Source organism: Heloderma suspectum, chromosome 9 (genome assembly GCF_057233095.1).
Source record: "Heloderma suspectum isolate Gila_16-S chromosome 9, 16-S_ref, whole genome shotgun sequence".
Lineage (NCBI taxonomy): Eukaryota > Metazoa > Chordata > Lepidosauria > Squamata > Helodermatidae > Heloderma > Heloderma suspectum.
The window spans coordinates 1,177,358-1,317,729 of NC_139466.1; the positions used below are offsets into that span (position 1 = coordinate 1,177,358).

The following is a 140,372-nucleotide window of genomic DNA, read 5'->3' on the forward strand; positions in this document are numbered from 1 at the left end:
GCCCCCAGTTTCCCTTAAACCTTTTGCATTAACTCATGTTCAAAATTCCAATGGGAACTAAAGATCTGGCTTTCAGACACAGTGGTTTAGGAGGTTGTTGTTGTTGTTGTTCAGTCGTTCAGTCGTGTCCGACTCTTCGTGACCCCATGGTCCATAGCACGCCAGGCCTTCCTGTCCTGCGCTCTCTCCCGGAGCGTGCTCAAGTTCATATTCATTGCATCCGTGATGCTATCTAGCCATCTCATCCTCTGCCGTCCCCTTCTCCTTTTGCCTTCAGTCTTTCCCAGCATCAGGGTCTTTTCCAGGGAGTTTTCTCTTCGCATTAGGTGGCCAAAATATTGGAGCTTCAGCTTCATTATCTGTCCTTCCAATGAGCACTCAGGGTTGATTTCCTTTAGGATGGACTGATTTGACCTCCTTGCAGTCCAGGGCACTCGTAAGAGTCTTCTCCAGCACCACAGTTCGAAAGCATCAATTCTTCGGCGCTCAGCCTTCCTTATAGTCCAGCTCTCACAGCCATACATTACTACTGGGAAAACCATAGCTTTGATTAGACGGACCTTTGTCGGCAAGGTGATGTCTCTGCTTCTTACTATGCTGTCTAGGTTGGCCATAGCTTTCCTCCCAAGGAGCAAGCGTCTTTTAATTTCATGGCTACAGTCACCGTCTGCGGTGATCTTGGAGCCCAAGAAAGTAAAATCTGTCACTGCTTCCATTTCTTCCCCTTCTATATGCCAGGAAGTGATAGGGCCAGATGACATGATCTTAGTTTTTTTAATGTTGAGTTTCAAACCAGCTTTTGCACTCTCCTCTTTCACCCTCAACAAGAGGGTCTTTAGATCCTCTTCGCTTTCTGCCATTAGGGTGGTATCGTCTGCATATCGGAGGTTGTTGATAATTCTCCCAGCAATCTTAATTCCGACCTCTGATTCATCCAACCCGGCATTTCTCATGATGTACTCTGCATATAAGTTAAATAAGCAGGGTGACAATATGCAGCCTTGTCGTACTCCTTTCCCAATTTTGAACCAATCGGTTGTTCCATGTCTGGTTCTTACTGTTGCTTCTTGACCCTCGTACAGGTTTCTCAGGAGACAGGTAAGGTGGTCTGGTACTCCCATCACTTTAAGAATTTGCACAGTTTGTTGTGATCCACACAATCAAAGGCTTTAGCGTAGTCAATGAAGCAGAAATAGACGTTTTTCTGGAATTCTCTTGCTTTCTCCATGATGCAGCGAATGTTGGCGATTTGATCTCTAGTTCCTCTGCCTCTTCTAAACCCAGCTTGTACTTCCAGTAGTTCTCGGTTCGCATACTGCTGAAGCCTAGCTTGTAAGATTTTGAGCATCACCTTGCTGGCATGTGAAATGAGCGCAATTGTGCGGTAGTTTGAACACTCTTTGGCGTTGCCCTTCTTTGGAATTGGAATGTAAACTGACCTTTTCCAGTCTTGTGGCCACTGTTGAGTGTTCCAGATTTGTTGGCATATTGAATGCAGCACTTTAACAGCATCATCTTTTAGGATTTTAAATAGCTCAGCTGGAATACTGTCATCTCCGCTAGCTTTGTTGTTAGTAATGCTTCCTAAGGCCCACTTGACTTCACTCTCTAGGATGTCCGGCTCAAGTTCAGTGACCGCACTATCATGGCTATCAGGGACATTCAGATCTTTCCTGTATAGTTCTTCTGTGTATTCTTGCCACCTCTTCTTAATCTCATCTGCTTCTGTTAGGTCCCTGCCTTCTTTGTCCTTTATCATGCCCATCTTTGCACAAAACGTTCCCTTGAGATCTCCAATTTTCTTGAAGAGATCTCTAGTCTTTTCCATTCTGTTGTTTTCCTCGATTTCTTTGCATTGTTCATTTAAGAAGGCCTTCTTGTCTCTCCTTGCTATTCTCTGGAACTCTGCATTCAGTTGGGTATATCTTCCCCTTTCTCCCTTGCTTTTCGCTTCCCTTCTTTCGTGAGCTACTTGTAAAGCCTCATCAGACAGCCACTTGGCTTTCTTGCATTTCTTTTTCTTTGGGATGGATTTCGTTGCTGCCTCCTGAACAATGTTACGGACCTCCGTCCATAGTTCCTCAGGCACTCTGTCTATCAGGTCTAATCCCTTAAGTCTATTCCTCACTTCCACTGTATATTCATCAGGGATATGATTTAGGTCATACCTGAACGGTTTAGTGGTTTTCCCGACGTTCTTCAATTTAAGCCGAAATTTTGCAAGAAGCAGCTCATGATCTGAGCCACAGTCAGCTCCAGGTCTTGTTTTTACTGACTGTATGGAGCTTCTCCATCATTGGCTGCAAAGGACATAATCAATCTGATTTCGATATTGACCATCTGGTGACGTCCATGTGTAGAGTCGCCTCTTGTGCTGTTGGAAAAGAGTGTTTGCTATGATCAGCATGTTCTCTTGGCAAAACTCTATTAGCTTTTGTCCTGCTTCATTTTGTACACCAAGGCCATGCCTGCCTGTTATCCCGGTGATTTCTTGACTTCCTACTTTAGCATTCCAATCCCCTATGATGAAGAGGACATCTTTTTTTGGTGTTAGTTCTAGAAGGTGTTGTAGGTCTTCATAGAACCGATCAACCTCAGCTTCTTCGGCCTCAGTGGTTGGGGCATAGACTTGAATTACTGTGATGTTGAATGGTTTGCCTTGGATTTGTACTGAGATCATTCTATCATTTTTAAGATTGTACCCCAGTACTGCTTTTCCCACCCTTTTGTTGACTATGAGTGCTACTCCATTTCTTCTAAGGGATTCTTGCCCACAGTAGTAGATATGATGGTCACCTGAATTAAATTCGCCCATTCCTGTCCATTTTAGTTCGCTGATTCCCAAGATGTCGATGTTCAATCTTGCCATCTCATGTTTGACCACCTCCAGCTTACCTTGATTCATTGATCTGACATTCCAGGTTCCTAAACAATATTGTTCTTTACAGCATCGGATTTTCTTTTCACCGCCAGACACATCCACAGCTGAGTGTCCTTTCGGCTTTGGCCCAGCCGCTTCACTCTTTCTGGCGCTACTTGGAAATACCCTCTGCTCTTCCCCAGTAGCATATTGGACACCTTCCGACCTGAGGGGCTCATCTTCCGGCGTCATATCTTTTAGCCTTGTGATACGTTCCATGGGGTTTTCTTGGCAAGAATACTGGAGTGGGTTGCCATTTCCTTCTCCAGTGGACCACATTTTGTCAGAACTCTCTGCCATGACCTGTCCGTCTTGGGTGGCCCTGCACGGCATAGCTTATGGCTTCACTGAGTTACGCAAGCCCCTTCGCCACAACAAGGCAGTGATCCCTAATCCCGAGAAAAGCCCTTTCTGATGGCCTGCATGGTCCTTGTCAGTTCTCAGTGGCACCTCTGCTTCCCTGGACTGAGCTCCCCACCTCAGGACACAAGGAGAGACTTTGGCTTATGTAGCTCGGGCCCTGCAAAGCCTTCACAGCGTCGGCACTTGGTCATACACGCCTTGGCCAGCATGAGTTGTCCCAGGTCTGGCTCTCAGCTGCCATGGCTGGGGAAGGGCTACAGCTCAGTGTGGAGGGGGGCTGCTGTGGGCGGGGGCTGCACAGCAGTGGACCTCTGGCTCTGCATGAAAAGACTCCCAGGTCCCAGCCCAGTGGCATTGCCAGGTCTTTCTCTGCCTGAAACCCCGGAGAGCCTTTGCTGCCAGTCGTGCAGACAACATGGAGCTCAACGGACAGTGGTCAGGCTTGGCATAAGGCAGCTTCCTGTCCTCGGGATGGGGATGCTCAGGCCTGGGGGGTCAAATCCAGCTCTCTGGGGTTCCCCAGGTGGCTGCCCCCCCCTTTTCCCCGCTCATTGGGTGGTTTCCCAGCTTTCTCCCCATTGTTAAAGGTTGAAATGCCTCTCTGAAGGTTTCGCTGCCAACAGTAAGACCTCTACAATGAGTTGGCATTTTGGCCCTGCCTCCTTCTGCCTTCGGTTCTTCCTCCTTTTGCCGTTGGCCCTGCCCACCACCGGAATGCGGCCCCAGGAAGCTTCTCCAAAATGGAATTTGGCCTACTGGCTGAAAGGGGTTCCCCACCCCTGCAAAAGGCCCTGAGTTCAGTCCCTGGAGAACCCAGGTAGGGCTGGCAAGATCCCTGTCAGAACTCCTGGAAAGCCGTGGCTGCCAGTCAGCTGAGGCTGTCCTGAGCTGGATGGACCGAGGGCCTGCCTCTGTCCATGCCAGCCACCTGTTCTCCCCCTCCTCGGCGGCAGAGGATGCGGGTCCAGCTTGGAGGTGGAGAGCGGCCGTGGCAGCAGCGCCCAGCAACAGCTGGCGGACACGCTGGATAGAGCCACTCCGGCTCTGCGGGGACAGCGGGCTTCCCCTTGGGCGCTGTCAGCTTCCCGCTCAGCCCTTCTGTGCGTCCCTGCGCGGGGGAGAGCGCGGCATGCTTGCCATTGGATTAGATGACCAGGCGCAGCCGCCTTTCCGGTCAGGGAAGCCCAGCGCGGCGGCGGCGGCGCCTGCCCCCGGGAGCCACGAGCAGGCCGGGCGCCGCCGCGCGCCCCCAGGGCCTCCGCAGAGCCTCGGTGCCCCGCGAGCCGCGCGTGCTGCTGGTGCGCCGGGAGGGGCGAGGGCGGAGGCAGCGCGGCTCAGCACCCGGCCCAGCGCCGAGCGCCTGCTCGCCTCGCAGCTGCTCCCTCCCCGGGGTCTCCTAATCGCCACGGCAACCAGCAGGCCTTTGGGCGCCCCCAGCCGGGCAGCTCTCTCAGCAGCGACTGGAGGGTTTGCAGAGCTGGGAGGATGAACACCAATGGGAGGGGGAGGGGGGGGCCGGGCTGCCCCCGGCTCGCCCAAGGGACCCGCGAAGTGCAGGGGCAGCGCCCGTCCTCCAGGCCCTCTCAGCCCTCCCGGGGCTGGCTCACGCGGGCACGGCACAGCTCAAAGGCCCTCTGCGCCCCCGAGCCACGGGGCCTCGCTAGCGCCGCTCCAGCGGCTCCGGGCTCGCAGGCCTGGGCTCGCGGCAGGCCGGGCCGGGCCGGGCCGGGCCTTCGCGGCCTTCGGCCCGTGCCGCACCCTGCTGCGAAGGGAGCGTGTCCGCCCAAGCCGCGTTCGCCACCCGGGGAGCAGCAGCAGTTGAGGTCCAGGCGGGCTCTGGGTGGAGCCCCGCTGGGCAGCTGCCCGCCCCCGCGCCAGCCAGAATGTGCTCCTGCCGGAGTCTTGTATGTTGAGTTCCTGGAGTTTAGTGCACTGCAAATAAGGCTGAGAGCTTCAGGGCACCCCACCTGCTCCACCATCCCCTCTGCTCCGGGCGCTCTTAATCTTTTAAAAGCCCACAGATTCCCCCCCCCCAAGTCCCCAAACCATACTGCAGCAATCAGAGAATGAAAAGAGGGTTATCCCAAATAACAGGCTTCAATTATAGAGGATCTGCTCTGGACAAAGCAATTGCAGAGATTACAGGGGATTTGTTGCAAAGGAAGGGTGCTGGGACTTGGGAGGACCAGAAGAGAGCTTGCCAAGGGCAGCCTTTCCCTCCTTCCCAACCTGCCTTGGCTCCCCCCCCCCCCCCCGCAGCTGCTTGTTCTGGCTTATTCCCACCATTTGTGGGCTCCTCTCTTTCATGGGCTTCCCATTTCCACGAATTATCTTGGTTGCCGAAGTTCAACGAACTGTTCTAATTAAAACTCAGGGTGAGAAAATCCCAAGCCAGAAGGGAAGGGAGGGTGCGAGGGGGAGCAAACACCAAGTGCTTTGGGCAGGCTGGAGGTGAAGGAGGGAGGCTGCTTCCCTGTGGTGCCATGTCAGGTTGGAGAGAAGGTACAGGACGGCTGCAAGGCTGAGGTTAGCACCACCACCACCCTGCTGCTGCCCGGCCTGCCTGCCTTTGCACCCCACGGATCTTCCGCTTGCCTTCTTTGCCTGTTCCCCACACTGCCTTGATGAGGAAGAAGGAAAGGCGCATCCAGGCCCTCAAGTGATTGCGCAGGCGAGCCACGCTTCGTGCTGCTTCCTTTACGCAGCAAAATGCAGGAATGGAGCCTTGTAGCTCCCCTGGAGGAAAAGCAGACAGGCAGGCATGAAAGTGCCACTCTTGGCCAAGGGCGGCTCCCCCGGTCTCTGGGGAACACCAGCTCCCCACCACTCACCTTCCTCGCTTGCATGGGAAGAGCCCTCCTCCACACAGCCCGGGGTGCTGCTCTGCCCTCATGGAGCCAGAGTTAGCCGCAGAGGAGCCTGTGGGGGCTGGGGGCTCAGAGGAGATGCAGCCCGGTGGATCCCAGGCTGAGGCCTCAGCAGGTGGGTGGTGTCCAAGGCCTGAGAGACAGTGACCCCTTGCTTGGCTCCAGCCCAGCCTGCACCTCTCCTGGCTCCCTGGAGCCTGCAGGCAGCTCCCACCTGGGCTGCCTGGGTATTTTTAGCCCTGGAGAAAAGCTACTGGGGGGGGGAGCTGGCTGGGAGGGGCCACCACTCCCTCCTCTCACCCTGCACTCTCTTCTCTGCATCCTACCTGGAGCATCTCAGGAAAGAGATGCAGGGGACCTGTGTGGAAGCTGGCAGGGGGAGCATCATGTTCCGCACAGCCCTTGTGAAAGTGGAAGGTGGAACAGGCCAAGAGCAGGAACACCGGTGAAAGAGGAATCCCACTTTCACTCCTCCCACGCCGAGAACAGAAAAGGGTCAAAAGCTGCAGACGGAGAGGCGGCTCGCCTGAAGCAGCAGTTGGCGGCTGTGTGGGTGCGAGGCGCGAGGGAGGAGGGGCAGCAACACCGTCGCGTTGCCATCCCTGTCCCATGCACCGAGCCGGGAAAACGCAAAGCGGGAAGGTGATCCTGCCAAGTGCTGACTTACCCATTCATGTCATAGACACGGGCTGTTCATGAGTTTCACACTTTGTCATTAGCATAGCATTTCACACACCACCTTGTGATGCCAGAGGAGCCAGAGACCAGTTTGGTCCCCACAAGCTGGACAAATGTGCAAGTGGATCAGAAACTGAGCATGTCAGCACATGAAAAGAGCCCAGGGAAGAAGTGGGACAGGATAGGGGGAGAGAGAGAAACGGCTTGAAACGTTGCTTTTTCTACAACATTAATTTCACACCCAACAGACTTCCTGAAAATATCTTTATACCAGGAAGGCCCTCTCTCCCCTTCCATTCAGGGATTCCTTTGCAGGCAGCGAGAAGAGGAAAGCCAAGAAGAACTGTGATTATTCAAGTGGCTGTGAGGACATGGATGCCCGCCCCCCACCTGCCCATGGCTGCATTTGTTTACTCCAGAGAAAAAGTGGAGAGGCATGAAAGGGTCCCTCGCACACCCTTAGAATCAGGTGCAAGGACCACTGTAGCTTTTCTTGTTCACACACGGAGAGAAGACATGCGCCATCCTAAGCACAATGCAAAACGCTGCTGTTCTCCAGCCTTGCCATAAAACCAGTGACCAGCACTCCTTCCAGAAAGAGGTTGGGGACAGAAGCACCTTCCCCATGAAGGAAGGCCACATGTTCATGCATTTTAGCTCAGACCACCCCTCCCCAGCCTGGTGCCCTCCAGATGTGCTGGCCTGTGACTCCCATCATTCCCAGCCAGCGTGGGAGCGGCAGTCCAGCACATCCAGGGTGTGCAAGGTGCTGGGGCTGGTCTAGGAAAAAGGCATCTAAGAGGTTTGTGAGATTATGCACAGTGTGGAGAAAGGGGATTGGGAGAAGGTTTTATCCCCGTGAAATGGATTGCTTGGCAGTACATTTGGGACAGACAAAAGAACGTCCTCCATCACCTCACACAGAGTTCATTTATGGGATTCCCAAGAAGTGCTGCTAGCCACGGGCTTCAGTGGCCTGAAAGGGGGTTGGGCAAATCCATGGAGGGTGGTTAGGTCTACCCATGGCGCTTAGCCCTGAGAGCTGAACAGAACCTCTATGCTGTTTCCCCCATTTTGAGTTTTAGATTGCAAGTTCCTGGGGCAGGGAATCATGTACTCTATAAAGCACCAGGCACACTGAGGGTACAAAATAAACAGGAAGGCTAAAGCTGAGAACGAGCTGAGGTTAGCGAGTGATGCTAAAAGCAACAAAAAAGCTTTCTTCAGCTACGTGCATAGTAAAAGACAGAGGGAAGAAATGGTGGTTCAGCTATTAAATAAGGATGGCAAAATGATAACAGATTACCAAGAAAAGGCAGAGGTGCTCAATTCCTATTTTGGCTCAGTCTTCTCCCAAAAGAGGGTCTATGACCCCCCTGGCAAAGGTGAAGTACTGGCTGAAGGGACACGATTGCAGCTTGGGATCAACAGGCATATGGTCAAGGAACACCTAATTACTTTGAATGAGTTCAAATCTCCAGGGCCAGATGAACTGCACCCTAGAGTAATAAAGGAACTGGCAGAAGAACTCTCAGAACCGCTGTCTATTCTCTTTGAGAAATCATGGAGGACGGGGGAAGTGCCAGATGACTGGAGGAGGGCTAATGTCGTCCCTATCTTCAAAAAGGGTAAAAAGGAGGAACCTGGGAACTACAGACCAGTCAGTCTGACATCCATCCCTGGGAAAATTCTGGAGCAGATCATAGAGCAATCCATCTGGAAGCACCTTGACAACAATGCCGTGATTACTCGAAGCCAACATGGATTTGTCAAGAACAAATCCTGCCAGACGAATCTGATCTCATTTTTTGATCAAGTCACCTCCCTTGTGGACCTTGGGAATGCTGTAGACATCATATACCTCAACTTCAGCAAAGCTTTTGACAAAGTGCCCCATGATCTCCTGATGAGCAAACTAGCTTAAAGTGGGCTAGATGAAGCAACAATCCGGTGGATCCACAGTTGGCTACAGAATCGGACTCAAAGAGTGCTTCTCAATGGGACCTTCTCCAACTGGGGAGAGGTAACGAGTGGGGTACCGCAGGGCTCAGTCCTGGGCCCAGTGCTCTTCAACATTTATATTAATGACTTGGAGGAGGAGGTGCAGGGAATGCTGATCAGATTTGCAGATGACACAAAATTGGGCGGGATAGCTAATACTTTGGAAGACAGAAACGAAATTCAAAGGGATCTGGATAGACTGGAGTGCTGGGCAGAAAACAACAGAATGACATTTAATAGGGATAAATGCCAAGTTCTGCACCTAGGAAAAAGAAACCAAAGGCACAGGTACAAGATGGGGGATACGTGTGGCTCAACAACACTACAACTGAGAAGGATCTTGGAATTGTTGCCAATCACAAGCTGAATATGAGTTCAGAGGAGGGCAACAAAGATGATCAGGGGACTGGAAACAAAGCCCTATGAAGAGAGACTGAAAGAACTGGGCATGTTTCGCCTTGAGAAGAGAAGACTGAGGGGAGAGAGGGTAGCGCTCTTCAAGTCCTTGAAAGGCTGTCACAGAGAGGAAGGCCAGGATCTCTTGATCATCCCAGAGTGCAGGACACGGAATCATGGGCTCAAGTTACAGGAAGCCAAATTCCACCTGAACATCAGGAAAAACCTCCTGACTATTAGAGCAATACGACAATGGAACCGATTCCCTAGGGAGGTGGTGGGCTCCCCCACACTGGAGGCCTTCAAGACGAGGCTGGACAGCCATTTGTCAGGGATGCTCTGACTTGGATTCCTGCATTGAGCAGGGGGTTGGACTCGATGGCCTTGTAGGCCCCTTCCAACCCTACTATTCTATGATTCTATGAAAAAATAACATATTCAGAAGCAGCATTCCCCTAAATATTAGACACGGTGTAATTTCTAACCATTTTCTTGGGACCCAGTTTCCCTACCCATAAAAGGATATCAGAAACTGCCCCCCCATTCTTCCCACCCCCAGGGGCAGGTGGGGGGAGCTGACAGAACATGTCCTGGAGCACTGTGTGTGTTTTCCCCTGCAGCACTGCAAGTAACCCAAAGGGACACCCGTCACTTCACACAGACATTGGAACCCCTTGGAGGAGCAGCATGCCTGGGCAAGCCCTGGCTGCAAGAAGGGTGGGAGCCAGCAGGGTCACAGCTGGGGCAGCCAGCCATCCGGAAGGGCAAGGGCAGAGACACACCACCAGTCTCCAGCCTCATGGCTGGTCTGGGACTGACCAGGTCCCAGGCAGTGGGCACACACATTCAATCCCGGTTGATTAACCTGAGGCAGCTGCCGCCACTGGGCCCGTACAAAGGCTGGCTCATGCCCATGTTGTGCCTCTGGGCTAGTGCTGAAGGAACAGGAATGAAACCCTGGCTTCTGGGTATCTGTTTTTCCTCTGGTGTAAACTGGGCTGCCTCCAGCCTGGGGCTGAGCAGAATCCTCCCTGGAGCTGTAAGCAGATCACCATATCCATAGCAGCCTGCTCTTCAGTGGAAGGATCCTTGACACTCATCACTTTTTCCTTCCTTTTTCCTCTGTATTAAATATTCACCATCTTATCCCAGCAGTCATGGCTGCAAGGAGGGAGATGTCAGCAGCAGCTCACAGCCTGGCAGAGGAGCTCTGGCCTCTGTCATGCCCGAAATCACCTTAAAGTTAAGATGCACCCCCAGTCCTCACGCCAAGATGTGTTGGGGTACAGCCATCAGGGGAGGGGAGCACACAGCCAAACTCTCCAGCACAATACCATTGCTCACACAGGCCCCAAATGGCCCAGGAAGCCCTGGCATGGCCATTGGAGTGGGGGGGACGACGAGATGCAAATAAAACATTTGTAGAAGGGTGGGAGCAGTCCTGAGGAAGACTGAAGACCAAAGGAGTCCAGCAGTCACAGTGACCTGTGACCTTATCCCACCTCCAGGGTCTATTCCAGACACAGATCTTGGATCCAAACTCCAGGAACCCCTCGTAGAAATACATTACTGGTTTGTTTCAACCCAGCCTTCCCCAACCCAGCCACCCCAATTCAGACTTCAACTCCCAGGAGCTCAAGCCGGCACAGCCAATGGTGAAAAAATCCCAAGGTGAAAGAAGAGAGATGGGGGACTCAAGAGCTCCACCCTGCTTTTACCAGGAGTCTCTTTCAACTAACTTCTGCCTGTGCTTTGCCCCCTTGATCAGGTAAGCAGTTGGAAGATTGAGAAGAGCCCCTTGTGTGCGTGTGCAGGTATGTGTGTGTCTGTCATTCCAGAATAACTGCTCATGTCAACAGGCTCTCCGAAGTGCTGTTTACCTAACCAAAATGACGTGAAACCACACAGTGGTTTTGAATTGCTATGAACTTTGGTAGCAGATGTCTGTTTTTAAACCAAGCTGATACATTTTGCATCAAACACAGTTTAGAGGGAATGAACAATTAAACTACTGAAATCATGAGTTTTCTGATGAAAAGTTTGAGAGGTGCTTAAAAGCAGGGGACATCCACAACACCTTTGACCTCTTTGTTTCTTTCCCAACCATGTCTGCAAATAATTTGGTGAGCATTTCTTCCTACCATCACTCACCCCACATTGGGAATGGCTGAGGGTATGGTGCTTCCACAGGCCAAAAACATCCATTTCATGTAACAGAGGCTGTTTGCGCCACCAGTGGTGCTGGGAGGTCTCCGAGATGTATGACTTCTGCACTTGCAGCATCTCGGGGCTTCCATGGAGCTGTTCACTGAGTATGTTCTGTCATGCCTCCAAAAAGAGAAGAAGCTCTTTTGACTCCTCTCAAGAAGTCCATTTTCTCTTTCTCGAAGGGCCCATTCAGAGGACCACAGAGTACGTGACTCACAAACCCTGCACGCATGTTGATGTGAGCATCTGAAATTACCACATGCAGGACCAGCTGTTAGCCCCACAGCAAGTGCTCAAGACGGGGCTGGGCTGGCCCTCAAAAGGAGCAGGAGCACTCGGCCACCCACCGGCACTGGGAGCCAGCGCAGGCAGGGCTTGGCAGCAGCAACAGCCCTTCCGCCTTACGAACAGACCCTAGCAGTGGGGGAGGAAGAGCTGCTGTGGTTGCTCTTCTCCCAGAAGTGCGATTCAGCACTCTGACGGTGCAGAGCAGGTGAGGAGGAGAAGGCAGGCGCCTGGCTCTGCTTCGCAGAGGATGGGATGCAGACCTTTGGGGCCCTGGGTCTGCACACTGGGAAATATTCCTTGGCCAGGATCCCCCAAACAGCCAGGGCTCAGCTGACACAGAGGAAAACTGCCACCATTCCAGGTTGCGAGGGGTGGAGCTGGGCTCACCTTGAGCTTGAGTTGCCAGTGGAGACGGAGAGGCATCCGTGTCCACCGCCCAAGTGGCAGAGGACTGTTCTGCTGCCAGCGGCTAATTTTAGCCTTGCAGTGGGAACAAGCAGCTATTGCAGCTTTTCCTGGGAGTTAAGGTGAAATACTGTGCATGTTACCTGGCATCTTCCTTTGCAACCTCCTTGTTCTAGTTCTGCTTCTCAGGTGATTTTTATCTCCTCATCCCCCCAGCCCCTGACAAAATTCAAACATGCAGTTGAAGAATTAAAAGCGTTTGGTATGCACATGCGGAGACCCGGCAGAGGGGAGAATTTTAGGAATTTGAGGCCATTACCAAGAGGGGCCTGCAATAAAATGTTGCAGTGTCCTGTTCAGGGCTCCAGCCAGCCAGGCCTTCTTTCAGGCAACTCTATTTCATTACCCCACCCCACCCCACCCCATGATTTCCTATCCCCCCCAATAGACACTTGGCATTCCATACCCACTGGGCATGCTCAGTCAGGTATGGGCCACTCAGTCGTCACTGGGCATTTTTTTTTAGAGGAGGGGATTCTCCCCAGAGGGTTTTCTGCCTAAATACTTTTAGTGCTTCTGCAGACACTGGGGTTTGATAGGACCTTCCTCTTGGGTGTGGATGGTGCCATTTTTGCTACATAAAGATCCATGCTTGGAGATTGCTGTTAGGATGCAGGATAGCATGTAAGATGTTGATCTACATGGGGAAGGAACACGCACCCATAATGGGCTTTTTTCTGTAGCTGAGAATTATGTCTTTCCATCCTGCCTGACAAAGAGTCTTGTGTACTTCAGAAGCTTCCAGATTCCACCAGAGCTATTGCTCTCTCAACAAGCCTCACAATGTGCCTACTCTGCTTATGGCAGACGTGCTTGCATACTGGCTGATCTGAGAGATGGCTGGTGGGCCAATCCTCCTGCCTTTGCCGGGGCACCAGAGTGGGTGGCTGTGGGTTGGCCCTCAATTCCTTGGGGCCATTTGCAGGCAGACAAGGTGAGCTTCCCTCTTCCACTTTGTTGGAAGAAGTCCTCCGGCGGCCCATGCAACCTGGCACCCTGTCCTCACCAGGAGTTGGTCTGGTTAAATGTTAGAGCCCCTCACGTGTGTTAGCTCACAGGGAAGAGGACTTGAGGACCTGATTTTCAGGACACCCCTGGAGGGCATCTGGCCTCCGCCCTCCTTTGGCCATCAGACGAAGGCTGTGCCATTTGCACCCATTTGGGCTCGGTAACTCTGATTGGTGTCAGGAATTGTGCCCAGCTTGGGCCCAGAGGCAAAGCTGCTGTGCTGCAGGTCCAGTCCACGCTCCACCAGAGAAGAAAGGCATGGGTCTCCTTGGCTGCCATGGAATGGAGAAGGACACCCACACCCACCCCATCTTCTGCCTGATCCTAGCGAAGGGAGCGTCAGCCGCTTCGCAACGGCTGGGCTGCGGCACGATCCACCCCGTGCCCTGAAGCACTGCAAGCAAGGCCCTACTTGTTCGTGGCAGGCTGCTGCGGGCCGGATTCTCCCGGATGGCCTGGGGGTGTCACCGCTGAAGGAGCCCCAGGAGCTGCTTGGGGCAGAAGGCCGGCGCGGTGCGGGCTGCCCGGTGCGGGCTGCCCGGCGATCCAGACGCCCAACCTCGAATCCGCCCAGCCAGACCTCAAGCGCGGCTGGGAGAGGCTCTCCGCCGTCTGGTGGCCAGGAGCCCCTCGGGCTGCTCTCGAGCCCGCCCTCCGCTCCGCACGCGGCTCTTCGACTGGCAGGTTGCCCTGGACGGACAGGGGGCGTCCCACGTCACAGGCTGGGGCTGGGGGAAAGGACGAGATCGGGGAGCCCGCGCGAAGGGTCCGGCCCCACGCCTTGCGAGCACTGGGGCATCAGCAGAGCCGAACGCTGGCCGGGGAATTTCTGGTGCGCCGAGTCCCCCGACGACAACTGTGCTTAGTCGGGGCTAACCTCGCTCTCCCTAATTCCGGCGGGGGGGGGGGCGCGTTTCCTGCTCGGCGGAGAAGGGAATGCGCTCTGCACATGCCCCGCGGATTCGTCACCTTCGCCATCCCGAGGCTGAGCCCGAGAAGAGAGCTCCAGCGCCGAGGAGGCAGAGGGGCGGCGAGACTGGCTCCCGGCGGGACGGGACAGTGGCAGCGGAGACCACGCCGTCGGGGCGTCCTTGAGTGGGCTGAGCAGCGCCCTCCCCGCTGGAGGGCGGGCAGAAGCGGGCGTGAGCGGCGCTGTCGAGGGCAGCGGGCGGAGGCGGCGGGAGGCGGGCGAGCAGGAGCGACCTGGTGGCCGCCGCTCGGCCGTCGAGGCGCCTCCATGCGGCGCTGCTGCTACCGGACGGCGCCGCGGAGCAGCAGCGGGACATGCCTGCGCGCCTCCTCGGGCTGGGGCGCCGCCACCGCCGCGACTCTCGCCGCCCGCCCTCCTTCCCTCTCCTCCGCCTCCGCCTCCCCCGCCGGCGGGGGACGCCGCGCGGCCGAGGGATGCGAGCGCAGCGGCTTCTGCTCCGGCTCCTGCTCGGCGCCCTGCTCAGGTGAGTGAGCGCGAGACGGCCGGGCCGGGGCGCGCAGCTCGCCCCGCGCCTCCGGCCGGGAAGCGTTTCCTGTCGGGGCTGCTCGTGGTTCCTCAGAGGGGAGGGGCGCTCTGCACGTGCTCAGAGGCACGCGGATGTTTCCCGTGGGCTGGCGCGCCGCCGGGGCCAAGGCTGAGCGCGCCGGGGCTTGGAAACATCTTCCGCGGCTCAAAGCAAGCCCGCCGCCCCGATTCACGTTCGTCCCCAGCCTTTGTTCCGCAACTGCCCGCCCCTCGCGTCTCTCCGGTTTCTTCCGCCGAACAGACCTGGGGGCCCTAAGACCGCGAAGGAAATCCTGGCAGAGACACCCCACCGACACCCTGCGCAGTTCCGTTTGCAGCTCTCCACCGCCGCCTTCTTGCTCTCCCGCCACACCGCCCAACGCCGCCTTGGTTTGCCTGGATCCAATTCCACGAATTGGCAGGCACCCCTGCCTTCGTTCTTCTTGTGGTTCAAGGGCGTGGGGCGTGGGAGGGAGGCTGGTCCCAGACCTAATGAGGCCTCTGGTTCCTTCCAGGGGGAGAACTTCAGCAGCTACAGCTTTTCCCTTCCAGCCGGGGGGGGGGGGGGCGGGGAGAGAAGGGCTTCACCAAGGCCAGGCTCCAGGAGGCTGGTCCCCAGTCACCTCTTGCTAGACTCAGCAGGCAGCCCTGCCCAGCTCCTGGCAAAGGGAGAGAAACCACCCCTCACCTTGGCACAGCCTGGCCAGGCTCTGCCAAGGTCCCAGGGCACTTCCACCAGTGGCCAACCAGCCATTCTCCGGAACAAGCAGCAAGGCCCGAGGTGAGCCTTGGACACGGGGGGGGGGGGACGATCCCCAGGCAGGCACATCTTTGTCATTCGCATGGGGGGAGGCTGGTTTAGCATCGTTGCCGGTGTCTGGGGTCGAATGGGGGGCATACAGGCTGCGGGCACCTGTTGTCAGAGCTGGCATGCGGAAGGCAGCTCCCTGCCTTGGGCAGAGCTTCACCCGCAGCAGGGCCTTCGGGGGAGCAGGGGCTGCAGGACAAGCGCCGCCTCCAACAGTTCTGCCAGCTGCAGGCGCCAGGCCCTGCCCCAGGCGGACTCTGGCTGTGGGGCGGCAGTGGGGCAGATGGGGCTGGAGGCATTAATCTCTGAAGTAGCACCTGCTCCTAATGTCTCAGATGCCACCAGTGCTGCAGAAGCCCAATAAATATTTCGGATTCCCTCATGCCACCTCACATCACTCGAGGTGTCCAGGCAGGCACTGGGGAGCTTGTTCTGATGGTTCAGTCGGAGCTCAGGGAGCACCCAGAGTTGCATTTGCTCTGGCGCACGAGCCCTCCAGCCGTCTCTGGCATGGGGGGAGCCCCACACACAGTGTAGCTGCCCAGTGTGGGAATAGCCAATGGGGCTGTTTTGAATCAGGGGCAACAACCGGCCATTGTTGGGACTGAAGACCCAAGGCTGGGAGAGGCCTCTCAACTCAGGAGGGACCTCAAGAGCCACATTGAGCTGCCTGCTGGTTTAAACACAGGTGCTCGTGAGCCTGCCCTGTTTGGTGCTCAGCTCCCCCCTTGGCAAGGTCAGCTTTGGGGAGGGCCTGCAGCTCCATGGTGGAGCCCCTGCTTTGCCTGTGGAAGGTCCCAAGTTCAGCCCCCAACAGCATCTCCAGGTAGGGCTAGAAAACCTCCTGCCTTGAAAGCCTGGAGAGCCTCTGCTGCCAGTCACTGTTGGCAATACTGGGCTAGATGGACCCAGGGTCTGCAGCTTCCTATGCGAGGGGCTGGTGAGAGTGCAGAAGCAGCTTGGGGGGCAGGTGTCCTCTTGATGGGATGCCCAGGAGATGACCCAGATCCTTCCCAAGAGCCCCTAGCTGTGAAACTGCTTGAATTATTGGGGGTGAGTGGCCCCTTATGTTTGAAAGGAGCAAAGCTCCCTCAGCTACTCTTCTGAGACGGGGTGACTGCAGCCGATTACATTGCCTGCTTCTTTGGGCCTTGTCCGATATGGGACCCCATTATCTTTTCCCACATGACTTTTGATGGCCCTGAGTGCCTTCCAGTCTGACCTGTCCAGCTGTCTCAGAAGCTGCAAAGTGCATGCTCGTCATGAACTCCATAGCATGCGACATCAGAATGTGCTACTGGAACAGCAGGCAAGGGTGAGCATGTGTAGTTCCTGATGCAGCTGGTCTTATGTCTGGAGCATCCTCAGTTTTAGCCCGTTTGGGGGATGGGAGGGCTGCCAGTTCTCTTCACCACCACCGCGGCCACATTCTCACATTTGTGGCCAGGCCCCTCCTTCTTCAGGGCATCAGGAACTTCTACAACAAGGGGCAGGGCAAGAGCTAGGAAACGGGCAAGTGTTCAGTGCCATTAAATGTCTCTGGGTCAATTGCTTGAAGGACCAGCCTTACAAAACTGCACACAGCAGCAACATGACTTCTGATGATTTGGAGGACAGGTTTTGCTCGCTCATGGGAATCGGAATGAGTCTTGGGGGTTAGGAAGGACGTTTCTCCCAGGTCAGAATAATAGTGACTCTGGGATGGGGGGGGCGGGGAGGTGAGCCACCCACTCTTGTTGTAATATACGCAGCTTGGTTGTTAAAGGTGGGCATCGTGTCTCAAGCTCTTTGCTCTGCAAGCGCCTTCTTTTGCATGGTGCAATTGCTCTTTGCTTGTGGCACACCCTGTGGAACTGCTGGCGGGTGGATGTCCCTGCCCATCCCATTCCAGCTGGGACCCGACTGAATGTCCTTCTGCTCCCTTCCAAACAGGCTTACAGGAAGCAGTCCTTGCATCGCCCAGGCGGCTGGCTCTGGCCTTGCGTTCTCCTGCCTGGGGTCACCCAGCGTGCTTGTGTCCCCCAAGGCAAGCTCCCTTTTCTCCAGCAACATGGTCAGATCTGCTGCCTTTCCCTGCCTCCCCAAGACAGGAAGGAGAGTTCATTCCCCTCATGCAGAGCCTTTCACAAAAGCTTCCCTTCCCCTGCTCCCCCAGGGCTCCTTACAAAAAAAGACAGGCGATGTGCTGGGGACACGAAGGGAACAGCTGATGTGCTGAGGCATACAAGCAGCAGTGAAGGGATGTTGGGGAGCAGACCTGTGTGTGTGTGTGGGGGGGACTTTTAGAGGTGGGAAGATGGGATACCAGGTTGCAGTGGTGAGGGAGAGAGAAAACTGGAGCTCACTGAGCTGATGGATTTTGCTTTCCACTCAGGGTCTAGCTGGCCAGCAGACTTAAGTATGGGAAGGAATTTTCTGCCTGGAAACATTTTGCCATCTCCCATGTAGCTTGGCTGTCTGGTGAGCTTTACCAAACTATTCTTTGCACTGAGTTGGTATGTCTGGCATGAGACACTTTGCTTGCTCACGTCCTCTGTGCTCACCACACACCACAGTCAGAATGGCAGGTGTTGTTAGGCTGTTGGTGTGGAAGGTGAACGTGGATAGGGATGAACTAGTTCAGCAAACAGTTCATAGAATCATAGAATAGTAGGGTCAGAAGGGGCCTACAAGGCCATCGAGTCCAACCCCCTGCTCAATGCAGGAATCCAAGTCAGAGCATCCCTGACAGGTGGCTGTCCAGCCTTGTCTTGAATGCCTCCAGTGTGGGAGAGCCCACCACCTCCCTAGGTATTTGGTTCCATTGTCGTATTGCTCTACCAGTCAGGAAGTTTTTCCTGATGTTCAGCTGGAATCTGGCTTCCTGTAACTTGAGCCCATTATTATGGGATTTCAGCAAAACAGGCTTGCTGTGTTCAGTCACCTGGTCAATGTGTGGGGAAATTGTGGGTTGTCTGAAGGAGTGTGCTTCCAGTTGGGGGCGAGATGATCTTCAGGCCCCTTCCATCCCCTATACATTTTGGATTCTAAAGTAAAGGTTCCTGGGCCCCAGAACCACCCCCCGGGAAGTCCTGTTTTCTGACACACCCACACCTGAACACAAACACAGGATTCCAGACTTCATGCCAGGAACTGGCCTCTGCAGATAGGTGTGGAGCTCTTTCATGACTACAAATAATGGCTGAGCAAAAGCCCTAAGGGGATCAATGGGATCCTTCCCCTGCACACACACCCCACCCCTAGCGGGTTTCCATATGTAATGGAAACCGTCTTGCTCATGCAAAGCTGCATCCATTGGGGTGGGCACACATGAAAGGTGCCCAGTGCCCCTCCTGTTCTTCCAGGAACCCTCCATGTCCTGCTCATCTGGGCAACTCAGCACCTGTAGCCACTTGGGGCGATATTAGGGTTCCATGAAGGCAATGAAGCACGAAGCCCCCCGTTTGCTCTTCTGGGGGTTGTGAAAGTGTGGGAGGTGGCACCCAGCACCTCATAGCCAAGGGATAAGGAGTCAGGCCTCCACAGGCCACTGCCCCAATTCCCCACCCCCATCCATTCTGCTCCCCCTCTTCATTAACAAGGACAAAGCAAAGTCTAGCAGCTAAGCTGGCTGCAGTTGCTCCCATCCAGATCTGGAGGAAGAGACAAGAAATGGAAGTGGAGGGGGGAAAAGGAAAGGTTCCTCCTGTGCAAGCACCGGGTCATTACTGACCCCTAGAGGGATGCTGCTTGCGCTGGTGTTTTCATGGCAGACTACAGCGGGATGGTTTGCCATTGCCTTCCCCAGTCGTGACTACCTTTCCCCCAGCAAGCTGGGTACTCATTTTACCGACCTCGGAAGGATGGAAGGCTGAGTCGACCTGAGCCAGCTACCCGAGACCCGACTTCCGCTGGAATCGAACTCAGGTCGTGGGGAGAGTTTCGGTTGCAATACTGCCCCCTACCACTCTGCACCACATGAAGTGAACAGGACCCCAAAAGGGGATCCTCATGGACTGGAGAGAGCACCAGACCCTTGGCTGCAAGGCAGCCTGTGCAGCCATGCTGCAAACAGTTGTCCCAGCTGCGCATCACGCCCTCCGCGTCGCATCACATGCCTTCCTCTTGTGGGCCTTCCTCTTGTGCAGTCAGATGGGTGAATGGTACAGACCTTCCAGGTACAGAAGGTGTGTTGCCACATACATGGGCTCTGGTGGATCCTGGCCTTGGGGAGGGGAGGGGACGGGAGGGGGGAGCTCCCCTCCTCTCACAAGGAGCCTTTGCCTGCATTCTCTTCTCCTTCTGCCTGTTTTCTGGAGGAAGCTGCTTGCTGTCTCCCAGGATGCGACGCAGAATTGTGTCAGACCTTCTCTGAGGCTGCTCATGCAGCAGGAGGATCATACAGGGCAGCCTTCCCCAATAAGGTGCCCTCCAGATGTTTTGGACTACAACTCCCAGGATTCCTGACCATTGGCTGTACTGGCTGGGGCTGATGGGAGTTGAAGTTCAAAACATCTGGACGGCAGCAGGTTGAGGGAGGCTGATACAGCGCATGAAATGGCATTAGGGGCTTGCCTTGATTAAGCAGTCACTAAAGCAGCCTGTGCCCGCCCTTGGTGCTCTGACCTGGATTCGGGCACTGAGCAGGGGGCTGGACTCAATAGCCTAGTAGGCCCCTCCCAGCCCTACTGTTCTATGACTCCCCCCTTTAAGGGTGACCATAAACCTTTTCAGGCAGCACATGCCTGGAGAAGGTTCTAACCTGAGGTCTCTGTATCCTGTTAACACCTTTTGTGTCATCCTGGAAGTGAAGCCCCGAAGGCCCATTGCATCTCATTCAGACTTCTGAGCTTTGCATTTCTTCTGATGCTATTCACAGGTCTTTCTTTAATGCAAACACACAAGGGCACAATCGACACCTTGCTGCTTTTCAAGGATGAAGGCTAGATGGGCTTGTAAATTCGACTGGGTCTTTCAGCTCCCCAACGGGAAAACCTTCCACTTCTTGCTACAGATCGCATACTCCGGGGCGGGAGTGGGGGGTTGTGCCGCTCTGCTTCCCCCAGGCAAGAGGAGCTCTGGAAAGTCATAATCTGATGTCATGTGAGTGCAGCTCACCTCTTGCAGAGCTTTGCTCATCTTGCAGAGCAGCTGCTGTGCTTGCAAATGCCATTTGGGCTCTCAATTTACAAAATATATTTTGCATCTCTTAGCAAGGCTAGAGAGTGATAGTCTTGCAATGTGATTTTTGTCTAGCAATTTTTTTCCTTGCAAGGGTACTTTATTTTAACAGAAAAGATCTTCATTTGTGAGATCAAGAGTAAATCCTTTTGCAGCTGTAGAGAAGGAGGCATTCACAAGAACATTACAAGGATTGCGGTATAAATGTGGGGGCAGGCTGGCCTTAAGAGCCAGTGTGGACTGGTGGTTTGAGTGCCAGACAGGGACTTGGGAGACCCCGGTTCTAGTCCCCACTCAGCCATGAAGCTCAATGGGGGACTTTGGGCCGGTCACTGACTCTCAGCCTCACCTACCTCACCAGGATATTGCAAGGATAAAATGGGGTGGACCATGTAAGCCCCCTTGGTCTCTTGCAAGAGGAAAAAAGGCAGGATTATGAGTGTGATCATGACTAAAAATAAATAAAATAAGATAGGTAGATCTGGGCTCCTTGGGGTTGGCAAGTGTGCCTGGGGAAAGGACAGTGGCCATGAGGAAAGATGCAAAAGGACAGTACCTGGCCCAAGTCAGGGGGCAAGGATTCCCACATGCTCTTTTGTCTCGGGGAGACCAGGGTGGTGGTTGCCCCTTTCAAGTGTTGCTAGAAAGAATCATTCACATGCAGGCCACACGTGGGACCTCACCATGGCCCAGCACGAGAGACTAAAGCCACCGATAAATGTGCAGAGAGAATCCTGCAGTGCCCTCTTCATAGAATCATAGAATAGAAGGGTTGGAAGGGGCCTACAAGGCCATCGAGTCCAACCCCCTGCTCAACGCAGGAATCCAAGTCAGAGCATCCCCGACTGATGGCTGTCCAGCCTTGTCTTGAATGCCTCCAGTGTGGGAGAGCCCACCGCCTCCCCAGGTCATTGGTTCCATCATTGTATTGCTCTAACAGTCAGGACGTTTTGCCGGATGCTCAGCCGGAATCTGGCTTCCTGTCACTTGAGCCCGTTATTCTGTGTCCTGCACTCTGGGATGATCGAGAAGAGATCCTGGCCTTCCTCTCTGGGACAGCCTTTCAAGGACTTGAAGAGTACTGGCTGGGGATGGGAGTAGGCAGAGGGGAGCACAGTCCCTGGTGTTCTGTAGCAAGCACAAACTCCCTTGGGGCACGGGCAGGTCTACTCTTGCCATGCTAGGCTTCCAAGGCCTTGAGGAATTGGACTGGAGGAGGAGGAGGAGGAGGGAGGGAGGAAGGGAGAAGGGGGAAGAAGGGGGACGGCTACCTGCAGCTCCATGGCCAGAGGAAGAAAGCTGCTGCAGCTTATGCCAACTTTCTGTGGTGCTGGTTTATTTAATCTGTCTATTGATTGGTTCTTTGGTTGAAGCAGTTTGACTGGACAAGCTGACAGCCAAAGCCCAGGCAGAGCTGAGGGAAGCATCTCCTTGTGCCTGGGGGCCTCCCAGCTCTTTCCTGTGGGGGTTGGAGTGAGCCCTTCCCGGTGGGACACAAGCTGGGCCCAACTGGGAGCAGAAGCAGAGCCCTGCAGCATCTCTGGCCAGTCTCCAGCTCCCACCCTCCAGCCCAGCACCCTCTGTCTGCCTTATGCACATACCCCCCCTTCCAAATGGCCTCCCCCAACCTAAGAGCCCTGCCCTGAGGAGCTGCCATCCTTCTGCCAGAGATGCCTGCACAGGGCCCCTCCTGTGTGGAGAGCAAGTCGACTCTGTGTGCTGCAGAGGGAGAATAGAGGAGGCCCAAGCTGGAGCTGAAGAGGAAGGTGGGGAAACTTCAGCCTGGCAGCTGGAAGGAGATGGAGGGGACCATAGTGGGATCCCCTTCAGCTGAGGCTGGAGCATGTTTGTGAGGAATGACATACAGCTAAAGAGCCTGAGCCCTGAGCAGAGGGCACGGACATGTCACTTTGGAAGATGGCCTGGCTTTTAATGTCTCTGGGGGCCTGTTCTTCTCCCCACCCCCACGGATTTAAAAGTGTCTCTGGGTGCACAGAAATACTCGTGAAATATTCAGGCCTCTCCCATGTTGCAACGCTTTCACATGCAGTGTTAGCGTGCCAGATCTGCACCTGCATGGCCACAGATCTCTAGTGTGCTAATGCTGCATGCGCAAGAGAGGCAGCCCCGTGGGAATGGACTGCTGTGTGCATGGAATGCCATGGGGGGCGTTCTGCATGCCTGGCATCGCAGTTCATTAGATTACCTACCGTCAGCCTCTGCTGCAGAATGCGGTTGCTGATCCTGACCCCTTGGGATTCAGTGGGCGGGAAGATCAGTAACTTGGCCCCCTGCTGCTTTGGGGTGTGCATCCTCTCACCTGCTGTGCGTGCACTTTTCCCACAGATGATCACTGAGAAGGCTGGCCATTCTGTGTGCAGCTACAGCAGGGAAGGTGGGTCAGACTAGATGGGCTTTTGTTGCATCCTACCAGCATCGTTTTCAACGAATTTCTCACGGTGCCAAAACACTTGAGACCAGCACTGACGGATGGTGCCAGGTAGCCCAAGCATGCCAGGTGACCCACGCCGTGGGGGCATTCTGAAGCACAGAGGCGGTCAGCTCTCATGCCCAAGAGGGAAGGACCTTTGTTTGCAGCTGGGGAGCTTCCGCCTGTCGACCTCTGCTCTCTTTCCCCACCCCTCCCCCAGACTGGTGTCAGGAAAAGGAGAAGGCAAATCTGCCCCACGCAGCATCCCCCCGTCAATGTCTCCCTCTGATTTCCTGGACAAGCTTATGGGACGGACATCAGGCTACGATGCCCGCATCAGACCCAATTTCAAAGGTAAAGAAAGGGTTTTCTTACAGCTTTTGCCCCCTTTTCCACACCCCCCAGCAGAGTGGCCAAAGGTTGCTCAAAAAAGGAACGTCTGGTGGTAGCCAGGAGGCTACTGGCCCATTGGCCTCTCCCCTTGCACCCCAGAGAGATGCTAGAGGATGGGAGAGCTGTTCCAGGCTGCGGGGGACTGAACAGCTCAAGAGGCAGACCCGGGAAGGCTGTTGTGGAGCTCACAGCATGGAGGCAGAGCATATGCTTTGCATGCTGGCGGAGCCGAGTCCAGTTCCTGTCACCTTCCATTGGGAGGATCCCGGGTGGCAGCGGGTGGGAAATGCCCATAGCTGCAGCTCAGTGGCGGAGCCCCCACTTTGCGTGCTGAAGGCCCCGGTGCTGCTCCTGGTTGACAGTACCGGGCCAGATGGACTGGATGGAGGGGCATGTCTGGCTCAGGATCTGGTCACCTACTAGATCCTTTTTTATTTACGTATCTCTTTTACTCATCATTACATTTTCATACCACCCAATAGCCGAAGTTCTCTGGGCGGTGCACTGCCTAGGTTTTTCTAGGTTCCTAAATGTCCTCCTCCTCCTGGGACCCTGGAGAGCTTCTGCAGTGGGGAGAGCACTGCACAGTGGGCCAGCGGTCTGACCCCGTATTGCAGTCTACATGGATCAAAGACCTGACTGGGTTGAAGGCAGCTTCATCTTGCCCCCAACTCTTGCCAACTCGCAGGTGCTTTTTCATTGGCTTACAGGCCCGCCCGTCAACGTGACATGCAACATCTTCATCAACAGTTTTGGCTCAGTCACGGAAACGACCATGGTGAGGCTCGGTCGCCTCCACTCCACTCCCGAGCACTGCCACGTCCTCTAGAAGGGTTGGCTGGGCACGGCCAAGCGCACGGATTCCTGGGCTCACACCCATCTCTGTTTGCCCGTGCCTTGGAGGCCAGTTGGGAACTTGCAGTTGGAGGCTGGTGGGGAACAAAGAGAGCTAAAAAGGTCACAACTGATGGCTGGCAGGAGAGCAGAGCCATGGCTGGCCAGGGACTGGCCTTTGGCCAGTCCAAGAGGCCACCCAGTTTGACACCTCACGGCTCTCCACCAAGCCACTTCGCAGCTGCCCACAACCCAGCACTGTCCCTTGCCGGACCATCTTCTCACCACTTCCTCCTTGGCCAGGCTACGCGAGTCACTGGGCCAGCTGTGCCCAGGTGGGTGAGCATGAGCACACATGTGTGTGAGGCCTGACCCTTTGCCCACACACACGACTGCTGCCCTTCGCTCTCTAGGATTACCGAGTCAATGTCTTCCTGCGCCAGCAGTGGAATGACCCACGCCTGACCTACCGGGAATACCCTGATGACTCTCTGGACCTCGACCCCTCCATGCTGGACTCCATCTGGAAACCAGACTTGTTCTTTGCCAATGAGAAGGGAGCCAACTTCCACGAAATCACCACTGACAACAAGCTCCTGCGCATCTTCAAGAATGGGAATGTGCTCTACAGCATCCGGTGGGGCCACGGAGCCTGGCTTGGGCTTGAAATACGCCTGCCTGGCATCTCCATCATCAGGGCTGCCACTGGGAAACAACGTGGGGGCTCACATGGGCCCCTGCAACCTGACCCCCCCTTTCTCTCCCCCCCCAGGCTGACACTCATCCTCTCCTGCCCCATGGACCTCAAGAACTTCCCCATGGACATCCAGACATGCACAATGCAACTTGAGAGCTGTGAGTACCACTGCTAAACATCCTCATGTGTTTGTTTATTTCTTTATTGCATTTATATACCACCTAATAGCCAAAGCTCTCTGGGCAGTTCACAACAGTGAAAAACATACAATCCAGCATGATAAAACATAATATGAAACTACGGTATAGAACCAAAGTACAAACCAGCAGCAGTGTCAAGATTTAAAATACAATAGCAGATTTAAGACCAACAGAAACTGAAAGACTGAAATGCCTGAGAAAATAAGGTCTTCACTTGGTGCAGAAAAGGCTACAACGTAGCCGCCAAGTGAGCCTCTCTGGGGAGGGCATTTCACAACTGGGATGCCACCACTGAAAAGGCCGTCTCCTTCGTAGCCACCTGCCTCACTTCATTTGGCAGGGGCACTCAGAGGAGGGCCTCTGAAGATGACCTTCGGGCCCAAGCAGGTATATATTGGAGAAGACAACCCTTCAGGTAGCACCCACAGAGAGCCAGGTGTTGTACAGCAGAGACAGAGTCCTTGTGTTTTCAGTCAACGTTTGCCAGGCAAGGCACAGAGGAGGGGTGGCAGTGCGGAGTGGGCAGGGCAGTGAGTTGGCAGCTGGAGAACAGCCGGCCGAGTCCAGGCTGGTTCACCAAGGGAGGAGGGCTGGAAGTCTGAGCAGAGATAGCAGTGGAGCTGGTGGGGGGGCAGATGGCAATGCTGCTCTGGCTCGGTTCTGAACTTCTTTGGCAGTGGTAGGAGGGCTGGAAGAAGGGGAGAAGGCAGAGAAGATGGGAAGGAGCAGAGGAAGCTGCCTTATATCGAGCCAGACCACTTGCCCATCCAGCCCAGTCTTGTCAACACCGACTAGCAGCAGCAGCTCTCCAGGGTTTCAGGGTTCTTCCCTAGCCCTGTCTGGAGATGCTGCCAGGGACCAAACCTGGGGCCTTCTGCATGCCAAGCAGGGGCTCTGCTGCTGAGCCACAGCCCCTTCCCAGTGCCTCAAGGGGTGACTTGAGCTAGAGTCTGTGGTGGAAGGCAGCATCTGTGTGGCAGAGGAAGAGAGAGTGAGGAAGGCCTCATGATCTGGGGGATGAAGGGGATGCTTGTCAGCCCCGTGGGTCTGTGTGGAATGCAGGAAGGCTCTTCACTGCCTGGCCTCTCCCTCCCTTACGCGACGCTCCTTTCTCCTTGCAGTTGGCTACACCATGAATGATCTGACCTTTGAGTGGGTGAAGGGGCAGGAAGCCGTGCAAGTGGCCGATGGCTTGACACTCCCTCAGTTTATTCTGCGGGATGAGAAGGACCTGGGCTTTTGTACCAAGTCTTACAATACAGGTAACCAGCCTCCATCGGTGGGATGTGGCCACTCATGGTCTCAGCACAGAGGAGGACTTGCCCTCAAGGCTGCCTGCCTGGGGTCACGGCACGGCTGCCGGGATCATGACCGCCAGGGGTGGGGCAGGGGGCGACCTTCTGGTTCCTGCCTCTGCCTTTCATTTGGGGTCTGGAAGCAGAGAGAAAAGCCCCTGGTTCCAGTCTGAAGGGGCCGTCCTGCAAGCGCCACCAGATGGGAGCCTCAAGACCCTTGCTGCCCCCGCTGTGCCCCCCTGGCCCTTTCTCTCTCTCTCTCTCTCTCTCTCTCTCTCCCCCTCCCTCCCTCCCTCCTTCCAGGGAAGTTCACCTGCATCGAGGTGAAGTTCCACCTGGAGAGGCAGATGGGCTACTACCTGATCCAGATGTACATCCCCAGCCTGCTGATCGTCATCCTCTCCTGGGTTTCCTTTTGGATCAACATGGACGCTGCGCCTGCCCGGGTGGGGCTTGGCATTACCACAGTGCTCACCATGACCACCCAGAGCGCGGGCTCTCGGGCCTCCCTGCCCAAGGTCAGTGCCGGGGCGGGCAGGCAGAGCAGTGGTGTGCAGGCAGGAGGAGCCACTGTGGCCGCTTTCCACGTGTTTGGGTCCAAGGGCGGGAGGGTGTCCTGCCCTAGCAGAGACCCACTGCCGTTCTTCAAAGGGTCGATTTGCCCCTTTTAACCAGCCCCAACCATAGGCACGTTCTCCTCTTGTGACTGTCTCAAGGAATGAAAAAGAGGTAGTGCAGGATATGTGCAAATACATGTGTGCACCCTCACGCATGAGCAAACCAGCAGTGGAAACCCACAAAAGTGCATGAGTCTTTATTCCATGCCACAATTTGATACCATTGGCCCAGTGCACTTTGTATATACCAAAGGTACTTTGCCAGAGAGGAAACATGGGATGGGATTACAAGGGGAGCTGCTGGACAAGACCCTTGTTGCAGGTCAAGTCTAGGAGGGGCATCAACTCCCTCAGACAGCTGCATCCAGTTTCTCCCCACCCCTCCTTTTGGCACATGCTGTGACCCTCCAGCTCACATTAAAGCCCTGAGGAGGATGGCCTCCAGGATCAGGGGCATTGCACCCATCCATTCCATTTGCTGGGGAATTTGAGCAGGATGGTGCTGTGGTATTCCTGTCCTGCTTCTGGGCTCCCCATGGGGGCACCAGGGTGCCCACTGTGAGAACTGAAGGTTGGGTTAGAGAGGCCTATGGTCTGATCCAGCTTCAGGTTCTTCTTATGTTCTTAGGAGTCCAGCATTTCCATCTTTAGAATAGGTTTGGGACCCTTGTGATTGCACAGAGAGGGTTTGTTAGGGTGATGGAAAGTGCTGAAGGGGTTAGAAGCAAAGTGGCAAGTAAAAGGAGGGCCACGTGATGTCCAGGTAATTTTCAGGTCTTGTTGTTTCTAAGTTCAAATATAGTTTGGGCAGTGCTGAAAAGTATATTCAAAGAGAATTTTGGGATAGGCACTTCAGACTTCATTCAAAATAGGCACGCTTTGGAAAGATCAGGCTAAGGGTGCAATACTATGCTTATTTAGACAGAAAAAAGTCCTACAACTCCCAGCATTCCCCAGCCAGCCATGATGGAGCAGAAAGGTGAGCAAGAGTCAAAAGCACCTGACCTCTCAGCAGAGCCTACATTGCCATAGTTCTTAATGTTTCAGAAGCCTGGTGGGAAATGTCAGAAAATCCTGACCCCTGTTGGTAAAGCTCCAGAATGCCCAATGCTCAATTTCCAAGTAATTCATTTCCAGCATTGAAAATACTTGAGATTTTCTAGTAAATGTCAGAAGTGATTGTCTTGCCAGAGTAGTTCTGGACATTTACCAGGATGCCTTGGTAAAGGTTACCAGTTATCAGCAATTAAGGAAAACATAAAGAAATGTGATAATTAGCCAAATGCATTTACTTAGTAGTTCTTGACATTTACTGATCAATATCAGCATTCAGTGAGATTCCCCACTGCCCACCTAAAAGCATTGGAATGACCAGTAAATGTAAACATTCACCAACTTTCTGGCATGTACCATAACACACATACATTATAACATACTTATACATTTTAACAATTAGTTTTTACAATATCCTAGCCATTGCAATTTAATTTCAGAAAGCTGATCACAACACAGTTGACTGAAATCAACTTAAACCTATAAAAATTAACAAAGTGAAGGGATGTAAGAGCAGTTATAATTCTCTCTGGTTCAAACATTCAAGTTCCAAGTGCTATATATGGCAGACTCCAGTTATTGATTCAATTAATGGACTCTGTTACCTGAACTTGGAAAGTGCAACTGAGAGCACAGCTAGGCGAGATGGCGGGCGTCCGTGACTGGGTTCTCTTGCATTCTTTAAGAAGCGTGAATACTGCTGTTGGGGGCGCATTCTGACCAGGACTGCAGCACTAAGCTGGGAGCCCACCCTGTGCCCTACACACACACCCCAAGCTGCTATTTGCCCCACAGGGCCAAGGATGCAGGAGCCCTATGATACCTCCGTGTTTTGCCTTGCTGGGCAAATAGCAGCTATGGGTGGTGGCTGGGGGGGGGTGTAATTTTAACTGGGTAAACAGGCTGCAGAAAAGTGTTCAAAGGCCCAGAGGCACTGATGGAATCCGCCCCAACCCTGCCCCCATTCCTGAGGCTGCATTTGCCACTAAGGAACCCCCACGTGGATTTCCCAGCATCATAGCTAGTTGCGCTCTGATGTGAGTCTCTGCAGATGCTGGACTTCCAGAGGGGAGCTCCATCTTTTGCCTCCTGGTGCCAGGGCAGATCCTTCTTCACCTGTCCTGTCCCATCCTTGCCAGCAGCATTTGCAGCCCTCTGCTCAGGGGGGCTATTTCTAGAGTCAAAGAAAAATGCTGCTGCTTTGGAATACAGCCCCTTGGAAGACAAATGGTGCTGTGGCTTTATTGAGCAGGAACCAAATGCAGCAAAATGGAGGGAGGGGCATTAGGCAGGTTGCTACCATGCATCCCTGAGGCTGCCTCACCTTATGGAACCTGAATCAGCACAGCTGGCCTCAGAGACCACGGAGGAGGAGGCAGCCAGGGGTGGGGGTTCATGGCTCGTGTCCTCTGGTCAGAACTCCCTTCGTGGCCTTCCAGGCCGCTCTGCTCACACAACATGACATGCTCTTGGGATCTGCTAGTTCCTACCCCGCCTGCTCCCTGCTTACACAGGCCTGTCCTCCTCTCACTCTCACAACGGCCCTAGCTGGGAGACCCTGTCCTCCTTTTCCCAGAGGCCAGACGGAGCTGGAGCCAAAGCTCCCCCTTCCCCTTTAGACTAAGGGAAGGGAGTTGGTGCTCCACCCCCTGTGTGCAGCAGCATCCGCACGTGTGGGGAAGGAAGTCCGCATCCCTTGCACTGGCTCGCCCCTCTGTGACGCCGGCAAGATATCAGCGCTGGAGCCATGTCAACTGAGGTTGCGGGGTGCACTTATGGGCTCACAGCCCCCCCAAGCTCCCGGGGGATAATGCAGGAAACCTTTGGGTTGGTCTGTAGGAATCTGCCCTAACAGGGAAGGGCTGGGCTGGGGACTGCTGAGGGAGGGTGTGGCCATGGCCTAGGCGAGGCGATGTGGGAGGCAGTGGTGGCACTGGGGAGGGGAGGCACCCCCTGGGCTGGCATCCTCCAAGGTCTCTGAATGGCGCCTGCCTGCCTGCCCCCCCCCCCTTGCAGGTGTCCTATGTCAAGGCCATTGACATTTGGATGGCCGTCTGCCTGCTCTTCGTCTTCGCCGCCTTGCTGGAATATGCCGCCGTCAACTTTGTCTCACGCCAGCACAAGGAGTTCATGCGCCTGCGCCGGAGGCGGCGGCGGCAGCGGATGGTGAGTGCATGGATGAGCCCCGTCCCCCTTCCCCCTCCCCCTCCCCCTCCAGGCTTCTGGTGGGTGGGGGATGATGCCTGGCCATGCTCCCAGCCCTTCTCCTCTGGATAGGCAGAATGGCCGTGCTTGGGGTGACAGGGGAAGGGGGCAGCAGAAAGACCTCTCTCCTTAGCTGGCAGTAGGAGTATTACTCCATGCAGAGGTCAGGGCCAGCTTGTACAGCCTCTTCCTCATGCAAAGGACGTTCCCGCTTTGGGCTGGCTTGCCCAGCACTCCGTCTTCTCCGTTGCCCAGTACATGGAGAGCAGCAGCCTCTGTGTGGGCTGAAGTTCAGACAAGGAAGAGCTATTTTACTTGCATATTTCAAAATATGGGGCCCCTACAATAAAAATGCCTTCCATTTTTTGTGCTGCCATTTGGCTTCCAACGGGTTAAAACCTGCCATGAGTCTCTGTAGCAAAGGCAAATGAGTACTTCTGAATCACACCCTCTCCCGAGGCCATAGGACTGGCTTCCTCAGTTGTGAGGGCTTGCATGGATGCACCAGTGCTCCCAGCCCAGTTAGGCAGCTCTGTCGGCCAGGAGCAGAGGGTCACACAGCCCTTGAGAGGCTCTGCTGGAGGGTCCTGAGGGGAGGGCTGTGTTCAGCTCTCCTTGAAGTGAAGGTTCCCCAGGCTGGGCAGAGCCCCAGTGCCAGACCTCATGTGCACTGCATCTGCGGTCCTCCCTCAGCAAAGACAGAGACCCAGCCTGGAAGGTGGAGCCGATGGCCTGTTGTTGCCCATGGCAGGTATGGCTTAGAAGAGCTGCGGGTTTTACACACATGCCAGGGAGAGCGCAGCAGAGCTGAGCTGAGGGGCTCCCAGGCAAAGGACACTGGGCAGAGAGCAAAAGACCCTGCTCCAGAAAGCTCTGTAGAAAAGTAGCTTCCCTGCCCCACCCCCCGCATCCACCCGGCAGTTCCCAGCCATCCTCTGCCCAGTCCAGGGACCTGATCTCAGGCTCTCCTGCAGAACAGAGCTCCGGGAGCTGAGGAGGGGGAGCTGCTGCTCGGGGGTGGCCACTGGAATAACTCAGGCTGAGCCCGGGAAATGGGGGACCATGAGAAAGAGTATTTCTGAGTGAGCGTGGAATGGCCCTCTCCCACAGCAGCAAGGCCAGCCCCAGCATCTGGAATGGCGGCGGCAGGGGGGCTCCCTGGGCATGATCACAGAGCTTCCAGGTGGACATGAGCCCCAGAAAGCGAGCAGTGGCTCTGCAGGGTGTCAGGGAGACCGTGCTCCTCCCTCCCCATCTCCCCCTGATAACTGTGGGAACCCTCCTGACCCCTTTCCCCTGGGCACAGTTGCTCCTTCCACCCACTCCCCACAGTGCCCCCCCCCCTGGAGTCTGCACTTTAAAAATCAAATTCTGAGGCCAGAAAGTACATGCTGCACTCTGTTGAAGTTCTGCACATTTGCTGATTTTGCGTCATGCAAGGCCTTTCTGGAAGTTGTGAGGAAGAGCCAGGAACTCTGCAGGACATTGAACTATCCTGCTTGGCCCCATCTTCCTCCTCCCCCTCCCTGGCTTTTTGAGATGTCACCAAGCATTAACGGCAGTGAACACTTTCAGGTCTACATTTGCAGCCTTAAGGGCTGGCAGCTTGGGGGACCAAGACGGTCAGGATGCTGAATTCTATGCCTGGTGCCGAGACGCCCACCCATGCGTGCCTAGTGGGATGATGCAATCCCAGAAGCCTTGCCCTGTCACCTCCGCCATCATTTGCCCTGCTGTGCCGGAGGCCGTATTCGGCTGCTGAAAGGCTGAGTCACACGTGATGCAGGAGCATCGAGGGCAGAGCTGCGGTGTGGAGCAGCCTCACTCTGCTTGCCCGACCCCTCCGTGAGCCATTCCCTGAGCAGGGGTCAGTGAGCTGCCAAGCCACCCCCCAGGGGCTCCACATGCCCCTCCCTTTGCCCTTGTGAGCACAAGGGGCTCACTAGACCCCTCGTGGGCCAGCACTGTTGGGCCAGGCCTCTCGTGGAGTGATGGCTGCCGCCAGGGTGTTCTGTGCACATGTGAGGGCCAGCCGAGCCTCAGTCACCCCCTGACCTGTTTCTGTTTGATCTGCACTCACTGCTGGATTAAAAGGGACTGACTAGCTGGATGCCCAGCCTGGAGTCCCTGCAGCAGCTGGAAGGCCTGCCCAGCAGTGAGCCCATGTAGAAGGCCCTCTCAGTTTGGCAGCACCGACTCAAGGGCAACCGCCCCACTCCCTTCACTCCCCACCCCCACCCCATAGATCAGTCCATTCCCACCCTCCTCCTCATGTGAACCCTCCTCACCCAGACCTCACACTCCCCCTGCCCCACACACCACCTTTCCCCATTGCCTGCAAGACAGCCGCCACGTAGAGTAGTCCACGGATGCACAAGCCCCTGTGAGTGGGCAGGGTCTTGCTGGTGATGGCCTCAGCAAAGGGCCCTAAAAGCCAAAGGGGGGAGGGGAGAGCGGAAACTTGGTTTTATTGGAATAGAGCTCATAAGCAGGAGGCAGCAGGAGGCAAAATGGTATCTTGCATAGGCCAAGCATTGGTTGCTGTTGGAACATGTACATGTTTTGAGTGTCAGGGCAGAGCTCGTCATCAGGCACCCTGGAAAAGTGGAATGCAGCGGAGGCATGAAATTCTGAGCCCAGCTCCGCCTTGGCCTCCTCCGCCCCCTTTCCTTTCAGTGTCTGATGCTCTGGCCTTGGGTGAGGCAGCACCTCCACTGCCTGCAGGCTTCCAGGCTGGCGTGGACACCTTCAGGGCTTCCTGTGGCCATCAGCCACTTCCCTCCCCCTCCCCTTCTCCTCCTGATACTTTGGTCCTCCTGCCTTTCTCTGGCTGCTGCTGTTGTGCCCACATTTCCACACAGGGCTGTGTGCAGAAAGGAGGATGTGGTGCCTGCATCCAGCTGCCACTCCCCCCAGCCTTTGCACAGGGAAGATGATGCATCTGGGAGGGCCAGTCAAGCAGGCCACGGCCCTCCTCCCCATGGCCTGAGTCGCCATGCAGCAGCAGAGACACTCATCCTGTCAGCAAGGCAGGGCCAGGCATCTGGCCCTGCCACAGCTGCCTCCCAGAAGGGAGTTGCATGCCTGCACTCAGTTTGCTCTTACTCTAGGAGGAGGACGTCATCCGTGAGAGCCGCTTTTACTTCCGAGGCTATGGCCTGGGCCACTGTTTGCAGCACATGAAGGATGGGGAAGCCCTGGAAAGCCCCAACATCTACAGCTCGTCCCCTCCAGCCTCGCTCCTGAGAGAAGGGGAGATGCTCCAGAGGCGCTACTTGGACAGGGCCAAGCGGATCGACACCATCTCTCGGGCTGTCTTCCCCTTCACCTTCCTGGTGTTCAACATCTTCTACTGGGTGGTCTACAAAGTGCTTCGCTCAGAGGACGTCCACCAAGCTGCACCCTGAGGCTTCCACAGGATTTGGAAGCCCAGCAGAGTGGGCCTCGGCAGCTGTGCTCTGTCCGGCGCTGGGACGTCGCTTCCTTCCCCAAGGCCAGCCCTTGTGTTCCTTGGACGTGGGTTTTTCTTGCCGGCTGAGAAACATGGCAAGCTGTGCCTGGCACTCTGGCGCAAACGGGCCTGCTCTCTCCACCAGCTCCCAAGCATGGCACGGGGTGGGCAGGCTTCTCAAGGTGCTTCAGTTCCTCTTCCAGGGACTTCAAGGCACCCGGCCGTGGGAGGAGCCGGCATTCCTGCTCCAGAGCTGTGTCATCCCCCTGACACCCCAGCAAGGAGCTGGAGACTTGAGCAGGGCCTGCCTGCAGAAGCCAGAGCCGGTGTTCCAGCTCTGCAGAGTCGTGTGTGGCTGCCCTGCCCCCCCAAATCCACTCACAAACCCCCAATACCACTTAATCAGCATGGTAAAAAAGAGAGTGCAGGGAGGGTATTTCCCAGCAGCCCAGCACGGTGCTGGGGCACGAGGCCTGGTAGCCTGGAGAGGTGTCATAAGCGGCCTCACTTCCCACCATCCCTCCCACTCCACGGCCTGAAGAGCAGCATACGTGGCATTGGCAGCAAACAGCAGCAGTGGTGGCGAATCCTGCCGAGACAAAGGGCCCTTAAAGCAAAGGCCAGGGGCGTTGGGCATCACTCGTCTAGAGCCAGCCCAGACAGCAGCGGGGCAGGAGGAACCTGGTCGTCATATGAGCGCGCTGATGGGTGGTGGATGGTCACTACTATTCATGAAGACAAAGAAATGTTGGGCAACTCAGAATCATTTTGGCCAAGCATTTCAAAAATCACCTCTCTCTCTCTCTCTCACACACACACACACACACACCCCACACACACACACACACTGTTTTTCTGGCACATCTGTCATGAGGTGCACTCTGTGGCTCCCAAGTGAAGGGGCGGCTGTTATTGATCAGATTGTGAAACACAACTTGGCAGCTGACTTTGGAGATGCCCTGAGGGTCAGGCGGCAGGGGGAGAGCTGCATTGAGAAGGGCCTTTTAATGGGCTTTTCCATCCTAAAGGTGATGGGTGGGGGGAGTCATCTCTGGCACATTTGAGCTTCATTTCAAGCACCAAGTCTTTTGCATGACCAGCTTCTATGTTGCGTAACTAAGCCAGAAAGTCCTCGGAGCCAGGGGTTCCATGAAGTACAGTTGCAGAAAAGCACAAATTCCAGACCCACTTCCCATGGGAAAGGCCTGTGCACCCCCCGAGCGCGTGACTTGTGCCTGGGCAGGCCCCATTTCGGGAGCCCCTTGAAGTGCTGGTGCTGGTGTAGATTCTGCACTCCTAGGCGACCTTGAAACTAGGGCCCGCGAGCACTCCGGAACACCGTTTTTCTGAAGTGACATGGAAGCGAGCAGCACCTCATTCAGCACTGTTTACGCCGTAAAATCTGGCAATGCCCATCTCCGTGGCCAAGATTCCACTGCATGTTAACTCAGAAGTAACACCCATTCAGCAAAGGCTCTGCTTCTCCCCGCAACACTGCTTTTAATTATAAACCCACCCGCCCCCATTATTATTATTTTTAATGACTGCAGTTGCAAAATTGCTCTAAAGAAAAAATAAACAGAAAAAGAGAACAAATGCTCTGGCTGCAAAGAGGAAAGTAGTAATTAAAGCCCTCCTTTCAGGGTACAAGAACTGACTAATTAAGGGCAGCTTCAACTGAACAGGAAAAAACTAATTAGCCACTTCAAAAGAAAGTGTCTAGAAGGAAGCTTCTCATTAAAGTCAATTAGTAGCTCCCAGAAGCCTCAATAGCATTTTGCTAGTCCACAGTGCATAGGCCAACACCGAAATGGCATTCTTTATGAGGGAAATTACCAGATATCAGGTCTGAAAACGACAATGCAGAAAACACTGGAATGTGACGGTTTTGCAACCACATTGTCTAGATTCTCCATAAAAACTAGGTGGAGAAAGGATGCAATTCCAGACTGAGCTGCTGATATGGAAACAACCCCTGTCCAGAAGTCCCAAAGATTCGTGTTCTGCCTGATGGAGCTCAGGTGGTGGTGCTGGACTGGAGTGGAAAGCCCTGACCTGGCCAAATGGCATGAGACGTGGTCGAAACAAGCCATCTAGCAAACTCCCTGGGCGTCCATCCCCACCCCCATGCCAAATGGATCCTGCCTCGGCCTACCTGCCTGGTCTGTGCAGAAGGCCACCTCCCTTTCCCTCTGACCAGAGGCAAGCATGGTGCCTCTGTCATGAGCCAGGGGTGGACAGGTGTGTGTGGCAACACTGTCCGTGCCTTCCTTGCTGTTTTGCTGCCTGTTCTGCCCCCCAGCATGCTGGTTTGGGCTGATACTTTCCATTTGCCGGTGCAGCTTTCCTGAAAATAGATTTGGAAGCCACTGTGCCCCTTCCTCATCCTGTCACTTCCCTCTGTCATGTGGATGCTGCAACCTGTTTGCTCACAACACTCATGAACGTGGGGATGGGCCTGACCCTGCAGGAACTGGACAGACTGCTGGAGTTTTAAAAAATGATGCAGCTTTAAACAGCTCTAATCTTCCTACACAAATAAAATGTTTTGGGGGTTTTCATTCATGTTGCTGATGTTATTTTTTTCCAGGGAAAGAGCAGCCACACTGAAAGAGCAGATATTTGAAAAACAGGTTGGGATGACTGCAAGCCAGGGGGCTGGATGTGGAGCTGCTGAACACTGCACAGGTGCAAAATTGGTCCAAGCCAAGCAGATCTATGGCCAGTTCTTCAACTGGCCTCTGCAGCTATGCCTTTCAAAAGTAACTTGCTGTGTAGACATTAGCAGATGACAGGGCTTAGCTCTGTGGTGAAAAGCTGTTCTTGCTGACTTCTGTACACCAAGTTGTTCTTTAAGTCACAGGAATCAGTCAGGCCATTTTTCCCAGATCAAGTGGCAACCCTGAATTGCATCAGGAGAGGAGATTTGTATCCATCTGATTTGCTGGAGGCTGACTTCTTTCATAAGTGCCAAACGGGGAGCAGAGGGAAGAGGTCCCTCAGAGAGAGAGACAACATCAGACAAATCAAAGTACCATAAAAACACTTAAAAGTGCATAAGCTCAACAAGTACAAGAGTCTATTATGTCACTGGTCGTGATCAGTAGATAATGGAGCACCTGTGCATCAGGTGTGAATTTGTCCAGCTTTGACGACTTCTATCTATGGATCAAGGGGCGGCACCGTGAGAAAGCAGCCAGCCAGCAAACACTGAGATTTGGGGAGTGGCTGAACAGCCAGTCGTTTCTGTCCCCCCTGTTGGTCCCTGGGAAGAACCCAGCCCAGCCCTGCACCTGTGGGCTTGGTGGGCACCACAGCCCTTAAGCCAGGCAGAAAAACGGAGTGTGCTAATGCGGGGGGGGGGGAGGGAGGGGCCAGCCCCTTTCACGCTGAGTTCACAGCCCCTGAGCCCTCCACCAGAGAGCTACCTTTGGAATCCACCACCAGGGGTGAGGGCTGCTAGTGACCTTGGGGATGCGGGGGGGGGCATTGGGGGGCCTCTGAGCAGCTCCCCTTTCTCTGTGTCAGGGACCATCAACACTGGGGCACAGTGGGTTGGGCTCCCCTCCCTCCCTCCTTTGCTGGTCAGCCGCCAGCTTTAGAGAAAGGCTGACTGTCTTTGGTGTCTCCGGCCAGGACAGGCGGCCATGCAGTACCAAGACGGACCAGCACAGCTGTTGATGGCTGGCACCACTGCAAGGCAGGCATCGCAGCTGAGTACCTTGCTCTGAAGCAAGCCTCAGTCCTCCCTCTGGCCTCCCAGCCCAGGGTTACAAACCAGCTCTGTTGGACCAACAGAGGAGCCCGGTCAAGATCCCTCCCCGCAGGGCAAAGCTCCAGCTCCCACCTTTTAGAAGACTCCCACCTCCTTCCCACTGCTATGCCCTGGGGCTGCCCCGCTGCCTCAGCCCCCCAATTGGAAGTGTAGCTCAGTGGTGGAGCCCCTGCTTTGCATGCAGGAAGTCCCAGGTTCAATCCCCAGCAGCATCCCCTGCCTGGAGCCCTGGAGAGCTGCTCCTGCCAGTCAGTGTTCACAAAACTGGGCTAGATGGACTGAAGGTTTGACTCAGCAGAAGGCAGCAACCAAAGTTCCTAAGCCCAGACAGCCTGCCAGAGCCAGAGGTGGGGAAACGTGGGCCATGGAGAACAGCCAGCACAGGTATGCACCTCCAGAGCAGGCAGCAGAACGACTGGACTGCTTGGCCCACATACCCGGCTCACTTCCTGCCTTTTCATGGCAGGGCCTCTCCGTGCCTTTGCTTTGCTTAGCAGGCAGAGAAACCTCCCAGCTTTCCAGAGCAAAGATGCCCAAGGAAGGGGGCTTCTGATGCTGAAGTGGAGCAGCAAAAGGACAAGGCCAGCAAGAGCCAGCAGGAGGATCCCAACCCATCAGGTCTGGTCCCTCTGCTAGGAGAGATGGAAAGCAGCTTCACCACCACCCCGAGCTTCTAGGCCCCTTTCCTGACTGTCAGCTTTGGTTTAAATTAAAAGTATGTGTCTAGTCTTTTAGATATATTTAAAAGTGTGGGGTCTTTATCCTACCGAAATGCTCAGTGGAGAGCCAGTGTGTCCCTGCCTCCCATTTCTTTAGTCCAAAGCACTGGGGTGACTGACAAGCACCCAGCATCTGCTTTGAAATCAACACAGTGAAATAATGAGGGTGCCTCTGCCTGAGTTGTGGCTCTTCTTCACGGACTGGCACTCTCCAGCCCCTCCCTGCCAAATATCTTGCTGCAGCCCCGCGTCAGTGGCAGCAGCGAAGTTCTGAAAGAACAGGCAGGGAAATGCCACAGGTTGCCTTGGGCTCTGGAGCATCTTGGTGGCAGCAAGAGTCAAGAGTTCTTGATTTTAATCACAAAGCAGGACAGGGACTTTATTAAAGCCATATTTGCCACTAGTTAGGAGTGAAGCATAGGCTGCAATCTCATTCAATCTCAGGGAACTTTTGTTATTGTATTTTAATAGAAATAAATGGAGACGCAGCAATAAGGGAAGCTGCCTCTCTTGGACGTCTGTTAAAGGCTCAAAGCCATTGCTAGGGGCAATGGGGCAAGCAGCCCTCAGAGTGACCTAGACACTGGGCCAAATGGCATAGAATCATAGCATCATAGAACAGTAGGGTTGGAAGGGGCCTACAAGACCATCGAGTCCAACCCCCTGCTCAGGTCAGAGCATCCCTGACAGATGGCTGTCCAGCCTCGTCTTGAACGCCTCCAGTGTGGGGGAGCCCACCACCTCCCTGGGGAATGGGTTCTGTTGTCGTCTTGCTCTGAGAGCCAGGAAGTTTTTCCTGATGTTCAGCCAGAATCTGGCTTCCTGTAACTTGAGCCCATTATTCCATGTCCTGCACTCTGGGATGATCGAGAAGAGATCCTGGCCTTCCTCTCTGTGACAGCCTTTCAAGTACTTGAAGAGCGCTATCATATCTCCCCTAAGTCTTCTCTTCTCAAGGCTAAACATGCCCAGTTCTTCCAGTTTCTCCTCATAGGGCTTTGTTTCCAGTCCTGATCATCCTTTTTGCCCTCCTCTGAACCCTCTCCAGCTTGTCTGCATCCTTCTTAAAGTGTGGTGCCCAGAACTGGACACAGTACTCCAGGTGAGGCCTAACCAGTGCTGAGTAGAGGGGAACTAGTACTTCCTGGGATTTGGAAGCTATGCTTCTATGAATGCAGCCCAAAAGAGCATTGGCCTTTTTTGCAGCCACATCACACTGTTGGCTCATGTTCAGCTTGTGATTTACAACAATACCAAGATCCTTCTCGCTTGTAGTGTTGTTGAGCCACGTATCCCCCATCTTGTAACTGTGCATTGGGTTTCTTTTTCCTAGGTGCAGAACTTGGCATTTATCCCTATTAAATATCATTCTGTTGTTTTCTGCCCAGTGCTCCAGCATGCAAAGCTTTTGGTCAGGAGACTCAATGTGCCTCATTCAACCAGCCTCCCCATGTTTTGCTAGACCTTTCTGGACATGCACAGAGACCCCAGTGAGGGGCCAAGCTGAGGGAGCCCCAGAAATGGCTGCTTTGCAATCAGTTTTGTAAGCCTTGCTGGGGTTTGTGTGGGGCTTTTGAAACCATTTCAGGATCAGTCAAAGTGTCTCCAGAGCAGAACAGAGAGGTTTTGCCCTTCTCTAAGGAGTGCGTCTGTTCACCATCGTGAGAGAGGATAGCTTCTGCCTTTGTTCTTTGTCATTCTCCCCCATCCCCACCCCACACCCCAGTCATGTTTCATGCTTAACCTTCTTCTTGTACGAGAGCATGCAAAGTGCCTGGAATAATAAACAGGGCAAAGGTCTGGTTTCAGAATCCACCACCCCCCCATCTTGCTTTTCCCACTTAAGAATGGATCTGTAGAAGGAAAATAAACAAAAAGCAATTATAAATATGCCCTCACCCCTATTCTGCTCTGCCCTGCCCTGCCCTGCCCTGCCCTGCCCAACCCAGCCCACACATACCCGCAGCCACTGGGGTGGGGCGGGGTGGGGTGGGGGAACTCAGAGGGTGTCTTTGTGCTGCTTTCTTAGCCAAGGAGCAGGGAGGTGGCGCCACCTAGTGGAAAATCATCCCAGCATCACGATTACGTTTGGGGAGGGGTCCTCTGACATTAGAAGAAGCACCTCATCCTACTGTTTTCTGTAAAAGTACCTAGACTTAATTTTATTGATTTCAAAATGCATAGCTCCCTCTTCCAGGTGGCTTACAAAGAGAAAAGTACATTTAAAAATAAAACCTAAAACAAAAAATCAAAACCCACATTTAAAATATAACCACTAAATATTTGCACCAAGCACACAAACTCTGTAGCACAAATTCAAGAACAGCAGCAAAAGGCAGTGCAATCTCCATGCACTAAAAATGCACCACGTATGGGAGTAAGGTGACCAACTCATCAGGGGACTGATCAGGGGACTGGAAACAAAGCCCTGAGGAGAGACTGAAAGAACTGGGCATGTTTAGCCTGGAGAAGAGAAGATCCCCCATCTTGTCACTGTGCCTTTGGTTTCTTTTTCCTAGGTGCAGAACTTGGCATTTATCCCTATTCAATGTCATTCTGTTGTTTTCTGCCCAGCGCTCCAGTCTATCCAGATCCCTTTGAATTTTGTTTCTCTCTTCCAAAGTATTACCCTATCCCGCCCACTTTGGTGTCATCTGCAAATTTGATCAAATTCCCTGCACCTCCTCCTCCAAGTCATTAATACAAATGTTGAAGAGCACTGGGCCCAGGACTGAGCCCTGCGGTACCCCACTCGTTCCCTCTCCCCCGTTTGAGAAGGTCCCATTGATAAGCACTCTTTGAGTCCGATTCTGTAGCCAACTGTGGATCCACCGGATCGTTGTTTCACCTTGCCCACTTTGAGCTAGTTTGCTCATCAGGATATCATGGGGCACTTTGTCGAAAGCTTTGCTGAAGTCGGGGTATATGATGTCTACACCATTCCCACGGTCAACAAGGGAGGTGACTTGATCAAAAAATGAGATCAGATTCATCTGGCAGGATTTATTCTTGACAAATCCATGATGGCTTCAAGTAATCACTGCATTGTTGTCAAGGTGCTTCCAGATGGATTGCTTTATGATCTGCTCCAGAATTTTCCCAGGGATTGATGTCAGACTGACTGGTCTGTAGTTCCCAGGTTCCTCCTTTTTACCCTTTTTGAAGATAGGGACAACATTAGCCCTCCTCCAGTCGTCTGGCACTTCCCCCATCCTCCATGATTTCTCAAAGAGAATAGACAGCGGTTCTGAGAGTTCTTCTGCCAGTTCCTTTATGACTCTAGGATGCAGTTCATCTGGCCCTGGAGATTTGAACTCATTCAAAGTACTGAGGTGTTCCTTGACCATATGCCTATCGATCTCAAGCTGCAATCCTGCCCCTTCAGCCTGTACTTCGCCTTTGCCAGGGGGCTCATAGACCCTCTTTTGGGAGAAGGCTGAGCCAAAGTAGGAATTGAGCACCTCTGCCTTTTCTTTGTCATCTGTTATCGTTTTGCCATCCTTATTTAATAGCTGAACCACCATTTCTTTCCTCTGCCTTTTACTATGCACGTAGCTGAAGAAAGCCTTTTTGTTGCTTTTAGCATCCCTCGCTAACCTCAGCTCGTTCTCATCTTTAGCCTTCCTGACGCCATCCCTGCAATTCTGTGCTACCTGCCTGTACTCTTCCTTTGTTACTTGGCCTTCTTTCCACTTCCTATATATGTCCTTTTTTGTTTTCAGGTCATCTCATAGCTTTTTTTGAAGCCACACTGGCTTCTTCTGTTGTCTTCCACCTTTTCTTCTTGTTGGAATGGTTTGTCATTGCACCTTGAGAATGTCCTTTTTTAAAAGCTCCCACCCATCTTGGACTCCTTTTTTCGTTAGCGTCACTTGCCATGGGACATTACTGATCATTGTTCTGAGATTATTAAAATCAGTGTTCCTGAAATCCAGGGTACGTGTTTGACTACACTCGGCTTTTGCTTCCCTTAGAACCAAGAACTCAAGTGCAACATGGTCGCTTTCCCCCAGAGTTCCTGTAACTGCTATTAATTAGATTGAAGCTCCCAGTTGTTGTTTCTTCTTTTGCAAGGGTTTTGCTGTCTCCCAGACTATTGGCAGTTTTTATTACGTCTGTTGATGCTGTTTCTGGAAATGCCCCATCTGTAAAAGTCTTTTTGTCATGCTCAGGATAAAATAGGAATTGACGGCTGGGATAACCTGATTCCAGATAACTTCAATAGGCCTGAGATCATTTGGGTGAGCTGAAGGCACGGAAAGCAAACTGTCTGCAGATGCTGAGCCAGTAATCCAAGCTGCTGTGAGCATTATTAGCATTAAACGTAATAAACAAATAACTGTTGGAAATGCATCGTGGTCCCTGAGCATAAGAAGAGCACCACAATGTGGAATAAGACAAAATGCCAACATTAGTGCTGGCGTTCGTTGGTCTCCTTTCCTTTCTGTGAAAAGTGGAGCCGTCTCTCCAGCTGCGGTGGGATGGAAAGAAGACGACGATGAAGTTATAACTAGTAAAGAGTACTAGTAAAAAATAGCAATATTTATTTTTTGTTGCTGCAAAGGGCATTTTTATACCCCACAATAATAGCACGGGGTGCGGGAGATGTCTGCCATGCTGCTTCATGTGTGACTATTGCTCCTGGGGACTGAGCACAGAAGGCAGAGATCTGGACATGTCTCGGCCTTTGAAGACAGCATAGGGTTTCCATTCAAAGTGGAGCCGCAGAGAAAGCAAACATCAGTTTAAGCATCACTTCTGCAAAAGAGTCGAAGGCTATCTAAAGTGATGTCAAGCTGGCCCTCCATTAGGCAAAGTGAGGTGGGCACCTCAAGCAGCAGACGCTGGGCGGGGGGGGGGCAGCATGTGCACACAGACACACCCACACCCACGGAGCATTTCTCTTCAGTCCCCCAAAATAGATAGGATAAGGCTACACAAGTCCTCATTAGTAAATGCAGCAAAAAGGCGGGAGGCAAAGTGCACGTAAGCCCACAGGAGACATCCTAGCACTAGTCGCTTATAGCAAATGACCCCCTCTAGCCCTGCCTCACTTATTGGGGCTTTAGCGGGCCCATATCTTTATCTGTGGGAAAAGGAGGCCAGTGACCTGGCAATGTGGATTATGTTCCTCTGCCTCCTGATCTGAAATAAAATGTCCCTTTGAAGCCACTTCCGTGTGTGGCCGGGGCAGGGGTACTATGCTCCTTGACGTTGCAGGCAGGCAGCAAAGTGTTTTGGGCCAGCCCCAAGAAAAGCTCCTGAATTTGGATAAAAAGAGGAAGCCAGACAGGGATTCATGGACAGCAGTGTCTCCAAGAGAGTTTTCATAAGAGGCATTAAGGCAGCCTCTTCGTCTGGAGTGCGTCACTTGAGAAGGTTTGTAGGAAGCGGCAATGAGCTGTTTGTAAGCAAAATGCACATTCCGCTCATCTAGCTTTTCTGCTTGATGTACAGGAAATGCAAAAACTCACCAAAGAATCTTGGAGAAATCTAAAAGGGCACCAGGCCAGGACAGCTTGAGGAGGGGAAGTGCTCCTGGCCCTTGCCAGAGGGGGACAGAGGAGGTGGCCTCAGGTTCTTCGGTTTCTCGCAAGAACCACCAAAACATAAGCAGCCTTTTCCAGCACATGCTGGGCCATTCTTCTCTCAGGAGTGGCCTCCACCGGACCGGGAAGTAACCCAGTTCCTCTCTGCATTCCCACTACAGGGGTGGGGCATCCCAGGACAGCAGTGGCAGGAGCAGTGTGCCGCACCTTGTGGAGAAGCGCTCCTGTGCCTGGCAGGGGTCAGCTGAGGGCGACCCATCGCAGAGCCGGGTGAAGCGCTGCCTCCGCCTCTCCCGGGCAGATCACCCGCGCCTCGCCGATGCTCGCCTGCCTCCTGCTGTCACTCCCTCCAGATGCACAGGCAATGCCTCTTCAGATCCAGACTTCAGACCGCTGGGTGTGAGGAGCCACCTCCGCCCTAGCCCCAGATCTCCCCTGATTCGGGGGTATGGGATCACCCGGTACAGTTTCTGAAGAGGTTAGTGGCATCATTGATTTTATTGTGTTTGGTTTTATTATGCATGTCTCCCTGGGAGAGTTTCAGCTACAGGGCGACTTAAATTTAATTTCTGTTGTTGTTGTTGTTAAATACTAATACCAATAATAGTAAATACTAATGATAAAAATAATAGTGTTAGCATTTTTAACAGGGTCTCTTTTGCAGCTTGTGGGGTATCCTAGAGGCTCTGATGTCCCTGAATAAAGACCATAATTTCTTCAATAAAGCCTGGGGGGCCTCTGGCTTTCCACTGGATGGTCCTGTGTGAGAGACATTTCTTGCATCAAAGCACAGGGAGCGGATACTGTGGAACAGCCAGTTGCTTTAATAGGGCAGATCCAGGGCCCAAAATATCCACCCTAGCTGAAGGCAAATCTTCAGTGCCTGTGGCCAGGCAAACTAGTGAAATATCTGGAGAGAAGGAATGTAAGGCAATGGAGCAGATAATTTTACAGGGCAGTTCATGCTTGAAATGCTGGAAGCAAGCTTTCAAGTTACACAGAACTCTTCACTGGGCATAGATGTTCAAAGCAAAATTGCTTTTAAAAAATAAAGAGAAAAAATGCTGCTGCCCTGGTGTCAGTCTGCTTGAATCAGGGGCAGAAAGTTTTAACAGAGCAGAGGAGATAAGTTTAAGGGGAGGGAGGATGTGTTGGTAGCCTTCAAACAACTTAAAGGTCACTGGACAGAGGAGAGTGATTTCCCTGTGAGTTCTTTTGCTGGATGCCCCGGCTCGCCTCTGTGTGGCCTGCATGTGTGTGTCGATAAGATGGTGCTCTGCGTAATCTCTCTCGTGCTCTCCAGGCCTTCCGCACCCCACCTCTCATCGGACTCATTCAAGGGCCAGGAGCTCCGCCCCGCCCCGCCGTAATGCCACTGTTCCCAGTCCTGCACTGGCGCAGGAGCTTTGACACCTGGCTGTAGCCATGTTTTGCCTTGCACAGCTCACGGCGGAGGAATGGAGTCAGCTGGTGGCCCTCCAAGTTGTGGAGCTGCAGTCATTTTTCCTGCAGATAAATTTTGCAAAAGTGGTGGATGTGTGCCCTGTGGTAGAATCCAGAGAGGCTGGCTCTACACATTCTGACATCCATATGCTCCATTGTTCCTCTGGGCTGTGGCATTTTCCCCTGGGCATTATGGCCATGTATGGCTGTCACTACAGCAACATTCCCTCCCTCCCCAGCTGCCCCTGCACTCCACATTTCAACTGCTTTTTCTCCACAGATGTTGATTTGCTTCTTCCTCAAGAAGATGGCAGAAACCTGTTTGTTGGCGCCAGGTAACTGTTTCCCTCAAGTGAGCACTAGCAAAGCCTCTGAGGCCTGGACTTTGTACTGTGTACATTTCCATTTGCAACTGTGTACATTTTTTAAAGTGGGCAGGAGCCAGTTTTCCATGGTTGGGTGGGAGCTGGTTGGGATGAGGCAAGCGGAAAGGAGAGCGCAGCTGCCCCTTTGCTGACAAAAGAGGATCCGTTCGCCCAAATGTTATTACTTCCCCCATCTACTGGCAGTTGCTCAGATGTCTGATGTCATGCAAAGGTGACGGTTCTCACAACAGCCGTTTCTTAAGCTTTGGGGGTAAAGCACCTACTATAACTGTGCTTCTTTCCCGTAAGTATTTTTTAAAGAAAAGACGTTAAGATATAACTGTAGGACACCAGTTTCTTGTTTAGCATAATGCGAGACTTGGAGAATGGCTGACATGCGCAGCAGGGAATGCCTCCCTCTTTGGAGCTGCCCCGGCAGTGGCTCTCCGGGTGCACTCCTGGCTGCCTCTGGCAGGGGTGAATCTGGCCTAGCGGACTGACACGTGCCGAAAAGGAGCAACCTGGGTGGATGCCAAGCATCTCTCCCTTCCGCTTGCTTCAGCCCAGATGTTCCTTACTTGCTCCAGAAGGGGACCCCAGAGTCTACAATTATTCGGAATGACTCTTCGGCCCATGAAAGCTAGACCGAGCTTCTTAGGCGGGATTCGTACAACCTCTTCTTGCCCACTTAAATAAATACATCAATAAACTTGGCCACAGCACTTGGCCCTTCTCACGCCTGAGCTGCTGAAGAGGTCCTGCCTCCAACGGTGGGTAGGAAGAAGACGTTCCTGACCAGCAGCTGCGATGGTTCACTGCCTGCAGTGGCAGCCTTACCGAGCCACAAAACCAGCAGCCATCTAGCCTATGCCGCAAGCCACATCTGTGCCACACACAGCCCCCTACACACACAGATGCTTGCTGTTCTCAGAGAAGAAGCAGGGAGCCAGGGCAAACGAGAGAGCCCAGTCCCCAAAGGGACCTGCATGGCCCAAGGAAGGGAGGAAGCGTGTATGTGGCTCAGCCATGCAAGCTCAATCGTGTGCCAGAAGGGGAGGGGGAAATCTCCAGGGCCTGAATTCCATGTGACCAGATACAGATGTTAGTTAGATCCTGAACATCCCCTGAGCCTCTTTGTTGCTTGACCATTTGCAGGGGCTGGGGGCCTGTTGCGTTTCCCTTGATGGCTTCTTTCTGTACAATTCTTCTCTAGCATTGCTGTGGCTGATCTTCCAGTGGGCCAAAGTTGCTGAGGGAGCCCTCACGGAAAACAGGACCGCGGCCATGGGATCTCCTTTCCTGCTGCCAGCTCCGGAGAATGTCCAGGACATGTCGTCCACACAGGGGACTCACCCCGCGGGGAAAATGCGTCGGAGAATGCTGGGCTGCAGCAGCAGCAGTGGGCCAGATCCCGCCAAGGCCCACTGGATGTTCTTTGTAGGTGGCAGCTGCTCCTCTTTCAGTCAGAGGCTTGCAAAGCAGGAGCTGGGAGAGGAGGCGCTGCCCACGGATCAGGGTGGGGAGAGATGCAGTGAGGGCCAGCGCTGCCTTGCTTCGCCGCCTGCGACGGCCAGGGCAAGCTCCTGATCCAGGCTTCTCACCCAGGGCAGAACTCCAGTCCTGAGAGGGTGGAAGCAGCTTGCACTCTGGGGAGTGCAACCCCCCCTCCCTCACCTGGCTGGGGACAGCTCATCCCTCTTCCCTGCGGTGGAAGAAGAGTGCCTGCTGCAGAAGTGTGCGCCACTGTGAGGTCTTGCCACTTTTTGGCGGCTACTGGCCAATCTGGCACAGCAACGCGGGTGGTGAGACAGGCGCTTCCTTCCCCGCGTGCCGGGCTTATAGGAGAGCCTGGAACTTGGAGGCAGGCTGCCCCTGCTGGGCGCGGGCAAAGCCGGTGGAGCAGCCTCCTTTTCCCTCTCTCAGGGGCCTTCCGGGCGCAGGCGCCCAGCTACGCCCTTCATGGAATGTGGGGGGGGGGCAGGCTAGACGACAATGACTCTTCCACTCGTAGACCTCCTGTGTTTTCTCACCACTGCTTCTGTCTTTTTTCTTACCGTGGGAAAGCCATTAAGGAGAAAAACATGGAATGTCTTTAGATGGTTAGCTCTCGGAGCCCTCTGTCTAGATGGAAGTACCAGCAGCTCTCCAAAGCCATTTTTACACCACTCTGTGGGTTTGTGCTGGGTGTGTGATACTCTCCTCACTTTTTTCATGTGTCCATCTGAGTGTGAGCTGAGCTGTGCGCAGTGGTGCAGTGGAGCCAGGGCTCGCAGGGATGCGGCACCCCCACTTTTTTATTAGCAGGGGCCCTGACATCATCACCCCCCCGCCCCAAATTCCCTGTTTCCTCTGAGCTGCGCTGCAACACTCACAGTAGCTGGGCGGAGGGGAGTTTCCCAACAACAATACGTTGCTCCTGTTGGGGTGGCTTGGCCTTGAATGGTGGTTAAGATGCATTAGCTTTGCAAAAGGCCTGCTCCTGGCAGACATGGAGAAGGCCAGAACTGATTCTTGATATGGATCCACACCACTGCCTGCAGTGCTGGACTCTCACTGGGGGCATGGCTAGGGGGCTGTCATGATGAGCACCTGCATGTCACGATTTAACATGTACCACTGGCTGTCTGGCACACCTGCCCCACTCCAGCCTTTGTTATGAATGCTATCAGGTAGACCCCGAAGACCATTTGGCAGCACATCGAGTAGCATCAGTCCAGCTCACCTTTCTCCTTTAAAATCCAAGAGTTTTTGGTGCCTCAAAGTTGGGTTTATCACAACAATCTAAGTGTTGACACCACTACAACTCAGTCACCTCCCCTCACTGAATGCAAATGGCTGATACGTTTCTGGACCTTAGTTCTGGTTCTTATCATCTTTTTATCTTAAGTAATCTTTGATTATTTTGGGGAAAATATATCTCATTAAATCTCTGTTCTGACTTTGAAAATTGTACTCACTGCATGAGCATACCCCAGCTGCCTCCAGGACTAGGGACATGACCGTGACATTTGAAATATTCTTTTGCACAGGCTGAACATTTGCCTTGCTGCACACTCAGGTGCGAAGGGTACTCCAGCAGCATCTCTCTAACATTATGCTTTCTCCTGAGCAAAATATTCAAAGGGTTCGATGTTGTGCCCTGTTTCAGTGCCTGTCGCCCAGCCTGTTGTGTGGAGAGAGTCTCCCCGGGAGAGGAGCGGCATTTGGCTATTCTGCCAGGTGCCCATGGGCAAGCTGGGTGCCACTTAATGGAAAAAGGACAGGAAGGTGGTCTTTGTCGGAAAAGGCCATTGGCTCTCGGCAAACCTCAGCATGTTGAGCCTGCCACACCCAGCGGCCTCCAGCTGCGGCTCCTACTCCTGCAATGCCAGCAACGCCATCAGCTGGAAGGAGTCATCCTCGCTGAGCTTGACATTTGCTGGTGAGTAGAAACATCAGTCCTCCCGCAGCCTCACCTGAAGGGCTTCTGGTCACCTCCTCTTCACATTGGGCCGGCGGGTCCCTGGCTTGCCGCTTTGTACCTTGAGCACACGGTGGCCTTCCTGATACGCAGAAAGCCCAGCATGCCAAATTTCCAGCTCCCATCAACAACACACCCACCCACCCTAGTCCTGCTTTATGGAAACAGATTCTCTTTAAAGAGATGGACATCACATGTCTCTGGATTCATGTAATGGATCTGGATCCATTTGTAGGGAAATGGTCACACTTCCTCTGTGTGGCTGATTGTTCACTTGCCCATTTGGCTTCATTCTCCAGATATTTCGCTGGTGCTGGAGATGTCGTTTCAGATTTCTGCCACTGTGCTAGTGTTTGCTGCTTTCTGCGGATGGGGGATACTGATGCCTTTATGTCAACCACAAAAGCTTAGGATCCGTGAGTAGGTTCTTCTTGAGCTCTGGTGGGTCTGATGCAGCAAGACTTCTCTTCTTATGATTTCCATGCATCCCTCCCTTGAGATGGGACCAGGCACTTCTCATCCCCCCATCCCCGCCCCGCCGGTCAGTCCTGTCTTTCTAGGGCTACCAGTTGCCTACACCAATGCAAGGTACAGAAGACTGGGGTGCCACCCATCTTGGGATTGTCACTATCCCTAGCCTGTGGATTGGGAGAAAACCAGACCATTCATGCACAGCCAAGGGTGGAGACGCTGACGAGCAAATGTGCTTCCCTCTGTTTTGGATTGGGGGCATCTGTTGCTACCCCCTAGATCGTGAGCAACCCTGTCTGTGCCTGCCTGCCTGCCTGCCTAGGGGGTATAAACCAGCCTTCCCCAACCAGATTTATTGTTTATGTGTCTGAAGAATTTTTACACTGCTCCTCAGCCAAAAACGGTCCCGGAACAGCTTACACACAATCAGTAAAATAAGACTGTCCCTGTCCGCAGGGTGGTTGGTTGGTTGGTTGGTTTATTGCATTTCTATACTGCCCAATAGCCAAAGCTATCTGGGTGGTTCACAAAAATTAGGTCCACAGTCTAAAAAGACACGACAGGCAAGGAAAAAGGAACAGGGAGGGAAGAGGGCTACAAAATTAATTATCTTGGCAGGGCTGGTGGAACAGCCCCGATCCCCCACCAACCCCAGTTCTGCCTGCTGGAATGGCTGCTGATGGTGACAGTCGGAGGAAGAGGAGGAGGAGGAGGAGGAGCCTTCATGAGGGAGGCCGTCAGTGGGGCCGGGGGAGGAGTGGCCCTGCTCTCCCTCTTATCTGCCTCACCTCCACTATTAGCCATGCTGGCCAGGAATCATGGGAGTTGTAGTCCAACGCATCTGGACGGCATCAGGTTGGGGGAGGCTGAGGACATGCTCGCCTCTGGCGTTGTCAGAGTGGGTTCGTCTGGTCCCCTGGCCAACGGGAAAAGTGGGACGCAGCTCCCTTGGATGAAATGGAGGCCCTCCACTCAGCCTTGTCCAGTTTCAGCAAGGGGCCAAAAGCCAAATGTTTGAAGGACCAAAGGCCTGTGAGCAGAATTAGTCCCTCTCCCCTAAAGGACTTTCCAACTAACCAAACAGGAGGGGGGAAGGCTTCTGAAAATGCCCCGGCTGGCTCCTCTCGTGCTCATGAGAAGGGACCCCAAATCCATGCCCTTGCCAGTGCTGGAGGCTGCCACCCGCCGATGGCACTGCAGGCGAGCTTCCCAGGGCTGCCTGGGGCCTGGACCGGGGAAAGAACAACAACGTCTTGGCCTTTTCCCCCTAGGAGGAAAGGCCTGGAAGTGGCTCAGCATCTATGCCAATGGCCTGGCATGCTTGGCTTCCATCCTGGCTCCCATGGCCCTCATCCTCTGGAGTTACGACCAAGGTGAGAGAGAGGGTGCTGAGGGTGGGTGGTGGGCAGAGCCCATGGGAGGGCCAGCGGAAGGGGAGCGAAGGCGGCCGAGGCCAGGCAGCGCAGTGTGTCTGCATGCTCTCTCAAGTGAAAAGGTCATGCTTTTCAATTGAGAAAGACCTTTTTGTGTCAATTAAAAAGCTTTGTCAATTAAAAAGCTTTCCCAAAGCTTTGAAGCTTTGGGAAGGAATCTCAAGAACTTTGGGGCCCAGATAGTTTTCTCATCCATCCTTCCAGTAGTTAGAAGAGGGATAGAAAGGGAACGAAAAATACTCCGGGTGAATGACTGGCTACGAAGGTGGTGCCGGCACGAGAGATTTGGATTCTGGGACCACGGGCTATACTTCCTGGAAGATGGGCTGTTGGGTAGGGATGGGTTGCACCTCACAAAAGATGGGAAGAATGTGTTTGGCCACAGCATGAAGAACTTCATCAGGAGGGCTTTAAACTGAATACTACGGGGAAGGGAGATGTAAAGTTGGGGGTAACAATGGACATAGGCGCATGCACTGCAACGGAGAGAACAGCTCTGATAGCACCCAATGATAGTCTTCAGACACATGTAGGAAGAAAGCCAGACTATGAAGCACATGGTCTTCGATGTCTATGTACTAATGCCCAGAGTATGGGAAACAAACAGAACGAACTTGAACTCTTAATACAAGAGGGAAATTATGACCTGATAGGTATAACTGAGACTTGGTGGGATGACTCCCATGACTGGAATACAGCAATGGAAGGATATAACTTGTTCAAAAAGAACAGGAGGAACAGAAAGGGAGGTGGGGTTGCACTGTATGTGAAAAATACATATCTCTGCACAGAAATACAGGAGGAGGAGCTTGGTAGCCCCATCGAGAGCATCTGGGTTGAAATAAATGGAGAAAAGAATAAAAGGAACCTGGTGGTCGGAGTCTACTACCGGCCACCCAATCAAGGAGAAGACAAGGATGAAACTTTTGGAAAGCAAACAGCCAATGTTTTAAGGAAGCATGATGTAGTAGTAATGGGGGACTTCAATTTCCCCGATATTTGTTGGGAGACAAATTCTGCAAAACATGGCCCCTCCAGGAAATTCCTGACTTGTGTGGCGGATAACTTCCTCCTACAGAAAGTAGAGGAAGGAACTAGAGGATCGGCTATCCTTGACTTGATCCTAACCAACAGAGATGACTTAATGGGTAAAGTAGCAGTTACAGGAACTCTGGGGGAAAGCGACCATGTTGCACTTGAGTTCTTGGTTCTAAGGGAAGCAAAAGCCGAGTGTAGTCAAATGCGTACCCTGGATTTTAGGAAAGCTGATTTTCATAAACTCAGAACAATGATCAGTAAGGTCCCATGGCAAGCGATGCTAGCGAGAAAAGGAGTCCAAGATGGGTGGGAGCTTTTAAAAAAGGACATTCTCAAGGCACAATCACAAGCAATTCCAACAAGAAGAAAAGGTGGAAGACAACAGAAGAAGCCAATGTGGCTTCACAAAAAGCTTAGGGATGACCTAAAAACAAAAAAGGACACATATAGGAAGTGGAAAGAAGGCCACTTCCCTTAGAAACAAGAACTCAAGTGCAACATGGTCACTTTCCCCCAGAGTTCCTGTAACTGCTACTTTATCCACTAAGTCAACTCTGTTGGTTAGGATCAAGTCAAGGATAGCCGATCCTCTAGTTCCTTCCTCTACTTTCTGTAGGAGGAAGTTATCCGCCACACGAGTCAGGAATTTCCTGGAGGGGCCATGTTTTGCAGAATTTGTCTCCCAGCAAATATCGGAGAAATTGAAGTCCCCCATTACTACTACATCATGCTTCCTTAAAACATTGGCTATTTGCTTTCCAAAAGTTTCATCCTTGTCTTCTCTTTGATTGGGTGGCCGGTAGTAGACTCCGACCACCAGGTTCCTTTTATTCTTTGTTCCATTTATTTCAACCCAGATGCTCTCGATGGGGCTACCAAGCTCCTTCTCCTGTATTCCTGTGTAGAGATATGTATTTTTCACATACAGTGCAACCCCACCTCCCTTTCTGTTCCTCCTGTTCTTTTTGAACAAGTTATATCCTTCCATTGCTGTATTCCAGTCATGAGAGTCATCCCACCAAGTCTCAGTTATACCTATCAGGTCATAATTTCCCTCTTGTATTAAGAGTTCAAGTTTGTTCTGTTTGTTTCCCATACTCTGGGCATTAGTATATAGACATCGAAGACCATGTGCTTCATAGTCTGGCTTTCTTCCTACATGTTGTTGGAATCCCTGGGAAAATTCTGGAGCAGATCATAAAGCAATCCATCTGGAAGCACCTTGACAACAATGCCGTGATTACTTGAAGCCAACATGGATTTGTCAAAAACAAGTCCTGCCAGACAAATCTGATCTCATTTTTTGATCAAGTCACCTCCCTTGTGGACTGTGGGAATGGTGTAGACATCATATACCTCGACTTCAGCAAAGGTTTCGACAAAGTGCCCCATGATATCCTGATGAGTAAACTAGCTCAAAGTGGGCTAGATGAAACAACGATCCGGTGGATCCACAGTTGGCTACAGAATCGGACTCAAAGAGTGCTTATCAATGGGACCTTCTCAAACTGGGGAGAGGTAACGAGTGGGGTACCGCAGGGCTCAGTCCTGGGCCCAGTGCTCTTCCACATTTGTATGAATGACTTGGAGGAGGAGGTGCAGGGAATGCTGATCAAATTTGCAGATGACACAAAATTGGGAGGGATAGCTAATACTTTGGAAGACAGAAACAAAATTCAAAGTGATCTGGATAGACTGGAGCGCTGGGCAGAAAACAACAGAATGACATTTCATAGGGATAAATGCCAAGTTCTGCACCTAGGAAAAAGAAACCAAATGCACAGTTACAAGATGGGGGATACGTGGCTCAAACACACTACAAGCGAGAAGGATCTTGGAATTGTTGTCGATCACAAGCTGAATATGAGCCAACAATGTGATGTGGCTGCAAAAAAGGCCAATGCTCTTTTGAGCTGCATTCATAGAAGCATCGCTTCCAAATCCCGGGAACTACTAGTTCCCCTCTACTCAGCACTGGTTAGGCCTCATCTGGAGTACTGTGTCCAGTTCTGGGCACCACACTTTAAGAAGGATGCAGACAAACTGGAGAGGGTTCAGAGGAGGGCAACAAAGATGACCAGGGGACTGGAAACAAAGCCCTATGAAGAGAGACACGTTTAGCCTTGAGAAGAGAAGACTGAGGGGAGATAGGATAGCACTCTTCAAGTACTTGAAAGGTTGTCACAGACAAGAAGGCCAGGATCTCTTCTCGATCATCCCAGAGTGCAGGACACGGAATAATGGGCTCAAGTGACAGGAAGCAAGATTCTGGCTGAACATCAGGAAAAACGTCCTGACTGTAAGAGCAATACGACAATGGAACCGATTACCAGGGGAGGCGGTGGGCTCTCCCGCACTGGAGGCCTTCAAGAGGAGGCTGGACTGCCATTTGTCAGGGATGCTCCGACTTGGATTCCTGCATTGAGCAGGGGGTTGGACTCGATGGCCTTGTAGGCCCCTTCCAACCCTACTATTCTATGATTCTATGAACATTGGGATGGCCACGGGCTGCCCACTGGCAGCAGTGGCTCTCCACGGTCTCAGACTGAGACTTTTCCAGCCCTACCTGGGTATGCTGCTGGGGACTGAACCAGGGCCCTTCTGTCTGCAATCCGGGGGCTCCACCATGGAGCCACCGCCCTTGCTCAACTTAAGCATTGGCCTCCTCCTCCTCCCAGGACTCCCGGCTGCCCTCTGGCAGCCTCATCCTCCCAACAATTCCACAGTACAGGATTTCCATCCTGTACTAACAACCAACCCATGCCATCTGTGATTACAAGGAAAAACGTTACCTTTTGAAACTTATTTCTCCCTCCTTGATGCAATACTGCTCTGTCTCTCAATCACATGCTGATTTTAACTGAATGTTTAATATTTCTTTTTAAATTTATTTAAGAAACTTCTATACTGCCCTTCAACAAAAAACAAAAAAACGCAGCATGCAACTTTTACCACAAAATTTAGACAAAAGATAAGTTGTTGTTGTTGTTGTTCAGTCGTGTCCGACTCTTCGTGACCCCATGGACCATAGCACGCCAGGCCTTCCTGTCCTGCGCTCTCTCCCGGAGCCTGCTCAAGTTCATATTCATTGCATCCATGATGCTATCTAGCCATCTCATCCTCTGCCGTCCCCTTCTCCTTTTGCCTTCAGTCTTTCCCAGCATCAGGGTCTTTTCCAGGGAGTTTTCTCTTCGCATTAGGTGGCCAAAATATTGGAGCTTCAGCTTCATTATCTGTCCTTCCAATGAGCACTCAGGGTTGATTTCCTTTAGGATGGACTGATTTGACCTCCTTGCAGTCCAGGGCACTCGTAAGAGTCTTCTCCAGCACCACAGTTCGAAAGCATCAATTCTTCGGCGCTCAGCCTTCCTTATAGTCCAGCTCTCACAGCCATACATTACTACTGGGAAAACCATAGCTTTGATTAGACGGACCTTTGTCGGCAAGGTGATGTCTCTGCTTCTTACTATGCTGTCTAGGTTGGCCATAGCTTTCCTCCCAAGGAGCAAGCGTCTTTTAATTTCATGGCTACAGTCACCGTCTGCGGTGATCTTGGAGCCCAAGAAAGTAAAATCTGTCACTGCTTCCATTTCTTCCCCTTCTATATGCCAGGAAGTGATAGGGCCAGATGCCATGATCTTCGTTTTTTTAATGTTGAGTTTCAAACCAGCTTTTGCACTCTCCTCTTTCAACCTCAACAAGAGGCTGTTTAGATCCTCTTCGCTTTCTGCCATTAGGGTGGTATCGTCTGCATATCGGAGGTTGTTGATAATTCTCCCAGCAATCTTAATTCCGACCTCTGATTCATCCAACCCGGCATTTCTCATGATGTACTCTGCATATAAGTTAAATAAGCAGGGTGACAATATGCAGCCTTGTCGTACTCCTTTCCCAATTTTGAACCAATCGGTTGTTCCATGTCTGGTTCTTACTGTTGCTTCTTGACCCTCGTACAGGTTTCTCAGGAGACAGGTAAGGTGGTCTGGTACTCCCATCACTTTAAGAATTTGCCACAGTTTGTTGTGATCCACACAATCAAAGGCTTTAGCGTAGTCAATGAAGCAGAAATAGACGTTTTTCTGGAATTCTCTTGCTTTCTCCATGATGCAGCGAATGTTGGCGATTTGATCTCTAGTTCCTCTGCCTCTTCTAAACCCAGCTTGTACTTCCGGTAGTTCTCGGTTCGCATACTGCTGAAGCCTAGCTTGTAGGATTTTGAGCATCACCTTGCTGGCATGTGAAATGAGCGCAATTGTGTGGTAGTTTGAACGCTCTTTGGCGTTGCCCTTCTTTGGAATTGGAATGTAAACTGACCTTTTCCAGTCTTGTGGCCACTGTTGAGTGTTCCAGATTTGTTGGCATATTGAATGCAGCACTTTAACAGCATCATCTTTTAGGATTTTAAATAGCTCGGCTGGAATACTGTCATCTCCGCTAGCTTTGTTGTTACTAATGCTTCCTAAGGCCCACTTGACTTCACTCTCTAGGATGTCCGGCTCAAGTTCAGTGACCGCACTATCATGGCTATCACGGACATTCAGATCTTTCCTGTATAGTTCTTCTGTGTATTCTTGCCGCCTCTTCTTAATCTCATCTGCTTCTGTTAGGTCCCTGCCTTCTTTGTCCTTTATCATGCCCGTCTTTGCACAAAACGTTCCCTTGAGATCTCCAATTTTCTTGAAGAGATCTCTAGTCTTTCCCATTCTGTTGTTTTCCTCGATTTCTTTGCATTGTTCATTTAAGAAGGCCTTCTTGTCTCTCCTTGCTATTCTCTGGAACTCTGCATTCAGTTGGGTATATCTTCCCCTTTCTCCCTTGCTTTTCGCTTCCCTTCTTTCGTGAGCTACTTGTAAAGCCTCATCAGACAGCCACTTTGCTTTCTTGCATTTCTTTTTCTTTGGGACGGATTTCGTTGCTGCCTCCTGAACAATGTTACGGACCTCCGTCCATAGTTCCTCAGGCACTCTGTCTATCAGGTCTAATCCCTGAAATCTATTCCTCACCTCCACTGTATATTCATCAGGGATATGATTTAGGTCATACCTGAACGGTTTAGTGGTTTTCCCGACGTTCTTCAATTTAAGCCAAAATTTTGCAAGAAGCAGCTCATGATCTGAGCCACAGTCAGCTCCAGGTCTTGTTTTGACTGACTGTATGGAGCTTCTCCATCTTTGGCTGCAAAGGACATAATCAATCTGATTTCGATATTGACCATCTGGTGACGTCCATGTGTAGAGTCGCCTCTTGTGCTGTTGGAAAAGAGTGTTTGCTATGATCAGTATGTTCTCTTGGCAAAACTCTATTAGCTTTTGTCCTGCTTCATTTTGTACACCAAGGCCATGCCTGCCTGTTATCCCGGTGATTTCTTGACTTCCTACTTTAGCATTCCAATCCCCTATGATGAAGAGGACATCTTTTTTTGGTGGTAGTTCTAGAAGGTGATGTAGGTCTTCATAGAACCGATCAACCTCAGCTTCTTCGGCCTCAGTGGTTGGGGCATAGACTTGAATTACTGTGATGTTGAATGGTTTGCCTTGGATTCGTACTGAGATCATTCTATCATTTTTAAGATTGTACCCCAGTACTGCTTTTCCCACCCTTTTGTTGACTATGAGTGCTACTCCATTTCTTCTAAGGGATTCTTGCCCACAATAATAGATATGATGGTCACCTGAATTAAATTCGCCCATACCTGTCCATTTTAGTTCGCTGATTCCCAAGATGTCCATGTTCAATCTTGCCATCTCATGTTTGACCACCTCCAGCTTACCTTGATTCATTGATCTGACATTCCAGGTTCCTAAACAATATTGTTCTTTACAGCATCGGATTTTCTTTTCACCACCAGACACATCCACAGCTGAGTGTCCTTTCGGGTTTGGCCCAGCCGCTTCACTCTTTCTGGCACTACTTGGAAATACCCTCTGCTCTTCCCCAGTAGCATATTGGACACCTTCCGACCTGAGGGGCTCATCTTCCGGCGTCATATCTTTTAGCCTTGTGATACGTTCCATGGGGTTTTCTTGGCAAGAATACTGGAGTGGGTTGCCATTTCCTTCTCCAGTGGACCACATTTTGTCAGAACTCTCTGCCATGACCTGTCCGTCTTGGGTGGCCCTGCATGGCATAGCTTATGGCTTCAGTGAGTTACGCAAGCCCCTTCGCCACAACAAGGCAGTGATCCATGAAGGGGGAAAGATAAGTGCACGTCATGAAAAGAGAGTCTGTTTTAAATGTAAACCTTCTTACTAGCTCTGATGTTTCAGGTTTGTAAAACAATGTAAAACTTTTCAATACCTCTTTCTTTCTTTCTCTTTCTTTCTTTCTTTCTACAGAGAAGGGATGTGCCAAACCTGTTGACCTAACCCTTGTCATAGCTGGAGCAGCTGGAATGTGCCTCCTCCCATTTACAGCCATTGTCGTGGTCCGTAAGTAGCCCCCTTGCCTGTTCAGTGGCTCACAGGTGGGATGGCCCCTGGTGGGCTGTCAGAGCACTTTGCATGTCTTGGGAGCAGGAGAGGCAGCTCCTCTTGTGAAGTCATGGAGATCACCCCTGAGCGAGGGGAAGGCTGTCCACCCAGGAGCGTTTCAGTGCCCCTCTCCCCCACTTTACCAGCCTAGCATGCTCACGGCAGGCAACAGTCACACAGTAAATGATGTACGGGATTTCTACTCGCTCGCTCCCAGTTCTGAAATGCTATAGGATGAGTTGAAAGCATCAGCCCCTCTGTGAAGCAGTACAGTTCCCACTGCAGTAATCCAAGCAACTATGAAAATGTCAGGCAGCCGCGAAGGTCCATTAGGAAAAGGCTAGTGGCCACCAAAAGGGTGCAGCTGTATTAGGATCAGCCAAAATGTCACGAAGTCATGGCTTTGGTGCCTTGAGCGAGCAGAGACCCCCAGAGTGGGGCGCACGAAGCCCCTCCGCGTCCTCGGGGGGGGGGGTGAGAATATGCGTCATTTTAGCTGCCAAACTAGCACCGAGGGACTTGGCTCTTGGCTGCCACAAATAATGGTCACGGTGGAGATGCAGAAATATAAACTGGGATGGCTGATTCTGTTCACTTCAAAAAATGTGTATCCCACCAGCTGCTTCTCAAGGCTTTCAAACAAATATTACAAACCAAACCAAAAAATAACATAGCTGAACAAATATAAAACACACAAAACTAAGCCACACAATATAAAACAAGCAAGATAAAATAATTGCAGAACAATGCAGAACAGCAGCTCCGCAAAACAGCAGATCAACCCAGTTAAGAGCATCAGAAGAGCCCTGCGGGGTCAGACCAAGGTCTACCTCATCCAGCATCCTGTTCACACCGTGGCCAGCGAGATGCCCACGGGAAACCCACAAGCAGGACACAAGTGCAACAGCCCCCTCCCGCCCAGGCTCCCCAACTACTGGTGCACATAGGGACTCTGCCCCTGATACCGGAGGTAGCACAGAGCCACCAGGACTAGTAGCCCCTGATAGCCTTCTCCTCCGGGAATTTGCATGTCATGTGCCACCCAAGGCTTGGGAGAACAAGCCGGGACTGAGAAGGTAACAAAATAGGCACCTGGTGAATAGGTTTGGGGAGGGTGCTCTATAACATGGGTGCACCTCAGAAAAGGCCTTATCCCTGGTAACAACCCAGCTCACTTCCAAAGGCTGGGATACCCAGCACAGGATCTCAGCTGAATGGCAGGTTCATGCGGAAGCAGCTGGCCCTCCCACTCCCCTGGCACCTGGCCAGTGAGGTTCTTTGGCCTTCTGGGAGACACATGAGAGCAGGAGACAGTGGATGCATAGAACCTAGCACGGGAGGCTCAGTGAATGTTTTTGCCCAAAGCTCTGCCGTCCTGCTTGTTCAATTATATAGATATATCTCCCAACCATCTCTTGGCCATGCCCCAGCATGACCTAGATGTAACAAGGCAAGGCAATTCAAAACCAAGGGGCCAAGAAACGCAACCCAAGGAAGCAAATCTAGGCTGCTTCTCCCCACCTCACTCTGCAGTGTGGTTCCCTCAGCAGCGTTTTCAGCCTGTGCCCTGCAGTGGCACTGCAGTAACAGATGGATGTGCTACGCATGTTTATTTTGGTCTTCCGCATGTAAGCCTCCCCTTCCACAGGTGGGCAGTTTCCACTGGGCACCAAAGGGCAGTTCAGCAGGCAGAGGGAGAGCGGCCACAGCAGGAGAGGCCTGGCTGCTCCAGTGACTGTCCCCATTCGTACCGCCATGTGCCACCCGGCATTCTAAAGTGGGTGAGTGCAGAACGCACCCAAGATGCGTTTTGCTGTTTTGCAGATTGCATTGATATGAAGAGGCGGACAGCAGAAGAACGAGTTTCCAGAAGGGACAAATGGAGGAAGGTATGAGCCATCTTGTGAACAGTCTGCCTAGGCTCTCTGTGATGGAACAGCAAAGTGAGCTGGGACTCAGTTGTGGGTTATGCTGGCAGGGAGGGGGGCCCGCCGGGTTTGCCATTCCTTTAACTGCCAGATGCCTTACAGCTCACCCAGCGCATCTGGCCCTGTACTTTGAATTGCAGGCCCATCCAGACGGGAAATTCAGCCTGCCCTGAGTTCTCTTCCGCAAGAGGCTTCCACACCGCCCTGGCGTTTCCCGCTGTGCCCACCTTGGGGTTGCTCTCCTCCTGTGGCTCGTTGGGTCTTTCCAGGCTTCCTGTGTGGTCTTTCTACAAGGCTTGGGAAGTGCTGCCGGCTCTGTGTCCAGAACCCTGCATGAGTGCCAATAAAGCTGTCATAAGACGGGCCTCTTGTCTGCTCTTTTAAATACCGCCCCCCCCCCCCCCCCGCTGCCCAACAGGAGCACAGTGACTAATGTGGCCTGGAGAGGAGGAGGAAATGCATCCCACTTATGCAGAACAAGAGATACACACCAGGAATTAGGTAGATTTGAGAGATGAACAGCACGGTCTTTGCATTTATTTATGATTTCATTTATGTCCTGCCTTTTTTCCTTGTGCAAGTAACCCAAGGTGGCGCGCATGGCCCTCCTCCCCCCCACTGTATCCCCACAGCAACCCTGTGAGGTCAGTTAGGCTGAGAGTCAGGGACTGGCCCAAACACTCAGTGAGCTTCATGGCCGAGTGGGGACTAGAACCCGGGTCTCCCGAGTCCCAGCCCAGCCCTCTCACCACCACACCACACCGGCCCAGTCCTCCCATTCCTAACCATCATTCAAATACACTGTTTTAAAGTGGACATGACTAAGTGCTGCACAAAGGTAAAACTCACAGAGCGCTTGGGACAGGCTTAAGTCAAATAATAAAAATCTACAGTGTGGTCACACTTGAAATGGCTTGTACGGTTCTGGCCACCGCACCTCGAAAAGGATACTGTAGAGCTGGAAAAGGGGAGAAAAGGGCAGCCAAAAATTATCAAGGGGCTGGAGCAACTCCCCTAGGAGGAAAAGTTACAACATTTGGGTCTCTTTAGCTTAGGAAAAAGGCAAGTTAAGGGGGAAGATATGATAGAGGTGTATGAAGTTATGCATGGCATGGAGATAGTGGCTAGGGAGACACCCCCCCCCCCCATAATACTACAACCCAGTGGGGTCATCCCATGAAGCAGCACATAGCTGATCTATGGAATTTGCTACTGCAAGATGTATTGGTGGCCACCAGCTTGGTTGGCTGGTAAAGAGGGATGATTCACGGAGGAGGAAGAGGCTATCAGTGGCCACTAGTCTGGGCAGCTCAAGCCTTGCTCCCAGGGTTGGAGGCAGTTGCTGGGAAGGCAAGCAGGAGGGTGCTGCTGCATCCATGTCCTGCTTGCGGGCATCTGGTTGGCCACTGTGGGAACAGATTGCTGGACCAGGGGGTCGGACTCAATGGCCTTGTAGGCCCCTTCCAACCCTACTATCCTGCTATTCTGTTCTATGACTAGGCAGGCCTGTGGTCTGATCCTGCCTCGGGGCTGCTCTTATGTTCTTATGCCATCTGTTCAGGCAAAACACAAAAAGAACGAGGAAATGGGCAAAGGACAGACTTCAAACAGAAAGCAGAAGGTTACAGAGATTCACGATAGGCCAGCAAGACAGTGGACAGATTTTTTGAATGCTTTTTTTGCAGGAGAAAATGGAAACAGGTGAAGTAGCAGGCATGTGGGCGAGGAGCAAGAGAAAAGGAGGAAGAGAAGAAATCGCTAGAAGCGTAACAAGCAGATCGGGGTGGCAGGAGGAACGGAAAGAGGAATCCCAGGTGCTGGAATGGGGACCAAGGCAGGGAAGGAGAGGCAGACCCTTTTGCCTGGGAGGTGGGGTCTGGCAGGCCAGCAGCCTGGCAGCTGATTAGCTCCACTCCCAGGGGGCCAGGACCAGCTCCGAGAGTCACCAGGCGCACAGCTTAGGGGCTGAAGAGGGAAGGGCCCAGCTGAACCCTGCTGGGGACCAGCAGGGGAGTTTGGTCCCTCAGGGCCGGGATGGCACCAGGGGAGGGCAATGTCCCGCCCTGGCCCCGGTTGGAGGGAGGTGGCAGCCTGAGGGATGGGGCGGAGGGCTGGCCTGTGGCGTGGGGGTCCCCCACCAGCCTGGCGGGCCCCCTCCTGCGCCCAAGAAAGCAGGGGGGCACACAAGGGCTCCCACAACAAAGGCAGCACACACGCATGGCTGGGGGGATGCCTGCGCGGCCCTCCCTGAAAACGCCCAGGGAGGCCTGCAACGAAAGGACGAGGAGCCGCCGCAAAGATACGCGCCCACGCAGGAGCATCGGCGGCCCGTCCAGCGCCGCGGCGCCCGTCTTGCTCCCGCGGGCCGGGCCACGCCTTCGCCTTCGCCGTGCCGCGGCTGCGTGGGGGCGCGGGCGCGCCCGCGGTGGCCGAAAGGGGGCGCGAGGCGCCCGCTGCAGCTTCGGCACGCGTCGCGGGCGCTCCCAAAGGCCACCCAGCGGGCACCTGCCTCGCGGGACGCCCCTGCGGGCGGGCCGCGGCCGGCGAGACCCGTCCAGCAGGCGGCGGCAGCAGCGCGGCCCGGGCTCGCCTCCAGCGCTCGGCAGCAGCCCGCGGAGGCGATCCTCGGGCAGGCTGGGTATCCCGCCGGGGCCGGCCTCTCCTCCTCCCCGCTGGCGAAGGCTGCAGCGCGTCGGCGCCTTGCGCCGGCCGGAGGCGAGCCCGCCGGCGCGGCTGCCCCGGGGCCAGGCCCCGTCGCTGGCCAGGACTGCCGCCGCCGCTACCCGGAGGGGCGCTACCCCGGCGGCGAGCGGCCGTAGGTCGGCACTCCTCGGGCCTGCCGCCCCTGCAGTCCAGCGCTCCCCCAGCCAGCCAGGCAGACATCTGATCCTCACGCCCGGCACAGCAGCCCGGGAGGGGGGCAGGGGGGCGCCCCGCCGCTGTTCGCAGAGCGGGCCGCGCTGCTCCCTCCAGCGCCCCGCGCCGCCCGCCGCCCTCGGTGCGTGCCAGGCTCCGGCTCGCGGCGCCGGGCTGGGCGCGGCCGGAGAGAGGGAGGGCTGCAGGGGCGGCCCAGAAGCGCCGCTCCAATCGGGGCCGCAGCCGAGGAAAGGGGGCGGGCGGGAAGGGCAGGGGTGCCGCCGCCGCGCCGCCCAGGGAGGAGAGCCGCCGCGGCCGCACGAGCACTCGCAGGGGCGCGCAGCGGGCGGGCACGGCCGGGCAGCGCGAGGGGCGCCGCCGCGCGGCAGAGGGAGGCCGCGGCTTGGCGCTGGCGCTGGCAGCGGGCAGGGCTGGCAGTGCCCGGGCGGCAGCGCTCGCCAGAGCGGGACGGACAGGCGCAGGTGCCCGGCGAGGCGCCCTGCCGACGGGCCCAGTCACCTGCGGAGCCCTCGGGGCGGCCCGAGCGGCGGCCGAGCTGTCCCCAGCTCGCGGAGGGGCTCCGGGGCGGTGGCCAGCCCGCGATCGCTGCCCGGCGGCTGAGCCTCCGCGCCCTGGCGGGCTCCAGGATGTCGACTTCCTCGGAGGAGTGCTGCTCGCCCGTGGGGCTGGACGGCTGCAGCTGCTGCCTGGACCTGGCCAGCCGTAGCGGCCTGGCGGAGAGCCCCGCGGGCTTCAACGGCAACCCGGGCAGCCCCCGTGGCGGGAGCGGCAGCCCCTTCCTGCAGCTGCGGGAGCAGCTGCTCTGCCAGAACTTCAACGCCGACAAGCTGAGCCGCATCATGCGCCAGGACTCCCTGGAGCCGGTGGTGCGCGACCCGCGCTACCTCCTGAGCCAGGGCATCTGCAACCGCAACATCGACCAGACGCTGCTCTCCATCCTGCTCTTCTTCCACAGGTGCGTGACGGGGCCCGGCACGCCAGGCCAGGGGATCGGGCCCTCCCAGCGTTGCCCACCGGCGAGGGACGGGCCGCGGGGTCTTCTGCTTGGCGTCGCCAGGTGGGCTGCCTCCTGGCGAGAGGCTCCGTCTGCGGCCCAGGCCCAGAAGGGCTCAGCAGGGCAGGCTCCGCGGGGCGTCTGCGTGTGTAGTCTGGCCGGGGCGGAGCAGCCGCGGGGGCCATCCTGGAGCTCTTGCGGTCGGTCACTGCGGACTTCTGCGTGGGCTGTCTGGCTTGGGGCGCCGCAGGCAGCTGGTGCCAGCGATGGCCCCTATGCTGTCCATCTCCTGGTGGCCTGGCCTGGCCTGGCCTGGCGCAGTCCGTCCCGTTCTCAAGGGATCCAGGCTGCTGCCCCCCAAGCCCCAGAGGCATGTGTTGGCCTGCTGAAGCCGGAGGCTGTTCATCAGCTTGGTGTTTGCTCCAGAGGTGCTGGGGGTCTGAGCACCAGACAGGGAACTGCGGCAGGGTTTGTCTTGGAGTGGGCACCAGCGGTGGGGTGGGGAGCCATAGGCCAGCAGCGGAGCCCCTGTGTGCATGCCAAAGGTCCCTGGTTCAGTGCCCATTCGGCTGCCAGGTGGTAAGAAAGGCGGCTGCTGCCCTGGAGAGCAGCTGCCAGTCAGAACAGGCAGTGCTGGGCTAGCTAGGCCAATGGCCCAACCTCCTATGAGGCAGCTTCCTGCGATCCTTTGTGGAAAGTGGCCGTGGAAGGCTGGAGTCCTGGAAGCCAAAAGGGAGAGTATTTTCAGCACAGCAGGACTGGGAGGTGGGCTTGCTCCAGGTGGCATCTCTTATGTTGGGGTGGCTGGACACCAGAAGGGTTGTGCTTACCCAGTGACAGGTGCCCCCTTCCCACCTGGACAGCTTGCTAGGGGGTCCATGCCCCCCAAAGGAGCAGGTCCAGCTGGGTTCTTTGTTCCCAGGAAAGGAGGAATTCCTGTCTCTGTGGCTTTGTGTGTGTGTGGGGGGGGGGGGGTAGCCCTGCTATGACATGGAGCATCAGGCTGTGGAGGAGGGTCACTCTTCCTGGGGGAGGCCTCTTCCCCATCAAACTCTGGGCAGAAGTATTCTGCAGGATGTCTGCACAGGAGGGATAGGCCAGGCAGCTGGCTCTTGAGGAAGCTGTGCAGGGAGCCTTGGAGAGGCTGCCTTTGGACAGAGTGGCTCTTGGCCCCTCCAGCGTGCTTCCCTGGCTTGCCAAGGTACAGCTCCCTCCTGGAACTGCCTACTGGTGTGCAACACGCGCGCACACACACACACACACACACACACATGCCATCAGCTCCCCACCTGGGTGCCTGCTTGCCCAAAGCGAGCAGAGATGCTCCGCCATGCCCACGTGCCCTGTTGAAGCACACATCCACGCCCCTCTTGGAGCTGCTGCTGCACGTGTCTTCCCACATTAATGGCACAGGCCCTGCGGATGCCAGCTGGAGGGGGTGGTGCAGGCAGGCAGGGGGGTGCTGTGAGAGGCTGCTGGAGAGGAAGAGCCAGCCCTTTCTGGCCTTACATAAGTTGCTGGGAGGGGCTGGCTGGTGGCAAGGTGCATCCCAGCCTGCGCTTGGGTTTGTTTCCGTGGGAGGCTGGTACAGGCCTGCTGGCAGCCAAAGCAGCAGCACAGGCAAACGCGGAAAAGTGTGTCAAAGGCCCCCTACCCTAATCGCCTGGGAGCTGCTTCCCACTCCATCAGAGGTGGCCAGCACCACGGCGGTCTCCGAGGGGGGTGAATGCCGATGGCGTGCCCACATGGGCTGGGCACTGCCAGCTGCTCTCACCCTGCCTCTCTGCAGCTCCCCAGATAGCTTCCGAGTGAGGAGAGGGGCTGGGGAGCAGCAGCTGCCCCCTGGCGCCTCAGACCCCCCTCCCCAATATGCAGCGCAGGGGGAGCCGCTGGTTTGGGTTGGCAATGGAATGTGTGGGGAGGGGGGTCCCCCCCACCACCACAAGAAGGAAGGACAGGAGCTGCCCAGTGCAGAGCCAGGCCGCTTCCTGCCGCCTCCAGATCTGATCGCTGCCCCACAGAGATGGGCGCAGCCCACCACCTCTGTGAAGGAGAGAGTCCGGGGCAGGCGGGCAGCTTCCTTGGGCGTGGCGTGCCCCGCGTGGGGCTTCTGGCCTCTGCCCCCTGGAGTAGGCCCGGCACACAGAGCACTCCGGCGGCATCAGCCCTGCTGGGTCGCTGCCACCCCTCGTCAGGGGCTCTTGTCTGCGATGCTGGAGGAGGCGTGGAGGGGGGGTCCTCAAGCAGAATGCCTCTCCGTGCACTAGGTCTCCCAGTGTGCCGCTTGGACCCTCCCTCGTGCTCCCCATTATCATCCAAGGGCCACTGTGGCACATGAGGGTCACCTGGAAAGCATCTTATCTGTTCTCTGACATGGCACAGGCACGGAATGGACTCTCTGATATCAGCAGGCCCAGCGAGTGTTGACAGAGAAAGAAGCACCCCACCCCGCAGTGCCCTGCAGCTGTGTATCTGGGCTCACTGAGGCAGCCAGGATCCAGGCAGTGAAGAAGGGAGAGCAGGCCTGTCTGTGGCTATTAGCCCTGGCAGCTAAATGAAACCTCCATACCCAGAGCCAGTCTACCTCTGAATAGTGGATCCTAGCGACATACAACAAGGGAAAACATCCGAAGAGCTCTAAAGCCCATTCCTCTTTAGACCAGCCTTCTGTTTCCCACAGTAGCCAGCCAGGGGCCCCCACGAGGAGCCCAGAAGCAGGACAGAAGCTGAACAGCACCCGCCCATCCAGCAACTGGCAGACAGAGGCATGGTGCCCCTAATCATGGAAGTAGCATATAGCCCTCATGACTACTAGCCATTGAAGGTTGTTGTCTTCATGTGCTGCTTCTGGTTTTCCCAGAGGCATTATCTGGCTGACTGCTGTTGGAAGCAGGATACTGGGCTAGACAGATTTTGGTCTGGGCCCATAAGGCTCTATCCCTGCTCTTACAAATTGTCATGTATTTCAAAAAGGGCTGATAGCAAAGAAAACGAGACATGGCGGTGTCTGTACCTGTGGCCTCCAGCTCTGTGGCCAAGTCGTGCATCCCGCCTCTGTCCGCTCCCATTCACAGTTTCCTCTGGGAAGCCGGGGCAGTGGAGAAGCTGACTTCCTCCCCACATGGGTAAGCAGGGGGCCATACGTACTGCAAGCTTTGAAGCGGCTCCCAGCCAGGTGAGCCCCTCTGGTCTCTGTCAGATAGGAAGCCCTCCTAAGGGAGGCGGTCTCTTTTGCTGCATTTTGAATGTGGCACCATGAGCCCTTTGCGAGGTGTGATGTGCCTGGGCCCCCGCCTGGTGGTTCCCTACAGTGCACGTGGCCTGGCCCTGTCAGGAGCCCAGGCTGGCTCCTGGGAAAGACGCAGCGGCTGCTGCCTGGCCTGGAAAGAGCAGGGAGCTGGGCTCAGCTGACAGTCGCTCACCCCAGATGACTCAGAAGAGCCACCAGTCGCCCTGACCGCTCAGGGCCTCGTGGCTGGCTGGCTGGCTGGCTGACAGGCAGGGGAACAGATAAGGCAAGCGTGTGCGGGGCCCGGAGAGGAGCTGCTGTGCTCCTGGACAGGGCAGGGGTTGCTTGCTGTTCTCAGAGGCTGAGTCAGAGTTTTTGATGTCCAGGAAAGGAGCTGATGAGGCTGCATCACACCCCACCCGTTCTGGAGTCAGGAGCCCTTTCCGAACAGGAAAAGGGACACAACTGCTTCCATAGCAGAGGTGCTGCATTGCGCTCCATGGCCCTTCTCCCCCACCCAGAATATGAGTGGCAGAGGGGGCTTCCAGACAAGGCTTTCATCCTGAAATTGCACTGCCTGATTCACGGAATTCCACTTTCCATTTGTAATCCTCTGTTGCTTCCCACCACTTCTTCCCTCTCTCTTTTCCCCTTTCTTTGCACAAAAAAACTGTTAAGGAGGAAAAGATGGAATAGCTGCCCTGCATCTTTAGACTGGGAGCCCTCCATCCAGAAGCCCCCAGAGACACCTGGCCATTCTGTTTCCTGCCATAGAAACATGGAATCATAGATTCTGTTTCCTGCCACACATGGACTACTGCAGGTTTCTTGTATGCGGGGGCAGGGGGGTGTCCACCTCCATCCAGAGCAGGAATGGCTTCCTATGAAGTGCAGACCAGCCAGTGATATCTGGCTGTTTTCAAACAACACCCTTGGACCATTCCCAAGGCATGGTGTTTCTGGGCAGCTATCGTAAGGTGACTGCAAAACAGAGACGGTGTCCATGTGAACCACCATACGTTGCTGTGGGTGGAAGCGTCCATGTGCCAGAGACAGGACATGCCAGATATTCTGGTGAGCTGACCCCTGCGGCCATAGCTGAACACAGGAGAGTCAAAAATGTTGAGTGGCTAAGGAACGAGATTGTTTGCTATCATCAGGGATGGCATCCAGGAAAAGCCTGGTCAGGCACCTGCCGAGAGCCCACACCCCAGCGGGCCCCACTGGCAGGAGCCCCTTGGAGCTGCTCCTCCACGTCACCCTTGCAGCCTGCTGGTTCACCTGCCTCTCTCTTTGGCCCAGACAATGGTCCTGTCGAGGAGCAGGAACGGGGGATGCCACGGCCTTCCTGCTCGTTGCATCTCTGCCTGTCAGGCAAGCCTTCCTGACTGTTGGCCATGCTGGCTGGGGCTGATGGGAGTTGAAGTCCCAACAGCACCTGGAGCGGCACCCGTTCTCCACCTTTGCTTTAAAGTCTTGGGTAGAGAGTTGAAAATTGGCACGTGTTTAGGACAGCAGAAAAAATGGAAAGGCATCTGTGCTGCTTATCCCCATCTCAGCAGCCCTGTCTTTGAAAAAAGCAGATGCCATTGGGGGACTGGGAACAAGGCCCCGCCCCTCACTGTTCGCTAAAGCTGAGAGTGTGAGCTGGTGTGTGTTTGCATTTTGGTGAGAAAGAGGAGAGGACTAGTGTGCAAAAGAGGCAAGTGACAAGCTATGATGGGAGATCCATGATTGCTCTCTTGATACCGTTTAGTCAATGCAAGCATGGAAGGAGAGAATGCTCATTTGGTCAGGGAAGCCAGGGGTGGGGGGCATTTAAGCCTTCCCTGTTCCATTCTCCATCTAAATTACACCCACACTCACAGGCAACCTGCTCTGAGCTTCCTGGGCTTCTGGGGCCCTATGCATGGTTGTGGTTACAAAATGAGATTCCGCCTTCAGGCAATTGAAATTCTGCACTAAATTCTGCCGTGTTTTGCATGATTTGTTCTGCTGTGCAGTCCAGGCACTGCAGGGTAGCTCTCAGCTAGAGGACAATCAAGGGCAACCCCTGGCCAGTCACTTTTGCCTGCCAGTTGTGCTGGCTTATAAGAGAAGGGCTAAACAGTGTGAAGAGGACAGACGTGCCAGCCATGAGAACAGTGCAGAGGACAAGCAAGCGCTTCTCAGGTTCCAAAAGCCAACAGTGCAGCTGAGCCCTTGGAGAAAAGACGGATGTCTGGAATGAAGGCAGCCTGCTGGGCGCGTGCCTTCTCTGTGGTGCCAGTGCTCTCTTCCTCGAGGGAGGGAGTGGACTACCCTGGCAGTGGATTGCCCAGGAACCCCTCCGCTGTCGGTAGAACAAATGAGGCCTTGCACTTGGTGAGCGTGTTCAGTCTTGAGATCAGAGGCCGCTCTGTGAAGCCCACTCCATTCGCCATGGAGTCCTGCAATGATCCGGGGGTTGGACTCCATGGCCTTGTAGGCCCCTTCCAACCCTACTCTTCTGTGGTTCAATGATTCTATGTGCCTGGGTTCACAAGCTTTGGGAGGAGAGACAGAACTCACCCGCCTCCTGCTTGGATGGCTCCCTGCCTGCCTCATGAGCAGGACAGGGGGAAAATAAAAGCCATCGTGTTTAGCAGCATGTATCAAACACACTCGATAATGTGAATCTGGTTTCAGCAGTGGCCAGGAGTGCGTTTGCACAGCTGAGGCGCAGCTAGGCCCACTGCACCTTTCCTAGAGAAGTCTGATCTGGCCACGGTCACACGGGCCTTAGGTACATCCTGTTTGGACCACTGTAATGCGCTGTACAGGGAGCTGCCTTTGAAAACTGTTTGGAACCTTCAGCTGCTTCGGAATGCTGCTGCCAGCCAGGCTGTTAACCAGGGCTGGTTACGGGGTGCACGTGACTCCCCCATTACAACAGCTTCTCTGGCCAAAGGTCTGCTCCTGGGCGGAATTCCAAGTGCTGGTTATGACTTATAAAGTCCTATACAGCTGGGGACCAGGCTGCCTGAAAAAGCGCTTTCTCCCATTCCAGCCTGCCCAGGTCTTAGAACCTCCAGGAGAGGCCCTCCTTTTGGTGGTGCTGCCTTCAGGGGTGAGTTTGGTGGCGACACGAGAGAGTGCCTCCTGAGAGGCACTTCCAGGCTGTGGAACTCCCTGCCAAGGGAGACCAGGGCGGCGCCCTCTCCGCTGCCCTTCTGCATGCAGGCAAATATGTTTTTGTTCAAGCAGGCCTTTGGTGTGTAAGCAGGTCTGTGGGGTTGGGTACTGTTTTTATTCTCTTATTGTTGTGTTTTCATTGTGCTTTTAATGTATTTGTTTTATTATTGTTTTGATCAAGTTTTCGTCATTGTGAACCGCCTTGGGTGTCATTTTTTGGTTGAAAGGCAGAGTACAAATCCAATAAATCATCTCATGAAGAGTGGGTGGTGCTCTGGAGCGCCTCCTCAGCATACCTAGGCAGGATCGAGTGGCGCTTTAGACTGACCCCTTTAGGGCACCCTTCTAGACTCACCCACTTAGAAGGAGGTGGGCCAGCTGCAGCCTCAATACATCCAAGTCATACTTGACTGGGTGAAGCAGGGAGGGACCAGATGCCTCTGAAGGCAACCGCAAAGCCCTTTGGCATGTGAGCTGCTGAGGCCCCTTTGCATCCCGGCACAAACGCACATCGGCCTCTCCGACTCAGTATCTGGATGTCAAGAATGCTGCGTGCCCTCTCCCCACTAACATTCCTCGTCCTCATGTAGTACCACCACTTGGCCTCTGTTTCTCCTCCATCATAGGACAAATCCCAGACCCTTGGGAATCCCCTAAAAGGTGATGGGATTTGTGATTCTCAGTGAAGCAGGATATCCAAAATTGATTCCAGAGGGGTAGGAAACCCAAAGAAAAGCCTTATGACCACTTAAAGGCAAGCAGATTCATCACGGCAGAAGCTTGAGGGCTGACAAAGGGAGCTCTCGTGCACACAAGCTCCTGCCAGAAACATTGACGAAGCTAGTACATAAACTTGCCTGGCAGAGAGAGATGCTGCCACTATGTGAGAGCAATCTCCAATACATTCTGGATTCTGTCATGGTAGCATGGGCAGTGTTGTCATCCTTGGTTGTCTGTGGTGATACTTTATTTTCCTATCTTTCATTGTGCTGTATAGTGTGAAATATGTAGTTTGGCATTTGGGTATCATTCTCACCCTCTGCCTTGCATTCAGTTTCTTGGGCAAGTTACTTGCCCTTTGTGACTTGTCAGGCCTCCATGGCAGCCATTTTGTGGTAGTGCTCACAATAGTTGCTCAAATTTACAAATGTGCCCACAGACACAAAAAGGATCAAGGGCATTTGCTAAAGCCGCTCAGCTAATGTATTTTCAAGATAGGATTGCACCCTAACTTTGTTAGCCTTTAAGATGCCATAAGATACCTTGTGTGTCTTATGTTTGTGTGTTTTCAAAATTAATTCCCCTCAAACCAAAACAGCACTTAGAAGCTCACTCCTGGCTAAGGCTGCAGGTATATTTCACTCTTTAAAAAAAGAATAATGAAAATTCTCTATTCACACAATTTCAGGTCTATTTTTTCAGCCTTAAGGACTAGAAACTTGATTTTTTTAAAAGAAAGAAATGCAAAAGCTGAGGTTTTTGGAATGCTGAATTCTGTACCCAATTCTCTCCTCACTTGTATGGTGAAAAGTAGAATTCACGTAGCTCTGAGCCTGACTATAGTCCAAGAAGCTGTGGGGGGGGGGTGTCCAGGGTTTAGGGGTGAGGCCCAGGTAAGCAAAATGGGTATAGCACAGAAAGTTAACATACATATAAATCATTCAGTTGACAGCTTAGGGCTGAAAATATAAGGATCTCTGCAGTGATTAGGGTGGCTATTAATAGGAGGTGCTTTGGGGACACGTTTGGCTGTGGCCTCAGCCGCCCTCCTGCAGAGAGAGACTGCCAACATGGCTCTGGACAATAATTTTGCACTCCAGTGACACAAAACTTGTTGTCCTGCTCTGGTCTCACTGCTAAGCAGGCAGGAAATTTCCCAACAGTGCCGCTGGATGGATGAAATGCTCCCGTTTCCTCTGGGTCCCAAATGACAACACCTCGGTCCCTCCTCCCGCACCTTTATTATTTCCCAGGCAGCTTAGTTGCAGGAGCGGGAAAGGCAGAGCCTTAGGACAGTGGCATCTAAAGGAGAGTCCTTGCTGGAGTGGTGCTGGGTGAGGATGACGCATCCAAACCCTGGCAAAGGCCCAAGGAGCAGCTAGCCAGCAATTATGCAACCGGGGAGTGTTCTCCTTCAACACACTGGAAATGCACACTCAGCTCTTCCATTTGCTCCGAGGCCTGCAGTTTGCTCAATTTCCTCTTGAGGCAGAAGGAGGCAGCTTTTCCTGGGGCAGGATCCGACTTCCCCCAGGCCTCAGAATGCGTGCGTGTGCACGTGTGAGAGAGAAAGAACTGCTCTCTAGTTATTGTTTCCTAGTTCTAGTTATTGTTAAGACACGTGTCTTAACCACGTGTGGACATGCTTGGAGCCAACATGGAAGGGGGGAGGGCAAGATGGGAGTGGTTGCTACTCCCCTGACCCTTGCAGGAAAACATCACCCGCAGGGGGTTGGCCTCCAAATGTGGCAGCTGAGAGCAACGTCCAGTTCCAGGACCTCAGCCAGCCAGGGCTGGAGTTACAGGGTGTCTCCGCAGGCCCCTGCTGGGGAGCGCGAGTGGGAGAGTGCTGTCCTGCTTGTGGGCTTCCCACAAGGGTCATCTGGCTGGCCGCTGTGGGAGCAGAATGCTGGATGAGGCCTTTGGACTGATCCAGTTTCAGGGCTCTTTGGATGTTCCCTCCAGCCACGCGCAAGTCCTTTAGCTTCAGGGGCTAACGGGGAGAGGCAGCAAGCACATTTGGGAATCTGAGATACTGCTGGGAGCACCGCCACAAAATACCTCATCAGTGGGTCACTGCTTCGGCATCTACCGTTCGTGTCTATAGATCTTAGGCTGCACCTTAGTCAGCAAAAACTTTTGCTTCCTGTCTATTGGACACAGCAACGTCTCTTTAGTAAGGGATTGTCTAATTTGGCTAATTGCTGGTGGTGCTAAGCAGCTAATGTTTCTTTTTTAACATATGTTTTGGCAATGGCCAGTAGTTGCTTCTTTTTGTGGGGAAGTTATTATATAGAAAATTTTTGTACTAGAACGGTCTAATATTCACTGATGTACATGCTCTTTTAAATTACCTGCTTCATGGACATTAACAAAGGGCCAACGTAAATGGCTTCTCTGCACCCTTTTGACAGCTAAAAGACTACTGTTACAACATTGGAAGGATAAACACTCACCTCCTATAATGCAGTGGACTGAGGATCTTACAGTGTTTTCAGTATTTGGAAGGGTAGCACATAGATATCACCTTCAAATGGATACTTATTTGGATATTTGGTCCACTTTTTTTGCAGCCCATGTAGAATTGCTAGAAAGTTTTATGAATTTCATACAAATCTGTGTATTGTATATTAAAACAATGGGGAAAACAATACATTTTTTAAAATTAAAATATTTTGGGTGCCCATGGGGACCATATTGGGGACAACCTGCTGTAGAATATCAAGGGTAAGGAAAAGAACCCCAAGGTATTTAGGGTCTCTGCTGATAAATAACTGTACAGAATTTAGTTCTTCCTCAGGTGGAGAAGTGGGGGCAGGCTGGAAATTGCAACATGCAGCAACCTGAAATCATGAGCACAGGAGTGTGGCTGAAGTCCTGTAGGTCATACCACCACCCCTTCTGCCCTCGCACTCTTATTTGTGTCAACCAGTGCCCTGAGTGGCCGAAGCCATTTGAGAGGAAGGGGGTGCTGGTGCTGGGTGTCAGCATTCGGGAAGATGCTGAGGGCCTGGTGCCCTGGAAAGACCTGCCACCACCCAAAGCCCCCTCAGCATCACCAGTTGCCCACCCACCCAGGCAAGTGGCAGTGGTGAGCAGCAGCTGCTGCCACTTGCTCACCTCCCCTGCCCCCCCCTTGCTTGCCCACCCACCAGCTCTCTGGACAAGCAAGCGGGCAATGGCGAAGTGGAAGAGCTGCAACCAGCCCACTGGAGCTGGCACTGGCTGGATGGTGAAGGAGCAGGGATTCACCCCCACACATCAGTAATTTCTCTGCTTCCCCTCCCAGTTTGCCACTAGCAGGCCCTGGGGGAAGCTACAGATGCCAGTGGAAACCACTCTCTGTGCGGGAGCTGCCAGCAGCGGGGCTCCTGGATCCAGCTCCTCTTGTCCAGACCTCCAGGGAGCTCCCTTTTGCTTTCTCAGTCAGAAAGGGCAAGGCAGGCCATCAAAGGAAGGGGGTGCAGGGTACCCCCTTTTCCTGGAGCGGCTATTCCCAGACCTCACTGTCAAGCTCTTCTATGGCAAAACTGGGCTCCCTGCCTCTCAACCAGCAAGAGCGCACACATGCACACATGTGTGCATGTGCACCGCAGGGGCCGGCTGGCCTCTGCCCTAGGAAGCCCTCCTCTAGCGGGGCTGCTGACATCCACAGGGAAGGAGACATGTTGCCAACCCACCATCCGTGAACACAAAGATACTGCAGTCTGGGGAAAAGTGATTCAAAAATGTTTTTATACTACAAATGTACAAAAATGTATTCAAAAAACACAAATATCACAGGGGAAAAAATTAGAATCAGTGTCCAGATTTATTGGTGAGCCTCCTACAACCAGAACACTCCTAGTCAAGGCAACGCCCATATGTATTATTTATTTATTTATTTAATTAATTTCATTTCTATACTGCCCAATAGCCGAAGCTCTCTGGGCGGTTCACAAGTGAGAATTTCAATATGCCCATTTTTGAGCAAATCTTTTGCTGACAAACATTATTACACCCCAATAGAGCTGACTTAGCACCCCAAGATATATAGTGCAATTGTAAGCGAGTGCCTTGGTCTGCTCGCTGGTCCTTTTCGGCAGCTCAGAAATGGTGGGTGACGATCACTTCCAGAAGAAGGGAAATCTACTTTGGTACTCCCTACAAAAAGGTGTGTCACTTCAACATGAATGAAACTTTGTTTTCATTTCCAAGAACAGTATTTTAAAATCCCACTTTGATGCATATGTATTATAACCACGTAAGGAGCGGATCCCTGTCAGTAGCGGCTGGTGTGCCAAAGCAGCCCTCTGCTCCATGCGGTGTCTAGCTCCGGTGGGGTCCCACGGCCAGGGTGGAGGGAGGAGACAGCTGCTGCTGCACCAAGGATCCTCCACAAATTTATAGATTCATAGAATAGGGTTGGAAGGGGCCTACAAGGCCATCGAGTCCAACCCCCTGCTCAATGCAGGAATCCAAGTCAGAGCATCCCTGACAGGTGGCTGTCCAGCCTCGTCTTGAACGCCTCCAGTGGGGGAGAGCCCACCACCTCCCTAGGTCATGGGTTCCATTGTCGTATTGCTCTAACAGTCCGGAAGTTTTTCCTGATGTTCAGCCGGAATCTGGCTTCCTGTAAGTTGAGCCCATGATTCCGTGTCCTGCACTCTGGGACTTCGTGGCCCCTTAAGCTCAGAGACCCCCAGAAGGCCGGCCTGGGCCTGGCGAAGGAAGAGCAGCACCTCCCAGAGCCGAGGCAGCTGAGCTGCGGGCCCCGCCCGGGCCGTGTGCTAGCGTGCCAGAGAGCCAAGAACTGGGAGTGCTGCCAAGGCTTCTATCAAAGGGAGCGGCCGCCCAGCAGCTGGAAATGGGAGCCTGCCAAGAAGGGACGCGCACTCGGCAGCCAAGAGTCCTCGCCACAGACGCAAGCTGTGGAAAATAGCCAGCGAGGAGAAGCCAGCTTGATTTGGGAGGCTCAGACACCCTCCTGGCTGCCCTCAGTCCTAGCAAGTTATTATTAGCAGCAGTCATTATCCAGCACTTTTGGAAAGCACCGTATCATGTTCTCCCTCACACCAGCACTGCAAGGGGAGGACGAGTGGCCCATTTTACAGGTAGAGCACCACGGCCAGCCTTCGCTGGTGGCTTGTGCGTAGGGGGACAGAGGCCTGAGCCCAGCCCGCCAGCCCAGATCTTGCAGTACACGCAGGACCTCTGCACGTCCATGTGCCACTGCTCTGCGGCCCTTCTGAGCCTCACTTGCAATGCATCTAGGCAGGAAGGGAGAGCAGCGCTTATCCCTTTTGAGACTCAGCAGGGTTTTCTTTCCAAAACCAGGGGAAGTGAGGCTTGCTGGGGCGCTACACGAGAGGCAGAACTCAGAGGGCTGATTTTCCCATTGCTGTGTCGGCGGAGGAGGCCCTGCCTGCTGATTGCTTACATATTTCTTCATTTTCTTTAAAATATTTGTCGGCCGCCTTTCTGGGCAGAAGCCCTCCCAGGGCAGTGTACAGCAATAAAATGCTAATGCTCTCGCACAGCTCTGAGCGGGGCAGACGTGTGGCCTTTGGGACCCGGTGTGGGGCAGGCCAGGCAGCCGGTTCTCCGGCTGCCTCCGTTGTGCTCCGGCCTGCCTGCTCCAAGCAGGAGGCTCTGCAGCACCTCTGACTGGCAGCTGGGACTTGGCACCCCTCCTCTTGCTCCCCAGACGCTCGGAGGAAATGTGCCAAGTGTTCCCACGCCGCCATGGATCCTCCAGAGGGCCTTCCTGCCATTCAGCGAAATAGCCTGCCCCACTGCTACGGGCTGGGGTAGCAGCAATACTGAGCAGGGGGCCACGGAAGGGGGGCCAGGCCTGTCCCAGTTCATGGGACTCTGCTCCCTGGGCCAGAAGAGGCTGCTTCTTGCATGGAGCTTAGTTGGGGCAGGGGGGTAATGTGCATGGCATGAGGGGTGCATTATTCCACACGGATTTATGCAAATAAATGTGCTGTACATGCAATGGGATGTGTGCGGGGGGGGTGCTGTTTGGAGAGGGAATTGGGACAGCGCAGGCAGGCACCTCTCCACGGACAGTCTGTGTGCCATTGTTGTGCGCTTAGGGGTGGGCGTACATGTGTGCCTGTGCAGAGTGGGGGTGCATCTCTGCATGCAGTTGCGTGCTCATGGTAGCACATTGCCACAAGAATGGGCACTCCAGGATTATTGAGGGTGTCGGGCATGCTGACCCTGGAGAAGAGCTGATTAAGAAGCAATATGATAGCCATCTTCAAACATCTGAAAGGTGGGGGGGGCAACTTGTAGCCCTAGGGCCATTTTGGCCTACAACTCCCATCAGCCTTCGGCAGCACAGCCAACGGTGAGGGATGATGCGAGTTGTAGGACAAGACATCCGGACGGCCGCAAGCTGCCCAGCTCCGCCAAGACGACGGACTTCTGCTGGGCGGGGGCCCAAACGCCAGGAAGGGGCTCCCGACCAGCCCTCAGGAAGCGCTTCCCGGCAGGACGAGCTCCCCAGCCGTGGACCCGCCGGCGAGGCGGCGAGCGGCCGCCAGGGGCCCCCCGCGCCCAGAGAGAGGCGAGCGCGCGCGGCGGTTGCGCCTGACGAAAGTCACAACATGTTTTGGTAACTTATGTAATCTTAAGGCTCGACCTAGTTCCGAGCTTGGGTGATGCTCAGCACTCCTGGAACGAGCCTCCTGTGTTGCAATGACTCCGCTACAAGGGGAGCAAAAACAAACAACAGGATTTTTTTTCTGATCATGCCTGCAAATTCCGCTGCAAGGGGCGAAGCTTGTGCGGGCTCCGCGCGGCATGCGGTGCGTTCATTCGCTGGCCAACGCGGGTGCCTGACCGCACAGCCCTAGGCGCGTTCACTCGGAAGTAAGTCCCTCTGATCGCAAAGGGGCTTACTCCCGTGGAAGCGTGCCTAGGATGGCAGCCCGAGTTCTGCATGGTAGCGCTTGCAGGCCTGCGGAGGATCGTGGCCCACTGCAGCCTTCATAGCAGGCAGCTCTCTTACGCGGAAGCGACTTCGCACTGAACTTGCTCAGGGGTCGTTGGCTGCGGGTTGAAGCCCTGTGTTGGAGGGGGCTGTGAGAGTGGCTTCCCCCGCCGAGGCGGCTGCACGCTTGCCCTTTCCACACCGGCCACAACAGCCCCGTTTTCGTGTCTGGAGCCGCAAAGGGGCGCTGCACTGCGGGGGGGGGGGGGTGCCAGAAAAGGTAAAACGTGCAGCGCTCTTTCCACGAAAGCGTCTGCGAAGCCCTTCAGGGGCCTCAAGGTTCCCGGCTGTTTCTGCTACCACAGACAGCCAGGTTGGCGCTGGCTCTCCGGGACCCGTCCTTCCTGGGCTGAAGCCCTTCTCCGTTCCTGCCCCAGGGCGCCTCCTCGCCGTTCCACTCGCCAGCGGCCTCGGCCCGCTTGCACGCAAACAGCCCTTCTGCAGCTGTGCCCCCAAGCTCTGGAGGAGCAGCCCCATTCATGCCAACGGTGCTCCTCGAGGACAGCCTTCCTGGGCGCGTCGCCTCCGCAGAGAGCAGCTGAGCCGCTCCCCTTCCCCAAGAAGGGCTTGCACCCACGGGCGAGCGAAAGCCACGCTGGCGCAGCGCCGCCGGCTCGCGGAGGGCTCCCGCTCCAGGTCCCGGGAGGGGGCGGGGCGTCATTTGCATGGCAGGCTGAGGCCATATGACGTCACGGGAGCCTGTCCTATATAGGGCGGGCGAGCGCCGAAATAGGCGCAGTTGCGTCTTGCTCGGCCGTCGGTTCGGGTCGGCTTTGCCCTTTCCTGCACGCCGCCTTCTCCGGCTCTGTCGCAAGCCCGACGGCGCTGCCTACAGTTATGAGCACTGGCGTGTACCAGTCCCCGATGGAGGTGGCCGTCTACCAGCTGCACAACTTTTCCATTTCCTTCTTCTCGTCCTTGCTGGGCGGAGATGTGGTTTCGGTCAAGCTGGACAACAGGTAGACAGAGGGGCCCGGGCGGAAGGTCCCCTGGGAAGGACGGGGAGGCCGTGCGCGCGCGCGAGGGAGCGGGAGGGAGGGAGGGCGCGCTGTGCGGGGGGGGGGGCGCTCCGCCGGGGCTGGGTTGGGCTGCCCGCGCTCGACGGCGGCTGCTGCTGTTCTCACGGCGCCGCCCTCCTTTTGTCTCTTGCAGCGCGTCCGGGGCCAGCGTGGTCGCCATCGACAACAAGATCGAGCAGGCGATGGTGAGTGTCTCCCAGCGGCGGGGGGCGGTTCTTTGTCCGCTGCCAGCCCTTAGCCGGGCTGCAGTGCCGCCTCTCAGCGCGTAGCCAGGCGCCGGGTTCGAGGGCGCGGCCGGCAGGGCAGCGGAGCGAAAGAGAAAGCGCCGGCCGAGCCGGGGGGGGGCGGGGGCGCAGTGCTACCCCCCCCCCCGCGCATACACGGCCTCATCTGAAAATAGTTCTCGGGGCCTGCTTTGCGTCTCGAATCCTGGGGCTCGAGAAGGAGTCGGCAAATCCCCAGAAAAGGCGCGTGTGGCAGCACACAGTTTCCCTCCAGTTGTGCTGGACGACAGCTGCCACATTCCTGGCCATTGGCCGTGCTGCCTAGGCCTGATGGGAGTTGAAGTCCAACAGATATGGAGGGTACCAGGTTGGGGGAAGGCCAGTCCAGCGGCTCTTTAACAAGAGATCTCGTTGATGCCTTTGCTCTATAAATCTTAGCTGTAGCTTTTGACTGCAAGGCCCATCATGTTGTGTGAAATAGTTAAGACACGTTGAAAAATAAGAGCCTGAGTGCCTCTGCAGAGTCCGTTCTTGTCTGATGAGAGCTGCTGTGTGAATGTCTGCAAGCCAGCAGGCACCATCACACCAGTGGGATGTGAACAATCCGTCCCCCCATCTCGGGTTCGAGATGAAGGCTTCCCTGGCAGTCCCCAGGCCGTCCCCGAGGGTGCGAGGGCCTGTGTCCAGAGAGCCTCAGAGGAGAGGAGGGGTGGGGTGGGGTGGGGAGGAAGAGCAGCTGCTTTTACAGCCGCCGCCTGGGCAGGGCTCCTCAGCAAGGCTCCGGGCGCTGTTAACTCACCAGGGCCTTTGTTCCTCCCTGCAGGACCTAGTCAAGAACCACCTGATGTACGCAGTGAGGGAAGAGGTGGAGATCCTGAAAGAGCAGATCAAGGAGCTGGCGGAGAAGAACTCGCAGCTGGAGCGGGAGAACAGCCTCCTGAAGAACCTGGCCAGCCCTGAGCAGCTGCAGAAGTTCCAGTCCCGCCTGCCGCTGGAGGTGCCGTCACCCGAGAGGCAGAGCCTGGGGGCAGCTGCACCGGCCCAGCATGGGGCGGGCTCTGCGGTATAAGGTGGCTCTGTCCATGGGGTGGGCAGAGCCACAGAACTTTTCAACTCAACCTCTTTGGAAGTGGTTTCCTCGCATTGCCTTTGGAGGGCTCCAGCGAGGCTGCGGCTGCAGCAGTGCCCGGAGGGGCCCGTTCATTCGTGGCCTGCCTCTGTGGGCTGGCCGAGACTGTCTCGTGGGAAAAGGAGCGCGTGCCAGGCTGCGCTGAGATCACCGCACGCTTGCACGGGCAGTCCTGCCTCCGCAGCTCTGGGTCTGCCGCCTGTCCCTCCCTGCTCACATCATCCTGCTGGGGAGGCAGCTCCTCTTGGGGAGGCTCCTGTCTTGGCGATAAAAGACTGTTAGCATGGAAGAAGCCAGTGGGCTGTGTTTAAAGCCCGAGGACACCCCCACCCCACTTGCCCTGAATGGGGAGGCTGGTCCTGCTTGGCCTGGACGTGTGCCCAGCTGGGTCCGACCAGGGCAGTCTGTCTGCCGATCCGAGTTGTTGTGCTGCTCCTATTGCCTGTCTTGGGCCGGGCGCTGTGCAGAGCTGCCTCATGGGCAGGCTCGTACGCTAGCCTTGTGCACACGGCCGGGCGTGTAAGGACTGGACTTGGGGCAATGATGTAGTGCCACTGTGTGGCAGATGGAGGGAAGGGCCTGAGGCCTCCAGTTTGTCTCTTGAACTCTCTACACAGACAAGCCCCCTGCAAGGGAGAGTTCAGCGCCAGCTGCCTTACTGATGTTCTGCATGGGCCCTAGCCCACACACTGGTGAAACGGACCGAGGGCATCACGCTGATGGCGTGGGTTGGTGCTAGGGGACAGCACGAGGAGGGAGGCTTAGGGTGGCTGCCTCAGGGAGCAGACCCCCCTCCTGCCATGATGGGAATCCTGCTTCTGGGACATGTTTTCTGATGAGTGGTGTAAGTCTTGAGACACTGCAATAAAGGCTACTTTTTATATATATATATATGTACATGCGGTTGATCTGTGTTCTTGCTAAGGAAGTGGGGGAGAACGAGTGTGGACACTGGAAGAAAACAGGGAGTGGGGGTGGCAGAGGCATCTGGGAAGGGAGGTATGGGGGCAATTCTGCAAGCCCTGAGGAAGAGCACGGCCTCTTCCTTCTCCCACCTGTCCACCTACTGCCTGGCAACAGATTCCTCTCTGGTAGAAGTGGGCAGAGAGAACTCTAGATCCTTTGGACTTCAGCTTCCAGGGTTCTTGACCATGGGCCATACTGGCTGGGGCTTCTGGGAGTTGGAAGTCCCAAGCATCTGGACATCTACTTTCTGCCCACCTCTGCTCTGTAGCTTTGCAGGAGGTCAACTGGCATCCATTTTCTGCCCCATAGGAAAAAGTGCAAGAAGTTGCCCTCTATGGCAGAGGTTTTCCATTCCATGGAAAGTGGGATTTCCCAGGCTCTGCTTCTGCCCCCCTGCCTGCTCCTGGCATCGGCCCACCCCACTGCCTGTGGAAAGGCCATGTGTGCGTCTGCGTGCTTCCAAAAATACTTAAATGGATGCAATACACCCAGATAAGTATTGAGATGGTGGTAGCTGTGTGGTGCAAGGAGGTGGAGAAGCAACTTTGCTGCTGGGCTTGGGGCAAATCCAGGGTGGCATTTGGACGAGGCTTTGGAGTTCTGGGTGTCCTTGCCTCTGGGGCATTTCATGCAGCAGCAGAGTCCCCCCAGTAGCCATTTTCCCAGACCACTGATCGCTCCCCAGCTTTGGGGCAGTTTCCCCACATTCTGGAAAGTGTCCCAAGGCTGAGTGACTGGCAGGAAGGGCTTGAAGCTAACATGCAGGTGTGTTTTGGCCCTGCCCCCTTTGCCTTCAGCCCCGCCCTCTGCCCCACCCACCGCTGGAATCCGGCCCCCAAGAGCTTCAAAGTGGAATGCGGCTCTCGGGCTGGAAGGGGAAAAGGCCCCTGGCGTAGGTACACAGCACAGGGCGAGGCAGGCCAGGGGTCTGGGCACAGGAGCTGCCCCAGTCTGTGCCTGAAGCAGGAAGGGCCCTCCGTGCCCCAGATGGGGCTGTGTCACACATCCTGCCGCCCTGAGGTACAGGGGAAGCTGCCTGAGATGGAGGCAGGCCCTCGGTCCTCCTAGCCCAGCACTGCCGGCACTGGCGGGCAGCAGTGGCTCTCGGGGGTTTCAGGCGGTCTTTCCAGCCCTGCCTGGGTTGGATTGTGCCTGGGGCCTTCTGTGTGCAAAGCAGGGGCGGAGCTGCGGCCCTTTCCTGCCCGCCTCTCGCCTGACGCAGCCTGACAGGTGCTGCTGAAACGGCCGGGCCACAGTCAGGCCAGAGGACTTGCTCCAGGAGAGGCAAGGAAGACCTCTTGGCTTCCTCGTGGCTGCAGGCAGGTCTGCTTGGCATACAGGGCAGCCTGCCTTTTTCGCTTGTCTGCGTGACGGGGTCAGCCCATGACCTAGTGGCAGAACACCTGCTCGGCATGCAGGAGGTCCCTGCCCTCTCTCCAGCCTCGGAGCCAGGAGCAGGGGCTGGGCAAGGGCTTCTCCCTGCCCGAAACCCTGGAGAGCCGCTGCCAGGCAGCACAGCGAACAGCACAAGGCTGGGTGGAGAAAGAGCCGGGCCTGTTGGAAGCCTGCGTCCCGTTTCTTATTCGCAGCCCGCACCAGTCTGGTCCGTTAAGGGGGAGGCCTGCCCCAAATTGTTCTTCCAGCTCTGGGAAAGAGAGGCGAGGCGGTCGCCTTCATCAGATGTCTGTGGCTGGGGATTGTGCACAGGTCGTTTCCCTTGATGCTTAATGGCGCATCCTGTACCTGTGTGTTGATCTTGCCTGAAGCATCCACCATTCTCGCTGTGAGGCGGCCCACTTTGGGGGGCTCCTTGGAGCTGAGCAGCAAATGCAGACATAGGCAGGCGTGGGGGGAAGGGATGAGTCACTGTGCTTCAGGGCACGCTCGCAGGCAGATGTTTTACAAAACAAAGTAGCGTAGCTGCAGCAACTGCGGTGGTTCCAGGCGTGGCGTGAAGCGCTGCCAGCCAATGGTGTCCAGCGGGGCTCATGTGACCTTGCCTGCTGCTTGCACATGTTTCCCCATGAGGGTGGTAGGATGTGGCTGTGTGTGTGTTGCACTGAGCAACTCTCCCCGCTGAGCCCACTGATGCCAGAGCTGCATCAGAGCAAACGAGGCTTCCTACTTTTGCATTGCTGGGCCCAGGGAGTCGGCTTGTGTGGGCCACTATGCCAGCAACATCCCGACTGCCGTCGTCCTACAGGCTGAGCCCTTCAGAAAAACCTCTACTCGTGGCATGTGGCGGGGTGGAAAGTTCCAGTCGACTGGGTGGGTGCACGGGGAGCCATTAAGGGACTGAAACAACAAAGCCCGCATTCTGCAACTTGTGTTTACAGCGGGTTGCCAGGGAAGAGAACAGCTCCTTTTGCAATGGCAACAAAATGATGGAAAATTACCACATTTTGATTATGTTTGTTGCCGGGAGGCACCAAGAGACAGGGAGGGAATGGATACTCTGCCGTGAGCAACTGAAGTCTTGCCATGATTTCACCCCCTGCCCACTTCGAGACTCCACTGGGCATTGTATGCGCACACTGCTGAAGACTTTGCACATGGATATATATATATATATATATAGTTAAAACACATTTGCAATCATGAAAACGACTTCTCAGAAAGAGGTAATGAAGTTAAACAAATCAACAATGGAGATGCCCTGCTCAGATTACTGATGACAATATCAATCAGCATCGGTAATATCCAGGGACACCATCCTTTATGAAGTGAAGGTGAATGCTGAAAAAAAACCACATTCCATTTGTTGTTGACTACCATCCTTCTGCCCCCACTACCACCAGATTTTGAAAGATTGTTGCCCTATTATATCCTATTGTGCTCATTTAACAGGAGCTGTTAATTCTCCGCCATGCATCATTTTCAGAAAACTACCCAATTTATGTAAATTACTAGTTGAAGCAGCACTTAAACAAGATATTTTGCAACCCAGGATCCTATCAATGTAAATCAGCCTGTTGCAGTACCTCCAGTTACCTTCAAGAAACTACTTCTTTTAAGAGCACAGTTACTAACAGAATTTATTTCGTTAGACAGTCAGTAATATGCCATTACTTCCATTATAGAATCATAGCATAGTAGGGTTGGAAGGGGCCTACAAGGCCATCGAGTCCAACCCCCTGCTCAATGCAGGAATCCAAGTCAGAGCATCCCTGACAGATGGCTGTCCAGCCTCCCCTTGAACGCCTCCAGTGTGGGAGAGCCCACCACCTCCCGAGGGAATCAGTTCCATTGTCGTATTGCTCTTACAGTCAGGAAGTTTTTCCTGATGTTCAGCCGGAATCTGGCTTCCTGTCACTTGAGCCCATTATTCTGTGTCCTGCACTCTGGGATGATCAAGAAGAGATCCTGGCCTTTCTCTCTGTGACAACCTTTCAAGTCCTTCAAGAGCACTATCCTGTCTCCCCTCAGTCTTCTCTTCTCAAGGCTAAACAGGCCCCGTTCTTTCAGTCTCTCTTCATAGGGCTTTGTTTCCAGCCCCCTGAACCCTCTCCAGTTTGTCTGCATCCTTCTTAAAGTGTGGTGCCCAGAACTGGGCACAGTACTCTAGATGAGGCCTAACCAGTGCTGAGTAGCTGGTACAGAACGCGGCGGCTCGCCTGATTAAAGGCAGCCGCCGGCGAGATCACATCACTCCAGTGCTGAAGGAGTTGCACTGGTTACCAGTTGTTTTCCGGGCCAAATTCAAGGTGTTGCTTTTGACCTTTAAAACCCTATATGGTTCCGGCCCAGTCTATCTTAAGGAGCGCCTCCAGCAACACCAGACAGGCTGCTTAACAAGATCAGCCTCAGATGGCCTTCTCTCTGTCCCATCAGCCAGGACAGCTAGACTGGTGGGGACGAGGGAGAGGGCCTTCTCTGTGGTGGCCCCCACTCTGTGGAACTCCCTCCCTAGGGAACTCCGTCATGCCCCCTCTTTAATGAGCTTCCGTTGTGCATTAAAAACGTGGTTGTTCAGGCAGGCATTTGGGGTGGGTTAGGGTATTTTAAAAAAAAAATTATGGTAAAATTTTATTGTTTTAAATTGTTTTATGGTGGGTTGTACATCGCCCAGAGTGGCTGGGTGACCAGTCAGATGGGCGATTAATAAATTTAATAAATAAATAAATAAATAAATAAATAAATAAATAAAATAACCAGTGCTGAGTAGAGGGGAACTAGTACTTCCCAAGATTTGGAAGCTATGCTTCTATGAATGCAGCCCAAAATAGCATTGGCCTTTTTTGCAGCCACATCACATGGTTGGCTCATATTCAGGTTGTGATCGACAACCATTCCAAGATCCTTCTCGCTTGTAGTGTTGTTGAGCCACGTATCCCCCATCTTGTCACTGTGCATTTGGTTTCTTTTTCCTAGGTGCAGAACTTGGCATTTATCCCTATGAAATGTCATTCTGTTGTTTTCTGCCCAGCACTCCAGTCTATCAAGCTCACTTTGAATTTTGTTTCTGTCTTCCAAAGTATTAGCTATCCCGCCCAATTTTGTGTCATCTGCAAATTTGATCAGCATTCCCTGCACCTCCTCCTCCAAGTCATCAATAAAAATGTTGAAGCACACTGGGCCCTGGACTGAGCCCTGCGGTACCCCACTCGTTACCTCTCCCCAGTTTGAGAAGGTCCCATTGATAATCATTAATGTGATTAATTTAATGTAAAAAAGAAAAGAAAATGCAATATGCAATATGTACGGAAAACTACAATGAACCTAAGAACAAGATTCCTTAACCACAAATCTGCAATTCTTACTAAAAAAGTAGAGCAAGACGGTTAACTCACCTGCACATAGTATCTCAAACTTCCAATTGAACAAATAAAGGACAGTGACATGCTTGACAGAAAGGAAAACTTCTGGATCTACAACACCCTTTGTCCAAATTGCCTTAAGACCTGGAGGACAATTCACAAGCTTTGTGCCACTCACACCTCTGAAGTTTTCTTCTTTGGAATGTCCATCTCCCACATTCCAAACTGCCACTCTTGGTATCCATTTAACAAAACATCTACTGATGAGGGTGGAAGCTGACGCATTTAGCTCTATATATATTGCTCCGTTGTTAGTCTACCTGCCTTGTGCGTGTGCGTGAGCGAAAGAGAGCGAGATAGCACTTTCTCAGGGTGCTGAATCCTGCCTCCTTTCCACTCTCTGTGCTTGTCTGGAGCACTCACACAGCCCTCTTCATTGCTCCCAGTAAAATGTTGTCTATACAATTCACTAATGAGCATATTGCCATATGTATAACGTAAACCCAAGTGCTAAGTGATGGTTATTTCTTAGGCAAAACAGTGAACAAAATTCAGAAGCAAACTATTTTCTACCAATAACACAGATCACTGATGCTTCCCAACAAAATTATTTTGCTTAGGTTCTCTAGATTATTTTCCTTCCTCTAGATTATTTTCCTTCCTTCCTACCCTGTTCTATAGACTGAAAACAGTGGTGCCCTGGCCAGTTAAGAACCTAAGAAGAGCCCTGCTAGATCAAACCAAAGGCCCGTCTAATCCAGCATTTTGTTTCCTAAGTGGCACCACAGTGCCCTGCAGCTGTGTATCTGGGGTCCCTGAGGTAGCCAGGTTCCAGGCAGTAAAGAAGAGAGAACAGACCTGTTCATGGCTATTAGTCCTAGTATTGGGAAAAAGGCGGGATATAAATAAATATAATAAATAAATTAGCCCGGCAGCTAAATGAAACCTCCATTTGCTCCAGCTGGTCCAGGGACTACAGAAGCAAGCAAGCTCCCAGAGAGCGAGTGGACAGGGGGAGCAAACAGGAGTTGGCCAGGGGAGTTTGGCAGAGGAGGTCAAGGGGGAGGCCCCTAACATTTTTAAAAAAAAAATAAATTATTTGTCTTGTAACACACACTTCCACACCAGTGGGACTCTCCTTTAAACCTCTAGTGAGTAGAGGAGCAGGCAGGCTAGTCTAGAACAATCAGAAATCTAGACACAAAACGGGAAAGAGATTCGATGGCCTTGTAGGCCCCTTCGAACCCTACTATTCTATGATTCTTTGAGCTTGGTAGCCCCAATGGGGGCATCTGGATCAAAATAAAAGGAGCAAAGAATAAAAGGAACCTGGTGGTCGGAGTCTACTACCAGCCACCCAATCAAGGAAAAGATGAGGATGAAACTTTTGGAAAGCAAATAGCCAATGTTTCAAGGAAGCATGATGTAGTAGTAACGGGGGACTTCAATTTTCCCAATATTTGTTGGGAGACAAATTCTGCAAAACATGGCCCCTCCAGGAAAGTCCTGACTTGTGTGGCCGATAACTTCCTCCTACAGAAAGTAGAGGAAGGAACTAGAGGATCGGCTATCCTTGACTTGATCCTAACCAACAGAGATGACTTAGTGGGTAAAGTAGCAGTTACAGGAACTCTGGGGGAAAGCGACCATGTTGTACTTGAGTTCTTGTTTCTAAGGGAAGCAAAAGCTGAGTGTAGTCAAATGCGTACCCTGGATTTTAGGAAAGCTGATTTTAATAAACTCAGAACAAGGATCAGTAAGGTCCCATGGCAAGCGACTCTAACGAGAAAAGGAGTCCAAGATGGGTGGGAGCTTTTAAAAAAGGACATTCTCAAGGCACAATCACAAACCATTCCAACAAGAAGAAAAGGTGGAAGACAACAGAAGACGCCAATGTGGCTTCACAAAAAGCTACGAGATGACCTGAAAACAAAAAAGGACACATATGGGAAGTGGAAAGAAGGCCAAGCAACAAAGAAAGAGTACAGGCAGGTGGCACAGAATTTCAGGGATGGCGTCAGGAAGGCTAAAGCTGAGAACGAGCTGAGGTTAGCGAGGGATGCTAAAAACAACAAGAAGGCTTTCTTCAGCTACGTGCATAGTAAAAGGCAGAGGAAAGAAATGGTGGTTCAGCTATTAAATAAGGATGGCAAAATGATAACAGATGACCAAGAAAAGGCAGAGGTGCTCAATTCCTACTTTGGTTCAGCCTTCTCCCAAAAGAGGGTCTATGACCACCACCACCCCCGGCAAAGGCAAAGTACAGGCTGAAGGGGCAGGATTGCAGCTTGAGATCGATAGGCATATGGTCAAGGAACACCTAATTACTTTGAATGAGTTCAAATCTCCAGGGCCAGATGAACTGCATCCTAGAGTCATAAAGGAACTGGCAGAAGAACTCTCAGAACCGCTGTCTATTCTCTTTGAGCAATCATGGAGGACGGGGGAAGTGCCAGACGACTGGAGAAGGGCTAATGTTGTCCCTATCTTCAAAAAGGGTAAAAAGGAGGAACCTGGGAACTACAGACCAGTCAGTCTGACATTAATCCCTGGGAAAATTCTGCAGCGGATGATAAAGCAATCCATCTGGAAGCACCTTGACAACAATGCAGTGATGACTCGAAGTCAACATGGATTTTTCAAGAACAAATCCTGCCAGACGAATCTGATCTAATTTTTTGATCAAGTCACCTCCCTTGTGGACTGTGGGAATGCTGTAGACATAATATACCTTGACCTCAGCAAAGCTTTCGACAAAGTGCCCCATGATCTCCTGATGAGCAAACTAGCTCAAAGTGGGCTAGATGAAACAATGATCCGGTGGATCCACAGTTGGCTACAGAATCAGACTCAAAAGAATGCTTATCAATTGGATCTTCTCAAACTGGGGAGAGGTAACAAGCGGGGTACCGCAGGGCTCAGTCCTGGGCCCAGTGCTCTTCAATATTTGTATTAATGGCTTGGAGGAGGTGGTGCAGGGAATGCTGATCAAATTTGCAGATGACACAAAACTAGGCGGGATAGCTAATACTTTGGAAGACAGAAACAAAATTCAAAGCGATCTGGATAGACTGGAGCACTGGGCAGAAAACAACAGAATTACATTTAATAGGGATAAATGCCAAGTTCTGCACATAGGAAAAAGAAACCAAATGCATAGTTACAAGACGGGGGAGACGTGGCTCAACAACACTACAAGCGAGAAGGATCTTGGAATTGTTGTCAATCACAAGCTGAATATGAGCCAACCATGTGATGTGGCTGCAAAAAAGGCCAATGCTATTTTGGGCCACCTTAATAGAAACATAGCTTCCAAATCCCGGGAAGTACTAGTTCCCCTCTACTCAGCACATCTGGAGTACTGTGTCCAGCTCTGGGCACCACACTTTCAGAACGATGCAGACAAACTGGAGAAGGTTCAGAGGAGGGCAACAAAGATGATCAGGGGACTGGACACAAAACCCTATGAAGAGGGACTGAAAAAACTGGGCCTGTTTAGCCTTGAGAAGAGAAGATTGAGGGGAGACAGGATAGCGCTCTTGAAGGACTTGAAAAGTTGTCACAGAGAGGAAAGCTAGGATCTCTTCTTGATCATCCCAGGGTGCAGGACACAGAATAATGGGCTCAAGTTACAGGAAGCCAGATTCCGGCTGAACATCAGGAAAAACTTCCTGACTGTAAGAGAAATACGACAATGGAACCAATTACTTAGGGAGGTGGTGGGCTCTCCCACACTGGAGGCATTCAAGACGAGGCTGGACAGCCACCTGCCAGGAATGCTCTGACTTGGATTCCTGCACTGAGCAGGGGGTTGGACTCGATGGCCCTGTAGGCCACTTCCAACCCTACTATTTTATGATTCTATGATTCCATAACCAGAGCCAGTCTACCTCTGAACAGCAGATCCTGGTGACATACAACAAGGGAAAACATTCGAAGAGCCTTGAAGCTGGATCAGACCAAAGGAGGCCTTCTGTTTCCCACAATGGCCAGCCAGGGCCCCCCACGGGGAGCCCAGAAGCAGGACATGAGCACAACAGCACCTTCCCACTCCTGTTCCCCAGCAATGGATATACCAAGGCATCCTGCCTCTGATATCAGCCACTGATACCCTCATTCTCCAAGAATTTGTGTAATCCCCTTTTAAAGCTGTCATAGTTGGTGGCCATCACTACATTTTGTGGTAGCAAATTCACGCACAATGCTGTGTGATAAGCCCTTCCTTTGTTTGGTCCTGAATCTCCCACCACTCAGCTTCATGGGATGACCCCACTGGGGTCCCCTGTCTCCAGGCCATGCAGCATTTTACACACCTCTATCATGTCTTCCCTCACCCCCCTTTTTTCTAAGCTAAAGGGCCCCAAAGGGTGTGACCTCTCCTCTAGGGAAGTTGCTCCAGCCTTTGGATTGTTTTCCTTGCCCTTTTCTGCACCTTTTCCAGCTCTACTATATCTTTGTTGAGGTGTGGAGACCAGAACAGTTTTCCACAGTATTCCAAGTATGGTCACACTATAAATTTGTAGAAAGGCTGTTACTATATTAGCAGATGGTTTTTTATTCCCTTCCTGATTATGCCCAACATGGAATTCCCCTTTTTCGCCCCAGCTGCACACTGCTCCTGAGAAACATGGAGTCAGTCATTAGGCTGAAATGTGACTTGACAGATATGGGTCCTATTATGGTCTGTGGGAATCTCAGCTCCTTCCAAAGACATGATGCTCTGACTTGGATTCCTGCATCAGGGGGTTGGACTCGATGGCCTTGTAGGCCCCTTCCAACCCTACTATTCTATGATTCTATGACTTCTGGTTGCCTCTCACGTGGGCCGCACAAGACCTGGCCAGCTGCACACAAGCGCCTCACACGAGGAGCAGGTGCCGCCGCCGCCCAAACACACACTGGCTCTGCAAGGGGAAGGGGCAATTCCTGCCCCGCTGGGGGAGCCTCGCACACTCGCTGGAACTGGGGCTCCAGTTGGCCCTGGCTGCCCAGCCCCCAGCGCAAGCTGTGGGGCACAGTGGCTGAGGCCCGCTGGAAGGCTGCCACCCTTGGTCCTGGGCCGGCCCCCAAGAGGAGCAGCAGGCGCCAGTGCTCCCACAGGTGGGCTGCACTTCCAGATTCACACGGAGGGGCGGAGGGCGAGGGAGCGAGGCCCCTGCCCAGGCCAGGGCGCAGTGCCTGCCATGGGGGCTCAGGCGCTGCTCCCCACGCACTTTGCGTGAAAACCCTCCGTTTGTTTCCACCACGTTGTGCCGCCGCAGCTGCCTGGTGCGCGGCTGCTGTTAGTGGCTTACTCGCAATTCAGCTAACACTGGATGGCTCCTAGGAGGGGATGCTTATTTTAGCCATAAAGTGGGGGGACAGATGGGGGCCTGTCTGAACCTCTCCTGCCCCGCACCCCACCCTGACCCCCGCCTGGAGGGTATGTCTGCTCTGCTTCTGAGGCCCTGCAGCTGCCCAGGCCCGGGAGCAGCCAGGCTGCGGAAGGGCCACGCGCTGGGCGATGCAGGGCCTTTGCAGGACTGCTTCTCCTTCCGGTGACAGCCCCCCAGCCCCAGCCCCAGCCCCAGCCCGCTTCTGCCTTTGCGCTGCTGGGAGCTTGTTTTGCCCCCAAATGTGCGTTTGGGCGTTTGCTTCGCCTTGCTTTGTGCACCGAGCCCTCGCTTATCTGGTGGGTGTTTTCTGCTGCGCATGGAAGTGGCGGGGGGAGGGGGCTTGGAAAGCCGCCTGTTAATCTTGAAGGAAACAGAAGGCTCCACTTTACAGGAAGAGCTCCCGATCTGGGGAGCGGGGGGGGGGGGGGCTGTGCCACAACAAGCCAGCTGCAGGCAGGGACAGCAGCCCCACAGCTTCTCACAGGCCAAGCCAGCTCCAGGGCAGCTCTCCAGTCCCACCAAGTCTCCTTCAGCCACCCCCCGCACCCTTTCCAGAAAATGTACTTGATCCTTCCACAAGAGGAATTCCAGCAGTGGGCTCCATGGCTCCTTTCACATCTGGCTACAGTCCTAGGGCAGCGCTTTACAATAAGCCTCTTTATTTTCCTGTTTTATAACGTACTGCCAGGGCCGCATTCTGACTCCTCCGCCCTCATGCCGACCCTGGAGGTAGGGGACACCATACAGTGGAGAAAAGGCTGCCCCTCATGGGGGGCTGGTGAGTAACAGGGTGGCAAGCAACCACCTGGGCCTCTTCCTTGGCGCGCAGGCCCTGGAGAGACTGTCTGCACAGGGCACACTGTGCCGCCATTGCCACTGCTGCTGATGCCACCCTCCAGCTGGTGTGGTGTGGATTAGCATTTCTGTAAATGGCAGCAACAGATCCTGGTTTTCTTGGCGGGACTAACAGAAATGAGTGGCCAGAGCCCTCCTGGCCTGGCTGCTGCCCAGTGGTATGTTAGACTTGTGCTGCAAGCACGGTGCTTTCTCAGAAGAGGGTCTTGGAAGCCCCCCCACACACACACACACTTGAAAACTGCACCTCGTCAGGGCTGTTGGCCCTTGCTCAGCACTGTGCAGAGGACAAATGAGTTGGTTGATGTACCAAATAAGAGTCCCAGGGTTGTTGCAGGCTTGCAGTCAGACCTAGAACACCAAGTGGGATTCAGAAGGTTGCCCTCACAGGCTGCCCTCTCCATCTGCCTCTCTGTTTCCTTGTCAGAGGCAAGGAGTGGCCCCTCGGTCAGCCAAGCCCATGGCCCACCGGGCATCTGCTTGAGCCATGTGCTCAGCTAGGCCGGGATACTCTCCCCAGTTTACTAACAGAATGACGTATCCTGTGCATTTCAAGGAAAACAAACTGCTGCCAACGTGGAGTTGATCAACCACGCCTTTGGCCTAGGAAAGCCCTTGTCTCCCTCTGCCTGGTGCCTGCAGCACGACCAGGGAGAAGCTTGCCCACCTGCTCTGCAGGGCCACAAAGGGCCCACAGTGGGGTGAGGGCCATCCTTCTCTCCCGGGGGTGGCCTGTGAGCTGCCTCACCCCAGCCAAGCCTCCCTGGCCAGCCCCTGCCTTCTGTGTTTCCTAGCATGGCATGTGGCTTGCTGTGGCAGAAGCAGCCCCTGGAAGCACTTCTTTCGCCAGGGCTGCATCCCAGAGACGCTTTCCGGCCAAGCCAGTGGCAACGAGCGCCTCTTGGCATGTGGGAGGAATTGCACACTCACCCTTTCGTGTGAGAGAGTTTGCCAGGGCTCATTCAACTGCACAAGCAACCCAAGGGTGTGTCCAGAGCCACAGCAAATGTAGAGGTACCAAGGAGCAGCCGCCTGCAGTCTGACTAGTGTGCCTTGCAATGCCACAGAGGACGCTCCACATGCTGCCCCCAAATGCTGCAGTGCCGCTGCTTCGGGCAGCCACGTGTGCGTCTCTGGCTGCCCTGCCAGTTGTCTGCTCTGTGCCGGCCTTTTCAGCAGTTGTTTGCGCTTGCATATGCCCCTTCGGAGCCAACGGAACGAGATTGTCTCCGTGTAATTTTTCCAGTCTTTGGGATCAGATGATGTACATCTCTCCCCAAACCAGGGGGCAACTGAGCCTTAAATCAACTGTCCTGTTAAGGCCTCGATACAATATAGACCACATTTGCTTTGAAGGCCCACTGGTTTCAGTGGAATCTACTTCCAAGTAAATACATGTGTGATCAGGTTGTGTGCAACCTTGTGCCCAGCACACATTTCAGCTTCAAACTGCAGTTCATGTGGGAGCTCTGTGATTAGAATTCCTGATTGTTCCCCACTGTACTTTGATGAAGCTTTGTACTTTGATGAGTAATTTGCTTGCAACAACAGTGGAACGAACGGGGTTCTTACCCTTTTCTTTCCATGCCATCATCATGATCTAAATTGCCCCAAGTTGCTTTTAACTTTTGAGGGGTTGGGAGCTCAGTAGGAGAGCCCCTGCTTTACACGTAGAAGACCTCTGGTTTGATCCCCGGCATCTCCAGGTAGGGCTGTAAAAAACCCTGCCTGAAACCCTGGAGCCACTGCCGCCGCTCAGTGTCGACAGCGCTAGGCTAGATGCACCAAGGCTCTGACTCAGTAGAAGGCAGCTTCTGAGGTTCCTATAGATATGATGGTACAAATGAATTCGACTATTAAAAAGTCAGGCTGACGTTAGTGGGCTGAGGAGGTGCTTCTAGGTGACGGGTAATAGCGAGAGAGGGCCATTTCTGCAGTGGCCCCACCACACCCCTAGAATGGGTCGCCACTGAAGGTCCACCAGGCCTCAACATTGCAGCCTTTGGGGAAAACCTTGGTAACCTGCTTGCTCACTCTGGCCTCCCCCAGCTATGTGTATGTTGCTGTTGTGGTTGTTTACAGTGTTGTTTTTATGGAATTGTGTGGGTTTTGTCTATTGCTCTAAGCTGCCCCAGAAGGGCTCCTGCCCGGAAAGGCGGCTGAGAAATGTTTTAAATAAGTAATAATGGAATAAATAACGGTGGGTAGAAATTCCCAAGCTGAGGGACAGAGCCTTACTGCATAGCCCTGTACATCGACTTGGAAGTCTCACTGTGTTCCATGGGGCGTATCACATTGCGCCCTGAAGAGACTCGTTGGGATTTCCAGCTCTCGGTGGGGTCGCACTGTATGTGGAGAATGCATATCTCTGCACAGCAATACAGGAAGATGAGCCTGGCAGCCCCATCAATAAAAGGAGCCTGGTGGTCGGAGTCTACTACCGGCCACCCAATCAAGGAGAAGACAAGGATGAAACTTTTGAAAAGCAAATAGCCAATGTTTCAAGGAAGCGTGATGTAGTAGTAATGGAGGACTTCAATTTCCCCTATATTTGTTGGGAGACAAATTCTGCAAAACATGGCCCCTCCAGGAAATTCCTGACTTGTGTGGCGGATAACTTCCTCCTACAGAAGGTAGAGGAAGGAACTAGAAGATCAGCTATCCTTGACTTGATCCTAACCAACAGAGATGACTTAGTGGATAAAGTAGCATTTACAGGAACTCTGGGGGAAAGCGACCATGTTGCACTTGAGTTCTTGGTTCAAAGGGAGGCAAAAGCCGAGTGTAGTCAAATGCATACCCTGGATTTTAGGAAAGCTGATTTTAATAAACTCAGAACAATGATCAGTAAGGTCTCATGGCAAGTGACTCTAATGAGAAAAGGAGTCCAAGATGGGTGGGAGTTTTTAAAAATGGAAATTCTCAAGGCACAATGACAAACCATTCCAACAAGAAGAAAAGGTGGAAGACAACAGAAGAAGCCAATGTGGCTTCACAAAAAGCTACGAGATGACCTGGAAACAAAAAAGGACACATATAGGAAGTGGAAAGAAGGCCAAGTAACAAAGGAAGAGCACAGGCAGGTAGCACAGAATTGCAGGGATGGCATCAGGAAGGCTAAAGCTGAGAACGAGCTGAGGTTAGCGAGGGATGCTAAAAACAACAAGAAGGCTTTCTTCAGCTACGTGCATAGTAAAAGGCAGAGGAAAGAAATGGTTGTTCAGCTATTAAATAAGGATGGCAAAATGATAACAGAGGACAAAGAAAAGGCAGAGGTGCTCAGTTCCTACTTTGGCTCAGTCTTCTCCCAAAAGAGGGTCTATGAGCCCCTTGGCAAAGGCGAAGTACAGGCTGAAGGGGCAGGATTGCAGCTTGAGATCGATAGGCATATGGTCAAGGAACACCTAATTACTTTGAATGAGTTCAAATCCCCAGGGCCAGATGAACTGCATCCTAGAGTCAAAAAGGAACTGGCAGAAGAACTCTCAGAACCGCTGTCTATTCTCTTTGAGAAATCATGGAGGACGGGGGAAGTGCCAGACGACTGGAGGAGGGCTAATGTTGTCCCTATCTTCAAAAAGGGTAAAAAGGAGGAACCTGGGAACTACAGACCAGTCAGTCTGACATCAGTCCCTGGGAAAATTCTGGAGCACATGATAAAGGAATCCATCTGGAAGCACCTTGACAACAATGCCGTGATGACTCGAAGTCAACATGGATGTGTCAAAAACAAGTCCTGCCAGACAAATGTGATCTCATTTTTTGATCAAGTCACCTCCCTTGCAGACCATGGGAATGCTGTAGACATCATATACCTCGACTTCAGCAAAGCTTTCGACAAAGTGCCCCATGATATCCTGATGAGCAAACTAGCTCAAAGTGGGCTAGATGAAACAACGATCCGGTGGATCCACAGTTGGCTACAGAATCGGACTCAAAGAGTGCTTATCAATGGGACCTTCTCCAACTGGGGAGAGGGAACGAGTGGGGTACCGCAGGGCTCAGTCCTGGGCCCAGTGCTCTTCAACATTTGTATGAATGACTTGGAGGAGGAGGTGCAGGGAACGCTGATCAAATTTGCAGATGACACAAACTTGGGCGGGATAGCTAATACTTTGGAAGACAGAAACAACATTCCAAGTGATCTGGATAGACTGGAGTGCTGGGCAGAAAACAACAGAATGACATTGAATAGGGATCAATGCCAAGTTCTGCACCTAGGAAAAAGAAACCAAAGGCACAGTGACAAGATGGGGGATACGTGGCTCAACAACACTACAGAGAAGGTTCTGGGAATTGTTGTTGATCACAAGCTGAAGATGAGCCAACCATGTGAGGTGGCTGCAAAAAAGGCCAATGCTCTTTTGGGCTGCATTAATAGAAGCATAGCTTCCAAATCTTGGGAAGTACTAGTTCCCCTCTACTCAGCACTGGTTAGGCCTCATCTGGAGTACTATGTCCAGTTCTGGGCACCACACTTGAAGAAGGATGCAGACAAACTGGAGAGGGTTTAGAGGAGGGCAACAAAGATGATCAGGGGGCTGGAAACAAAGCCCTATGAAGAGAGACTGAAAGAACGGGGCCTGTTTAGCCTTGAGAAGAGAAGACTGAGGGGAGATAGGATAGCACTCTTCAAGTACTTGAAAGGTTGTCCCAGAGAGGAAGGCCAGCATCTCTTCTTGATCATCCCAGAGTGCAGGACACGGAATAATGGGCTCAAGTGACAGGAAGCCAGATTCCGGCTGAACATCAGGAAGAACTTCCTGACTGTTAGAGCAATACGACAATGGAACCGATTACCTGGGGAGGTGGTGGGCTCTCCCATACTGGAGGCGTTCAAGAGGAGGCTGGACAGCCATCAGTCAGGGATGCTGTGACTTGTGTTCCTGCACTGAGCAGGGGGTTGGACTCGATGGCCTTGTAGGCCCCTTCCAGCCCTACTATTCTATGATTCTATGACTCTATCCCGCCCGCTTTCCTTCTTAAGCCAGCCGGGGACGCTTCCAAGCAGGCTGGCTTGCGGAGGCTGCGGCTCTCCCGTGCCGGCCCGGAAGCGTCCCCTGCGGGCTCCGGAGGACCAGGTCGCTGCGTTAACAGAGCGCCGCTTCCTCCTGAGCCCGCCGCAGCAGACAGGGAGATCAGCCCGGAGGGCTTCCCGGCCCCTGCGCGCAGCCGGGCTCCCCCCAGCAGGCTTTCCGGCGCTTCGCTCCTCCTGATGAGGACGGACCCCCCCCCCCCGCGCCCCATGCTGTGCAGGCGCGAGAGCTCCGCGTCCAGCCGGCCGTGGCCGTTTCCCCCCGCAGCGGGCTTCGGGCCAAAGCAGCCCGCCGCCTCCCGCGCAGCTTCTGCCCGCCGCGCCCTCTTACGATGAGGGGGGCTGGGCCGCCCCCCGGCTTGAGGGGGCTCCTTCGCGTGACCCTCTCCGCGGGCCAGAGGGCAGCCTGCCTTCGGCCCGGGGGCTGGCGGTGCTCCCGCAGGGCACAGGCTCCTGCTCGGTATTCGGCCCGTCGGAGCGCTGGTCCTTGCGCCCCGCGCCCCGCGCATGCCGGTCGCGCACTGCCCCAGCCCCGGCGCCGTGGCACGGTGCGGGCGGCTTCTTGCCCGCCCTGCCGCGCGTGGCTGGCAGCGGGGGCTGCGGGGTGGATGAGCGCCGCCGCGCCCCTGCCAGGCTCCGACGACGCAGCAGCCCGCGACGCGGCGTGGGCAACCGGGACGGCCAGCCAGGCGCCCCGCACGTGCGGGGCCGGGGAGCAGCCACGCCGCGGGCCCCGCCGGTCGTCCGGACGCACCGGCGCGGCACAGTTCACGCGAGCTGCGCCGGCACCGCAGGCAGAGCCCGGGCCGGTCCTGGCAGCTGTGGGGCAGGCATCGCCCCGCCGGGAAGAGAGGCGGCTGCGTGCACAGCGTTGCTGGCGTGGAAGCGCAGCTCGGGCTTCCCTGGCGGTGCCCGCGAGCGGGAGGCGGGCGAACGGGCCAGGCGCGGGGGCGATGCGGTGGCCCCGGACGTCGCCTCGCGCCCTCCTGGCAAGATGCTGTGTCCCGCGGAGTGCTGCCCGGGGGTTCTGAGCCGCCCGGTCATCGTGGCTACGCAGGGCCTCAGTGGGCCTGGAAATGTTCCAGGGCCCCCCTCGCTGAGGCGCTTCTTGCATGCGCTTCCCGGGTGAAGGGAGGGTTGCCTAGCAACTGGCTAGTCTCCATGTAATGGCCCCAGCACCGCCTGGGAAGGGAGGGAGGGAGGGAGGAGACTGCCGCAGCCACTGTACCCGGCAAACGCCGTTCTCTGCGTTCCTGCGAAGGGTGGGTTTGCTGAAGAAGTGTGCCCCCCTCCCTCCCTCCCTCCCTCCCGCTCTGGGTTTCAGGGCAGACCAATGGCTATATAAGGGCACGGAGAAGGACGCCTGCATGCTGCTGTCTATCCTGGGCCTTAGCACCCCATCGCTACTAGACCCCCCCCACACACACACACACAGGTGACACTTCTTACCACTGTTACGCAAGCATCAGACCCTAGAACTGGAAAGGTCCCCTGCGTCAGCATAATGAAGGCAGGAACCACTTCTGCTGGGTGCTTGGTGCCCTACGGGCAGAAGCAGGCAGAAGGTAGATCTCCAGATATTTGGGACTTCCAACTTCCAGAAGCTTCTGCCAGCACGGCCAATGGTCAGGAATGCTGAGAGTTGAAGTCCAAAACATCTGGAGATCAACGGTCTGCCCACCCTGCCTTACACCACCTGGCCTGTACCGAAACTGCACAAGAAATGCAGTGTGGCCCTGTCCTGAGTCTCAGGCCAAGGTGCGACTGGCCTGCCATAGATGCCTGGCGACTGCAGGTGTTGAGTCCTTCGAGGCAGGCAGGGGTGCTCCCCCTTGCCACATGCAACTGGACCCAGTAGCAACAGCTTTGGCTGAGTTCCACCATGCTGCTTTCCCCCCTCCTCCATGTTTCCATGCCCATGGGAGCCAAGCGCTGCAGTAAGATGCTATGGAGCAGGGGAGAAACCAGGGTGGGATTTTCTGTGAAGCAAACCAGCAGTCCTGTGTGATGAGGTCACCAAGAGGGAAGTTGCCAGGCCTCTTTCCCCATTTCCTCCTCCTCCTCCTCCTCGGAGTCACTTCAGGTGACTGTGTTGGACAAAGATGCTTTTCCTAGGCTAGGCCCTTTGTCGTCATATGGAACAGTAGGCTTGGGGGCAGGCAGATTGGGGCTTGTGGGGTCAGGTGGATAAGGATTTAGGGCAAACGGCAAGTGCAGCATGGTGCTGCCAGGAGGGTGGATCTGCCCCTGTGCCAGCTCCCAGTGTTCGTTCTCTGGAGCATGCCCTTTGGCTGCTCAGCAGTGGCGACCTTTGGAAGTGAGTGGCATACGGCAAGGCACGCTCTTTCTCCGGCATAAATAAACCTCCTGTAGGCCTGAGGTCTTGGAGATCCCAAACAATTCAGGCCGGGGAAGTCCTTCTTCCTTCCAGTAGATTCCATGGAGCTTGGTGGAAAGAGCTAAAGAGCTAAAGACAGAGACAAGACCTACCGGCCCACACCCATTTCTAGGGGTTAAAGGAAGAAGGGTGGAGTTCCTAGGGGAACATGCTCTGTCTTGCACAAGTGGCAAGGGAAAAGCTGCCCTGCAATGATGGGCTGAGAGCCATTGTCCAGGGGGCATTTGCCCCTCCCCCGTGGCATAGCCTGTGGCTGAAGCCACGGCCTGGGACTGAAGGCAGAAGGCCGCACAAATGCATGGAAGCCGCCACAGGCAGAACATTGGCTGAAAGCACTGGGCTGCCCTCCATATAGGCACTGACAAAGTCAGCCTCTGCAGAAGTCATTGTGTACAAGAGAGACTGGGGGCGGGGCGGGGGCGTCCGCATGGGGCTTGATGAAGTGGCACAATGACTGAGCTGTGACCACCATGCTAGGACACAGGGCTGATTCTGGGAACTATGGAGGGTGCTGAGGCCAGCTGCCAGCACCACAAGCAAAAGAGAACACCCCCAGTGATGGTTTCACAGTCAATATTAGCTCAGGCCCGGCTGTGACGCAAGTTCTGACCCTGGTGGACAAGGATCTGCAGCCCTGTGCCAAGGGAGAGGTCTCTGGGCTCCCAGCATGAGAGGAGGTGTGTCTGTGGGGCAGGGGGGCGTGGAAGGGGACACTGGATCAATGCGATTCTAACTTGGATTCCTGCATCTGACTTGGACTCCTGCATTGAGCAGGGGGTTGGACTCGATGGCCTTGTAGGCCCCTTCCAACCCTACTATTCTAGGATTCTATGCGGCGGCAAGGGGGCAGCCAGGTCAGGGAGCAGCCTGGGCAGCCTCAGTGGCCGCTCTACATGTGAGAACTTATTAGTGGCCACTCCTTGCTGCTACTGACCCCAGACACCGACTCTGCCCTTTCCCTATTTCCCGGCCTTGGCCTGGGTTACAGCTGGCCTAATTCCAAGAGGAAGCTCAGAACAGCCCATCTGTCATTCTCCTTCCTGGTGAACACAATCTCTGGGCCCATCGAAGTGGAAATGTTTTGTGAAGCGATTTGAGCAAAATCTGCACTTTCACAGAATTGAAGTAGCTCTTTCCAAGGTGCACGCAGTGCTGTATCCCTCTGTTTTCTGTGGTGTCTATGGGAACTGAAGCTGCATTATTGCGGGGGGGGGCAGTCCCACGGCAAGTAGAAATGAACATTAACAATTGCGTGTGCGCGGGGCAGCCCATGAGCCAAGGCTTGCTCCCCCTCCCTCGCCTGCTCAACAAGCATGAAGCAGGACTTTCTTATGACTAGACGTTCATGACAAACCCCACATGCACACACACATTTCTCAGGCAGGCAGGCAGGCAGGCAGGCAGGCAAGCAGGCAGGCAGGCAGCCGCTGCTGCCTGGAGATCGAGCCGAATGAGCAGGAGTGCAAGAGATGCTGAGAGCAGAAAGCGCGGAGCCCGTGAGGAAGGAGAGCGACTGGCATGTCCTTGATGTAAATTAACTGCCCAATCCACAGGCTCCCCCCCACACACACAAACAGGGACTCAATGAAGTGCTTCTGAGCACATGTTCATGAAAATCATCCGCCCTGGCACCCACCCTTTCTTAGCTGCGCAGCTTCGAATCAACACACATCTACCGTTTCTCAGCTGTGCTCCTTCATAGCTGCACAGCTTCAAAACAGCAAGGCTGGCTTCCCCCCAACCCCCAAACCCAATGACTTTTTAAAGTGAGAGGCAGCGACTGAGCCAGCCTTTCTCAGCTTTGCCCCATCGTAGCTGCACAGCTTCAAAACAGCAGGGCTGGCAAAGTGGAACTGAAGGCAACGAGTTACTTCCAGGTAGACATGTTTATCCCTCTGCTCTCCCCACGCCTCCACCCCACACTACTTTCCCTTCCGCCAATCAGCACCACTTCCACCAGCCTGCGCCAAAGCCAGCTGAGATCACACAGACCCCCAAACAGCACTGAAGCCGCTGTGACAGGAAAATCCGACACAAACTGAGTTTGAAAAAAACTCGGATTTAGGGCAAGAAATGCCAGGCAAGCTACGGAGAACAGCATATGTCATGTGTCACCATCGATTTGGGGGTGGAGTAGAACCAGAGTAAAAGCCCCATGTAGATGGGACCTCTGACCCATGATGATGAGCACTTAATTTCCCCTTTTATGCTGCCACACATCCCATCCCCTCGGAATGAAGCGGCAGCCCCTTCTCAAGGACAGCTCCGGGGGATGCTGAGCCTGCCCACCGCATTTCCATCCAAGGCTACTTCTCTCTCACACACACAGCAGTTCCCTGGATAGGCCTCACTCTCACATCAGGAAGCCATGTGCACCCCTGGCCATACATGATGAGCAGACACACACATTGCACCATCTGTGACACCACAGCTGGAAGCTGCTTATGTGCATAGTACACGGACACATGGCGCAGCAGGCACACACGTAGTCCTCGGGCATGGCGGAGGCACCACGAAGCTGCAGAGACTCATTGTCCGTGGAGCTGCTGCCCTCCCTCTCCCGGCCAAGAATCTATGAAACGTCGCTTCTTCTCTCTATCGAAGCAGCGAATTGCATGGATTTTAAAACCCTTCTTACAAGTTCCCTCTCGGATCAGAAAGCTAACACCAGAAGAGCCCTGAGGCTGGATCAGACCAAGGGTGCCCCCAGGCCTGCATTCTGTTCCCACAGTGGCCAACCGGCTGCCCCCCTGGGAAACCACAAGTAGGACATGAGTGCAATAGCGCTCCACCCCCACCCACACACCCTCATATTCCCCAGCAACTGGTGCTCAGAGGCAGGCTTCTTCTGATACTGGAGGTCATACAAGCGTATAAAGCTACATCTGTTTTCATGGTTGCGGAAGGAGGAGTACAGAAACAGACACTGGATGGACAGGGAATTGCTGGCACCTCTCTCAGCCGCTGCTGATGGCCGTTTCCTGGCACAGGGGCTGGCACCTCCTGCAGTGGCTCAAGGGCTTTGGCTCCTGCCTTCTTCCCCCATGGGAGCTCCCAGCCGTGGCTTCTGCTGTGCCTTGGGGGGTTGTGATGACATCGTCTCCCACTCTGCATTTCTTCCATCTTTTTTCTTACCACAGAAAAACCACGAAGGAGGGGAAGATGGAATAGCTGTGCAAGGCTCTGGGTGGGCAGCGCTAGGAGCCTCCATCCGGACGCACCCCTTGGGCCAGCTGGGCACAGAGGAAGAGGGTGGCCATTTGGCAGTGCCAGGCAGAAAGGGCATGCGCTCCCCCTCCCCTCCCTCCTCGCCTCCCTCCCTCTGGCTGTGATGGACTGAAATCCTGCCACGCCTCACCACAGGGGCTGCTGCTGTGATGTCCGCAATGAGGACTTGTACAGACATTTCCCTGCTTAATCACCTCTCATGGAACACTTCTGGGGCTCCCTGGGGCCACCTGTCTGGCATCCGGATTTGTTACCAGCCCCTTCCAGGCCACCTAGGAAAAGTGGAGGTCTGATTTCCACTCCAAAGAGCTGGAGGCACATGCTTCAGCCAGGGGTCCTCCTCTCCTGGCCAGCTGGCCAAGGTCTCCTGCTGCTTCTCCCTAAGAGCACAAAGGGCTGGGCATTGTACTGCAGCCCTGCAGCCCATCAAGCTCTGAGTCTCAGTCCAAGATCCTACCCGGCAGGGTTAGCAGTGGTAAGAGGCGTGCGGATTCACTCTGCTACTTGCTTTCTTCTGTGCTATAGGCTATTTCCTTCTATTTTTTCTTATTTTTATTTATTTTATTTATTTATTATTAAATTTATTAATCGCCCATCTGGCTGGTCACCCAGCCACTCTGGGCGATGTACAACATACAATAAAAACAGTTTAAAACAATAAAATTCTACAATAAAAACATTTTCTAAAATACCCTAACCCACCCCAAATGCCTGCCTGAACAACAACGTTTTTAATGCACGACGGAAGCTCATTAAAGAGGGGGCATGACGGAGTTCCCTAGGGAGGGAGTTCCACAGAGTGGGGGCCACCACAGAAAAGGCCCTCTCCCTCGTCCCCACCAGTCTAGCTGTCCTGGCTGATGGGACAGAGAGAAGGCCATCCGAGGCTGATCTTGTTAAGCAGCCTGTCTGGTGCTGCTGGAGGCGCTCCTTAAGATAGGCTGGGCCGGAACCATATAGGGTTTTAAAGGTCAAAACCAACACCTTGAATTTGGCCCGGAAAACAACTGGTAACCAGTGCAACTCCTTCAGCACTGGAGTGATGTGATCTCGCCGGCGGCTGCCTTTAATCAGGCGAGCCGCCGCGTTCTGTACCAGCTGCAGTTTCCGAACCGTCTTCAAGGGTAACCCCACGTAGAGCGCATTACAGTAGTCTAAATGAGAGGAGACCAGGGCATGTACTGCCGATGGGAGCAGATGGTCGGGAAGGAAGGGGCGCAGCCGCCGTATCAGATGGAGTTGATACAGCGCTGTCCGGCTCACAGCTGACACCTGAGCCTCCATGGACAGCTGAGAGTCCAAAATGACCCCCAGGCTGCGGACCTGGTCTTTCAAGGGTAGCCGTACCCCATTCAACAGCAGGTCAACATCCTCCAGCCTCCTCTTGTCTCCCACCAAAAGTACCTCAGTCTTGTCAGGGTTCAGCTTCAGCTTATTCCTCCCCATCCAGCCACTCACCGTCTCCAGACATTTGGACAGGGATTCTACAGCCAACCTTGGTGAAGATTTAAATGAGAGGTAGAGCTGCGTGTCATCCGCATATTGATGACACTGCACCCCAAACCTCCTGATGATAGCCCCCAGTGGCTTCACATAGATGTAAAATAGCATCGGGGAGAGGATGGAACCCTGTGGCACCCCACAAGTAAGTGGCCACGGGTCCGAAACCTCCTCTCCCACTGCTACCCTCTGGTACCTGCCAGAGAGGAAGGACCGGAACCACCGCAATACGGTGTCCCCAGTGCCCAACCCCTCCAGGCGGTCCAGGAGGATACCATGGTCAACGGTATCGAAAGCTGCTGAGAGGTTGAGGAGAACAAGGAAGGAGCATTCACCCCTATCCAGAGCCCTCCTCATATCATCTACCAAGGCGACCAAGGCCGTTTCTGTCCCATGCCCAGGCCTGAAGCCCGACTGAAATGGGTCTAGATAATCAGTTTCTTCCAAGTGTGCCTTCAACTGCACCGCCACCAGCCGCTCAATCACCTTGCCCCAAAATGGCAGATTTGAGACTGGGCGAAAGTTGTTCAAAACTTGAGGATCCAAGGAGGGCTTCTTTAAGAGCGGTCTTATCACTGCCTCCTTGAGGGCTGATGGCATCACTCCCTCCTCAAGGGAGACGTTCACCACCGCCTTGATCCCCTCACCCAGTCTCTCTCTGCAGCTCATAATGAGCCAAGATGGGCAAGGATCAAGTAAGCAGGTGGTCGGCTGTACCGATGAAAGCACCTTGTCCACTTCATCAGGAGGAAGAAGCTGGAACCGATCCCACAAAACCGGTTTGCCACAGGCCGCCTCTTGCTCACTAACTGTATCCACAGCGTGCAGAGTAACACACCTAATCTGATCAATTTTATCTGCAAAGTGCCTTGCCAAGGCCTCACAGGAGGCCTTAGAATGCTCCAGTGGTTCCGGAGCCACAGGACCGACCAGGCTCCGGACCACTTGGAACAGCCTCCTGGGACAGCACTCTGCAGACGCGATGGAGGCAGCATAATATTCCTTTTTTGCTGCCTTCACCGCCACGTGATAGGCTGAAGATACAGCTCTAGCCCGTGTCTGATCGTCTTTGGAGCGAGACTTCCGCCACCGGCGCTCTAGCCGTCTCACCTCCTGTTTCAGAGCTCGTAACCGCGGATTGAACCATGGTGCAGTCCGAGCCCTGTTCAGGGGGAGAGGGCGTTTCGGAGCCACCTGTTCTAATGCCCCGTGATTGCGGCATTCCAGCCACCCACCAGGGTCTCGACCGAGTGGCCGTTGGCGTGCCCCAGAGAATCCCCAAGCGCATTCAGGAATCCATTTGGATCCATAAAACGCCTGGGGCGGACCATTTTAATGCGTCCTCCACCCCTGCGGAGGGGTTGTGGAACCGAGAAGTCCAACGTCACCAGATAGTGATCTGACCATGACAAGGGGGTGGTGGATATACCCCCGACTTCCAGATCACTCCCCACTTCTCCAGAAACAAACACAAGGTCTAGTGCATGACCGGCTACATGGGTGGGCCCAGTTAGAATATGGTGCAGCTCCCAGGAGACCATGGTCTCCATGACGTCCCGAGGTGCTCCTGTGAGGATGGCCTCCGAATGTACGTTGAAGTCCCCCAATACCAGTAAGTTAGGGGACTGCACACGCACATCAGAGACCACCTCAAGCACCTCGGCCAGGGAGTCAGTCGTGCAGCGGGGTGGACGGTACACGAGCAGAATCCCCAGACTGCCCTTCGGGCCCAACCTCCAGTACATGCACTCAGCAACCTTGGTCTCCCGGAGAGGGGGTCTGGTGAAGTCCAAGGACTCTCGGTAGATAACAGCCACTCCCCCTCCCCGATCCCCAGCCCTCGGCTGCTGTGCATCCGAAAATCCGGCTGGACACATGGCTGCAAGGGCTGGAGCAGCAGCCTCGGCCAGCCAGGTCTCCGTAACACATGCCAGGTCTGCACCCTCGTCCAGGATCATGTCATGGATGAGGGAGGTTTTCTGGGTAACAGACCTGGCATTTCAGGTCTCAGTTTTTCAGTTTTTCAGTTTTTCTTTTAAAAATACATCAAAAGGTAGAGCTAGGCTAATTCCTTTTTGTTTGTTTTAAATAATTTAAAACAATGCATATGGATTTATGTGATAACTGCATGGATCATTCCAGTAACCCATAAATAAAATTTCTTTTTAAGTGAACATTTCTCGCTTAAGTTGATATATGTTTTGCCTTTGGATCCAAGGGGCTTTAGAGAATGGTCTTACTGCTGGGTCCATGGTCTTTTGTTTCTTTAAAAAATGTGTTTTTTTTTTCAAATTACTGTCTTTAAAAATAACAACAAGAAAAAAGAAAAACATCACATACAGCATGTAAAGTACCAGAAATGTCAATTTCAGTAGATCAGATCAGGGCCAATAGTTTTCTTGCATTCTGGTCCTATTGATTAAGGGAGCTCTGTTATCTGTGCATTGCCTCATTCATCTTTGTTTTCCCCTCCCAAAGATACTTGAACAAATGTCTGTTTATATATTCACATAGAGAGGGAAGAGAGATGGTTAAGTGGTAAAGCACATTCATTTATTCATTACATTTCTATACCATTAGCTGAAGTTCTATGGGCAGTTCACAAAACAAAACTAAAAACCATAAAATAACATAGTAAAACATAATATAATAAAACTAAAGTAAACAAACAGAGTACAAGCCACCAGTAATGCAAAGATCTGAAACCACACTAACACGATTTTTAAAGCAGAAGCCCTAAAAAGCCTGGGGGAATAAAAAGGTCTTCACCTGGCACTGAAAAGACCACCACCTAGTGCCAGGTGAGACCCTCTGGGGAGAGCATCCCACAACCAAGGCACCAGCACCGAAAAGACCCTTGCCCTGGTATCCCCCTGCCTCACCTCATTTGGCGGGGGCACCTGCATTGAATGCAGAAGATCCCAGGCTCAGGGCCTCTCACTGGCATCCCTAGTTAACAGGGCCAGGGAGCCGGAGGCGGGAAAGGCCCTTTTCTGCCCCAGGAGCCATGACAGCAACTGCCAATCTGAGCAGAGGCAAGACGGGCAAGACGGCCGTGGTCTGGCTCAATGGAAGCCACCTTCCCAGGCTCCTCTGGCACAGCCTCACCCAACCCAGTGCCCCCCAGATGTTGGACTACAACTCCCAGAATCTGGAGGACACCAGGTTGGGGGAGGGGGCTTCAGTGGTCTTCCAGAGGGCATAATGCCTGATGGCAACCGAATCAGCAGCTTTGTGCTTCAAGGGACTTCCAGTAATTCTGCAGCTACTTCCCGGAGCCTCTGGATCACTAAACTTTCTGGGGGCAGCAGTAGAGCCCTCCACCCATCAGCCATGGGCCCCTGTCCAACTAGCACAGGAGGCAAGAGGCTCGGTGACCTGGTGGTGGCTTTGCACCACACCCTCCCCCAGCGTTGCGCAATGCGAGCAAAACACCCCCGTGGCCTGCGCAGCAGCACCACCGAGGCGGGAAGGGAGCAGAGGCCGTCCTTGGGGCAGACACAGAGGCCTGTCCCACCGGATGGCAGCCCCAGGGGAAAGCTCTGGTGGCAGTGGCCTCTTCCAGCGACTGACTGAGGGCAGGTCAGCACGACCGCGCCGGTCTCTGGGCATGTGGTACTGAAGGAGCCCAGCACGTGTTCCCAAGCCTGCCCCTGTGTGACCCTGATCAGGAAGCAGCTGCGGACAACCACCTTCCTGCTGACTCAGATGCTCTCCAGTATCCAGTTATTCTCTCACTTGGGTTTTGCAAGTCCAGTCTGCCTCCTCCATCCCTCTCCTCCTCCTTTCTTTTGCCGGTGCGGCCACCTGAATTGCAGAGGGGCTGCTGCACTCGCCTTGGCCTGGCTGGACGTGCCTCCTGCCCCAACCTCCACGCAAAGCAAGGCAGAGAGAGGAGCGCTTCCCCCTTTCAGTGCTCCGCAACCAAAGTTCATCAGAGAAACATGCCCCTGCCAGGTGGCTGCTGCCTTCCCCACCTGGAAGCTTCCAATCAGAGCAATTTTGTCTGCTGCTGCAGACAGGCGGCTCTTGCAGGCTTCTCCCCAAGAGCCCTGCCAGCCCTTTGGGGCACTCTGCCCACCCCACCCCTTCACTCGGGCCTCCATGTAACAACTTGGCCTCAATTCCTCCACGGCCATTCTTGAGGGTTGCCTTGATCAGGACCTGTCCCAGCGGGCCCCAGAGTGCCCGGGGCTCTCCTACCCTGCCTGGCACAATCCAAACAGTACCATGCTGATCTCAGGGCCCAAGAGGCAGGAGGTTTCATTCAGCAGCCAGTGCTGGACTGCTGTGCCCAAGAGCTGTGGCTGTGGAGAGGAGTGGCATTTCAAAGCAGCTCTGACATCAGCCCTGCCCCCTGGGAGCACAAAGGAACGGAGCTGGTCAGGACACCGAGTGGAGGGTCCTCACCCAAGGAGACCCAAAACAAAGGGCTGCGTCATGAACACATGCATTTCCGAAGAGCCCTGCTGGGGAGACCAAAGGCCTCGATTTAGTCCAGCATCCTGTTTCCTACAGTGTTCAGCTAGAGTCGATGTCCCAGTGGGAAGCCCACCAGCAGGACCTCCCAACTACTGTTCCTCAGCAAGTGGCATCCAGTGACACACGGCCCCTGGGCAATGTAGTTATTGTGACTCATAGCCATTGAGTTCTGGGCTCTCCAAGGGCCACTCAGGACTTCTGTGGTCTCTCAGCATCAGAACAGTACAAAGGTGCAGCCCAGACTTTGCCTCTGACTGTCTTAGGGTACACCCACAAATCTGAAGTTAGTGGTGATGTTAGCCTGGAGATGTAGTGTCTGCCTGCATCTGCCTGGGCATGTGTCTTTTCCCATTTGTGGGTGAGGGTGCAAGCCTGGAATGTTTGTGTCCTCCCATGTGTGGAGTGCATTCCTGTCTTCTCTGCATACTCCCAGCTCAGTCACACGCATCTGCGATTGGCCTAGCCATTTATGCCAGCAAGAGGAGAACAGCTTTCAGAAAATGTCAGTCCTGACAGCCCAATGACGGTGCACACAGAGAAACGTGCACACGCACACAGACACAAGTGTGCAAGCAGAGAGAACCCCCAGAGCGCATGCAGGTGAAGAACTGTGGGCTGGGGACACCCAGCTGCCTGGGGGTATTCATGACCTGTCACCCTCCACGTTGCCATCACAGCTGGCCAGAGCTGGTGGCGCTTCTCCGGTGAGCAGGGGAGGGGCAGCCCACCACTGCCTCGCTGCTCTCCATTGTGCTGGTGAGCGTGCCAGGCCACTCTGGCCTCAGCAGAAAAAAACCCACCTCAGGGGCGCTGCTTAGAGAAGGCAGAGCTCCCCCCACCCCCCACCCACCCCGTGCCTGTGGCTGCCCTCAAGAGACGGTTCTCAGGAGGCATGCTTGCTGGAAGCTGCCATGGGGAGACGAGCCATTGGCATCCCCCATTAAGAACCCACGGGGCTTTCTGGCACCCCCCCCCTCCTGGAGACCACACACACACACATCCACACACCCCTGATGCACCAGGCCAAACGTCCGGGTGTTCCTTTTGTACCCAGGATGCAAAGTCCCATCTGCCGGCTCTCCAACCTGATGTAGCGCCTCCCGGAGGCTTCTACTGAGCCAGACCCTGGGTCCATCTAGCCCAGTATTGTCAACACTGACTGGCAGCAGCAGCTCTCCAGGGTTTCAGGCAGGATCCTTTCCTAGCTCTACCTGGACAAACTGAGGACTGAACCTGGGGCCTGCTGCATGCAACACAGGGGCTTTGCCATGGGACTACAGTCCTTCCCTCCCCAGGTCTCTCCCCACTCAAATCCAGCCTTTTTTGGATTGGGTAGCATGTTTGAACTTTCACTTCTGAAATGTGAGTGGGACAGACATTTCAAAACAAACTTACCGAAACTTAAGACCTGTTGATGAATTCTGAAGCAACTGGGTTAAGCATTAACATGCCAGACTCAATATTTTTACACATGGGCAGTTGTTGTTTTCCTTCTAAAATATTTACATCCAGCAGCAGCCATAATTGGGAATGCTGAGGGAAAATTCAAGTTGTGATGTGATGATTTTAATTTTTGCAAGCCAAGTCAAGCTAGGAGACTCTGCTTGAGAATCCCATTCCCTGCCCCCAGCCCCCCCCCCCACATCTTTTGTGCTGTCTTTCGGAACCTTCGGCACTACTTATGTCAAGCACAACAACCGGGGGGGGGGGTCATCCTGTACTAGAGGGGCCTCGCTCCCCAAGGCTGGGGCAGGCAGCGTGGCACCTGTGGGCACCAGTGCGCCTAGGACACTCTTCTTGGCACCCACTGATGTGCCCCACCCACCTCATCTTTTTATTTTTTATTTATCTTAATAGCAAGATTTCTTAGTGGCAGCTGGGATCGCTTCAAAGCCAAGTGGGGGCCTCTGGCTGCTCCCATGTTCTTTTCCCATAAATGCCTCTGGGCCACACATGGGGCTCAGAGACATACTCAGGAAATGAAGGTGGACGGTGGCTGCAGCGCTTTCATCTGCAGCACACGCATTTTGTGGTGGTGCACAGGATGGTTTCCCAAATTGCCAGTGTGCCCATGGTGCAAAAGGGTTGCCTAACCCTACCCTAACAGAATAGGTTTGCAACAGGGTGGGGGGAGTGGGGGGCTGTATCCATTTTGCTCCTAGAGGCACGGGCTGCTTCCGTTGCAGACACAGAGGGCCTTTTACCAGCTTAGACTCATGAGCTGGCTCCATCCCTGCCTTGAGAGAGAGAGCCTCCGCGATCCAGGCTCTGGAGAACGCCAGGTCAGACTACACTAAACTAATGCAGTCTACCATGGGTGCGAAGCCCAGACAGCTGTAGGGCGCAAGCCCACTCTGGACTTCCCCACATATGATGGGTCCGCTGGACTCTCCCACCTTCTCTCAGCTGCAGCAAAGGACAGGACAGTTCACTCCAGGGCGCTGGTGGAGTCGGCACGACTCATCATTCGGGGTTCTCCCTTATCCCAAAGAGAATGGCTCTGGGAGAATGCCAATGCCACATGGCAGATGCTGTCTACCCAGTCCAAGGGACACCTGATCAGACTGGCCCGGCAGGGCCCTTGAGGGGCAGCCCTGTCTCTTCTTCAGCCGCTGAGCTGCAGTCATGAAGAAGCTTCCAGCACAGCCACAGCCATATCTGCACATCTCTTCCGTTCAGAGTAACTCGCCTGGCGAGCTATGGTGCTGATCTTCTAGCCATCATCCCATCGTTCCTAAAAGCCCTTCCCCTAGGCAAGCAGACCCTGCAAGAGAAGCCCCCAGAGGCACCAAGCCCCGCGGGGCACAGCCTCCGGGCTCCGCTCTGGCCGGAAGGACTGTGGGGGAGGAACAGCATGAGGAGCCGCTTCCAGCCTTGCGACGCCCTAACTGCGGCTAGCTTGGTTCACCCTCCCCACCCTCCCCCAGTCTTCTCCACGCTTGCCGTTTGGAGCCCTCCATCTAGTCGGGGCAAGGGAGAGTGCTGAAAGCCCCCTTCCCAGCTGAAGCTCCAGCCTGCTCGGGGCAGTCAAAGCAGAAGGCACCCTATGCCAAGCAGCCCTCTCCCGGAAGGACGGTCCTGCCTCTGCTGTGTGTGCGGAGACATGGTAATACCTGCATTCAGCTCTGGATCTGTCTAGCCTTCAGCCTTTATTTTGCACTGCCACCAAGCTCAGTCACACCCTTGCTACCAAGCCAACGCACTCGTACTCCGAGTCACCCTTTGCGAGCAGGCTTCCCTGGGTCCCCTGCACGTCACTAAAGCCAAACCCACCCCATATCTGCATCTCTTTGATGCTCTCCCTGCTATCCAAGGAACAAGAATGCTGCCTTGTTTATTTTGACTAACCGAAGTAAGAGCTTTGCAGTGGTGTTTCTCCTTCTCATCCTACCTAACTATACGTTCCCTTTTTTTTTTTAACAAGCAGAAGTGTGGGTAAACGTCTGCCTCGATTAAAATCTGTTGGTTTCACCAAGGGTCAAATGAACATTGCTTTGGAAGGCAGGTTTGTGTCACAGTGGAAGTCTCACTATGTTCACTTGATTTACTCCAAGGTGAGGTTACATAAGTCTGCAGGCTTTGGCTGTTGCTCAGAATGACTTGGGGGTTTCCCCTATTGATTCCTTTATGTCTGCTTCTCCAGGGACTCTTAACTTATCTGAACATTTTCAAAGCGCACCCCCTCCCTTTTTGCAGGTTTGATCAGGGGTGCAGGGAGGGCAAATTGCCCCAGGTCCCCAGTGTATTGTTTGGTGTTACTAATATTAGCAGTCAAACAAGGCTGTGCCTGTTGAAGTATGACTCTTTAAGAAACGGAATACAAGTGCAGGAACAGGCCATGTGCACGAACTGGAAGAAACAGTTTCACTTTTGCAGCAGAAGCTTGATCAGTGCTTGTTGTTGTCATTTGTTTATTTTATATCCTGCCATTCTGCCAAACAGTGGCACTCAGGTTAGTTGGGATGTATGATCCCTTCAGAGCCCAGAACATCCCTGGGCTTGATGGAACCAGGGACAATTCTTGGTTAAGTTGCACTTGTTTCTCTCCCTCTCATCCAAATGTTTCTGCCCTGAGTTTTCCCAATGAGTCGTAATAATAAATAGTTGCATTTTTGAAGACGTCTGGTGCGTGCTACTGTTCTCCCATATACTCTAGCACCCATCTGACTATCCACCTTTGACCCTCAGGGAAGGGGCTTTAGGGTCAAATAGAAAGCGTATCCCTAGAATTCCCGGCAGGCTGGAGGGATTCCTGGGCTGAGGAGTGTAAGCAGGGACAAGCAACAGCCTTGGGTGAGGAGGAGGAGGGGGACCAGCCCCGCACACTGCGCTGAGCTCTTTGAAGAAAAATAAACCATAATATAAATGGAATAAATAAAAATAAGTAACATAAGAATGCTCAGTTGCCTCCCTGTGTTGGTTGCATCAGGCAACATACCTTTCATAAGCTGAAACTGGTAACTGATTGCCTAAGATCCACCACAGGGCAAGAAAGGTGTAGCCAGCTTATTATGGTCTGAGCAGAAGGTAAGCTTGCTAGCTCATTTCCTAATTTGCTGGATAGGTTTGCAAAAATGAAAGCAAGGAAGATGTCATTCAAGTAGGCCACTTGGTTACATATTAGATGATTCATTAATTATTGTAATCAAGGATTTTTGTTTGAAATATGCAGTGTCCGATCATTTCTGTGCTTAATTTTTATCATTGTAAACAATGCTTACAGATACTATGATAATTTGTAATTTCCTGAGATAGGCAAGCATACTTTAATGGAATGCTATCTACTGAACTGGCGTTCATGGTTTATTAATTAATTTATCGTAATTAAATATGACATGCTAAACTATATAAAACATTTATTATGTCCCTGTGCCATGTATTTAAATATGCGATCTACTGACAGCATGGGGTGCAGGAGGAGGACCCAAGACTGCTTTGCCCTGGGCTCCCTCTCTGTGGCCCTGGGTCTGGCTCAGCCACCCCCCCCCCCCCGCCAGGAAATTGGGAAGTGTAGCCCCTGCAGTCTATGTGGGGCTGCCTTTGAAGATGGTCCAGAAACAACAGTTAGTTCAGAATGTGGCAGCTAGTCTACCTACTGGGACTGGGTGTTACGATCATACTCCAATTGCGCTGGTTCCAGTCAGTTTTCAGGCACAGTTCAAAGTGCTGTTTTTGACATATACCACTTCAGATCAGGATACTGGAAGAACCACCTGTCTCTGTTCTTACCCCTCTATGAAAATTGTCCACAGAGGGCCTGCAGAGGTACCCTTACTATCTGAGAGGAGGCAGATGGCTATCAGGGAAAGAGATTTCTCAGTGGTGGCACCTTCGTTGTGGAACACTCTCCCCAGAGAGACCCACCTGGCACCTGTTTTGTTGTCCTTTAGGCACCAAGCCTTGAAAAATTAATTTTAGCCCTGCTGATTCTTTTTATTTGTTCTTAAGACCTTCCTGCCTGTTTAGTCTTGTGTTTTGTGATTGTTCTGATATCTTGTACCTGTATTTTTATTGGGTTTTGTATTTTCCTTCGATGTAAATTGCCCTGGAAATTTCTTTTGTAGGGTACTACAGAAATTCCTATAATCGACAGACAAACAAAGAAGATAAAGTAATAAAAACTCCTCATGTCCGCTGATGAATTAGGCTGCAGTCTTAAAATCTGGACCTTTCTGGATTTGACCAGGCAAATCCTATTCTGGATTTAGCCCCATTTCAATGCAGGAGCATATCTCCTCAAGCTGTTGGCTTCCACCTTTAGCATTCTTAAAGCGATAAACCCTGGCAAGGAGTCGGCTTCGGGTGCAAAGTTCTGCGAGGCCTCATGGCACGGTTCTGGTGGGCAGGCACATTTCCTTGACCCAGCAGCACGTGCCTCACCCTTGCGGCACACTTCCTCCTGGGTGACCCGGCACTGGCGAGGGCAGAGGGCGCTCCAGGCTGGCCCCTTACATGTCAGGCCCCCATATTAAGTTAAGACCAGCTCTGCATGCCTCCAACAACAACACCCCCACCCCGCCCCGCCCCACCCCAAACCGTCTGGCTAATTCCCCCAACAAGCACTGTGAGGCTGCACTTAAGTGATGGAAGCCCTCATTATCGAGATCATGCTGTAATTAGTCACAGACCAAGTATTAGGAACCCAGGAAACCCAGAATGGAGGCTAAACTTCAAAGAATTCCAAGCCTGTTTAGGCCTGGAAATGCACAGGTAGGCAGCAAAAAACCCTGCCCGGGCCCCATGATGATGCCTGGAACGCCGCCGACACGATGGTTACTGGTGGCTTGTGGTGCTCCACATCCCAAGCGATCGGAGTCCGACCATTTGCCTCCTCCTTGAATCATAGGACCTCCCTCTCCAAATGTGCACTAGGGGAGAGGCAGAGCAGCACTGCTTTCCTCCACCTGGCTGGCGTAGATGCACTTTAACCCCCATTCCCAGAAAACTGGTGGACAGACGGGAAGAATGGAGTTGGAGGGCAGAGAGCAGGGCTGAGGCGTTTCATGGGGTTCCCAAGTGTGGTGGCTAAGGAGAGGTTCCTCCGAGCTTGGGGGCCTCCTGCTCCTGGCTTCAGGGCCTTTAATCCAGCATCTGCTCCAAGCAGGGAGGGGTGATCGAGCAAAGTTTAGCTGCAGCAAGATTCCCCAGACATCGACTCACTGCTCGGCTCTCCCTGATTTGTGCTCATGCTTGTGATTACTATTTGTTTTGCACAAACAGGAAAACTGCACAAAATGAACAGCAACTGAACATGAACGTTGCACAAAAAATCCCAAATTTGCACAATTTTTCCCCCTAGATAAAAGTGCGGGTGATTTTAAATTTGCACATTTTTTTAAATGTGTGCAAAATTGAATGGGGAAATTTGCACAAATTGAATGCAAGCACATCTCCTGGAATTTGCGAACATTTTCAGCAGAGACATTTGAGGGCTCTGAACAGGGCACACTCACACATTTTGCAAGCAGAAATGAAATTCTGGTACATCCCTCAGGCAGCCGCGAAGATGCCTTCATGATGCCTCATGGCTCACTGAGGGGTAGCCTTGGAAAACCTGCCCCAAGGGCCGCATTTATTTTCCTTACTGGGTTGTCAAGACACAAATAGGGAAGGGAGGTGGGGCGGGGGGAACGCCAGCATTACGTGTTTCTTTGTCATGTAGACCCAAGCCTAAGCTGTGGAACGTCCAGAGAGGGCCACCTGCTTGTCCCTGGCAATTCCTGGGTTAAAGAACCCAGGAAATGCTGCCGTGATGCCCCAGCCACGGCAGTTGTTGGGCTTTCCTAAGGGGAGACTCTCCAATGGGCAGGCGCTTCTACTACTTATTGGCTTACTTGTTTATTTATTTGCTCGCTTACTTACTTACATTATTTGTATACTGCCCAGTAACTGACATTCTCTGAGCAGTTAGCAGTAACATTCAAAACCAAAGGCAAACTAGCCAAATGGCAACAGAGAATTTAAAAGCCCCACAATTATGAATAGAAACAAAACCACCAACAGCAAAACATCCGAGCAGCAGAGCTAAAGACACTGAAAGTCTTAAGACTGAAACACCTGGGAGACTAAGCAGGCCTTTGCCTGAGGCAGCTTCCGAGGTTCCTAACCTCCACACACCTTGCCCTCTCCTGGAGACTTGGTGCCAGAGGAAGAGGCAAGTGAATGGGAAACAGCAGCAAAAACAGCATGGGAAATGTGGGAGCCACTGCCTACGGTTCTCCTCTCCCCAAACCAACAGCCTGGAAATGGCGCTGCCAGCACGTATCTGGGCCAATCCACACTCATGGCCAGATGCCTTTTTTTCTTCCTTTGCCTAGGCAGAAGCCAGGCCAAAGAGGAATGCACACATGCCACATAGAACAACCCTCCCCTTTGCCCACAAATGTGGGGCTGAGCAGTGATGTGCAAAACTGCAGCTCATAGAGAGGAGCTCAGACAACCTGAGCAGAACAATCATGTGCACCACAGGCCCTTCGTCATGGGAAGGAAGGAGCAGCATCGGCCGGCCAGTTGATGGAAGGCTTGTTTGCAGGGAGGCACCTGCAGAGTTCTGGGTCAAGAAGTCTGCAAAGAAGTGCCACTGCAGGCCACAGCACACCACCTCTGCCATTTGCCCCTGGAGCAGGAGGCTACAAAGAGCAGCTCATAGGGGTCAGGGTGTGTGTGGATTTCACACGAGGAGAAGAGACTGAATGACGTTCCAGCCCCTGCCACCCGCTGCCTATTTACCCAGCACCCCCCACTTAAGCCTTGCAATGTCTGAAGGTGAGGTGTTGTGGGGGGCAACCCGGGGCCGTGACACTGCCCTGCCAGTCTCTCTCTGTCTCCCTGCCACATGGCCCTCCTCCCTTTCCTAACTGACTGCTGTAATGCCTGCTGATCCTTCCTTCGCATTGCTGGCTATGCAAAGGCAACACTTAATCCTCCCAAAGGGGCCATGTCTGGCTGCCGGTTCTTGCCCATGACAGCAACACCGGCCTGGAGACCGTTCTGGGCAGCTGGGCATTCCGTCAGGCTTTGCTTGGATGTGCTCAGAATAAAGCAAGCAACTGGCAAAGCTCTCCCCATCCCAAGCACCACAAACTATTGACCGGTGTCAAATGCCCCACACACTGCAAGCAGCAAACCCTACATCCACACTGTGGAACCCAGGCATGGAGGAGAAGAGGCCCTGGGCTCAGGGACCTGGGCTGACTTTTCTGGCTGGAGACCGGGGAAGACACTCTGGGGAGGAAGCAACTGGCATTCCCCCACTCTGGTGCTTATGGCCCTGTTGCGGTCCCCTTTTGGCTGCTCTTTGAGAAAGCAACCTGTTGAAAGCATGGCTGCGCACCTCCACAGGCACATCTCTCTCCATCCCATCCGCTGCTGTCTCTCAGCTGTGGGCCTCCACAGGCATGTCTGTCTCCATCCCATTCAGTGCAGCCACACTTGATTCTGGTGGGACCCCATGCACACACAGAGGCTGCAGGCACATTGTTTAGGGGGAGGAAATTGTCACTTTGCATTCTCTTGCCACTGATGTCCCTGCTTCTTCAAGAGTGCTCTCAGACCCTCCTGCTGGGCTGTGTTGCCAGTTTGGATCCAGCCAAATCAAGAAGAGGGAAGGAGAGGCGCAAGTCAGGTGTCTTGCAAGAGGAGCATCGCTGTGGTGCTGTGCAGCATTATTTGCCGTCTGAGGCTGGGCCAGGAACTCGGGACAAACTAAGCCTCCCTCCCCCATCCCAACGAGACGAAGTGCAGACCGACCCTTGGCTCTTTCCAGAGGCTCTGTGCAAAGGGAGGATGTTGGCTTTGTTGGGGCAGAGTGGGCCCCTTGTGCCCACCTTGGGGCTCCAGCTGGTACCACTGCCCTTCCTCTTAGGAGCCCCTGCCTGGCTCTGAGGAAGCTCTGCGACTGGCTCTAGAGAGTGCAGCGGCCGGCTGGAGGGACCCCCGCCGGTCAGGAGCAAGCCCTTGGTGTGCAAAAGGTGTTCATGGGTATCGTGCAACAGTTAATCTTCCCAGCGTCGCCCACTCGGTGCTGGTGCTTCCAGAGACAGGGCAGGGCCCTTCTTCCCCCAGCCCCATGAGATGTTATTTTTTCAATGGGAAGCGTCCTGGGGGCGGGGGGGGGCAGAGGGGAGGCAGCTGGCTGTTCTTTGCTCTGTGGTGCTGTTTGTTTAACTCCATACCCTTTTCCAAAGGCCCAAGAGAACCTTCGTCTGCAATCCTAGACATCCTTACTAGGGAGTAAACCTCCTTAGAAACTGCAGAACTTACTGCCAAGTAAACATGCACTGTTAGGAAGCCCAATCCTGGACCCAAATGAATCCAGAGCAGGTACATGAGACGAGGTCAGCTGGTCTTGGCCGGTCTCCGTCCTTTCAGCCGGTTCCTGCGCAGGGGTGCTAGAGGCGCTTCGTCTCGCCACTGTTGCAGACGGACCTGGCATTGCTTAGCCAAGGAATTCTGGGAATGCCAAGGGGTGCTGCCATCTGCTGCTCCTGCCACCGCCGCCGCCGCTGTTCCCTCAAGTGTTGTGCAAACGCAAGTCCTGGTGGGGTACAAAGCCTAGGGGTGCTGCAAGAAGAACAAGGCTCCACAGCTGTTTTTCATAACGTGCTCTTGGTCTGGATATCCTGCTGCTCTCCCTCACCCCAGGCCATTCCGGCTGCTGGGATCTGCCCTCCCCGCTGCAGACCATACTTTGTGACCCACTTTCCAAGGATTTTAAGACAAGCCCTGAAAGCAGAGCAAAGCCAAGCACAGGCAGGCAGAATGAGGCCTGGTCTTTGGAGGGGATCTTGTGTTGCACCAAGTCTGCCAGGGCCCTTTGGCGCTGAGGAAGAGGGGCTGCAGCTCTGTGGGGGAACCCCCGCGTTGCATGCAGAAGGTCCCAGGTTCCATCCCTGGCAGCATCTCCAGGCATGGCTGGAAAGAATCCTGCCTGAAACCCTGGAGAGCCACTGCTGCCAGTCAGTGCAGGCAATACCGGGCTAGATGGACAAGTGGTCAGCCTTGGTATAAGGCAGCTTCTGACGTTCCTAGGGAGAGCTTTCCCCACCACACCGCTTGAATGCAGGGGGCCATAGCTCAGGAGCAGAGCACTTGCTTTGCATGCAGAAGGCCCCAGGTTCAATCCCTGGTAGCTAGGGCTAGGAAAGAATCCTGCCTACAAGAAACCATGGAGGGCCATTGCTGCCAGACAGTGTTGACAATATGGAGCCAGGTGGACCAAGGGCGGGGGGGATCTGACTCAGCAGAAGGCAGCTTCCAATGTTTCTAAGAGGGCAGGCTGAGCTGCCAAGCATGCTCGCAGCCAAAAGGGAATAGCAGCGCATGCAGGGGAGGAAAGAAGAAAGGTGGCCGTGCTGTGTCAGTGACAGCAGAGGAGTTTCAGCAGAGGAGGGCAGGAGAGGAACCGACTGTTTCAGGGAGCAGCTGAAGGCAATAGGAGCACAGGCTTCGGGGGGGGGGGGTCATGTGGGAGGCATGGATGTGTGCACAGTGAGCAGCATGTGTGCCCCTCCTTTGCATTCAAGGGGGGGGCGCTGCACATAGGTTCCGGTGCTTGTGCAAATACTTTGTGGAAAGCATTCAAGCCTTCCTCACTCCATGTTGTCCGTGCAACCGGATTCTCTGTGGGAGGAGGGTGGAAACAGCGCTGGGCCACTCAGCCCAGACACAGCAGGTGCCGGCCTCTCGCCCCCGCCCTGCTCTCACCAGGCAGCAGCACAGCAGCGGCACGTGTGGCAGCCCTCTCCAAGGGGCCAGAGCTGCAGCTGGCACCAGGTGGGCGGGGCAGGCCCCCAGCAATGCCTGAGACCCCTTGGAGCCCTGCCACTCTGCCATCACGACGGGCCCCGGACCTGGCCCATCCATCCTGGGGGCTAGAGAGCTGGTGCCATCTTGTCTGGACCTGCCGCTTATAGCTGCTGGGAATCTCACGCGCACGCACACCGTGATTAATTTCTTTTCTCAGCAGGACTATTGTCTTTGTTCAGGCGATTTCTTCCCTTGCACTCTTACGACAGGTTGCAGTCTAGCCTTGTCATCTTCCTGTCCCTTCTCAACCACCCCAGGCAGCCAAGGGAGCATGTGCCGTGTGCCCAAGGCCAAACCGTCAGCAGGCTTGAGGGAAGAGCGGGGATTCAAGCCAGCACTTCAGCCTGGCCCCAAAGCACGAGGCAGGAGGTCACTGAGATACCCAAGACTCCGAAAGCCCCAAGCCATCATGGGAGCAGGTGGGGAGCAGCTCCAGGGCTCCCTCCCCATGCGTGCATTGCACTCTGGACGTGAGGCAAAGGCCTGCCAGGAGCGTGATGGGCCTCCCACCTTGGCTGCTCTCTCAGTGGGATGCTGCGGCACACAGACAAGGCTTTCTTGATCTACAACCAGGCTCTTCATGAAGGGAAATGAGCTCAGGGCCAGCAGCAGGTGTCTACACAAGGAGTCCATTCAGGGAGCAAATTTACGAGCTTCCAGGGAGCAGAGGGAGAGATGAAAAACTCCCTCCGTTCCAGCTGCAGAGAAAGGAGACTGGTGGAGTTGTTCCCTGGCAAACAGCAGCCCCAAGAATCCCTAAATGTAGGGAGGAAAAGTTAGCTCCGCCAGGCCAGCAGGCTGTCTCACAAACCCTCATAGTAGCCGCACCTGCCAGGTTGAGCACTGCCCCCCCCCAAACACCTGACCTGCCTGTTTCTAGGTCGCCTTCCACATTTGCACATTTGCATGTATCTAAATAGATTAGCATATTCTGATATAAGCCACAGACAGGGTTTTCATCCCCACTTCGTTACAGATGTCAGCCTTGGTCACTGGGGAAAGCAGGGAGCAACAAGCTGCCCACCCCTGAGATGACGATGGGATTAAGAGCAGCTGAGAGAGATTGAGCCTGTGTGGGGAGGAGAGGCTCCCAGCTGCGGCCGTTCACCTGTGCGTTGAGTCCCATGAGCGGGGAGAAGTCCGCAGGCCTGTCCAGGCAGGCTGGCTTTGGACCCCTGGGTAGGAGCCCTTTCGCCAACTGTGGTCCGCCCCCTCGAGATTGTGTGCTACTGCTACTGGCTGTGGGGAGCCCCCGATTACCACCTGTTTTGGCCTCTCTGCCCTTCCCGATTCTTCCAAGATAAACTAACATGACTCCCTACCTTCTGTTCCCAACACTGGAAAAATCCTGCAGCACTGCAGAAAATCCAGAGACTTCTACACAAAAGCACTTGAAGGGAAAAGCTGGAGAATGGAGCAGAGACAAACTGGAGAGGGTTCAGAGGAGGGCAACAAAGATGATCAGGGGACTGGAAACAAAGCCGTATGCGGAGTTTGGGCATGTTTAGCCTTGAGAAGACTGAGGGGAGATATGATAGCGCTCTTCAAGTACTTGAAGTACTTATGTCGCGAAGACCTGTGGACTCGCCAGGTATGTTGTCTCCCAGGAGGACAGAATAGAGACATGACTGAAAGGTTGCCTGCACTCATAAAACCCACTGACAGGTATCCCTTTCTTCTCATCCATGTGGGAACAAATGATACCGCCAAGCGGAGCTACGAAGAGATCACGTCAGACTTTGAAGCTCTGGGAAGGAAACTCAAGAACTTTGGGGCCCAGATAGTTTTCTCATCCATCCTTCCAGTAGTTAGAAGAGCGATAGAAAGGGAACGAAAAATACTCCGGGTGAATGACTGACTACGAAGGTGGTGCCGATGAGAGAGATTTGGATTCTGGGACCACGGGCTATACTTCCTGGAAGATGGGCTGTTGGCAAGGGACGGGTTGCACCTCACAAAGGCTGGGAAGAATGTGTTTGGCCACAGCATGAAGAACTTCATCAGGAGGGCTTTAAACTGAATCCTACGGGGAAGGGAGATGTAAAGTTGGGGGTAACAATGGACGAAGGCGCATGCACTGCAATGGAGAGAACAGCTCTGATAGCGCCCAATGATAGTCTTCAGACACATGTAGGAAGAAAGCTAGACTATGAAGCACATAGTTTTTGATATCTATATACTAATGCCCAGAGTATGGGAAACAAACAGAACAAACTAGAACTCTTAATATAAGAGGGAAATTATGACTTGATAGGTGTAACTGAGGCTTGGTGGGAATACTCTCATGACTGGAATACAGCAATGGAAGGATGTAACTTGTTCAAAAAGAACAGGAGGAACAGAAAGGGAGGTGGGGTTGCATTGTATGTGAAAAATACATATCTCTGCACAGAAATACAGGAGGATGAGCTTGGTAGCCCCATCGAGAGCATCAAAATAAATGGAGCAAAGAATAAAAAGGAACCTGGTGGTCGGAGTCTACTACCGGCCACCCAATCAAGGAGAAGACGAGGATGAAACTTTTGAAAAGCAAATAGCCAATGTTTGAAGGAAGCATGATGTAGTAGTAATGGGGGACTTCAATTTCCCCGATATTTGTTGGGAGACAAATTCTGCAAAACATGGCCCCTCCAGGAAATTCCTGACTTGTGTGGCGGATCACTTCCTCCTACAGAAAGTAGAGGAAGGAACTAGAGGATCGGCTATCCTTGACTTGATCCTAACCAACAGAGATGACTTAGTGGATAAAGTAGCAGTTACAGGAACTCTGGGGGAAAGCGACCATGTTGTACTTAAGTTCTTGGTTCTAAGGGAAGCAAAAGCCGCGTGTAGTCAAACGCGTACCTTGGATTGTAGGAAAGCTGATTTTAATAAACTCAGAACAAGGATCAGTAAGGTCCCATGGCAAGCGACTCTAACGAGAAAAGGAATCTAAGATGGGTGGGAACTTTTAAAAAAGGAAATTCTCAAGGCACAATGACAAACCATTCCAACAAGAAGAAAAGGTGGAAGACAACAGAAGAAGCCAATGTGGCTTCACAAAAAGCTTAGAGATGGCCTGAAAACAAATAAGGACACATAAAGGAAGTGGAAAGAAGGCCAATTAACAAAGGAAGAGTACAGGCAGGTGGCACAGAATTGCAGGGATGGCATCAGGAAGGCAGAAGCTGAGAACGAGCTGAGAGGTTAGCGAGAGATGCTATAAACAACAAGAAGGCTTTCTTCAGCTACGTGCATAGTAAAAGGCAGAGGAAAGAAATGGTTGTTCAGCTATTAAATAAGGATGGCAAAACGATAGCAGGTGACCAAGAAAAGGCAGAGGTGCTCAATTCCTACTTTGGCTCATTCTTCTCCCAAAAGAGGGTCTATGGCGAAATACAGGCCGAAGGGGCAGGATTGCAGTTTGAGATCGATAGGCATATGGTCAAGGAACACCTAATTACTTTGAATGAGTTCAAATCTCCAGGGCCAGATGAACTGCATCCTAGAGTCATAAAGGAACTGGCAGAAGAACTCTCAGAACCGCTGTCTATTCTCTTTGAGCAATCATGGAGGACGGGGGAAGTGCCAGATGACTGGAGGGGGGCTAATGTTGTCCCTATCTTCAAAAAGGGTAAAAAGGAGGAACCTGAGAACTACAGACCAGTCAGTCTGACATCCATCCCTGGGAAAATTCTGGAGCAGATGATAAAGCAATCCATCTGGAAGCACCTTGAAAACAATGCAGTGATGACTCGAAGCCAACATGGATTTGTCAAGAACCAATCCTTCCAGATGTATCTGAACTCATTTTTTGATCAAGTCACTTCCCTTGTGGACCGTGGGAATGCTGTAGACATCATATACCTCAACTTCAGCAAAGCTTTCGACAAAGTGCCCCATGATCTCCTGATGAGCAAACTAGCTTAAAGTGGGCTAGATGAAACAACGATCCGGCGGATCCACAGTTGGCTACAGAATCGGACTCAAAGAGTGCTTATCAACGGGACCTTCTCAAACTGGGGAGAGGTAACGAGTGGGGTACTGCAGGGCTCAGTCCAGGGCCCAGTGCTCTTCAACATTTGTATTAACGACTAGGAGGAGGAGGTGCAGGGAATGCTGATCAAATTTGCAGATGACACAATATTGGGTGGGACTTTGGAAGACAGAACTTTGGAAGACAGAACCAAAATTCGAAGTGATCTGGATAGACTGGAGCGCTGGGCAGAAAACAACAGAATGACATTTAATAGGGATCAATGCCAAGTTCTGCACCTAGGAAAAAGAAACCAAAGGCACAGTGAAAAGATGGGGGATACGTGGCTCAACCACACTACAAGCGAGAAGGATCTTGGAATGGTTGTCGATCACAAGCTGAATATGAGCCAACAACGTGAGGTGGCTGCAAAAAAGGCCAATGCTCTTTTGGGCTGCATTAATAGAAGCATAGCTTCCAAATCCTAGTTAGGCCTCACCTGGAGTACTGTGTCCAGTTCTGGGCACCACACTTGATGAAGGATGCAGACAAACTGGAGAAGGTTCAGAGGAGGGCAACAAAGATGATCAGGGGACTGGAAACAAAGCCCTATGAAGACAGACTGAAAGAACTGGGCATGTTTAGCCTTAAGACTGAGGGGAGATATGATAGCACTCTTCAAGTCCTTGAAAGGTTGTCACAGAGAGGAAGGCCAGGATCTCTTCTTGACCATCCCAGAGTGCAGGACGCGGAATAATGGGCTCAAGTGACAGAAAGCCAGATTCCGGCTGAACATCTGGAAAAACTTCCTGACTGTCAGAGCAATACGACAATGGAACCAATTCCCTGGGGAGGTGGTAGGCTCTCCCACACTGGAGGCGTTCAAGATGAGGCTGGACAACCACTTGTCAGGGAAGCTTTGACTTGGATTTTGCATTGAGCAAGGGGTTGGACTTGATGGTCTTTTAGGCCCCTACAAGCCTACGATTCTATGACCTTAGTATAATCAGGACCAGGCTTAGGGGTGGGCGAGCTGGGCAGTCACCCAGGGCTCCAAGCTGGGGGGGGGGCATACCAAGCTGAGCTCAGTGGCTGTGTTTGTTTTAATGTACTGTCTGCAGTGAGCCAAGGAGACAAGAAGCAAGGGCCTGTTAGCTTCATCCAAGGCTCTACAGGTTGTTTGCGTACGAACTATAGAAATGATCTTCCTTCAACTAGCATTAAGGTATGTTTCTTCTTCAATTTCCACTTTGATATCAGTTGCACTAAAAATCAGTGCAACACAGCTTTACTTTGAGGCAACGTTACCGAGCTCGTAGTACTTCAAATACTGTAAATGCTATAAGCACTATATAAATAATAATAAAAGAAAGCCGTAAGCTGTAAGAGGTCAGCTGGATGTCTTTTTTTATTTATAACTTTTATTTTTTTAAAGATAAAAATAAGATAAAAATGTCTATTCTAAAATAATGCTTTTCAAAAGATAGGAACGGATAGAAAACAATATATATATATATGTATGTATGTATGTATGTGTGTGTGTGTGTGTGTGTGTAAAACCCATGATAGTTTTGCTGTGTTGCCTTGTGCACGGCCACTGCTCAGAATGTGGCTTTTGAGCTTTGCTTTGTGCAAACTGTAGCACAGTGGCTGAGAGATCCAAAGTTTCGAGCAACAGCAGTCTTGATGGACATCACACCTGCAGCAGGCCCCATAAGTCTCCTGGGTGGCCCTGTGAAACTGACCATGGGGGGGGCAAGTGCACTCCTCACCCAGAGCGCTATTTATCCCCAGGCCAGGCTGGAGCATGATTCCCGCTTCTAATTGACCGAGGCTGCTTCCAGACAAGGCTTTGATTGTGCAATGGTGGGACTTGACACGGGGCTGAGACGTCATCTTCCATTTGTAACCCTCTCATGTTTTCCCACTGCTTCTTCCACCCTTTTCTTTCCACAAAAAAATCTGTTCAGGGGGGAAAGCCAGAATAGCTGCACAAGGCCTTGACCTGGCAGTGCTAGCAGCCCCCCGTCAGGAAGCACCCACCATGTGCTGACCATCTTCACTGTTTATCTCCCTCACAAGCCTGTTTGCAGCTCTTCTGTTGGACAGATGTGGAACAGAGGCTGACCTGCATGACGCCAGGGTTCCCATCCCTAAGCCCCCTCCCCTCTTTCTCTTTCCATCTGGACCAGATTTGTTACTACATTTTACATGCTGTGTTACTTCAGTCTCAGAATGTGGGATTCTGAGACAGATCCTTACTGAGCTGGGAGCTGTGGAAAAGCCAAAGGGTGGCACTGAGAGATCTCAAAGGGACATCAGCTCAGGCAGGAATGGAGAGTCCCCTCCCTCCAGAGCAGGGTCCTGGACAGGCGGATAGGTTGGCTACTTTGCAGGACTGCACTATCACCAGTAAGGCAGGACTCACAGTCCCATGAACAGACCCTGCCCTGGTGCTGCTCTGAGAGGAGGCAGCGCTTCTTCCCTGTGGGCTCCTGCTGCTGCCACAGCTGGGGGAAGACCCAATGCAGTCTGGCTCTGAGATCCATGGGGGCGGCATGGGGGGGGTCAACAGGTTCAGAAGAACACCTCTCTGCCCCTCCCCCCGCATCTTCTTGGCGACTGCCATGCCCCGAAGCCTGGATATGTGCAGTTTTTAGCCTGTGCCAGGAAGTTCCCACGCACTGCCTGATGCAGCTATTCTGGGGAAGGTATTTCCAGCACTGTTCTGCCTGCCTGATGCAGCCCATCTGCTCGAAGCCTCCAGAGTGGCTCGCTCTCCGCATTATGCACACATCACATGGCTCCCACAGCCTCTGCTGCCTCCTCCACACTCTTTCTGCCCTTGTCAGCTTGGGGTGGGGTGTGCCGATTCTGTGGAGGATTGTTCAGAAGGATTCTCACTTCCTTCACACGCCCTGCTCAGGTTGCAAAATCTGGGAACATTTTCCAGAATGGGGCCATTCCCTTGCATGTCTTGATGTGTAAGTCGAGGGAAGGCCCGGCTATCGTTTTACGGCCATTTCTATAGCACCCCACAAAGTGTGCCCCCCGCCCCCCTGTCACAGAATAGTCCTCCAGGGGAGGCTTTTATCCTGCGAGCGCCCAGCCTCACGCTGGCCTCCTGCTTCCCTGGGTGCTTCTTCCGGGCGAGGCTTTGCAGTGCCACAGCCCCGCCTCATTCGTGGGATTTGACCAGGGCCAGACAACGAGGCCGAGGCCTCCACCGCCTTCACAGAAAGCCTGCTTCCAGGCCGAGGGAGCCGGGCGCCACCAGCCAGAAGGCCTCATGCCGCAATTCTGTCTTTTCCTCCTTCATGGATTTCCTGCAGTAAGAACAAAAGAACCAAAAAAGCCGGGGGGCGGGGAGCACGGGAGGGTCATGAGTGGAAGAGGATGCCCGGCCCCCCGTAAAATTCCGTGAATGAGGCCAGTACTGATGGCTCCCTAAAAGCCTTGTCAGGAAGCCCTTGGCCACTTCGGCTGCCTTGGCCTGGTGCTGCGAGAAGTAGCTGCTGCCGGCCTGGAAGCGCGGGGGTCCTCGCCCGCGCCACAGCCCCCGCCCCCCCGGTGCGGCCAGAGCTGGTTCCTCCCCCAATGCCCCCCCCCCCGCTTCTGTCCCGCGGGCGACCCGCCCCTCCCGCCCGCGAAGATCGTAAGAGGAGAAACAAAATACTCCCGCCTCGGCATTGCCTCCTCATGCGGAGGGCAGGCCTGCGGGAGGGCGGCTCCGGAGGGTGGTAACCCTGCCGGGAGCGAGCCCCGTTGAACTCAGGGGGCCTACTCCCGTGGAGACATGCCTCGGCCTGCGCCGCCCGTCGTCGCGCGCGAAGGTCCGCTCGGAGCTGTCGCTGGTCGCGCTCCGCTCTCCTCGTTCGCCCTCCGCCCGCGAGGCAGCGGCGACGGCGCCGCGGCGGGCCCGGAGACCCCCGGCGGGGCGGGTTCGGCGGGGCTTTTGCCCCGGAGGGCAGGGCGCCTGGCTGCCGCTGGCCCCGCCAAGACCCGCCCGCTCCTGGCCGCGGCCGCCCCCTCGCGATCGGCCCCTCCGGGGCACCGACGGGCACAAGCAGAGGAGCGGTTGCCACGGCGAGGAGCCGCCCGCCCTGGGCCGGCCGGGTCGCCCGTCGCCCGCCCCGCCCCGCCCCGCCCCGCCGGTCCCCGGGGCGATGCGCCGCGGGCGGGAGGACAAGCGAACAGTGAGTCAGCGAAGCCCTGTCGCGGCGGGCGGCGGCCGGGCGGCGGGGGATTCCCTGCCCGGCCGCGCGGTCGTAGGTGGGGCTGCCCGCGAGGCCCTTCGCAACACGCCTTCAAGGGAGCCGGGAGGGGCCCCGCTCCGGGGGGGCGCCGCCGCCGCCGCCGCCCCTCTGCCCCGCGGCTCTGGAGAAGCCAAAGTCGATTTCTGCCCCGGGAAGTAACGCACGTATTAGTTGTTCAAAAGATTTTAGGCGGCCTTTCGGGGCGCGCTGCCCTCGCAAGGCGGCTCACAATGTCGCGCACACAGAGAGAGGCGCTGCAGTTGAGCGCGAGCCGCCGCCGCCGCCGCCGGGGATTTTGAAGCGCCAAATGCAGCCTGGGAGAAACGGGTCTCGGGCTTCTTTTCAAAGCCAGCCCTGAAGAAGCCACGCGTATCTCCCTGGGGAGGGGGCTCCAGAGGCTTGCGGCCACCACTCAGAAAGCGCTGTCCTTGGTACCCGCCAGCCGAACGGCTCTTGCTCAAGGGGACAGGCAGCGAGCGGGGCCTCAGGCGCGGACCGCGACGCTTGGGCAGGGCACACAGTTCTTCAGATAACGTGGTCCCAAACCACCGAGGGCTTTAAAGGCCAAAACCAGCTCCTTGAACTGAGTCCAGAAAGTAATAGGAATTCCACATTTATATCTCCCCTTTCCAACAAGAAAGCCAAGGTGGCATCCGAAAATCCTCACAACAACCCTATGAGGGAGGTTAGGCTGAGAGACTGGCCCAAGGTCACCCAGCAAGTCTCATGGCCCAGTAGGGATCTGAACCTGGAGCTCCACAGTCTTGGTCTGGCACTCTAACCACTACACCACACAACCACCCAAGGGGACATGAAAGACTATAATTCTGTGCCACCAAAGGTTGGTTCAGTGATGTCCCCTGGTTCAGCAATCTTTTCAGATCTCATTTGAAAAGGTTCATGCGCCAGCCATCAATGAGTATTTCCAAGGCAGTTTGCAAAAAAGCAATAAAATCATAGCACTGCAATAAAACAGCAATGGTTTCTAAAACAGCAGAATAAAATGGCAGCATAAAAACTGTCTGCTTAGGGTTTAAAAGGCCTGGGAAGGTAAAAAGGAGTTCACCTGGGCTGCGAGAGCTGGACTATAAGGACGGCTGAGCACCAAAGAATTGATGCTTTCGAACTGTGGTGCTGGAGAAGACTCTTACGATTCCCCTGGACTGCAAGGAGGTCCAATCAGTCAATCCCAAAGGAAATCAACCCTGACTGCTCATTGGAAGGACAGATACTGAAGCTGAAGCGCAAATACTTTGGCCACCTAACGCGAAGAGAAAACTCCCTGGAAAAGACCCTGATGCTGGGAAAGATTGAAGGCAAAAGGAAAAAGGGACGGCAGAGGATGAGATGGCTAGATAGCATCACCGATGCAATGAATATGGACTTGAGCACGCTCCGGGAGAGAGCAGAGGACAGGAAGGCCTGGCGTGCTGTGGTCCATGGGGCCACGAAGAGTCGGACACGACTGAACGACTGAACAACAACAACAAGGAGCCCTTTGGAGAGAATACCGCAAATGAAGGCCGCCCTCTTCCCAGTCACCCCCTGCCTTACCTGGAGGGGGGCTGCTGAGAAAGATCTCCCTCCGGCCAGAGCAGGCAGGCCTGGAAGGAGACAGCCACAGGAACAGAGGAAGGGACCTACTGCCCAGTCAGGCCGTGGCTCCCTCTAGCCCAGTATGGTCCAGTCTGACTATCAGTGGCTCTCCAGGGCCTCAGGCAGAAAGACATTGTTTCCATCATCACCGCCACCTGCTCCTTTTGAGTGGAGAGAGCAAGGGATGAACTTGGCCCCTCCTGCACGCAAAGCAGGGGCCCTGCCATGGAGCTCCAGCCTCTCCTCTAGGTGGTGATCTTTTTAAGCGTGGGTGATGCGCATCATGGCGGCCCCAGAGCAAAGTCCCTGAGGAGAGTCCAAAATGCAGGCTGCTGTGTGGATCCATATCAGGAAACCAGTTCTAGCGGTTTCATCTGCCCGTGAGCTAGAGCTGAACCTAAAGTGGGTCATGCAACAAGACAATGATCTTAAACGTATAAGCAGATCTACAAAAGAATGGCTGCAGAAGAAGAAATTCAGTGTTTCAGAATGGCCTAGTCAATGTCTAGACCTAAACCCCATCGAAATGTTGTGGCAGGACCTGAAGTGAGCTGTTCATGCAAGGAAGCTTTCAAATATCACTGAGTTGAAGCAGTTCTACAAGGAGGAATGGGACAAAATTCCTCAAAAACGATGTGAGAAACTGACCAACTGTTACAGGAAAGGCTTACTTGAAGTAATTGCTGCTTGAGGGGGGGGGGGGCATCATGTGCTGAATCTAAAGCTTCACGTACTTTTTCACACATGGATATTGAAAGTGGAATCAGTTGTGGATAAACAGATGTTGAAAAAGCATCATGTTTGTGAGTCATTTGTTTACTCAGGTTATCTAGAATCATAGAATCATAGAACAGTAGGGTTGGAAGGGGCCTACAAGGCCACTGAGTCCAACCCCCTGCTCAATGTGGGAATCCAAGTCAAAGCATCCCTGACAAGTGGCTGTCCAGCTTCATCTGTGTGGGAGAGCCCCCCACCTCCCTAGGGAATTGGTTCCATTGTCATATTGCTCTGACAGCCAGGAAGTTTTTCCAGATGTTCAGCCGGAATCTGGCTTCCTGTCACTTGAACCCATTATTCCGTGTCTTGCACTCTGGGATGATCAAGAAGAGATCCTGGCCTTCCTCTCTGTGACAACCTTTCAAGTACTTGAAGAGTGCTATCATATCTCCCCTCAGTCTTCTCTTCTCAAGGCTAAACATGTCCAGTTCTTTCCATCTCTTCTCCTAGGGCTTTTTTCCCATCCCCTGATCATGTTTGTTGCCCTCCTCTGAACCATCTCCAGTTTGTCTCTGCTCCATTCTTCAGCTTTTCCTTTCCAGTGCTTTTGTGTAGAAGTCTCTGGATTTTCTGCAGTGCTGCAGGATTTTTCTAGTGTTGGGAACAGAAGGTGGGGAGTCATGTTAGTTTATCTTGGAAGAATCGGGAAGGGCAGAGAGACCAAAACAGCTGGGCAGGTGGCAGTCGGGGGCTCTGGTTAAACATGCCCAGTTCTTTCAGTCTCCCTTCATAGGGCTCTGTTTCCAGTCCCCTGATCATCTCTGTTGCCCTCCTCTGAACCTTCTCCAGCTTGTCTGCATCCTTCTTAAAGTGTGGTGCCCAGAACTGGACACAGTACTCCAGATGAGGCCTAACCAGTGCTGAGTAGAGGGGAACTAGTACTTCACGTGATTATAGGAATAGATAGGGATAAAGAGATCTATTGTTCTTTATCTAGGATTTTGAGGTTAGATTAAGATCTAATAACATTTTAGATTAGAAATATATGACAATCCTAAGGGGTTCACAAACTTTTTTTTTACCACTGTAATCTGTACAACAACCCTGCAAGCAAACCAGTGGAATTACCCCTTCCCCCACTAGTACAGCTGTAATGTGGCTGCACCTGAGAAAATAGGTCTCACCTTAGGCCATGTAGGTGACTCTGGAACTTGGCTGTTCATACTCTCATCCACACACTACACTTGTGCAAGTGGGTAGAAGCATGGAGATCTGGTGCTTCCAGTCTTGGCTCTTGTGGCCAGTGGGTGGCCTGAGACCAGCTGCTTCCTCCGAGCTTTGCAGCTGGGGTCCTTGCACTGTCCCACCCCGGCAGTGGCAGAATCCTGTTCCAGAGATGTTCCAACTGTCTATGGCAGGAGCAAGCCTGCTCCATGGGATTTCAGTGCATCCATGGTCCTTAAGCCAGGGCATCAAATGAGCTTGACTTCATCCTGAGGCCTCAAGACTGGGGGGGGGGGAGCCTGAAAGAGCCTGGCAGCAGGGGGGTGGCTCTACTATGGCCTGTGCACAAAGAGCGTCTGTTGTAGAGACTAGCAGGTCCAGGCAAGAGAGACCTCGGGTGACTCTGGGAATGAATGCAGCCATAGAAAACACGTTTAAAAAGCACATTAAAAACATCCTGGAGGTGTACGTGATGGGAGAGGCCAGAGAAGCATTGGCCAATATGCTGCCAGGGGGCTCAGGGCTGGTGGGCTGTCTGGGATTGAGGCAGCAATTCATGTCTTGTCAGGGAGGGGCTGGAGCTCGGTCCTGCTTGGAAGGGAGGACAACCACTGTCTGATCTAGACGCCTGACCTGCTAACCCCAGGCCTGTGAGCTATCAGTGGGCTGAAAGCAGTCAGGCAGTAGACAGTAGAAATGCACTCTGTGCATGCTCATAGGTGCTGTCCTTTTCCCTTGCTTTAACGCTGAGCTCTGTGGCTGAATGCAGCCTGTAGGTTTGAGGCCTGGCAGACTGGGCCGCATCCTGCTAGGCAAGGATACAGTTCAACAGCCAAAGCTTACTTTATTCTGTTCTGTGGCTCTGTCAAGCTCTGCAAATAGATTTGCCAGCCCACAGAACCAAAAAGGGCTCCCTTAGCAACAGCTGTCCCCTCCCCTCCCTTGAGCACTGCAGCGTTGTCCAAAATTGGTATCAAATGTCCTGGTGCATTCCAGGCCAACGGGCAATGCTCCGCTCCTCCCAGCGTCTCAGGGGAACATCGCCCTGGCCTGAAATTCCGGCAGCTGTCTTAGCACAGCGACACCTACCTGGTTCCCCAGGAGGCAAAGGGCAGAGGTTTCTCTTTCTTGGCCAGCTTCACTGCATGCCACTCATCTGGGATCAGTGGCAGGGGCCATTTGGGCTGCTGCCATCTCAGTGCCCTCAGCCCACTGCGTGCACGTCCCTGGAATGCCCCTGGACAGTGGTAGGCTCAGCCTGCCCTTCCCGAGAGGGCCCATTGCTTGTGATCCCAGGAGTTCACTGGTGCACTTGTGTGGGACCTCTTGAAGCAGGGGCGCCCTGGGCCCAGCCATGAGGCGATGGCACGGCTCTGCCCAGACGCTGCCGTTTCGGTGTCTGGCCTTTGTGAGAAGACACGGCAAGGGTGGGTTTGTCCTCCGCATGCCACCCTTGCCCAAGAGCGGGGCCAGGAGGAGCCACCTGGGCACACACCACCGACCTGGCCAGTGCCTGCTGCTGTCAGGTCCCTGGACAAGATGAGTTTCCTCATGGTTTTCCGACTGGTGACCAGATGCCTAGAACATCTAGCTCCCTCCACCCTGCTTCGACCCAGTGGCCTCATTCTCTTCTGCTCCTATCTGTGAAATGGGCATTAGGATTGTTTGTTTTTCTTTCAGGTCTGATTGTTACAGGGACTGAAGAAGATAATCATTGTAAAGTGCAGTTAAAGTGCTAAATGATTATACTGAGTTTGGCTGGGAGCATTTGGGAGTGGCTTGCCAGGTACATAAATTCCTTAGTACTGATAGGGAGAGAAGCCAGCAGCCCTGTCGCAATCCAGTCTTGTTCATGGGTAACTTATTTGTACTGTAATGTTTGATTGTTAGCTGCCTTGAATTGCTTCAATGATAAGGCAAGATATACATGCTTTAAATAGAGTGCTTGTGGACCTAGGAAGGGCCTGGACCAGTCCTGCCCACATCAGGTCTGAGAGCTCAAGTGCCTGGGTTTGCAACACAGTTTGGAGATCTTCTGCAGGTGAAGCGTTTGGCTTCCATGTCTTGGGGGCAGGGGGTATCTCTGACCCAAGGAGGCTGCAGGACCATGACACCCGTGGGGGTGCTGCCTGCCTCCAGAGAGGACCTGCTTCCGTGCAAAGCTCCCCAAAGGGCAGACTCTCGGGTCCAGGTCCAACTCAGGTGAAGAGGCGGGTGCCAGCCATCTCCAGTCACCTGTGAACATCGCTGACCTACATCCATCGCCCCAGATGCGCCTGCAGCACCAACTGTCAAACCTGCACAGTTATGTAAGCAGAGATTAGGGATCACATTCTATGTTCTCCTGTGTAAACACAGCTGATTCAGATTTGCTCAAACTTGCAAGATTCCAGGCCATGCAGAGCCTGGCTCTGGGAAACTGCCGTGCCGCTCTAGGGCTGCGTAGGCCAGCAAAAGCACTGACTGACGCTGGGCAGTTGCAAGGCCGCCCCACGAGGACTCAGGCTGCTGCCTCTCCGACTGCATGCAGAGTCTGCCTTCCGTTCCACTGAGCAGGGCAGAGAGGCAACTGTGTGACCTGGTGTGCGTGCGCACACCCCCCCCCCCCCAGCCGTGAGCCGTGAGGGCAGCCTGAGCTGGGCTTAGCTGGAGCCCGGTTCGATTGCCTCACTGACACAGCTTCCAATGTTCCTATGCGTGTACGGGGCAACTTTGGGAGACCCCATGCAGCACCTTGCTACTCACAGATGCACGACTGGTGAGTACGTGGGACAGGCCCTTCCAGTGAGGCCCGCAGGCTCTTGGCCCATTTGCACTAGGAGGCCTGGATGGACCCACCCTGTGATGGTATTCTTACCATCATCATGACCTTGGGCCTTTGGCTTGGCTGGTAGAATGCTTTTGCTTCGTCCTTGGGATATTTACGGCGGCTGCATGGTTTGGTTATGTTCTGTGAGTTTGCTGTCATTTCTTGTACTGTTTGTGTGGACACAGGGGGCAAGGAAGAGGCGACACACGGGCATTGGGTTGAACTGGGACTGCATTTATTACACAACAGCGACTGTGTGCTGGTGCGGGATCTGACTAATTCTTCAGGCGACTAGTCTGACGGGTGTTGGGTCAGCCCACCCTGGCCTCAGGGAGAGCGGGAGGGACCCCCCCGCGGCACACCTTCTCGGTGAGGAGGGAGGCCTTCCCGTGCCACCCTGCCTGGGGCCGCACAGCTCCGAGTGAGCCGAGTCGGCCCCCACAGTGGACCTCATCTTGCCCACAGGTCCCAGAGGCCTCGGGAAACGCCCATCACTGCAAAGGTGCCTCTGGGTGCTCGCCTACCCCACCCCTACCTGGCTTCCCCTGCACTTACCCGCCAATGGGAATGGGACCCATTAACCCAGCAAAACATATAATCCCATACTGACTTCAGTGCAGAGTCGGCGGAAAAACCAGGCACCGGGCCACTCTGGTGACTGGCGCAAACCCCTGCTTGGTCCCAAAAGGCAACCAGCAGAGCCTGCATTGAATGGAGGGAGTGGGGGAGGGGCTGGCAACATGGTGGAAAAGCCCGGGGCCCGTGCTTATAAGGCCAGCCCACCCCTGCCCCGGGCAACGTGTGCAGGGCATGTGCCACGCACACACTCAGGGTCTCTCCGCCCCTACCATCACGCACACCAATACCCCCTGCCCCCCCGAGGAGCAAGGTGGACGCAGAGGAATGGGATTGTTGCAGCTGGTTGTTTTTAGTGGATTTGCTGACAGCTGCTTTGGAGCTTCTGTCGACAGAGCAGAAAGCGTGGGATAGAAATATTTGAATAAGAATACCAGTGAACTCTGCCCTTCATATCTACTCAAGTGACACTGTCATGGAGGCCCAAGACATCGGCCGGCCATCCTGTCAGGGTCTGCGACACATCTTCTAATGGGAGTCGACTGATGCCCACTCCAGAAAGGAATTGCTCCCCCACAGGTCTCCAGGCCTGCTATGATTCATCTGGCTTTGGCTCACACCCACTCCGATGTGATCTCTGGTGCCCTTTTGTCTGGATCACGCTCGCATCTGCACTCTGCAAGAGTCATGTGGCGCACACCTCTCTCCTGCTGGGCTGGGCCTTCTGGCCTCCACACCACTTCTTTTCTCTGTACCCTTGTTTGTTTGTTTACATGTAGCCCTATAAGAAAAGTTCTTAGGGTGGCTCAAACAATAAAACAGGTTAAAAACAAACCTGTGCAAAGAAATTCAAATTATTGTTATTATTAATGATGCTGCTGATGCTCCTGCCAAGTGAGAACAACGCTTCTCACACCAGAAGACATGGGCTCTGCTCCACAAAAGCTTCTGGCCCCATCAGTCTGCTAATCTCTGAGGTGCCACCAGACTCTATTCTTCTCAAAGGGAAGAGGGAGGGCTGCTTTGCATAAGTGAGTGGCATGCGTCACCGCAGTGTCACAGTACTAAACAAACAAACAGATGGAGATGAGAGCAGGTTGCTCCGGCTTGCCCTAAAAACCCAGATTTACAGGTCGAGCCCTCGCATGTTCACTGAGAAGTCGGTCCCACTGGATTTCGTGGGACTTGCTCCCAGGTCTGTGTGCACAGGCTGGGCTGAGGTAGCCCTGTGGGGGCAGCAACCAGCCAGGGGCCCCTTTCCTGGCAGAGAGGCATTCCAGCCAGAGCCCAGGGAGCCAGGGATGGGGTTCGCGCCCTTCCCCTGCTGCCAGGGAGTGCGCTCAGCCCCCGGGGCATGGCCTGGATAGGGCTTCTCATGGCAGCAGCGCCCCTTCCTTTCATGCCCAGAGCTGCCGGGCCACGTCCCTTCCAGCAGCACCACGGGAAAGATTCCAGCCAGCGCTGCCGCTTGCTGCTGGCCTTCCGCCCCCTCTCCATCCCCAGGGCTCCCGCACCATGACTGAGATGCAGAGCCTGGCAGAGTGAGCTGGAGAGCGGGCGGTGGGGGGGGCCAGTACCTGGAGACAGGGAGTGGGCCTTTGGTCCCCACTCACCGCACCCACAGGCTCCGACCTGCTATGGCCCTTGACCCCGCTGAGCAACTCAAGGGCCCTTCATGGTCAAGGGCGGAACTGGCTGTTTAGAAGAACACACCTTGCAAAATCTGACAGAGAAAAACAGCTCTAGCTCCGCTCTCCCCTCCCTGAGTGACAGGGCGTTCAGGGCAGGCCTTTCTTTGGAGGGGATGAGAGCCTGGGAGACTTCTGAGGGTGCCCTTGCGATGACTCGTTCATTTACAGAGGTGCAGGTGAGGGAGCGGAGACGCAGCTGCGCGTGGCAGTAGTCCTGGTGCCCCAGGCACTTCTGTCCAGCAGCCCAAGTTCCTCATCCAGCTCCCCAAGCAGATAGGGAACCCAACCGCCTGCCCCTGGAATCTGCATTCTATCCTTCTGGTGCAGAGGAGGCAGGTGGTGTGTGAATGTGGAAATCTGCCTGACATGCAGGGGTGGGCTGGAATTGGAACCCAGACCTCTTAGGTCGGCGTGCCTCACGTTTCCCACAAGAGGCCCGTCCGAGAGCCACCAAGGGCCTGTGGGCGGAAAGGTGGCATGCAGCTGCAGCAGCGCCTCCCCCGGAGCCAGATTCTCCACTCTCCAGTGAGCGGCCTCTCCTGTCCACCCCGTCAGCTCTGACGCACGTTGGCCGTGGGCTCCCAAGGCATTCGGCATCTGGAAGGAATCAGAACCGCTCGCCGCAAAGCGGGCAGGAAGTGCTATTTATAGATCAAAGGTTGAACACAACAACAACAGCCCAGCAAGGGGAGCCAAAGTTCTCCTTGTTTTTCCGAAACTTGTTTTCAACGTTTCCTCACCTCTGGGATGTTCTAAGTTCATCCCAACTTTCCACTGGGCAAGAGCCCAGGGACACATTTCTTGGAAGCTCAGATGCAATGCAAAGTCCTCTCCTTCAGCCACGGCCGCAGCTCTCTTTTCGCTGACGCAGCAGCCCCAAGCCTCTGCCGGGACCGCAGACAGCTCCGGGACTGGCGGAGGAGCACAGAGGCGAGGCGAGGAGGGCTGGCCGCGGGGAGCCGAGGGCCGAGGGGGCACGGCTCTAGGCCCGGACCCAGCAGGCGCCTCTTTACTCTAGGGCAGGTGCAGGAGGCCTGATCCAGACTGGGAATCCAGGGCAGAGGGCAGGGGGCTTTTCAGAACCAGCTGTGCCCCTGCACCTACTATTTAGAATCACTTCTCTCTTGGCCCTCAGGCCCTCAGTCAGCTGGGTCTGGAGGCAAGAGGGGAATCTGCATTAGGACACACACAGCTGGGCGGCGGGGGCGGGGGGAGCCACCAGCCAGGCCAGCACGCAGGAGGGACCAAGAGCATTCGCTGCTTCTAGACCCAAGCCGCCAGGCTCCTGGGGCGCAGAGGAGGGGGCTCCAGTCATACCGACACGCGAAGAGCGCTGAAGCTGGATCAGACCAAAGGCCTCTCCAGTCTAGCCTTGTGTTCTCACAGTGGCTAACCAGAGGCCCCCATGGGGAGCCCAGAAGCAGGGCAGGAGCGCACGACCCCCCCCCCCGCTTGTGTTCCCAGCAACTGGTGCACAGAGGCATTCCCCCTCTGATACTGGAGGCAGTGCATGCCCACCATGAATGGTAGCCATCAGTAGCCTTATCTTCTTCCTTAAATTGCCTAACCCCCTTCTAAAGCCATCCAGATTGGTGGCCATCACTACATCCTGTGGTAGCAAATTCCATAGCTTGACTATGGGCTGTGTGCAGGAGTCCCTCCTTTTGTCTCTCCTCAGTCTCCCACCAGTCAGCTTCCTTGTGGACCGTGGGAATACCATAGACATCATATACCTCGACTTCAGCAAAGCTTTCGACAAAGTGCCCCATGATCTCCTGATGAGCAAACGAGCTCAAAGTGGGCTAGATGAAACAACGATCCGGTGGATCCACAGTTGGCTACAGAATCGGACTCAGAGAGTGCTTATCAATGGGACCTTCTCAAGCTGGGGAGAGGTAACGAGTGGGGTACCGCAGGGCTCAGTCCTGGGCCCAGTGCTCTTCCACATTTGTATGAATGACTTGGAGGAGGAGGTGCAGGGAATGCTGATCAGATCTGCAGATGACACAAAATTGGGAGGGATAGCTAATACTTTGGAAGACAGGCAGAAAACAACAGAATGACATTGAATAGGGATCAATGCCAAGTTCTGCACCTAGGAAAAAGAAACCAAAGGCACAGTTACAAGATGGGGGATATGTGGCTCAACAACACTACAAGCGAGAAGGATCTTGGAATGGTTGTCGATTACAAGCTGAATATGAGCCAACAACGTGAGGTGGCTGCAAAAAAGGCCAATGCTCTTTTGGGCTGCATTAATAGAAGCATCGCTTCCAAATCCCCGGAAGTACTAGTTCCCCTCTACTCAGCACTGGTTAGGCCTCATCTGGAGTACTGTGTCCAGTTCTGGGCACCGCACTTTAAGAAGGATGCAGACAAACTGGAGAAGGTTCAGAGGAGGGCAACAAAGATGATCAGGGGACTGGAAACAAAGCCCTATGAAGAGAGACTCAAAGAACTGGGCATGTTTAGCCTTGAGAAGAGAAGACTGAGGGGAGATATGATAGCGCTCTTCAAGTACTTGAAAGGCTGTCTCGGAGAGGAAGGCCAGGATCTCTTCTTGATCATCCCAGAGTGCAGGACACGGAATAATGGGCTCAAGTTATAGAAGAAAAACATCCTGACTGTTAGAGCAATACGACAATGGAACCAATTCCCTGGGGAGGCGGTGGGCTCTCCCACACTGGAGGCGTTCAAGACGAGGCTGGACAGCCATCTGTCAGGGATGCTCTGACTTGGATTCCTGCATTGAGCGGGGGGTTGGACTCGATGGCCTTGTAGGCCCCTTCCAACCCTACTATTCTATGATTCTATGATTCTATGGGAGAACCCCA

At 53.8% G+C, this 140,372-nt stretch overlaps 3 protein-coding genes across 3 annotated transcripts; all 3 read left to right on the forward strand.

Moving 5' to 3' along the window:
• The first annotated feature begins 14,322 nt into the window (after positions 1-14,322).
• LOC146338292 (glycine receptor subunit alpha-4-like) lies at positions 14,323-35,397 on the forward strand. The gene is made up of 9 exons (XM_084813415.1): positions 14,323-14,648; positions 23,309-23,442; positions 24,192-24,259; positions 24,729-24,952; positions 25,088-25,170; positions 26,334-26,474; positions 26,811-27,025; positions 30,194-30,343; positions 33,493-35,397. Exons 1-9 carry the CDS (start codon positions 14,479-14,481, stop codon positions 33,787-33,789), a joined length of 1,482 nt encoding a protein of 493 aa, XP_084669541.1. The 5' UTR covers positions 14,323-14,478; the 3' UTR covers positions 33,790-35,397.
• An 8,640-nt stretch (positions 35,398-44,037) lies between these two features.
• Positions 44,038-60,848, forward strand: LOC146338293 (uncharacterized). Its single transcript, XM_084813423.1, has 9 exons — positions 44,038-44,354; positions 45,600-45,654; positions 46,898-47,121; positions 48,833-49,105; positions 49,444-49,560; positions 50,887-50,988; positions 58,422-58,514; positions 60,381-60,445; positions 60,625-60,848. The coding sequence occupies exons 4-9, from the start codon at positions 48,997-48,999 to the stop codon at positions 60,655-60,657; spliced, it is 519 nt and encodes a 172-aa protein (XP_084669549.1). The 5' UTR covers positions 44,038-44,354; positions 45,600-45,654; positions 46,898-47,121; positions 48,833-48,996; the 3' UTR covers positions 60,658-60,848.
• A 2,528-nt stretch (positions 60,849-63,376) lies between these two features.
• On the forward strand, positions 63,377-81,698 carry TSC22D3 (TSC22 domain family member 3). Its single transcript, XM_084813422.1, has 3 exons — positions 63,377-64,316; positions 79,592-79,643; positions 80,506-81,698. Exons 1-3 carry the CDS (start codon positions 63,988-63,990, stop codon positions 80,749-80,751), a joined length of 627 nt encoding a protein of 208 aa, XP_084669548.1. The 5' UTR covers positions 63,377-63,987; the 3' UTR covers positions 80,752-81,698.
• Positions 81,699-140,372: the final 58,674 nt, after the last annotated feature.

What these genes read in the sequence shown, in the direction of transcription:
- LOC146338292 (XM_084813415.1), top strand. Translation starts at nt 14,479, where the DNA reads ATGCCTGCGCGCCTCCTCGGGCTGGGGCGCCGCCACCGCCGCGACTCT. An exon ending in AATGTGCTCTACAGCATCCG is followed by an intron (nt 24,953 to 25,087) that starts GTGGGGCCACGG and finishes CTCCCCCCCCAG; the next exon opens with GCTGACACTCATCCTCTCCT. An exon ending in CTCGGGCCTCCCTGCCCAAG is followed by an intron (nt 27,026 to 30,193) that starts GTCAGTGCCGGG and finishes CCCCCCTTGCAG; the next exon opens with GTGTCCTATGTCAAGGCCAT.
- LOC146338293 (XM_084813423.1), top strand. Translation starts at nt 48,997, where the DNA reads ATGTTGAGCCTGCCACACCCAGCGGCCTCCAGCTGCGGCTCCTACTCC. An exon ending in GCTGAGCTTGACATTTGCTG is followed by an intron (nt 49,106 to 49,443) that starts GTGAGTAGAAAC and finishes TTCATTCTCCAG; the next exon opens with ATATTTCGCTGGTGCTGGAG. An exon ending in GAAGGGACAAATGGAGGAAG is followed by an intron (nt 60,446 to 60,624) that starts GTATGAGCCATC and finishes TTTGAATTGCAG; the next exon opens with GCCCATCCAGACGGGAAATT.
- TSC22D3 (XM_084813422.1), top strand. Translation starts at nt 63,988, where the DNA reads ATGTCGACTTCCTCGGAGGAGTGCTGCTCGCCCGTGGGGCTGGACGGC. An exon ending in ATCCTGCTCTTCTTCCACAG is followed by an intron (nt 64,317 to 79,591) that starts GTGCGTGACGGG and finishes TGTCTCTTGCAG; the next exon opens with CGCGTCCGGGGCCAGCGTGG. An exon ending in ACAAGATCGAGCAGGCGATG is followed by an intron (nt 79,644 to 80,505) that starts GTGAGTGTCTCC and finishes TCCTCCCTGCAG; the next exon opens with GACCTAGTCAAGAACCACCT.